The sequence below is a fragment of the Poeciliopsis prolifica genome, unplaced genomic scaffold, assembly GCF_027474105.1.
Source record: "Poeciliopsis prolifica strain line A6 unplaced genomic scaffold, Auburn_PproV2 SCAFFOLD080, whole genome shotgun sequence".
Classification (NCBI taxonomy): Eukaryota; Metazoa; Chordata; class Actinopteri; order Cyprinodontiformes; family Poeciliidae; genus Poeciliopsis; species Poeciliopsis prolifica.
The window spans coordinates 1,212,005-1,356,183 of NW_026562455.1; the positions used below are offsets into that span (position 1 = coordinate 1,212,005).

General features: G+C 39.4%; 5 protein-coding genes across 16 annotated transcripts; 1 reads left to right on the top strand and 4 right to left on the bottom strand.

Moving 5' to 3' along the window:
• Window positions 1-1,164: 1,164 nt before the first annotated feature.
• ilf2 (interleukin enhancer binding factor 2) lies at window positions 1,165-13,056 on the bottom strand. The gene is made up of 15 exons (XM_055021980.1): window positions 12,938-13,056; window positions 12,443-12,502; window positions 11,947-11,989; window positions 11,602-11,706; window positions 11,435-11,512; window positions 11,233-11,335; window positions 9,760-9,825; window positions 7,360-7,476; window positions 6,885-6,963; window positions 6,692-6,779; window positions 4,768-4,829; window positions 3,192-3,306; window positions 2,889-2,979; window positions 2,091-2,246; window positions 1,165-1,338 (listed from the first exon to the last, which is right to left on the bottom strand). The coding sequence occupies exons 1-14, from the start codon at window positions 12,940-12,942 to the stop codon at window positions 2,095-2,097; spliced, it is 1,164 nt and encodes a 387-aa protein (XP_054877955.1). The 5' UTR covers window positions 12,943-13,056; the 3' UTR covers window positions 1,165-1,338; window positions 2,091-2,094.
• A 15,525-nt stretch (window positions 13,057-28,581) lies between these two features.
• On the bottom strand, window positions 28,582-58,627 carry LOC129352777 (uncharacterized). Of its 7 annotated transcripts, none has more exons than XM_055021894.1 (11): window positions 46,880-47,043; window positions 46,706-46,806; window positions 46,392-46,455; window positions 45,096-45,186; window positions 44,819-44,932; window positions 44,603-44,659; window positions 44,118-44,255; window positions 38,124-38,171; window positions 37,805-37,918; window positions 34,575-34,664; window positions 28,582-29,592 (listed from the first exon to the last, which is right to left on the bottom strand). In XM_055021894.1, the coding sequence occupies exons 1-11, from the start codon at window positions 46,891-46,893 to the stop codon at window positions 29,491-29,493; spliced, it is 933 nt and encodes a 310-aa protein (XP_054877869.1). In that variant the 5' UTR covers window positions 46,894-47,043; the 3' UTR covers window positions 28,582-29,490. The 7 variants fall into 7 exon arrangements, 6 of the variants coding, with proteins under 6 accessions (XP_054877869.1, XP_054877868.1, XP_054877870.1 ...); XM_055021893.1 differs by having other exon boundaries at window positions 45,096-45,198; XM_055021895.1 differs by having other exon boundaries at window positions 45,096-45,183; window positions 46,880-47,042.
• A 4,069-nt stretch (window positions 58,628-62,696) lies between these two features.
• top2b (DNA topoisomerase II beta) lies at window positions 62,697-87,700 on the bottom strand. Of its 4 annotated transcripts, none has more exons than XM_055021901.1 (38): window positions 87,181-87,700; window positions 86,948-87,044; window positions 84,898-84,993; window positions 84,152-84,316; window positions 83,517-83,607; window positions 79,843-79,906; window positions 78,655-78,800; window positions 78,228-78,325; window positions 76,948-77,160; window positions 76,579-76,752; window positions 76,405-76,506; window positions 76,142-76,279; window positions 75,917-76,055; window positions 75,657-75,814; window positions 74,373-74,498; window positions 74,175-74,285; window positions 73,990-74,095; window positions 73,799-73,908; window positions 72,888-72,980; window positions 72,682-72,796; window positions 72,481-72,602; window positions 71,951-72,099; window positions 70,678-70,909; window positions 69,703-69,837; window positions 69,373-69,573; window positions 69,086-69,281; window positions 68,915-69,006; window positions 68,655-68,810; window positions 67,776-67,859; window positions 67,190-67,384; window positions 66,988-67,105; window positions 66,746-66,904; window positions 65,516-65,726; window positions 65,348-65,430; window positions 64,640-64,735; window positions 64,432-64,572; window positions 64,264-64,349; window positions 62,697-63,166 (listed from the first exon to the last, which is right to left on the bottom strand). In XM_055021901.1, exons 3-38 carry the CDS (start codon window positions 84,922-84,924, stop codon window positions 62,999-63,001), a joined length of 4,800 nt encoding a protein of 1,599 aa, XP_054877876.1. In that variant the 5' UTR covers window positions 84,925-84,993; window positions 86,948-87,044; window positions 87,181-87,700; the 3' UTR covers window positions 62,697-62,998. The 4 variants fall into 4 exon arrangements, with proteins under 4 accessions (XP_054877876.1, XP_054877878.1, XP_054877877.1 ...); XM_055021903.1 differs by having other exon boundaries at window positions 86,944-87,044; XM_055021902.1 differs by lacking the exon at window positions 86,948-87,044.
• Window positions 87,701-88,037: 337 nt separating this feature from the next.
• On the bottom strand, window positions 88,038-103,065 carry ngly1 (N-glycanase 1). Of its 3 annotated transcripts, none has more exons than XM_055021955.1 (12): window positions 102,889-103,065; window positions 101,399-101,513; window positions 101,053-101,277; window positions 96,952-97,114; window positions 96,624-96,843; window positions 96,225-96,346; window positions 95,781-95,926; window positions 90,335-90,445; window positions 90,072-90,245; window positions 89,238-89,423; window positions 88,642-88,819; window positions 88,038-88,546 (listed from the first exon to the last, which is right to left on the bottom strand). In XM_055021955.1, the coding sequence occupies exons 1-12, from the start codon at window positions 102,987-102,989 to the stop codon at window positions 88,374-88,376; spliced, it is 1,914 nt and encodes a 637-aa protein (XP_054877930.1). In that variant the 5' UTR covers window positions 102,990-103,065; the 3' UTR covers window positions 88,038-88,373. The 3 variants fall into 3 exon arrangements, with proteins under 3 accessions (XP_054877930.1, XP_054877931.1, XP_054877929.1); XM_055021956.1 differs by having other exon boundaries at window positions 101,089-101,304; XM_055021954.1 differs by having other exon boundaries at window positions 101,053-101,304.
• Window positions 103,066-103,276: 211 nt separating this feature from the next.
• Window positions 103,277-105,368, top strand: oxsm (3-oxoacyl-ACP synthase, mitochondrial). The gene is made up of 2 exons (XM_055021957.1): window positions 103,277-104,345; window positions 104,463-105,368. Exons 1-2 carry the CDS (start codon window positions 103,354-103,356, stop codon window positions 104,866-104,868), a joined length of 1,398 nt encoding a protein of 465 aa, XP_054877932.1. The 5' UTR covers window positions 103,277-103,353; the 3' UTR covers window positions 104,869-105,368.
• The last annotated feature ends 38,811 nt before the right edge of the window (window positions 105,369-144,179 follow it).

The window sequence follows — 144,179 nt, forward strand, 5'->3', positions numbered from 1 at the left end:
TGCAACTTAGCTGTAAAATGTACTTTTTTTTTTTTTTAAACTGCGTATCACGTTAGTCCCTCATCATGGAGTGTTGCTTTGATTCTTTCATGCATGTTTCAAAAATCCTTGAATCTCTTGTGGCAACCATTTGGGATTGCCTATACCTTCTTTCTCTCCAAGTTTCTTACTCCCATCTCATATTGAGGCACTCGACTTAACTTCTTCAAATTAGCGACTGCAGCAATTACACACCTAGTGGAGCTTGTGATATTATTGTAACCGTTTCTGAATCCAATACTCTGAAGAACATTTGTAAACAGATTAATGTTGAAATGTGCTGAAGGTAGTGTTTGAAAGAGCAGCTTCTTAAAGAGACAGAGGCCCAATTACAAGACATTAAATTGCAAGGTAAAATTTCTTTTAAGTCATGTTTGATATATACATTATTTTTATAACAACTGAAGGTTACATAATTAATTGATTCTATTTTAAAGTGGTACTATCATCCTGGAAAACACAATACTACCTCTTTTTTATTGCCTGTACTATTACACTGTACACTATTTTCTAATGGGATACTTTAGAAATAAAATATTCATAATTCATTTGAAAACCTTGTGTCTTGAAAATCTACAAGTAGAAACAATATTTTCTACTGAAAAGAAAGGAAGTCCCTCTCTCCCCCAGCAACTTCAACATAATGGGGTGCTGTGGTGGTGCAAGGGTTAACCCTCAAATGGAGGTCTTAGTCCTCAATGGGGTTGTCACAGAATTGATTCGAGACCCGGCGAAGTTAGTCTTTCCCTTTCTAGTGAATTGACATCCCTGTCAATTCACTATCAAAGGCCAAAAAAACCCTTTAACATAATAGATTTAATTTTGTTAGAAGCACTGTATTGGTGTTGCTAAGCAAAAAATGATTTGTTGTGGGTCAATCAACTGTCGTGCAAAGATTGGATGCTCGCAGTTATTCTATTATCACTTCAGCGAAGACTGTGCTTGTTATCCCAAGGAAATCCACTGCCACTGTGTGTTTGTTAAAACATTGTGTAAGAGATGTCTCCAGGGTCAGTTAGAAATCATTTCTTAACATTACTGTGCAGTTATGCTTCACTGGAAGCTTTGCTTTCAGATAATGCTCTGCTATTTTCATATTTCACTTGCTTCATGAACAAACATAACTCAATCTGAAAACATGTTTATTCAACTTTTAAAAAGACAAATATAAAACCAAATCAAGGGAAAGAAAACCTCTCAGTAATTAAAAGACAATACAGTTCAATTTTTGGGAAATTCTGGCTTCCAAGGGAGCTTCTCTGATAGGTTCCTCAGTGTACCCCACATCATCCTTAAGATCTGTGAATGAAAAAACAGCAGTACAGACAAGGACATTTTGGAGGGTTCTTAAGGAGTGAAATAATCATTTAACACCTAACAGTGACAACATGATACTATGACGCTGAACAAAAGCACAAAATAATCCCTTCAAAATAGTTCAGAATGTTTTTTCATTCAATTGTAGCTGAAATACTGTAAAACTGTGAGACAATAGCTGAAAAGGCTTTAAAGGCTTCACTGTAATTGCTCATTTATTGGCATTTTTGTATTCCCTGGCAGCCATGTCCACACACAAAGGGAAGGATCTCCACAGAGAAAATATAAAATATAAAAAAGGAATACTTACAAGTGCCCAGTTTCACACAAATTTCCTCTTTACGGTTTACAAATCATATTTCACAAATACAGCTATCCAAAATAATACACAAAGATGCTAACAGATTACAAATCCAGAATTACACACACACACAGATATTTTGAGACTATTTTCACTCCATAAAATTGAAATGGAAAAAAGTGAAATTTCTTTTATAAAATATTAAGCTATTAACCAGATTATCAGTGTAAAGAAGCTACGACCAGACAAAGGAACAGTTACATTTTGATAGGTCAAAAATTCAGTGACAACCCCATTTCAGAAATTATGAGGCTTGTTGGAACAACAAACATTTGTTCTGTTGCACTGTATTACAGACATTCATCCCTTCTGAAGACTTGAATGAAAGCAAAAGCTGTGTTTTGGTTTCAATAATGTGTCGAGTCACTCTAACCTTCCTACTCCTGTGTCTCCATGCTCTCATCTTCTCCATCTCCTCCTTCTTCCAGGCCTTCATCCTCTTCTTCTTTTCTTTCTGGGGGTTTCTCATACGCCTTTTCAGATGGAGTGACAATTACTCCATCCCATGTAGACATTTCTATGGCCAAGTCTGGGAAAGAACAGTTTAGACTTCATCTTTTGTTTAGATTTGTGACTAAACATGAAATATTCAATTGATTATCTGAAATAAGAAGTAAAGAAAAGCAACTGGAAAATACTAGAGATTTTAACAAAAGTCATCCTGAACCCAGGGCAATATCACTATATGGCCCACTATTTGGTTAATAATAGGCCATTGATTGATTTCTAACTATTGCTTTGCTTTCTTTTTGATGGATATCTATAAAAGTTCTTCTTTAATTAATAGTTTGAAATCAATATGTTCTAATTTTCTTTGTGAAATTCATAAGCATGAAATTTTACTTTTGAGTAACATTTATTTTGGCAACTTCACTTGTATTTTACTCAAGTGCTTTATTTTGGTATTCTTTTCACCTCTGCAGCCATCTCAAGATCCTGAGCAGCTTTTAAAGATGTGGTGAAAATATTAGAAAGCACTGACAGAGCAGTAAGGCTGTAGTAAGTTTCATATGCTTACAGAACCTTTGCACAAAATATGTTCTGGTTTGCCTATGGGTAATTCTAAATAAAAATTAACAAACAATTCCAACTGAAAGATGATTACTAATGGTCTGTTTAAAATCTGAAATCCTTGTTTTTAGAAGGCAGTAAAGAAAAGCCATTTTCTTACAGCTGGCATCTCCCTCCATGCCAAGGATCTTTCTGTATCCTCCATGAGAAAGTACCCTCACTAATGTCTGGGCAGTGAAACACACCATGTCCTAAAGAAAAACAAAAAAAACAACAGGTTGTCATGCTTCAGTTCTTACTTCTGTTCAGCTGCTTTGTGTCTATAACCACTCATGTGGCAAGTTTTTTTAAATATAGGATTCAGATAAATATCTTGAAAATAGAAAAAATAAATTAAGAATAACAATAAATATTGACCAACACCATGGTTGTCCCACAATAATCCACAGAGCCAAGCATTTACCTGCTGTTCCAGTGTCATGACTGTATGCACCCTAAAGTTCCCACTTTCACAGGGGTCAGTAATTCCCACAGAGCCAGGAAGAAAGAGACCAGCAGCCAACATCTGAAGGCAACGCCTAAACAAATTCAGAACAATGTTTCTATTTAGCCAGAGTAGTGTGTGCAGATTTTGAGAAGCATGCACATATTTGTTAAAAAGTATGTCAGTACTGTCAACAAATCCACATAGGGGGCAGCAGATTCTCATTTGAAAGTATGATCAGCATGCAGTGCTCATGAAGTGCATAGATACGTGTGTCATAGAAGTGGGAAAATACTTTTGCAACTAGTAATCAGGAAGATCCTTTATACTGAGATTTGCACTGTTCCTCGTGTAGGTCCAGCAGTGAAAGTATGAAAACTTTCTGATGTAAAGGCAAACATATATCTCAAAACAAAACTAAGATTGGATACCTTACTTTCTTGCCAACATTTTAAATTAAAAATCACACATTGCTCCACATATTGGCATCCTGTCAAAGAAAGAATACTGTTTCACAATTCTACGACACAAAGGCTAGCTAATCAGCAGTTTTTGGAAATGTGTTTCTATAAAGTTACTATAAACTATAAAGTTTTACTAACTTTACAGTATTAAGAGCTGTAATAATTCCTCGAATGCCTCAAGTACTGCAATTATTAAAATTCCTCAAGTCAAGTCAAAGTTTATTTATATTATTTACAACAGCCTCAGCTGACCAAAGTGAATCACAACAAACATAATAAAAAGATAAATAATAAAATTAAGCTAGGGGTTAGGGTTGTTAAAATAATAAGACAAATATAAAGTTGGCAAAAACACCAAAAGCTAATAGTATCAATAATAACCAAACAATACCTAAATTTTAGCTGGAGTAATTTTCTTCCATTCTCTAAGGAAAATTACCTACCTCAAAGTTTTGTTAAATTGTTTCATTATTTAAGCACACCGTGTCTGGGGCCGGTGATTACTTCTGTTGCGTAACTCCTCTCACTTCTGCCTATGAGTTGTTGACGAAAGCTAAGTGCTAGTAGCATAAAGTTACATTTTTAAGTTTGGTCCAGGAGTATTTCATTAAATTCTGATAATGCCTGGGTTTTTGTCGTTTTTCAGGGGATCAATAAGCATCCTTAAATGTATGGCAGCCTGTTTCCTCCTGGAGTTGCTACCTGGTGGTCAGTTCAGAGCGAACAGCGAAGAAGATTGCAGTATTTATACAGGTGAGCGGATAAACTAAACATAAGGGGCTACTGCGCAGTAGTTGATGCTTAATGTAAGTATGAAGGTCGCTGGTTTCAGCATTCAGTTTGCCACTTACTGCCCAGATCGACTCAAAATCTTCCTGTGATCGGCGTTCAGACCACTCCTGATTTTAAGGGATACGAGGTAGACACATATGACCCACTGGTGATAACTTACATAACGTCTTGTACTATATGCTCCCCACGGAATTTGACACTTATATGAACAATTTTCTGTTCCTATTACTACCTGGACATGTTTTAAATATAATTTGAAAATGCTTAAAAAGTGGTGGGAGGTGTAATTAAAAACAGACCTGTAGGCTACATTCAGAGACAGAGGTTGCCTGGATGGGTTGTTCATCACAGCAGAATGACCCTGGAACACAATCAACATAACATTGCCAACATAAATATGGAGGAGTGTCTTAGTGCTGTCAATCAATCCCATGTATGCGTTGTTCAGTGTGCCTATGACCTAAGCATTTCAGTTAAATATCACACATTGCTCCACATACTGGTTTCCTGTCAAAGAATGAATCTTGTTTCATAAATGCATGGAACAATGACACCAACTTTGCATTGTGTGTTTTCACAATTCTCTTGTGCAAACTGCTTATCTGCTGTCACCAGAGACCATGCTAACTAGCCTGAGCATTTCCAAAAGGCTCTGGAGAAGTTGTAGCAAAGCAGAGAGCCAACGGAATCTGTGTGCAGCACATACACAATCTTGCAAAAGATCCTTGTTCTGAGGTACACTGGAGGCTATCCTTCTCCTAGCCAGGAAAAGGGTCTAAAATTCTTCTCCTGGCTATGATTGCTCGTTTCTGACCAAGTTGTGTATTTTTGTTGTTAGCACTGGGAAAAATGGGAGAATGCAAAGGAGCTTACTTTTTTCACAGATTATGTCTCGTACTATGTTGTCACAATATAGTGACAGTTTCAAAAATACATATGAAAATTATCATAAAACTTGCACACTGCAACTTCAAGAGTAGGTGATAATGTTCTGTTTCAAGTTTTTTTTTTTATGTGAAGGAAGAGGAAGGTGTCTTTCTACAAAAAAACAAAAAAAACAAACTCAAACAGAAGTTTGCTGACTAACGGACGGATGGTTGCTTTACAGTTGACGTCAACCTGGGGTAACTGAAAAAGATTCTCAATATAAACAACTAAGTAGAAACAAACACATACAAGTCAAATGAAAGCCCAACAGAGTTTTAACAACAGCATGCTAATGCATTTGTACTGCAAAGATTGAATAACAGCTAGATCTTCAACAAGTGATGTCCTCCTCCATCACTTGAAGCAGACTTAAGCCCAGTTCACACTACACGATTTTAGAAAAGTCGGCCGATTCTGAAAACGTAAAAGACCACACACTAGCCGATTTAAAATCGTAGGTGTAACGGGTTCGATCGTAGAGTGTGAGGTTTCACTCGAACACATTCTAATTCCAGATACGAAATCTCTTAAAATGTAAATTCTGCGCTACCACACCTGAATTTAGAGTAAACAAACAAACATGGACAACGACTTTAAGTGGTAACTTTTAGTTTGCGGACTTATGTTAACCCAAAAAAGACGTAACCAAAAATCAAAGCTTTGGATTAAGAACTGGAGACATCACGAACAAGGGTTATATTTGTTGCATCGCAACATGGAGGTGAGGTTTTTTATCTTTTTTTCATAAAAAATACTGTTTTTAATGTTTTCGGTTTGGTCGTTTAATTAACCATTTACGTATAATTTTATAATTTTTTGCTGTGCTTATGTTGTAGAATATATGCATATACTGTACCTAGTTTCAGAAAACAGAATGACTGAAACATCAGAGTAGCTTAAAGAAGAAGAAAAAATATTCTTTTTTAGAAAATCAGATGGCAGTTATCTTTTTTCCCCCAACTGACCGCAATGAGCCAATATGATTAAACACGTTCAATATCAAAGCGGTCCCGACGTTCCACCGACTGGACCCGATCGGTCGTAACACACCACACACTACAGGATGATCGGTTACGATTGTTGGAAGCGACAATCTTAGAACTCAGAATGTTCTAAGATTGTCTTAAGGGCAAAATCAGGGCAAAAAATTGTGTAGTGTGAACTGGGCTTTAAGCACAATAGCTTAAGTCAGCAAAGAGTTCCGTGTTTTCACAAGTCAACATTTCACAAAACACTTTACTAATTGACATGTTTAGAAAAATACAGTTTATAAAACGTCAGATCAATGGAACTTACGAGTAGGTCCAGAATCCATGGAGTCAGAGGCTCAAAACCAGGGAAACGAGCCCTTAGATCTTTCAGGAGGCGGATCAATACCTTGACTCTAAGGATTAGAAATGAAATAGCAAAGTTCAAGTGATTGTAATTGTAATGCAGAAGCCAGAATAGAAAAAAGAGCCGTGATGTGTGTTCACAGAAATTTTCTTACGTTGACTGAGAAGCATTCTCTTCAAACCAGCGCGCATGGCGGATTGCAGCAAGGGCACTCTGTAGCACCTTGATGTCCACTAACATATAAAACATTTGATTTTTATTGAAGAGTACATCCAACCTGCTTCAACAGCCAACATTTGAAATTTTCTTGAGATTTATAACACTTCTGTCTTTTAAGTCTGTCAGAACATTGTGTATGGCATCATAAATTTAAAATGGAAAAATATGTTTACCAATATAAAATATAATTCCAACAGCTGTACTGTGTAAAAATATCATACGCTATTTTTTTTCTTAAAATTTATAGAAACATTCAGATGTCACCAACTTTCCTTAAGAAAATTATATTTAAACATTTTCGAAATTTTTTTATAGAACAATGTGTCAATCATTCATTCCATCTGCCACATCACAAAGTGGTCATCCCTTGAGACATGTGTTAGACATGCGCATGATGTAATTGGTCCTACAGTGCAGTTCTGGGTCAAGTTTGCGGAGATTCGGTGGTACAGTGGTGATGAGAATCTTAACAGTGGCATCAGCTGAACTAATCTCAAAGCCCGTCTCATTGGTCAGCATGGACAGCACTGAAAATAGACATGCACAGGACATTTAGGGTATGAATCAATTTCACAGTTAATTTAAAATTAATCCTGGATAAAAAAAAAAATCAATAAGAAATTAAGTGATGTAAAAATAATTAGGAATACCATCTATATTCAATATTGTACAAAACAGTAGAAGTTCCTGCATTCTATTTGCAATTTCCCTGTAATAGCAAATAACATCATTATTTATAGTTCTCAAGCCATTTAAAGTAGAACTGGATTGTATGTTCCATATTTAGAAGGAAATATTCACATTTAACATTGATATACACAGGAATCTTACTTTTCCCTAAAGGTCATGAACACAAAAACATCAGTAGAAACAATTAAGTAATCCAACAAGAATTAACAAGAGTGTTAAGGTAGAGGTGTTACAACAAATCTACACATGTAGAGGGCTTAATTGCAAAGAAAAAAAGATTGAGGGGGTTATTGTTAACCAAAGAGTTTAAATAATCAGGACTATTTTGCAGAATCACACTGGAGGAGAGAGATATCAAATTGTTTAAATTTGAATCAGTTTTCAGAAATGGTCTGTCAGGTCACATCTGCTAGTCATATAAGAAATGTTTGCGAACTCTAACCAAAAGAACTATCTGGGTTACATGTACGAGGTTGAAAATTTTAATTATTAAATTTAATAATTTAATTATTAAAATAATTAAATTATTTTAATTTCTTTCTTAGACAGGAACCCAGTTCCTCCATTATTATTATTATTATCATCATCATCATCATCGTCACAGTTCTGATTACAGACACTCTCAGTGAGTGCTGGTTGGAGACATCCTCAAAGGAAGCGGATCCAAGTGGAAAACCATGCAGCTGTGGTTTCCCACAGCTGCATGGGGACCTTGTTTTTTCATTCATGTTTTTCTTTCCTTATCATTGTATAAAACTTACATGTCGTCTCAGGCTGGAAGAGTTTGGCAAGCTTTGCATCCAGACTGGCTTGATTATTGTCTTACGAGCTCTCTGTGCACAATTCATGAGTGATTCTACCTGGACAGTGCTTGGGAATACTTTTTTTCCATGATAGTCAGATAATCTTAAAACAAGTCAGAAAACTCAGAACATTGTTGGGCAGCTAAAGCTGATAAGAGACATCAAGCACCAAACGGAAAATCTGAAGTCATGAGCAAGGAGCCAACTTTGTCTACAGATTTATAAAGAATTAATGACCAACCAGTTCCAGTGGTGAACTTTGTTTCTGTTCATTCCCCCAGGAAAAGTCTAATTATTCTGCTTTGCAAAACAGCTTTTATTCTGATTTCTTTCTAACCGTATTTAATGTAATTGTAAATGACCAATATTGTTTTAAATGTTGACAATTAATTTCCAAGCAGGACCGTGATGCATTTATATGCAACCAAAAGCAGATGCTTATAAACGATTATTGCATTGTGGTTAAAAGTCTGGTGTTTCATAACTCAGCTCAATTGTGCATTTTTTCTCCGTTTAGATGTTGTTGTGTTTTCTTTTTAAATCATTGATCATTTTGTGTTCTGGTCCGTATAATAGCTGGAAGAAGGTATTTGCAAGGAAACAACTGTTAAATGATTCTTTGTAATGTTATACTGTGCTATATCTATTAGAACCTAATGTGTTATAAAACAAAATGTCTGTATACATGTTTGACAAATTGAAGTGAATTTGTAGAGTGGTTTCATTATAGTAAAATTCATTTTTGACCTATGGCCTCTTTTTTTTTTTAACATGTATTTGTTTATCTTGAAGTTACTTTTATTTTAAATTTATTGTGCGACATCTGTATGGTTTGTATTTTTGTTGTCAATGTTGGATGTCAGGACCTCAGGAAGAGTAGATACAGCTAATAGAAATCCAAATTAAAGAAAGAAGGAAAGACTGTGAGCAGATTTTTAGTAACATGAATATATCACATTTTTTCTTAAATTATTGGTTACTGGATTTTTTGTTTTTCTGCCATTGTATTCACAGGTGTAATCTACATAATGAACTTTGTTTTTAAGCCATGCTGGTTGAAATGTATTGCAACTGTTGGACAAAACTGGGAACATAGCTGATAGATGCAAGGTTTGTTTTTTATGTCTTTCTGTTTTTGAAGAAGTCTGAATCACGGTTTGCCATCACATTACAAGATTGGAGGTTTTAGATGATAAGTAACTTTAATATCACAATGTTTATTAACCAGTGGTTTTAAAATGTATTAAACCCACAACTTTATGGAAAAGCCTTTGAAAGCACTGTTACAACCCTCTCAGTCTTTTCCACTGACTTTACCTTCTGTGGGGTCCTGGGTGCGAAGGGTCTCCACAACTTTGTTTCCAAGAGCAGCTACTGCCTCCACTGTTAAAGATTAATACACACATATTACTAAATTACCAATGGCTTTCCATAAAAACTCTTGATTACCATATGGCAATGATTAAAAGTTTGTATTAAGACATTTTCAGACTGAACTTATGGAACTAAATTGCTCAAAAGAAAGCAATTTAGTGAGCATACCACAACATTTGTAAGTGTACAACATGGGTAAGCATGAAACATGTAAAACAGAGAAATTGTTTATACATGTGAATGTTTAGGAATGTAGTTATGCATTGTTTCATTCACATTTGTGAATTATGTTGTACATTTTGTGAATCTTTTTGAGACAAACTTCCATATGAACTGATCTCTCATCGCTTTTTCTCTACACACGTCAGTGGCTGTAACCAGTACAATGTTAGCTCATCAGTAAGCTTAAAGCCATTGCCTCAGGGTTCATACACATTTTTCTTGTCAAATTCCATACTTTTCCAGAGCTTATTCGTTAACAGAGAAATAATTGGATGGAAAAATATAACATTTAGACAATGGGATAAGGAATATACCGTAATTTCCGGACTATAAGCTGCGACTTTTGACACATGCTTTCAACCCTGAGGCTTATGCAATGATGCGGCTAATTTATGCATTTTTTTCTAACGGCTGCCAGGAGCGCTCGAGCAGAAAAGGTAAGAGTGAGACAGGTAGAATACATGTGTCGAGGAAGACGCAAGTTTAATGTAACTTTGCGCTGTGTGCATGAATAAAATAAACAGACCCTCATCATGGAAAATGCAAGAAGAAATGCATATGAGTCAGCTTTCAAGTTAAAAGCAATCGAGCTGGCCGATAAAGAACAACGAAAGAGAGACTGAGAGAGTGTGTGGCGAAGAATATCTGACGCTATTTCAATCCGACACTGAGGAGGAAGACTTCCATGGTTTCAGTGCACAGGAGGAAGATGAAGACGGCTCTCAGTGACTTTTACCGGTATGTTTTTTTTAACCAGCCCTGTTAATGCTGTGCTACCATGTTGCTGCTATGTTACTGCCGCGTGACAGGCACTGTTTGGAAAGAAAAGCTGCGGTATATTATTAAAACTTTGAAAACTCTTTCTGTGTACCGTTTTTCTTTGTAAATATCTCATGTTTCAATGTAGGCACATGCAGCTAATAGACAGGTTTGGCTTATGTATGTACAAAATGGTTTTTCCTTTAAAAATGTACTGGGTGCGGCTTATAATCAGGTGCGCTTTATAGTCCGGAAATTACAGTAGTATGGAAATACAAATATTTTTCCAAAGACATCCAAAGACTTGAAAAATACATAGTGATAATCAAACTGCACCTTGCAGCCTTAATGACTCAAGGGTAACACTGGAGAAGTGATATATACTGAATAAGCAACAAAGACAGCTTAAGTTCCTTCACTATAACCTTTACTCACATGTTGGGAGGATCTTTAGGATGACAACCAAGTCAGCAACATTATGTCCTGTCGTCATAGTGCCCTTCTTGTATGAGCCAACCTGACGGACCTCTTCAATTTGCTATAAAGTGTTGCACAGGAATTTTATTTTTTGTTTGTCAGAAAAGTATGCTTACTTTTTGCAAAAATTAATGCTCTACATATAAGATGTGTTACTTACCACTTCGAAGTTCCCAGGTGCTACAATCAGGTTGTCGATGACATTATTGATCTTTGTGACTAAAGATAAGATGGAGGACTAAGAGATACAAAAAAGGAAGACAGTCAGATTATCAGAGAGCACGATGTCTGATTAAAAAATTTGATAGTACGTTGACGGGGGCAGACCTGCTCTGCAGGTGTGGGGCTCAGGTCCTGGTTTCTCTTCAGGAGACATTCGCTGAAAGCAGTTTCATCAGGCATAGGCTTTACTCTGGGAAATGCCATCTCACACTGGTGCCAAACAGAAACCTGCTTCAGTACTTACGGGTGCTGATCAATGTTTATATTTCACTAATAGCTTATTGTAATTGTTGGAAAAGACAGTTATTGTGAGATTAATGGTGATAATTGTGTAACATGATGCAATATGGTATTACAGTAGGTCATTAAGACCTTAGAACCCATTCACATTTAAAAAACTAGCTTTGCAATCTACATATTCTGTGCAGTTATGGCATTTCCATCACTTACCACATAAAAATCAAATGGGATGTGTGGGACAAATGGCCGATATCTAAATAGTAAAAAAAGAAAGTAAGAAAACATTAGCAGTTCTACATTTGCTGTAGAAGTAAACATCAGACCAAATATTTCAAAGGCCAAAGAGACAGCAAACTCAAATTGTGGCAGTGGCAGCTAGTAGTGGACCTTCTAGAGTCAGATTGAATATTAATGTTTATTTACAAAAAATAAATCAATGAAAAAAGAAAATCTAAAAATTAAAAAAAAGAAAACAAGAATACATATAGACGGATTTTATCATAGATGTTTCTTTTTTTCTTTATCAAGTTATCTACAATGCAGTAAACATCAAATCATCCTGCAATGAAATATTCCCACCATCAAGTTTGCAACTTCTACACTCTTTGGCCCGTAAACTTTCCTATGCAAACTTGTTACATCTGATCAGTGCACCGTTTCTAATATAGTTATAATGTACACATTTCTTATTTAACAACACACTCACCCCTGAACCAATCCTCCACGGCCCCCAAAGCGGCCCCCTCGGCCTCTGCCGCGGTCTCCTCTGCATATTAACACAGAAACATATTAGATAATCCACATGCAGCTAATGTTAAGACTACTAGGACGAAACGTTGGCAGTGCATTTTGAAAAATGGTTACTTTTAGTAAAAAAATAAAACGGACAATTCATTAGTTCGTATAAAAGCTGTCGTATTTTTAACAGGCACTGCGTGAATTCTAAAAGGATGTCAATAACTACAGATACCCATTGCACACAATAGGCCGGCGGATCAAGGTTCAGTGAAGAATTGATTCTTTTCTTTGGAGTAATTCTAGGTTAATGCTGCTTCATATATTTGTTACAGCGCTCGCTTCAAATTAGACTCCAGCTGCGCAAGCTAAACCAAGCTAGGCTACTAAGGCATAATCACCTATATCAGTAAACAAACTGCTCCTAAGGCATGAAATGTACCGAACAGAATTTAATCATAATTACCTCATTGCGTACGACGTTTTGAATATTGTAGTAAAATATAACGAGAGAACTGGTATAAACCAATTTTATGGTTGAAGCTACCACAGCACCCAATGCGCTACTGGTACACAACGAGTTCCGATCTCTTCTTTTTGTTTAATGGCTGTTGGCAAAGCAACGTTTTCGGCCATTACCGCCACCTACTGGAATTGAGCAAGTATCGAGGTCTTTCTCGAATTGGGTGTGGATCGGGTGTCTAGATACTAATTATATTTGTGAAATAGACAAAAATTGATATTCTTCCCATTCATTTCGTCTTTTGAAGGTACTTCAACAAAAAGAATAATATCCTGAACTGAAAACTTTGTTCTAAAGGTCTTGCATGTCCAGCTGCAATTTGTTGTCTCCACCGTATACTGGGAGCAAACAACATATGCCCCACTGTCTCAATGTAACATTAAAATTTGGAAGTACAGAAGAGAGTATCGAAAATAACAGAAATAAAAACAAAAGCAGGAATACATAAATGGCACATTAAATAAATACATCTAAAATGCTCCAATTAATTTGAAAAAGGAGTGCTTCACCATACTTTTTAGACACTGTAGCTGACTTTCATATTTATTTTTTCAGTTTAGTTCAAACAAATTATATACTTAAACACATACTATAAATAAAAAAAGTTTTTAAAATTATATTTTTATGTTTTTCCTTAGACATGTTTATCCATTATATTTAGTTTTCTTCCCACGTGTCATTTATTTTCATTTGTTCTTTTTGATTTTTCTGTCTCCTCTTTTTACACGAAGTATGCATTTCTGCCTCGTTATCCAAATGAGGAGGGTGATGTCATAAGCCTTCAACGTCACTTATTGGTTGATTAGTTTCTGCCCTAACACTCAAAGTGCCCTTTATTAAATTTATTCTTTTTTTTTCTTAAATTGAAATGTTTTTATCTGTGCAAGAATTTAATAAAATAAATTAGTCTGGCTGCCCTCAAGCTAGGCTACTAAGCTTGAGGGCAGCTAATAATAACTGAACAATTCTTAGTGCCTCTGTCTCCGGATTCATGGATTGCACAGAAAGTTAGAACACCTGTTCCATGGTAAGGAGGGGGACAGAACTCTGTCCCCTCCTCCTATGAGCAAGATTTTTTTTTTCAATATAGCTTGGCTTGTGAATAAAAACATAGGTCTGATACTGAAGTTAGAAAATTTTCTATTTATTTATGGTAATTGTCTTTGCAATGGTGGAAAATCCTCCTTGACCCAAACACAGACCCTGTCCCAATATTTGCACTTCCACCCTCAAGTCCTTCAAATTTATGCTGAAAGTTTTCAGTGTGGAGTGTGCCCACATTGTCCACATCCGGCCTTCGCCTCGCCCGTACTATTTCCGCCCTTACATGAAGTCCGTATTTTTTTGGACTTTGTGGAAGTTTTTTACCCATTATATTTTCTCTATTATCCCTCTATTATCCCACAATTTATTGCTGCATGTGGCGTTCTGAGTAAAAAGGCGGATTAATGGCAATGTTTCACTGTTTCCCCCCCCCCAGTCTTTACAAAAAATTAAAAGAAAATAGCATGACAAATTATTAATAAAGAAAGTTTTATATGATAAACTGAGAAGAAAACATAAATAAATAAAATCATCACAAACTAACTGTGAGGAATATAAAACAAAATGTCAGAAATGTAAGAAAAATTTTAAATCTTAAATTAAGATATTAACATATTAGTATTGGGTTTTTGTGATGTTGCAACGTTTAAGCACTCTCTTAATATTCCACTTTAAAAATGGAAGTGATTTTTAGAAAGCAGTATTTGTAAATAAAACTTAGCCAGAGGATTACATTGTAAATACAAATTAACTCTTACTTCCCCTGTTAGACCAAATTTTATGATATTAAAACTTAAAGATGGAATAGATTCTGTTGTGAAAAACCATCATGTATTCCAAACCCGATACACCAAAAACTTGCAAGCGCACGAGCAGCAAATCAGCCAACACAAAGCAATCAGACTTTACGCTTTTTATTCTTTTTTAGCGCTAAAAAAAGACGCTTACCATCACAGACTAGAAGTGAAAACCAGGGGGCCCCAAGTCTATACAGAATGTGTTTAAAAACAGGAAGATTCGTTGCTTATGATCTAAGAACACGCCCAGTGGTCATCCGATGTCCTGCGTCACCTAAATCTCTATTTCCTTGGAGACGGGAGTGAGGAGATGATTCAGTTTCTGTATCTGTTACAAATACAAAGGCCTTTGTGTGAAAGTATGAGAGTGTAATGTGTGTAGAAGCATATGTGTGTATTTGACCTTGGTAAGCGCCTCAACAACTCCCCCTTTTGGTCTCAAAGAGACCACACAAATTAAGAGGGCTCTCCATCCTGAGTAGACATTGCCCCTATCTGGAAACATCCCCCGAGGCTCATTACAGATGTTGACTCGTCTTCTAACTTTGCTGTTGTCTTTCGTGTCATTTCATTTCCATTTGTTGGGGGTAAAACAGATAGAGCACCCCACGCCTCCGAAGGCGGCGGATCGAAATCACAATGTCCCTCTTACAGGCTAAACAATAACATAAAAAAAAAAATGTTAAAGGACGTTTAATTGTTAGAAGAAAATGTGAGTGTTGATGAACTATAAACGAGTGCATTTTTTCAAATAATATGTGAATGTTAATAAACTGTGACATTAAAAAAATGTTAAAAATGAGTAATGGTTATATAAATGTTAAAACAGTCTTTGAAATTGCTGATAACATTTAAAAATCTATTAGTAAAATGTTAAAGAATAATAAAATGTACAGTGAGCAAAATGTTAAGGTAATACTGTAAATCTCAACAAAATATAAGCCGAATAATTGTTACTAAAATGCAAAATGCCTAAAGTGTTAGGTAATAGATTCAATAAACCAAAAGTTAATAAGATAAACTTTAATATGAAGAAATGTTAGACAATACTTAAAAAGAGAAAATGCAAACAACGAAATGTGAAGATCTCAGGCTTCAGTGTGACGTTTCAGCTGTAAATTGGTACGTCAATCACGGAAGGCGCCTACAGTCTCACATCTCGGCACACCCAGAAAAGATTAGACTTTATTCACTAAACACTGAAAAGTTGAAGTTCCACGGTCATTTTACGTCCAGGGGGTTGGACTCCCCGGACTGCTCCTGCATGGTTTTACTCACGGCCTTCAGTCCTACCAGCGTCTTGGTCACCGTTCCATCAGACACTGTGTGATTTGGCACAAAGACACAACAGAGACCTCCAAAAATAGCACAAACCTTCAATTGCATCTCTAGTTAAATTAGTTAAGCTCAGCACATTATAATGAATATAATTGATTCTGTCTACATGTTTGTTGGGTGTTATGCATAGGAAAATACTCTCAAAACCTGCAGCAACCTGGTCCACTAGTTTGTATTGGTCTGGAACTTACCGGGCAGGAACACCGATGCTGTCAATATAAGTGGATGAATTTGTGGTAAAATCAAATGCGCTGCGCTTTACTCGTGAGGAGATGCTGTCAATCAGGGGTTGTTGTTCTCCTATCATTATGACATGGGCTCATGTCATAATGGTAGGGGTTTGTGCACAAACGCACAAACCCCAAACATCAGATCGAATCAAAGGAGCGGGCTCAGTATACATTCTAGGTCGTCCAGCTGCGCAGGCCACACAATTAGACATTTGGTATTGTCGCACTGTTGCAGTGAACCAGTTTAATCACAAATTGGTTCCCGTATAACCTGTTGCTAACATGATCACATCAGCAGGAGTCAATTTGGAGTAGTCAAAAATTAGCACACCCCCAGTCTTTTTATCTAAAAAGGCAGTCTTGATTTCAGGTTCATTGTTTGGTTGTGTCAGGAGGTTAATTTGAATCACTTTTAGGGGGTCTTCCCCGCTTGCCTCAACTCCGAGCACCATGCGCATTCTGCTAGGGTTGCCATCATGTAGTGACTTCTGCACACCATGCAGTGATAAAAGGAGTGGATTCTCTGTGGGTGTTCTGGGACCTGGAAAGCTTTGTCCGGTGGTGAGCTCAAATGGTGTCAGTCCCGTCCTGGAGTTGATTGAACACCTGATGGACATCAGAGCCCGAGGTAATGCATCAACCTAATTCAATTTTGTTTGTGCACAAACCTTAGCCAATTTTGTTTTCAAGTTCTGGTTCATTCTTTCCACTTTTCCTTGAGATTGTGGGCGGTACACTGTTCCAAACCTGTGTTTTAGACCGAGGTGGGCCTCCACTGTTTGCAGGTCCTTGTTTTTAAAGTGGGTTCCATTGTCCAACCTGATTTTCTCTGGGAAACTGTGCCTGGGGATGTAATGGTTAATTAGACATTTTATAACTGTTTTACTGTCGTCTTTTGCTGCTGGCCAGGCTTCCTGTGAAAACAACAACTCAAACCAGCAAATATCTTTTGCCTTGCACTGTGTTCACCATGTCTGTGAAATCCAACACAATCTCTTTCCCTGGACATGTAAGTAGAGGAGACTGTCCCTGTTGGGGATAAAAAGTTTTCTCAGGGTTGAACTGTCCACACATTACACAATTTTTCACAAAATGTTTCACCATGTCGACCATGTAGGAGTGCCACCATTCTTTAAGGTTGTGCATCATCTGTTTAGTCTCCACATGTCCAAAAGCTCCTGTTTTTTCCCAGGGGGCAGAATTAACCTGCCATCTGGGCCCCTTCAGCATCTATTTGTTTCAATGACGCCCCTGTGCTTCCACATGTTTTTCTCTTCAAGCGACACCCCCTTTTGGCATCTTTTCATCTCTTCCAGTGTCAGTTTGTCTTTTAATTCCTCCTCCGAGAAACACATCATGGCCAAATCTGTGTGTCTGAAACAACTGTCTCACATCTGGTCCCATCAGAGGAGCTGCTTCCAGGTCTGGTCTTACCTTCTCTGTCTTTGCCACCAGCTCTGCACATTCGTGTGGTTCTCCTTCTGCAAAACAGTCTGCCTGTTTATGCCTTCATGTGTGAATGAAATGTTTGGAGCTTGGCTATCCCAACTGCATGTTGTGTGCAAGGGTGATGCCTTTTTCCCATGTTGTCCATCAGTACTTTTCTCTCTCCCCCTTTTTTCTGGAACAAAACTCCATTAACAGCCAGTTGTGTTACAGAAACATCAAGGAAAAACAGCAAGGTGTAGTCTGGGAGGGAGAGTTGTAGTCTGCAATGTGTTTTTACTGACCTTAAAATCTGCCTGATGTAGGTGCTGCAAAACCAGGGAGGTGGCTTTAACGCAGGTCTCCAAGCAGAAGGTCGACCATATACTGTATGAGGGTTGTTTGAGGAGGGAGAAGACAGTCCTGCAAAATATCCTTCAAAATCTGGTTAAACAACCCTGGGGACAGGGCCAATTGATTTGACCTTGGTAAGCGCCTCAACAATTCCTTGCACAAACCATTAATGAAGTTGCAATATAAAAAAAGTAAATTGTATCAAAATCTCAGTCACAAAACAGACAAGAATAGATTTTTATTTTGAATTTCTTTTGCAGAAAGTCATTATAGGGAAAACTTGATACATAATTATTAAATTCATATCTTAAGTTTCAGCAACATCACCTTCCGGTACTTCTGGCTCTCTTGAAGGCTCCATGGCAACCTAATTGGTCCTTCCACAATGCATGAGCATGGAGTAGAATGACTGGTAATCACTACTCCACTTGTGCCTTGGTGTTTAATGCATTATTATTTTGAGTGGTTATCTGCCGCTTACAATAAGATTCTTCTGAAATAAAAATAATTAAGCACTTCCCAAATTCTGATCTTCTTGTAATTTTCACTATTATTTATTACTTGATCAACAAAGATAAGCCAGTCTTGCACAGCAGAAACACACTTAGGGATATTGCAAGTGTAGAATTAAGAGATCAGACATAAGAGATCAGAGCCAATTAGAAATCCAAGAAAAAGGGAACTTAGAAAAAATTTTGTTTTTCAGAAAGCAAGTCAAAACACAAAGAATATAGTCTACCCTGACAAGCACTTCTCTTCAACTGCTCTTCTGGCTAGAAATAGTCGGTATCGCCTCGACGCATGGCTCTGGTTCTGGAACCATTTTCCTTGAGAGGGGCTGGATGTACTTCCACTCTGGAGTTGCCCACGGTGAGAGGCATCAGGCAGGGTGGGCATACTTGTTGCTCCCCATCTCGGCACCTGTACATTGGGGTTTACCCTGGTGAACGAGAGGGTAGCCTCCCTACGCCTATGGGTGGGGGGACAGATTCTGACTGTCGTTTGTGCTTACGAACCGAACAACAGTTCAGCCTACCCACCCTTTTTGGAGTCCTTAGAGGAGTTACTGGAGAGTTACCCTCCTGGGGACTCCTTCGTTCTGCTAGGGGACTTCAACCCTCACGTGGGTAATGAATAGAGACCCGGAGGGGCGTGGTTGGGAGGAACGCTCCCTCCAATCTGAACTCGAGTAGTGTTCTGTTGTTGGACTTCTATGCTTGTCCATAACAAACACCGTGTTCAGGCATAAGGGTGTCCATATGTACACTTGGCAGCAGGACACCCTAGGCCGCATTTCGATGATCAATTTTGTCTTTGTTTCATTGGATCTGCAGCAGTATGTCTTGGACACTCGTGTGAAGAGAGGTGCGGAGTTGTCCACTGACCACTACCTGGTGGTGAGTTGGCTCCTGTGGTGGGGGGGGATGCCGGTCAGACCTGGCAGGCTCAAACGTGTTGTGAGAGTCTGCTGGGAACATCTGGCGGAGTCCCCTGTGAGACGGAGCTTTAACACCTATCTCCAGCAGAGCTTGGAACATATCCCGGGGGAAGTGAGGGACATTGAGTCTGAGTGGACCATGTTCTGTGCCTCCATTGTCGAGGCATCTTATCGGAGCTGTGGTTGCAAGGTTGCCTGTGCCTGTCATGGCGGCAACCCTCGAACCCGTTGGTGGACACCTTCAGGGAGGGATGCTGTCAGGCTGAAGAAGGAGTCTATCAGATCTTTTTGGTCAGTGGGACTCTGGAAGCATCTGATGGCTACCGGCGGGCGAAGCGGCGTGCAGCTCGGGTGGTTGCTGAGGCAAAAACTCAGTCATGGGAGGAGTTTGGAGAAACCAGGGAGAAAGACTTCCATATAGCTTTGAGGCAATTCTGGTCCACCATCCGGCGTCTCAGGAGGGGGAAGCAGTGTAGCACCAACACTGTTTACAGTGGGGGTGGTGTGCTGCTGACCTCGACTCGGGACGTTGTGGGTCGGTGGGCGGAATACTTCGAAGACCTCCTCAATCCCATCAACATGCCTTCCATTGAGGAAGCTGAACCTGGGGACTCTGAGTTGGGCTCTCCAATCTCTGGGGACGAGGTCGCCGAAGTGGTTAAAAAGATTCTCGGTGGTAGGGCCCCGGGGGTGGATGAGATTTGCCTGGAGTTTCTTAAGGCTCTCGATGTTGAAGGGTTGTGTTGGTTGACGCAACTCTGCAGTATCACATGGACATTTGGGGCAGTACCCCTGGATTGGCAGACTGGGGTGGTGGTCCCCCTGTTTAAAAAAGGGGATCGGAGGGTGTGTTCCAATTATAGAGGGATCTCACTCTTAAGCCTACCTTGGCAAGGTCTATTCGGGGGTCCTGGAGAGGAGGGTCCGTCAGATAGTCGAACCTCGGATTTTGGAAGAGCAGTGTGGTTTTCGTCCTGGTCGTGGAACACTGGACCAGCTTTACATCCTCAGCAGGGTCCTGGAGGGTGCGTTGGAGTTCTCCCAACTGGTCCACGTGTGTTTTGTGGACTTGGAGAAGGCGTTTGACCGTGGCCCTTGGGATGCCCTGTGGGGGGTTCTCCGGCAGTCAGGTCCCTGTATGACCGGTGTCAGAGTCTGGTCCACATTGCCGCCAATAAGTCGGGCTCGTTTCCGGTGAGGGTTGGACTCTGCCAGGGCTGCCCTTTGTCACTGATTCTGTTCATTACTTTTATGGACAGAATTTCTAGGAGCAGCCGAGGTGTTGAGGGGATCCTCAACACCTTTGTTGGCCTTTGGATTGCATCTCTGCTTTTTGTGGATGATGTGATCCTGTTGGCTTCATCAGGATCTGATCTGTAGCTCTCGCTGGAGTGGTTCGCAGCCAAGTGTGAAGCTGCCAGGATGAGGATCAGTGCCTCCAAGTCCGAGACCATGGTCTTGAGCCGGAAAAGGGTAGAGTGCCTTCTCTGGGTCGAGGGGGATGTCCTGCCCCAAGTGGAGGAGTTCAAGTATTTTGGGATCTTGTTCATGAATGGGGGAAAAAGGGAGCGGGAGGTCGACAGGCGGACTGTCGCAGTGTCCGCAGTGAAGCGGGCGCTGTACCGGTTCCTTCATGGTGAAGAGAGCACTGAGTCAAAAAGCGAAGCCCTCGATTTACCAGTCAATCTATGTTCCTACCCTCATCTATGGTCATGAGCTTTCTTTCGGTCATGAGCAAAGGTCATGACCGAAAGAACGAGTTCTCAGATACAAGTGGCCGAAATGGGTTTCCTCCATAGGGTGGCTTGAGATAGGGTGAGAAGCTCGGTCATCCGGGAGGGACTCAGAGTAGAGCCGCTGGTCCTCCACATCGAGAGGAGCCAGTTGAGGTGGCTCGGGCATCTGGTCAGGATGCCTCCTGGACGCCTCCCTGGTGAGGTGTTTCAGGGACGCCCCACCGGGAGGAGGCCCCGAGGAAGACCCAGGACAAACTGGAGGGATTATGTCTCCCGGCTGACCTGAGAACATCTCTGGATTCCCCCGGAGGAGCTGGAAGAAGTGGCTGGGGAGAGGGAAGTCGGGCCTCCCTTCTTAAGCTGTAAAAGTTACCAGAGGCACTATTGCAAATTAAACAGTTCATTAAGCTCAAAAAAGCCTATTGGCATAAATAGTCTTTTTTTTATTGTACAACATTGACCACATTAAAACCAGAAGTCTTTGCTGGCCCTGGGAACCTTACAGCTGAAAACCAGTTAAAACCCAACTAAATAACATTAGACTGCTTGGGGGAGGAACAATAATAATAAAAAAAACCCACAAATAAAACTAAATACACTTGAGTGTTCCCAAACAAAAACAGACTAAAAAAAATCCCTGGTGAATAAAGTAAAGAAAAAACAAAACAAAACAAAACAAAACAAAAACACTCCCTCTCCACTCGTCTCCTCATTCTAATACAGCTTGGAACCCAGCATAGGTCCTTTTTATTTTACAAACAAGCTTAGAGGGCTGAACAATAAAAACTCCCCTTCCCTAAGCAAAAAAACAAAACAAAAAAAAAAAAAACAAAACAAAAGAAATAAAGAAAAATACTTTAATCAGTAACTATCCAGAAAATACATTCTAAACGAACAAAACCCTAAAATCAAAACAAAACTAAAGCTGAAACAGTAAACCTTCTCTAAAGTTAACGGAGCTGTGTAAATCTTTTCTAAGAGCAAGTTTCCTCTGGATGAATCAGCCTGGCCTCTGATCCCCTCTGCGATCAACCTGCTTTTAAATGTAAATGCTGTTATGGCCTGGCTCTAGAACCATAACAAATTAAAGGGAAGCAGCGCATGAGATAACTTAAATGGGATTTATTTAACAAAAATCATAACTGGTTGGGGAAGAAAGGGGGAGAGAGTGGCAGAGAGAGAAAAACAGAAAGAATTGGTGTGGGAAGGGACGATGCATCTTTATCTAGATCTGTATGTCATTGTGAAGACACTGGCCAGCTGCCTCTACTTCCAATCAGCACCAATTGGAATATATAGATGTTAAAACCAAGAAGAAAGGCCTTGGGTTGTAACACCACCCCTCTTCAAGACAGGATCCCTGGACAACCTGGAAAAATAGAAGAAAAAAAAAAACAATACACTTACTATATCTCAGACCAGCTGAGAAAGAACACAAAACAAAACTTAACTCAAAACAAAACTCAGATCCCGTCCCAAAGTCAACATCTGGTACCTCGAAGTGACAGCTAGACAGATAAGGGGAGAAAGAGAAAAAAAGTCATTGACTTTGTGCTCTTGACAAAGCATCTGCGATGATGTTATCCTTCCCCTTGATATGATGAATATCTAAGGAAAAAGACTGCAGAAATAATGACCACCTTACAAGTCTCTGATCTGGGCAGCGGAAAGAATTCAAGAAGGTCAGAGGATTATGGTCTGTGAAAACAGTTAAAGGCCCTGAACCCATATAGACTTCAAAATATTGTAAAGACCAAATGAGAACCTTGGTCTCTTTTTCGATCATTGAATAATTCAGCTGATGCCTATTAAATTTCCTAGAAAAAAAAATAAAACTCACAGGTCTTTCAATTGAAAAGTCATCCATTTGCAAAAGGACTCGCCCTGCACCAACAAGACTGGCATCAACCTAGAGTTTAACAGGCTTATTCATATCAGGAGCCAACAAGACAGGAGAATTGCATAGCATCCTCTTCACATCTTCAAAAGCCTGCTGACAGACAGAGGACCAAATGTATTTCACATTACTTTTCAAAAGATCTGTCAGGTGCAAACACAGTTGAAAAGTTTCTGGAGAAGGCTCTATAATATCCAACTAAACCCAAGAATTTCATAAGTCCCTTTTTAGTTGTTGGAGGCGGATACTCTTCAATTGTTTCTACCTTTGCACTAACTGGACGTACCTTACCCTAACCCACTTGATGACCAATAAAGGCAGAAATTTCTTGCGCCCTTAAAGGGACCTGCCAATAACCTTTTAGTAGGTCTATCTTACTAATGAATTAGCATTACCAATCTGGTAAATGCAGGCATCCATACGAGGCAGAGGGTATGAATCAGGTTTGGTGATTCTGTTGACTTTTCTAAAATCTGAACAAAACAGGTGGGTTTTGTCTGATTTTGGAACTAGCAAACAAGGCGAAGATGAGCTTGATCATGATATTTGAGCACTGCCATTTTTTAACAGGTAGTCAACCTCTGCATCCAGATGTTTGCGTTTCTCTGGGTTAACCCTGTAAAACTGCTGTTTCATAGGTCGTGCATCACCCACCTCAATATCATGTTCGATCAGGTGTGTGCAGGATGAGTCTGGTAAATAACTCAGTGTCCAAATTGTTCAATACTTCAGAATTCTTAAGTTAGCATGGCTGAATCTGGAGATGGCAACCCATCGCCATTATATTCATCTCCAGCAGATGTCACATTTCACCAATGCACACAGGATGAATTTCATCCACCATTACAGTCTTACCACGAACATGGTAAGGTTTTAAGAGGTTGACATGAACCGTTTGCCGTTTTTTCCGCCTTTCTGGAGTTGAAATAAGATAGTTTTGGTCAGAGAGCTGTTTCAAAACTGTATGTGGGCCAGAAAACTTGGCCTGAAATGGTGAAGTCACAACAGAAAATAAGGCCAGTACTTGGCCCCCTGAAAAAAAAACACAATGTTCATCTTTCTTATCATACCAACGCTTCATTTTTTTCTGTGCAGATGATAGTTTGTCTTTTGCCAATTGTGTAGCAGTATAGAGTCTCTGCTTAAACCCATTAACATAATGCAACAGGTTTTGTGGTGGTTTCAGCATGCTTCCATTCATCTCGCAAAACTGTTAGCGGACCATGCACAGTATGACCAAATACTACTTCATTAGGGCAAAAACGTGTACTCTCCTGTGTTATTTCTCTTGCTGCAAGTAATAACTAAGGCAGACCATCCTCCCAATCAGCATTCATCTGAACACAGTAAGCACAGAGTAAAGATTTTAATGTTTGATGAAATCGCTCCAGTGCTCCTTGGCTCTATGCATGGTATGCTGAAGATTGACTGTGCTTAATTTGTAGCTGCTTCAAAACCTGTGCTAACAAACGAGAGGAGAAATTAGATCCTTGGTCACTCTGAATGACTTTAGGTATTCCAAAAATACCAATAAACTGCACAAAAGCTCGCACCACAGACTTTGCAGTAAGTGTGTGCAATGGATAGGCTGCTGGATACCTGGTACTTTGGCACATAACAGTCAAAAGATATTTAGCACCTGAACATGAAGAGGGAAGAGGACCCACACAATCAATTATTAAGTGTTTAAATGGTTTGCCAATAGCCGGAATAGAATAAAGTGGTGCCCGATTTATGACTTGATTGGGTTTACCAATTAGCTGACAGGTGTGACAGGTTTTAATATAAGCAGCAACGTCTTTTTTCAGACGCGGCCAAAAAAAATGTCTCAAAATGCAGTCATAGGTTTTTCTAACTCCCATGTGTCCGGACTCATCATGAGATACCTGCAAAACCAAGTCACGCCATTTCAAAGGCACCACAACCTGATAAACTGGCCCCCCAATAGCATTGTCACCACATGGCATCCACATCCACTTCCTTAACAGTACCTTGTTTTCAACAAAATATCTGAGCACAGCTCTGCACCTCCTCAGCAGGTAATGAGGACTGAAACAAAGTCTGTATTGTGGGCTCATATCTTTGGTCCTGACCCAGATCATTCTGTGGAATAGACAAAGGAACATTAAACAAACAAAAAGAGGATGTCTGTTTATCTTCCCCAAAGTCTCCATCCTGATGTACATCACTGGATGCTTTCATTGCTCATGTCACAGCACATGCTTGAAAAAGTTCAGGGTGTGATTTTTCATTTTCGTCAGGACAATGAAAGGCACTGAAACAACAACTGGAGACTCTGGTTGACCAGGTCAGATTTTCCCTCCAGCTATATTGTTCCCCAGAATAACAGTGACACCCAACACAGGTAGCGCAGGTTTAACACCCATCCCTACTTCTCCTTCAAACAACTCTGAATGAAGGATGAGCTTATGTACTGGAACACAAAACACAGACATGCCCATACCCAACACAAGTATAGATAACCCAGTGAGATTCATCTGAAAAAGACAACACTGCTGCCAGAATGAATGAATCGTATGCACCAGTATCTCTTAAGATGGTAACTGGCACCCTGACGTCACTCCCGACTAAAGAAACTTGTCCTTCTATAAGAAATGGTTTGTAAGAACCCAAATCAGGTTTTCCGACAAATGGCACTTCAGTCATTTTGTGAGGAACGTTTAAAAAAACTGATGCAGCAAATGCTGCTGGTTTAACCTGAGTTCCATTTTTATTTTTAGATTTCAGAAAAGCACAGTCTTTCTTCCAATGACCCTTTTTGTGACGATAATTTAAAATTTTGTCCAGATCACGGTTACTGCAGTCTGAAAAAGAACCTCCAGAACGTGTTGAATGCCAGTTTGGAGCACTCATCCAATCTGCATGCTCTCCACCTGTATCTTTATGCGTCAATACAAAATCATCAGCCAACACTCCAGCTTCTGATACAGTTTTCACTTTTTGTTCATTAATGTACATTGCGATGCATTGAATCACAGAGTTCTTAAATTGTTCCAGAACCATTAAATTACAGAGGTCACCAAGTGTTTTAACCTCAGAGGAAGTACACCAACGATTGAACTGAATCTCCAAATCTCTTGCAAACTCCACATAAGTTTTATCACCTTTTTCCAGTTTCTAAACCTCTGTCTGTATGCTTCAGGGACTAATTCCTATGCTTTCAGCATTGCAGCATTAAACTGGGCATTATCCTGGCCATCATTTAAGCTCAACATAGAGAAAGCTTCTTGAGCACGACCAACCAAAACGGACTGAAGCAACACTATTCAGTCCAAATCAGACCAGTCTCTTGTCTCTGCAACCCTTTCAAACAAAGTGAAAAAAGTTTCAACATCCTTTTCACTGAACTTAGGCACCAAATGCAAGTCACTTAAAATAGCAGATACTTTACATTTTGAATCCAAAACACAAGATTCCACAGACAATTTACCTTCTTTCATCAGATTTAATTTCTCACTTTTTAAATTAATTCTTGCTAATTCAGCTTCCTGTCTTATCTTTTCCAAAGCAAGAACTTCGTAAAGTCTCCAAAGTCAACTCCTTTTCCTTTTCCAGTTGCATTCTTAATCTTAACATCTCTTTTTGTTGTTCGAAATCCAAAAGTTTAGGTTTTACAATCTGAGAACCCAAATCTTCAGGTCCTGAAGGCAAAGAAAAAAAAACACCCATTTCAATTAAGTTCTCCCTTAAAATTCCTTTAACATTTTCTTTCAACCATTTGTCATATTATAGCACTATTTTATAGTGCTCAGCAATTTTTACCAATTGTTCTCTAGAACACTGCTCCAAAATTTCTACTGATGGAGATTTATTAAAGTCTTCAGCAGACATGGCTGAATTCCTAAACACAAAACAGTGTTTCAAAATTTTAAGGAAATTGCTGACAATCTGTGCAATCCATAACCAACCCGAACCTCCCCTCTAACTGCCTATCCGAAACCAACTAGCTCAACCCTAGTCTTCAGAGATCAGGGACAGTGGGTGCTTATGCACTAAATACCAGTAGAGTGGAAAAAGCGACCAGAAAACTGGCAACCCATAACAAATTAAAGGGAAGCAGCGCATAGGATAACTTAAATGGGATTCATTTAACAAAAATCATAACTGGTTGGGGAAAAATAGGGGAGAGAGTGGCAGAGAGAGAAAAACAGAAAGAACTGGTGTGGGAAGGGACGATGCATCTTTATCTAGATCTGATGTCATTGTGAAGACACTGGCCAACTGCCTCCACTTCCAATCAGTGGAGGCAGTTGGAAGTTATAGATCAGGGATGTTGAAACCCAGAAGAAAGGCCTTGGGCCGTAACAATGCCAATTACCCATCTCCATAATAAACCAGATGGGCTCCAACATAGTGTCAAGCGAAAGAGTGTGCAGCACCATACTTCCGAGACAAGATGCCCTGGCTACACTAGCATGTGAATTGTATCTTTTGCTTGCTCCTCTTACTTCAAGATTAAAGAAGAGGGGTTTTCCTTGTGTGGAATTTTAATACATACAACCTAATAAAACACCACTTATTTTGACTTCTGTTGTCAGAAGCTAAATTGACAAAGAAAAGTTGACCGTGACTTTTTTTGATCACTGTCAGAAGCAACCAATTGCTTTGGTATAGTAATACAGCTGCTATGAAAAATAGCCTGCCATAGGTAGGCTATTCTTCACTTCCACATGATGAAAATTCACTTTTCTTATCAACCATTTCCATTGCTTTAAAATATTTATCTGACTTGGTATTCCCTTTAACATTTCTTCTACAACATTCACCTTGTGTGTTAGGTGTTTCCATTGGATCTAAAAGAAACTCTTTAATAAAGGAGCTGTTGCAAAGACAATTCAATCTGGAGAGACTGAGACAGAGAAAAGGGAAACCATATGAAGAGTTTATTGACATATACTAGGAAAAAGAGTAATTAGCAAAGTTTGCGATGGGCTCAGATGAGCATTTCATATCCTGAAAGTAACGTCGTCCCCCTGGACCTTGCACTGGTGGTGGAGGCGATGAAGGATGCGGCCGGATGGCCGAGCGAGTGGAGGTGGGTTGAGCTCTGCTGGAAAACGAAAGATGCCATGGATGATGGTCCTTATCAGCTGGGACTTAGACGGTGATTGGACGTGATGTGCCTTGGACCAGCGTTGATTAATCAAAGGTGATGAGAAGGAAGCACCGGTTGGGTGATGCAGGTGGGGTAGAAGAGTCTTCCAGTTTGAATTTGCGCCTAGGCTTCATAATAAAGGCCTTTCAGCTGCTGCCATAATATTAGTGTCATTTAATCACAACAGCAGTAAAAATAATGGTAATTGAAAAATCAATCATGAATACTGTTTGAGTTTTGAAATCATTAACTTTATTTTCACTATGATTGCATATTTATACACTCATATGAAGATAGTAGACCAAACGTGACAGCAGTGCGTAATATACATATAAGTAGCAAGCTGTGTTTAATTATAAACAGAATTAAATTCAATTCTATTCTATAATTACAAGTGAAATAATGCCTGCTTACATTTCGTGGAACCTGTGATTACTCTGTGGTCAACACTTTGAAAAAGAAAATGAATGATAAAAGCAATTCTCCTCATAATTTCTCACATTTCTAACTAATAAAGTGCAGCTAAGTCTTATAGACTAGGGATCATAAACGTTGTGTGCCAATTAAAAGATGTGTGGTATGATTAAGTTTGCTGATGAGTGGGTGTATGTCAATGTCTTCTAAAACTGTACAGATGAAGTTGTGCCAAGTGGATGTTCGACAGAAACGTATTTTAGCAGACAACAAAAATTATGAAGATGGAATTATAAAGTGGACATATCTATGCACAGAATGTAATTCCATCCGATTCCTGAACCTCTTAAGGTATATTTATCTCCCAGTCTCAGCTTAAAGTTCAATCTACAGTTACTGTATGTCTGCTTTCCAAGTTTAATTGTCTTTAATAAAATTAATTTAATTGATTTTAACTGAATTAACTTCAGTCCAAATTTTCATATAAACTTGTATTGCAAATCAGTGTAGGGCAATAGACTGGAAAGGGTTAAAAATTGCTGGGCTATTTTTTTAACCTAAAATTATTTGCTTCCAGTTATCTTCAAATGCAACCATCAACAAATGTGTAATCATATGGAGTTCCTGAAAATAAAATATTCATTTCTGATGATCAAATTTTCTACTCTTTCTGAGAATGCCATGGCAGAACAGAGAGCAGTGAAAGTTCAGGATTCTGTGCCTTCAATTGGTTCCACCTGAGGTTCAGTTGGTGGTGTGGCAATATCTTCTATTTGCTCTGAGTCAGGTTCTGTCACAACTACTGCCACCTGAAGATAAAAAAAACAGTCAGAAGTCAATATAGCTTTGCAGAAAGGATTAACTATTAAGACATATAGTCTTTAAAGAATACTCTTGTTTCAGATGATCTATACCTGTCAAGTCTCCCATTTTAGCCAGGAAACTACTGTATTCTCACCCTTTCTCCCACTGTGCTCCATTACTGTTACTATTTTCCCGTAAAAATCCCAAATTATAGTAATTCAGTGATTCTTGAGAAGTGAGACAAAATGGGTTTAAATTTTTCCAAAATTATTCTTCAAGGTTATGTATAAAAATATGACAAATAATGTTTTGGAAAAGTAAAGATGCTAAGGTGCAGGCTCCCAGTTGAAACATTTTTTTGAAATTTTTAATGGACCTGACCCAGAACTTGGTCATCACCATCTGACAAAAATAAATTAAAAAATATTTTTAACCCTATTAGTGATATTTTTACTCAGTTTTACAGACAAAGGCATCTCAAGAAACAAAAGAAATATTATTTAAAACAAAAACCAACATAAACTCCATCTGATGGAGTTGATACAGAACTGAAGTTGGTGACAAACTAGTGAGTAAAAAGAAATACTAGATACATGTGAAGTAATGACATTTATAAAATACATTGAAATAAATTAAGTGCACATTTAAGTGAAACTTGTCAACACTATTACTGAAAGAGTCACGTCAGTTAAAAACTGTGATGGAGCAGATCTCTATTTGATACATAAATTGCAGTTCACTAGTTTGTAACACACAGCTCAAACTCAAAGATTAAACTCACAGCATCAGACTGTTGCAATGTTAACAAAACACTTTAACTATGAATATTGCTCAATGAACTTTTACAAAATAAACTTACCAGCTCCTTAAAATCTTACAGATTTAAAATGTTAAACAATTTAAAATCTTTTAATTAAATCAAATTGAGCAGCATTGATCATCTCAATAAACAAATGTTACATTTTTATATCTGTGGTCTATGTTGAAATGTAGACCATAATATATGGTCTATATTTTAGACCATAAATGCCTCACTGGCATTTATGGGCCCCTGAAACCCTGGGGGCCTTATGGAGCTGCTGACTTCAGGGGCGTCACCCAGAATCTTGAGTCCCCTGACTAAAAATTTGATTACTGCTGCTGACTGACTCATCTGTTGTTAAGTGGTAAAAGGTACAGGGACAAGTTAAATATATGAATACCATGGTATTTTTTTTTTCTTAATTCAGTAAATTCTAGTGAAAATGAGGCAAAAAATCTGTGGCTAAGCTAACTATGCTAAATGGTTGATAATGTCACACAGTCTACCCACCTCTTGGAGAAAAACTGGATTACAAATGATCAATCTTAACTTTTTTCTCTTCTTCTCTCTATTTTTTTTTGAAAACCTAATTTTATAACTTTTCTAAGTAGCAAAATAACCACCACAATTCTTGTCTTCTACTGACTGCTGCTGAACACCTTCACCGTCAAGTGTGCAGATCTTGACAGTGGGATTTAGGGCAAATATGTTTTTCATTCTGGGAGTGGGAACAGAAAATTTTTACTGCTAAAACAATCATAGAAAACACAATATGATTAATTGTGTAATTGACAGGGGCCCATTTTTGTTAAATTTATATAAACAAAAACTTAAAAATAAATTGTGGAGGGCCCCTGTAAGTCAAAGGCCCTTAGAATTGTCATAACTTTTCACTCTGATATAGCGTCCCTGAGTGGTATCACAATTATGCTAATTTAATCAGCACAAGTAATGGGAAATCTAAATCTTTGTTTTCAACCATCAACACCATTCTACAGCAAGTCTATCTTATCTAAAAGTAATAGTTTCATAATTAAAGTTGATAATTCCACAATTGCTCCCTCTCCCACAGCTATGAATCTGGGTGATATACTCAATAGGATCTTATTTTTTGAATCTCATGCCAATGACATTACTTGATCTGCATATTTTCAAATGCGAAACATCAACTGTCTCCGTACTTCTCTTACTCCCACAAGTACAGCGATCCTTATCAACATGGCCGGCCCAAGACATAGCAAACTAAGCAGTAGCTTCCGGCCCTGGAGCTGTTACGGAGCTCCCTAAGTGGAACAGATCTTTTCTTTTTTTAGCAATAATTTAGTTTCATATTAACAAAAACACACAATTTCATTATAAAATTTTAAAGTCATATGTTTGACAATGTGTGTAAAAATCTTTTTTTTCATGGACAAAAAGAAAGAAGAAATTGCTCTTGGGGTGTCCCAGGTGGCCGCAGTAGGTCATGTTTCACTGGTACTAATGTGCAGGGTGCATCCAAAAAAGTCCAAAGCACCAGTGAAAGATAAGTCAGCAAAACAATTAAAAGAAGAATAGAAAAAAGACAAGATAAAGGTATGTTTTCATGTGTCTTGGTAAAATAATATTTATCAAAAATATTTGTGGAACTTCTAATAGAAACCTTGAACAGTCCATTTCAATGACCAAACATTTATGCTAGAATGTTTGTATTTGAATGAAAGTGAGTTTTAACTTTAAATGAGTTGATTCTTGTGGTTTTCCATGTGTATTGTTATTTGATAACAATAATTAAATAGTTATTGTTTTAATTAACAATAATTAAAACTTCTCAATGTTTGACATTAATGTTTTTACATCCAGTTATGCTGCTAAGCATAAGTTATGTGGCTAAAAACAACACTACTTTTAAATCAACTTCTAAGTTATTTGAAACTTCTCCAATAAAAATTGTTTAAAGGCACAGAATCAGTACAGTATTGGTCTAAATTGTCAGTTCAGAAGTTCACATGGTACAAATAAAAATTGTACCTATTGCAATTACACCTAAGATAAATTTATTTAATAAAAGAATGTTATGAATATGTATGTATTACATCTTAAGTAGGCGTACACCGATTACAGTTCTCTGGACGATAGCAGCTTACCAATCTTTAAAAAAACTAATATGGTGATTTTGACCAATACCAGTTTTTTGTCTGAAATGTTGGTAAATATAGCAAGAAAGTTGGTAACAGTAGAGATTTTGTGGCGCTAGTGGCTCGTATTTTCGATAGTAGGCAGACAGGAAAGAGGGTGAGGAGAGGGGGGAAGACATGCAGCAAAGGTTGCCAGGACCGGGAGTCAAACCCGCGACGTCCGTGTCAAAGACTGAAGCCTCCAAACGTGCTTAACCCCTGCGCCACCACAGCACACCCTGGGATAGCCATTGTTAACTGTGAATGTGCAGACATGACCTGGTTGGCCAGTCTGTCAGTCAAACCTCTCATTGTAGAACAAAGAGGACAGTGGATGATTATTAAACCCTTTGCTGAGACAGATAAAGTCAGGGGATAAGGTCAGCTTCACATGCAAATATCAGTCGATCACGATCCCCAAACGTTAAGGAAATCGGCTGATCAATAAATTGGCTGATCGATAAATCAGCTGGCTGATAAATGTGTCCTATATTATACATGCACACAGGATGTAAGGTAAACAGTACTGTCAAAGATGCAATAAGTTTAGAGCAGGTGTATTATTATTATTACTTTTAAATGTTCTGCGCAGAGCGCCAGGATGATAATTCGGGCCAATCTAAGTGCTAATAAACCATCACAATGTGCCAGCAGATTAGCATGATCTCTGATCACATGCTCTCTTTTTTTTAAATAATTTTTTGTCTCCGAAGAGTTTTTGCAGCGCTAGTGGCTCGTATTTTTTGACAGTTGGCAGAGAGGAAAGCAGGCAAGGAGAGGGGGGAAAACATGCGGGAAAGGTCGCCCAGACCAGGAGTTGAACCCGTGGCGGCTGCATTGATGATTGAGGCCTCCATACGTGGGGCTTGCTAAACCCCTGCGCCACCACAGCACGCCCGAAACACATGCTCTCTTGATCACAAAAGAAACAGCAAGCCTAAAGACATAAAACTGTAACGGGCTCTCTTTTGTGCTTTTGTGGTTTGTTGATTCCTCTTCCTGTTTTCTGTTGCCATGGCAACGAGTCTGTGTGTGTGTGTGTGGGGGTGTGTGTGTACAGTAAAGTGGGCACAAAGCGAAGAAAAGCACAATGCAAATTGTGAAAAGTGGGGCTATACATGGTAATGACGCATTATCCATTAGTATAAACATCAATGGGCAGCAGTAAGAAAGAGGAAAATCTAATTAATTATCCCACACTAATAAATAATATTTCATCCTCAGCACTAATAGATGTTGTGAAGTTGATTTTGAGCTGATTAAAAAAAAAAAACATATTGCAATGTAACTGTGATGGCCTGGTGACCTGTCCAGGATGTACCTTGTCTCTCACCCGTTGACAGCTGGAGATAAACACTAACAACATTACTGACCCCATTGGGACAAGGGTATAAGAAAATGGATGGATAGAATATTGCAACATGTAAACTCAAATATTTGGTCTGTGTAAACTGATATCCATTAAATGCTTGAAATTGAGACATCATCATCATCATCAAATATATCCAGTCCAGTTGGTCCACAAAGTCTCGAAATATTACTGAATTCTGAGTTGCCTTTTCCTGAAATTTTTCTCTTCCTAATAACTATGTTTGCTTCAGATTGAAAAAAAAATAGAGCTTTTGGGGTATAATGAAATGCTAAGAAAATTATAGTATTTTGTCCACAATTTTGTTCAAAATTAACCCAAAATGTTTTGCTATACAGTTTGCCCCGCCCTGATGCTCCAGAATCTCACTCGCCCTTGTGAGTGAGTTTTCACCTCACTCAAGGGCAAGTGAGGAAAAAAATACTTTAGTAGTACTAACTACTACAGTAGTTTTTGTTCTCATGCAAGACATGAAAGCCATGTCAGTGCAATGTATGCATGAACAGAGAACAATGAAGTTAGTGAATTCAGTGCACCAATGGGAATGTTACTACATTCTCATATAGAATGTCACTAAATTCTCATTGCTGTAAAATAACAGCATTTTATTTTACATATAATTCTGGTATTGTATTAGAACCAAAAACAGAGAAAAAGTACCTCAACTGCTGATTGAGGAACCTGAGCAGTCGGAACTGCAGGAGCAGGAGGAGGGCGTGTCTGTGGATAGGCTGGTCTGTGACTTGAATCCTGTGGTGACATAAATACACAGAGTAAAGTAGAATACAGATCACGTATCTATGAGATTGTGCAGCGCGCCCTGGGCATTACACTAAGGAAATAAGGAAGGGAGGGTCAGTGGAGAGCACCGGAGTTGAGCCTTTTTTCATTCAGTGTCATCAACAGTGAGAGAAAAAGGCAGGAAGAAACGATATAGACAATAATTGAAATGAGGTCGATAGTTTTAATTTATTGTGCGACTAATTGATTTATCGTTTATCGCGACAGGCCTAATGGGCATCTGCCTGTACTTTCTGGGTACTGGTCTTTTCATTGCACCCTTGTGGAGCTCTGATGGTTGGCTCCTTGTTACCTTGATTTTAGCCTCTAACCGTCTTTTCCATGGTGGGTATTGGGTCTCATGGTTGCTCTTATAGCCAATTATCTCAAGGATCACTGATGCTGAGTTGTAGATCAGCTCATTGGTTTATGTTATGGTGTTGGTAGGGATAGTTCTCAATGCTGCTTTCACATTTTCAATGAGTCTTTCTGATGGTACTTCACTCAGCCGTTGTAATTGGCGCCGAGGAGGTCTGGTTGTCATTCGGGTCATGACACTCTCTCTCAGGTCAAGATATTTAAATATATATATATGTGTATATATATAAAGTTTGGGGTCACATTGAAATGTCACTAAAAGCACTGTACTTTTCAATGAAAATAACTCTAAACCAGTCCTAACGATAAAGAAATACACTCTATACATTGCTAATGTGGTAAATGACTATTCTAGCTAAAAATGTCTGGTTTTTGGTGCAATATCTACATAGGTGTATAGAGGCCCATTTCCAGCAACTATCACTCCAGTGTTCTAATGGGCAATGTGATTGCTCATTGGCTTAGAAGGCTAATTGATGTTTCAAAAACCCTTGTGCAACCATGTGCACACATCTGAAAACAGTTTAGCTCCTCACAGAAGCTATAGTACTGAATGGGGTGACCCCAAACTTTTGAACGGTAGTGTATATATAAAAATTCCCTTCTCACCCACCGTGGGTGGTTCTTATCCTCTGAGCTCGGGTCCTCTACCAGAGGCCTGGGAGCTTGAGGGTTCTGCAGTATCTTGGCTGTGCCAAGGACTGCACATTTCTGGACTGAGATGTCTGATGTTGTTCCTGGGATCTGTTGTAGCCACTGCTCCAGTTTGGGGGTTACTGCCCCGAGGGCCCCGATGACCACAGGCACCACTGTGGTCTTCACCTTCCAGGCCCTCTCCAGTTCCTCCCTGAGGCCCTGGTATTTCTCCAGTTTCTCGTGCTCCTTTTTCCTAATGTTGCAATCACTTGGTATTGCTACATCTACCACAACGGCTTTCCTCTGTTGTTTATCCACAACGACAATGTCTGGTTGGTTCGCCATTACCATTTTATCTGTCTGGATCTGGAAGTCCCACAGGATCTTAGCTCTGGCGTTCTCCACCACCTTTGGGGGTGTTTCCCACTTTGATCCCGGGGTTTCCAGTCCATATTCTGCACAGATGTTTCTGTACACTATGCCTGCCACTTCGTTATGTCGTTCCATGTAGATTTTCCCTGTCAGTGTCTTGCAACCTGCTGTGATGTGCTGGACTGTCTCAGGGGTCTCCTTGCACAACCTACACCTTGGGTCTTGTCTGGTGTGGTAGATCTGGGCCTCTATTGCTCTGGTGTTTAGGGGCTGTTCCTGGGCGGCCAGGATGAGGGCCTCTGTGCTGTCCTTGAGTCCAGCTTTTTCCATCCATTTGTAGGATTTACTGATATCAGCCACTTGGGTTATTTGCTGGTGGTACATCCCATGTAGGGGATTGTCCTCCCATGATGGTATCTCTGGTACCTCAACCTCCATTCCCTGTTGTCTGAGACATTCACTGAGCACATTGTCTGTTGAGGCTTTGTCCCTGATGTATTTATGGATCTTAGTTGTTTCGTCCTGGACAGTGGTTCTCACATTAGCTGGCCAAAGGAGGAGGATATATAAAATTAATTTCAACAGCCAGAAGCGACCTGAAAACCATCAGTAGCCATTGATATTTATATCTACTGATGGCTGATTAGCTTTTGGAAGAGCAAAGAGGAAAAAAAAAACAGATTCACGCAATTATTTTTTGACATGAGCCAAAATGATCTGCTCTGGGCAAAGTGTGGTGAGCATTTGGTTCAGACCGTAAAAGGACATGGGCCCGATGTCTTTTTGGGTCTTGTCATTAAAAAGAAAACATCGCCACAGCTCTATAAGTGGTGACAGATACAGAAATCTCATTGAATTTTCAGGCAGAATTGTTTCAGACCGGATCATAGTCCAAACCTTTTTTCAGATGTCAGACCGGTTCACAATCCCAACATGACCTGAAGCTGCTGCATGTGTGTAAACCTTTGGGTTACTGTTCTGATCTGGAGCCTTAGATTTGATTTGGTCCAGATCTCAATCTGTACCTTTGTCTGCATATAAATACAGAGTGATGTCAGAGTTATGCAGCCTGGGTAAATGTCTGACGGGACCAGCGGATGGGCAGAGGAAGACCGTACAGTGGCGGGGGCCAATGGCCATCTGCCCCTCCCTGTTCTGGCGCCTATGGCAAGCGTCTTCCTTCTTATTTCCTTTTGTGCTCTTACAAGCCATCACTAGTGGGTAAATAATAAAAGCACTGAACAATATGTTGTTATACTGGTGGGCGGTATAAAACAAGCTATCTGTGGGGTGATTTTAGTTAAGTTTTAATTTCTCCAGAGGAGTTCGTTACTATGTCTACCCTGTTGACATGGCGAACTGGAAGTCGATAGATGCAATTTTGAGTAATAGAAGATAAACTCCAACATCTCCGAGCTTTATAAACATATGAGCAGACATCGATTTGATGAGGACAAGCAATAGATACTTCAAGTCCTTAAAGAGGACTTCAATGTGGGTACTCTCACAAACTCATATGTTCCCGCTTCAGCCAATGAGATGTCTGTACACCCAACAATTATGATGTAGCAACATTGTAAACAGTGACGCACAAAGAAAAAAAATAAATTTATTGTAAAACAAGTACAGCAAATTCAGTTTAATGAGGGACACTTCTGTTCCTCATTAACTGTTTGTTTTTTTGTTTCTTTGTTTGAAAATTGCCTAAATAATGAAACCCTTACCTGGCTTCCTCCTGCAGCTAGAACACTTAGTCCAAACAACATGGCAGTAATGCAGATCAGCAGCTCAAGCACTAGGAAGATCACCAGAGTTCCCAAAATCCCATCAAGAAGTAGCTGCCCAGAGAATTTCAAAGTTAAAATGGTAACAATTTGTGTGAATATTCCAGAGACAAGTAGCTTCTACGAAATATAATATATTATGGAGCCTCTCCATAATGTGTCTACCAAAACATATATTCTCCAACATAGTTATTTTAGACTCCAGTCTGTAATCTAAAAATATGTGTGACCAAAGTTGTAGCAAAAGTCAGTGACTTACTTTACACTTTTGCTCGACCAGCCCGGTGCATTTTCTGAAACAATGTTGCTGCAGTGAACAGTAAACACAGAGAAATAGGAAGTCTGCTTCACAACTTGTACAGTCCATTTTTATTTTATGTGATATTACTAATTGGAAATACAACCATATCAGTGATCGCCCTCTTTGAGACCTAAGCTATGTCCTTCACATGATAATATATCTGTTATAGATATCAGTTGGGGGTGTCTAATGTATTGATTTAAATGTACTTAATTGATACCAATTTAGACAGTTTTTGTTACACCTGCTGTGTATTTTGTTATAATGTATTAGATACATTTTATTGCAACCATTTGGCTGTATTTAATTTAGAATCAAACGTGAAATTTCATTTGATGTCTTACATTGAAGTTATTTACCAACAAATTTAACCATTTAGTTCAAATTTAGATTTTCATTTTAAACAACCTACTTTATAATATGAAACACCCATATCAGAATTATGATTCAGAAGGGTGATCCCTATTTTCAGTCAGAGGACAACATGTGAGGTACAACTGAAAACAGCATTATCACAGGGCAACGCAGGGTGACCAGACAGCCATGCAAACAAAGTCACATCTAAGGACACTAGATACATCAATCAGCTTAGAATGTACTTTGCCCATCTGGTGACATGGAGAAATGTGAGGGAACAACTTGTTTAATTGATGGGAAAAAAATTATTTCAAAAGTGTCTCTGTACATTGATTAGCTGTTGTACATACATTTCCAAGTGGCTGACGCAACAAGTCTAATTTTAATGTGCTTTATTTTAAGCTGAGAATTAATTGTTACATTCTTCAGTCACTTGCAGTTAGACATGAAGTAGTTTTTAGCAAGTGACACTTAACTTAGCCTACCCTGTAACATCACATTCTGTAACAAATTCTGGCTTCAAAATGTAATAAAATATAATTGAAAACACATTAAGTCATAACCAACCCAAAACATAGTAAAATACTTGAACAATTGTAATTGTTGGTCACATTATACAAAGATTTTTAAATTTTTCACTGATTGCTAAAAAATGTGGAAGTAGCTCTTAAAAAAAGAAGTAGTACATAATGCAATAAACAACCACAAACCAGTTTTTGTGCTCCACATATACTTCTTACAACAATTATGTTGTAAGCATTTAAACGTTTGACATATATTGACATATGTCAATATATGCCAACATTTCCATAATTTAGTTGCCTTTTTAGCTTCACTGTCATGATCCTTGTTACAGAAATATTTACCATAAACCCCTTAAAGATATCAAAACGTCTGCAGTATTACAGGCAATATTTTTTTCACAAACTTGGTAGTTGACATTAGAGCAAACCTGAGTCATGCACATTTTAAAGCATGTCTGTTGAGGATTTCGACCTCTGTTGCTAGATTTTTTGAATTGACCACTACAGGGCTTCGGTCAATTAAGCCCTGTGGTGGCTTAATTGACTACAATCAAGCCACTGCAGGGCTTAATTGAACGCTGGCCATCAGGTGTTTAAATAGGTTTACTGAAGAATTGCAATGGTGCAAATAAATTGAAGTAGTTTCTGAAAATACAAAAATAATAAATAAAAGTTCTAAATTACTATTGCAAAAATGTAAATATAACAATTCACAAGTAAGTAAAAATCATCAGCCTTAATTACCTCTGTGAGACCTCAGCTATGTCTTTCACATGATAATATATATATCTGTTATAGATATCAGTTGGGGGTGTCTAATGTATTGACACCCCAAATTTAAAGGATGCAAAACTTGGAATCAATCTAGCTCTAACTGATCAAAGCTCAAAACTAACAGTTAAATGCTAGATAGTTTTAGTAGAAATCAACCACATCAAGAGTAAAACACACAATAGCAAAACGATAGAAATATACTAGCAGCTAAACAACTCTGTGAGTAGTGATAATTAGCATATATATTAGCACCTATTCATGTCACATGACTAATAGCTCTACTCACATCATCAATAACTACAGCACAAGTCTCAACAGTAAGCAGAAAACAGATCAGCTGACGAAGTCAAGAAGAAGAAAATAATTTAAAAAAATAAAAGGAAGCACTTCAAAATAAAAGCAAAGATATGAGACCTCGAACTGCTTGAAGAATTAATAACAACTTTGATTTTCCTTTTTATCAAAACTGAAAAATCCATTTCTGGTTTTCATTTCTTTGAAAAACTGGAAAACCAATTTTTCCAACCACAAGTACATACTTTTTGTTTCATGTGTTTCTCAGATACAAGAGGTCAATGAAGGCTTTCAGATGGCCACTGTCATGGCCCATGAGCTGTTACAGCACTGTTCCGCCTCAATCACAATGCACTCCCTCATGTTCTCTAACATGCCTAAGTCCTGTGCATTATTATGCACAGGAAAGCTGTGGGTCCACCATCTATGTTGCTTTACACGGCGTGTGTTGCTGCTGGTGGCCTACTGTCTCAACAGCTGTCCACAGAGTCCAATTCACCCTTTCTATTTTCTACTGTCATCATAGTTAAAAATGCTATCCTTTTTCTGCTCAACTGTTTATACACTCACCTGGACCAGCCAGCGAGCACTGTGGGAATTATGTTTTTTGACTTCTCCAGTACATTCAACGTCATCCCAGCTCTACTGGGTGAGAAGGTTAGGGTGTAGGAGATTCCCTCCCTTCTGGACTGGCTGACTGGCAGACCATAGTTTGTGTGCCTGCGACATTGTGTGTCTGACAGTGTTGTCAACAACACAAGGGCTCCACAAGAAACTGACCTTGCTCCCTTCCTCTTCACCATCCAGTCAACTTCAGCTTTGCACTGAGTCCTGTCATCTACAGAAGTTTTCAGATGACTCAGTTGTGGTTGGTCATATCTGTGAGGATGATCAGGTGAGTACAGGATTGCTGTTGGCAACTTTGTCACATGTTGTGGGCGGAACCACCTGGAGCTCAATGTAGCAAAGACAAAGGTGGTGGATCTGAGGAGGAGAACCAGACAAGTCCCTCCCTCCCTTACAAATTAACAGTAGGATGATATTTCTGTGCAGTTAATGAATAAGTAAGTATTCAGGTGCTTTGTTGTGTGAGCACCTTGAGTGAAGATGAGCACAACATTGCAAAATCACAAAAAGGAGAACTCAGAGCAGTTAGTATGCATAGTCATGGGGCACTTAGAAAGTTGGAGTTTTCTGACTGAAGAGTGCAGAGAATTTGGGTAAATAGTTGAGTGTGTGAGTTCTTAAGAGAAAACACTCTTATATTTCAAAATTAAAAAGTATTTACTTATCCTTCTCAATTAATAATCAGAAGCTTTTATTATTTACAGATTAATGAGAAAAGTAATCATTTTAACACTCAATGATATTCTTCCTTTCTTTAAGTATACGCAGATTATGAGGATACAGAGATTTGATATCAGGATGATGCAAATGCAGAGTGGGGACAACTGTAAGAAATAAGTACTGGGGAAACAAAGTCAGATTTGAGGGGTTTTGAATAACTTATGGGTTTAATGTTTTTTGGTATGAAATAAATGGTCTAGGAACATCTAATTTATTGTATGTTTCAGGTTTAAGAGTGAAAGAATAAGATTTACAGAAGTAGAGAGAGCACACTGTCATCTAGATTTTTAAGCAGTGATGAAACAAAACTGATGGATTTAAAAGAGACAGTTATCTCAAAGCCCTTTTGGACAATGGCCAGTTTGCAGAACTAGTCCATGATTAGGCTTTTAGTAGAGTGGTAATTACAAGGAAACATACCAATATGATACGTCTTCAATACATACCATGAAGGTGCTAAGGTGTTTTGGGTCTGTGTGACAGACGAGCCGTCACGAGCGGAGATCTAATTAAAGAGTCCGTGTTATCAAGCCAGCACACATACATAAACATGCACAGTCATTAACTTTTGCAGCTTAAACTGAGGCGGTCCATCGTGGGTGCACACGCGGTGTTTTCGTTTCAGTTGACATTTATTCTAATTTGTTATTTTCAGTCAAACATTTTCCCGGCTTTCTTTTTGAGTAGTTTCTGGTTTGTGGCGCACCGGGAGCGAATTACGTAATATGGTGCTGTCATTACAATGTGCTGGCTGTTTTCTATTTTGAGTGTATTTTGTTTACAAATGTATTTATTTTTTGTTATTATTATTTTGTATATTTTAGGTGTTTATTTGAGTTAGAAGTAATTGCTTTGTTTTTTGTTTTGTTTTGTTTTGATTGGACTTTCTGGGGGAGGAGCCTGTGGCTTTAAAGCAGGGCTCTGTTCCACAGGGAGTCAGTCTGCACCTAGACTCTAGAGGTGCCACACTGAAGGTGAGACTCTTGGACTTTGAAGGTATTGATTGCTGTGCTGTTTTGATTTTAACCTGACTTGGACTTCTTTTTGTAAATATTTTGCACCTGCCACTTTTTTTGATTCACTGCACGGATAGAAAATAAAATATTACTAAAGTAATCTCTGGCCTTGGCCCGTCATTTTTTTTTGTGTGTATGGTGGCCCAAGTCATAAGAGACCCCCGTCACAGTCTGTATAATTTCAGGCAGTTTGTATTTTGTTTGAAATGAGAAAAAAAAGAATTGTTTTGTGTTTATTAAACCAAAATTGGATAAAGGCTCGGCTCGGGGTCCGTTATCGGATTTTGGCTTAATAAATGCAAAACAAACACAAACAAAACAAGTCTATTTTCGTTTTATAATTCTTCATTTCAAAAAACGAACTGCCTGAAAATACACGGACCCTATTGCCCATTGGGAAAATTGGAGTTTTACCATGTTTTCCACACAAAGAACAAATGGATCAACCCAGGAAAGGGCTTTCTGTGTGATATAAGCCTCCCTCTCACTGTCTCCTTGCAAATGTATTATATTCCAAAAGTTCACTCAGTCACAGTTTTAGGGCAAAACAATTCTGTAGGTTAATACAGAAAAATCAGTTTGAAAAGACAACTAAATGACCACAGTTTGACATTTATTGACAGAAGATTCAAAGATTTAATTGCGTAGGATATATGAGGAAACTATTGCGATAAACTATTATAAAATGTGTTCAAAGACTTTATTACAGTGTGCATTGATGGTTAATGTGGTTTTAATAATGTTTTATTTTACATTTTGGACCTTATACTTGTGCTTTTTGAGGACTTGAATTAAGTGTCTCTTGCTACCACCTTCTCCATGCCTAACTGCAAATGACTGAACAAAATTACATTTCATTCTCAGATTAACAGAAGAAAATGAGTGACTTGTCCACGTTTTTAAAGCAGCTGACAACTGCTAGTCACTGACTCACTTTTCATATAATTCTGTTCCCATGAATTGAACAAGTCATTGCCACATTCTTTTGTTTCTCCCATGTCACCAAATGAATATGAAGGTTTTTAATGTGGGAAAAACTGAATACATGGAGAAATCCTATTCATGGGGACAACATAAAAATAAATCAAATAGAAAAATACAGAAAAACTTTTTTTCAACTAACTAACTTCCAACATTTTAAAACTTCTTAAGTTATTTTCTCTCTTCAGATAAATACGAGAATCAAATACCTCTGCTATTCCATAACATATAAGTCTCTGTATGGCCTCAGGCATCGGTAAGGCCCTTTCTCATGCGGGTAGTGAATGGGAGAATTGAACGGTTCATCTAAAGTTCTAAGTGTACACATTTTACAGTTTGATTAAATTCTATTACTGACTATATTAATCAGACAAACGGTATCTTTCTGTCCCGCAAACATTGTTTCAGTCTCGCACCAGGCAAGACTTTAAGTATAAGACAATTCTTGGCTCCCACATGCATGAAATTTGGTAGATTTATTGGTCATTACTACTAGAAACATCCATCCATCCATCCATTTTCTGAGCACCCTTCTCCCTAACGGGGTCGGGAGGTGCTGGTACTACTAGAAACATCTGTGTTTATTTATTCTGAGCTTTTTCTGTTAATAAAATGTAAATATAAGAGGAAACCATTTTTGTATATTTTAAACACAATACCACAGCATGTTGCTCGAGTCTTCGGCAGTGTTCACAGTGGTAGGAATCCTGGCGATAGGGGAGATGTTTGGACATAAGACCCAGGGCAGCAGTAGCAAATGCAGCACTGACCAGATGCAGCACCAGGACACATTTCACCTGTAAATAACAACAGCAGCGTTCATGTGCAGAGTTATTCTGGTTGGCATCCAATAACATGACTTTAGGAAATATTTCTAGTTCAACAATGGATGCACAAATAAATTTACTCTACAGTCAGACTATGCATTACTCAAAGAAAACATAATCCTCAGCAGTCAGTAAACATGTTAAGTGTTCTAGCTCATGGAACAAAAAATGGAAAAGCAATCATCATTTATAATTTGCTTGTAAGGATTGGCAGGGGCTCTACATTTTTAAATCTGGTTATGATTAAGTCAGTGCCTCACCAGCCATGTACCTCACTGCACTAGACAAACAGACGTGTAGATTTTATTTAGACTTACCCAAAACATTGTTGGTTTTCTGCCACTATGGACCAATACTGAGCCAGACAATGTCACCTGATGAAATTCAAGAAAATCTGGTTAGGCTGCTGATCCAACAAAAAATAAAAGCAAAGATCACAGCAACATCTTGTCTTAGATAAGTAACACACAATAAAATATAGTAGAATTTGCCACAGTTAAAAATATGATAACTAAAAATTCCAACTGTCTTACCTGTATGACAACAATGAGGAACAGGGCTACATCCCCAGTGAAGTGTACTTCATGAAGCTGAAGCACAGAGGCACTAAGACATAGGATCAAAGCTCCAATAACTATTTGGATTGCCTGGAAAGGATATAGGAGGATGCAGGAAGTAATTATTACAGATTTATAAAACAAAATGAGAAGTGTAATTCACCTATTATATTACTCAATAGAAATACCATTCTATGCAAAAACATTAAACATTATACACTTTTAAACTTTCAAAATGCAAATGCCTTTTTACCCCCAAAGTCTTTGGCTCCATCTTGAGGTGGGACTGGAGCTGACGTGCAGAGAGACTTGGTGCTGAACATTTCTTGTTGTTAGCCATTCTGCTGGTAACGAAGCTCAGTTGGTGTCACAAGATTAAACAAAGTAGAAAAAGACAGGAACACAAGTTTACCACCCTGTCACCCTTTTTTTGAGGGTGACAGGCTTGAAATTAATGTACATTATATTTATAATCTACAAATGCTGAAAGGTAAACACTTAATATGTCTCCACTAATATTTGAGTCTTAGTTTTGAACCAAGTTGATCCCATACTCCTCTGTTTTCTCATAGACTTTGTATAGACTTTGTGTTTTTATGATGTAAAGCACTTTGAAATGCCTAGTTGCTGAAAGATGCCATACAAATAAAATTTGATTGATTGATCAACTCTGAACTTCCTTTTTGTTTCTGCATTACTTTGCTCATGAAACCACTGGATTTTATCACATTATCACATTTGCATTGAATTTCACAGTGTTTTCATAACTTCTCAGCTTAACTTTGAGCTCGCCAAAAGTCTGTTGGTTATCACTGCTTTATGTTATCTGGACACAAATGGTTAATGTCTCAGGCAAACCTTTCAAAAGTCATTGTAATCAATAATCTATCGCTAAGTGTCTCTCCATCATTTCTTAGCGCAGTGATTGCAGCTTCAGCTCGAATAATGTAGTCTGTGACAGACTCATTGGTAGCTTTCTGGAGAGATATCAGTTCCATGTAGAGACTAATTTCCCACGTCTTCCCTTTGCCCGCATAGTGCAGGATCTGCACCGTCTTCTGCCGTTATCTGCTGCCTCTCTCATGACTAAAGATAAACAGTTGTCATATAGAAACTGGATCAGTTTGCCATTTTCTCTGAGTCATCTTCTTCCTCAGCATCATTTACGCAGAATCATGTCCTTCAAGCCTTGCAGTCCAAGGTGACCTGAGAACATGGTCTCTCTCATAATTTTGTTTGTCTCTGTCAAAAAGCACAGTCTTTGGCATCGACTTCCCATCTCCCTTAACCTGTTGGTGTGGTCATCTTAAGGGCAGGGAAAAGTTGGACAAATGGCACACTACATCTCCAGCTGATCAGAGACAAGTCACCAAACAATCATTTAATCAAGTGCACGTGTCATGTAATATTCAATAGAGTTACACAAAGATGACGTCAGTGAAGAGCGTCCAATCACGGAAAAAAGCAAAGCAAAACAACTATGTTATTTGTCAGTAAATAACAGCAGTTGAGGTTCTGCAGAAAAGGGTCAGCAGCACTGCAAACCTACCTGGTAGTGAGGGTAAATGTAGCAGAGCGAATCGTGAGCAGGCTGTACCGGCCGTTGGGGTGACCTACAGATGAAAACATTTAAAAAATGTAAGGAAAAGAAAATAAAACAAATCAATAAGGGCATTTTGGGTATCAAGGATAAAAGGGGCAGAGTCCCCCCCTCACCTTACCACCTTCTGCACGTTCCTGCCATACTGCTGAAAAGCTTAACGCGATATTTTGGCTAATCACTGTCATTTATCTCACACATGACTAACTAATGTTAGTCATAATTTAGCCAACATTATCTGCATCCAAACATCATTACTCAACTCAGTGGGGTGGGGACTGGAGGGTCCTTTGCGCAGTCTGTGCCATGATGCGAACACCCACCAGTCTCTGCACAGCGGCATGTCTCCGTTGCCGCCGCCCAGCTGTAAAACCACTACAACATTTAACGCTTGGTTTGATAGTGGATATTCATTTATTTTGTCGATATTTTGTTACCTTGATAATGTCATTTTTGTTCTTCTACAAGGGGACGGACTGAACTTAGTGTCGTTGCTCTGTTTTTAATTTAATTCCACAAGGTTTTCCCACAGATTGAAACGGGAAGGTTAGCGGGTCCCGCATTCAGTCTCTCTCCTTATAATTGAACCACTTGGGAAACTTACGCAGTTTCCCAAGCATGTGAATAGAAAAGTAAGCACATCTCATCCTTGTCTCAGGAATGAGACTTTACTAATTCCATGCTCCCTATATGTTCCGTCCGGTTCTGATATGACTACAGTTAGAAAAGCACACAGAATTTACCTTCTATTTTTAAAAAAAATTCAATGTTTTTAATTAGCCAAGATTTATCTCTCAGGGACAGAGATTGCATAATAGAAACTGTTAATATAATTCAGAAATGACCTTACCTTGGATGTTTTGTTCGTCCAGCAGTTAATTATTTATTTATTATTATTTTAATCCCGTGGAGGAGTGTGAGAGCCTTGAAATTACATTGCAGGATGCTGCAGGGTGGGTCCAGGACTGCAGCGCAGTAATGGTGCAACTGCAGGAGAGAGGAACAGCTGCTGTTGCGTAAGCTGCGGTCAAACCAGCTTACACGTAGGAAACAACAGACCACCAAGCCTGCAATATTCCCGCTATACTTAGAAATGACTAAACATGAAAAACATAAATAAGCGTTTTATCTTCAACGCGCAGAATAACAAAAAACAAGATTTCCTTTATACAAGCCGTATACATGTTTCTTTTAATACGTTGGCCAACCGTAAACTATCCCAGAACTTCTTCATTTTATCACTAGGGGGAGAAAAAACATCTATTTTGACATTCTTATCCTTGTAGAGTCGCGAGCAGGTCTGCTTATTTGGTGCCAATCTCCAGCGGTCATCGGGCGAGAGGAGGTCACTCAATTACATTTGTCCCCTTATAGATTTCTAATTGTAAGTCCTTTGAAAACTGCATTCCAATCAGCGATTAAAATATTATACTGTTTTAGCAATCTAACTATATCAACTTTAAGGCTACAAGGGCGCAGCTAAGGTGTGGAGGAAGTGGGGCACCATGCGGCACCATATTTCACTCACAAGTCGGCATGTATGAAAATGAACTTTTCTCAAAGTTTGTGTAAATAAAGGCACACTTCCTCCCTGGTGTGAAAATGTGTGAGGATTTGGGGTTTTCTTAGTATTCACTTTGAGTTTCCTGTTGTCTCTGAGTCTCCATGTTGTCCTGTCTTCCTTTGATTATTCCCAAGTGTGTTTTCTTTCCCTACCCTCAGTGTACTGTGTTTTCTGTTCCTTGTTGGGTCCTTGTCTGTCAAGCCAGTCTCTCTGACCATTCTTTTTGCTATTTGCCACTGGTGTTGACCCCATAGCTTCCACTCTGCTGTGCTCCACAAGGTTTCCCACAGACTGAAACGGGAAGGTTAGTGGGTCCCGCATTCAGTGTGAGGTAGTTGGACTGTTTTTGGATTGTGCTCTTGGACCGTATCATTACTTGGATTTTCTTTTCATTAAACCTTCACTTCACTTCTACTTGGGTCTACCGCATCTGCCTCACTACCTCATATTCACCACTTCATGACAAAATGTGTGGCAGCCACGCAAACTTTTTCTGTGAACGATACCAAACTACAAAGTGTCAAAACTCACCTACTGAAATCTAACCAATGCTTCTTGTTTATTTAGACCAAGAAGCATCAAACTTAGTTTTTTTAAAATGATTTTAATATTTGATTGTGCCCTGCGACAGACTGGTGACCTATCCAGGGTGTATCCCGCCTCTCGCCCGGAACGCAGCTGGAGATAGGCACCAGCACCTCCCGACCCCGTTAGGGAGAAGGGTGCTCAGATAATGGATGGATGGATATTTGATTGTTTAGACGTTAATTCATCCACAATTGAACCACATTCATCCACAGACCATAACCTAACACGTACACAAAATAAAGAAAATGAAAATAAAAGGATGTGAAAACCTCATACGAATGTAAATAATATTCCTCAGTTTTTGTCTCATAAAGATGTAACACGGTGTTGGCATGGAATGCATCTATGGTGTAATTTCATTCTATGAAAAAGAAAACGGGGTTCGATCAGCAGATTAACTCCAAACTGTTCAGGTTTGATTATTTTTAACGTGATCAAGGTGTGTATAAAATCACACATATAAAAGTAGGTAAAAAGGTGTAATTGTGGAGCTTTGACTCTGATGGAGAACATCGCCAATGGAAGGATTCAGAGGGAGCGATTGATCAGATATCACATTGATCAGCTTGGAAATGTTGATGATGGTTTATGAGCGTTAGATTAATCTAGACTGACTATCCTGGAGCTCTGAGCAAAACTTAAAGAAGGAGCTGTGCGGCACCGGCCATAGGCATAAATCCCAGGGGACCCGGACACCCCAATCTTGGAACAGTTTAGAATTGTCCCCCCATTTAAATAATATCAATATGAAAAGGCAAAAGAAACAAAAAATGAAAAAATCTGCCATTTATCTCAGAAAAAAAATAAGAATTAATCTTTAGGTCCCCCCTACCATTATTAGAACAAAGGTTCAGACCAAAGTGTAGAAGGAAGAGCGCAGAGCCACTGGAGTGAGGAGCTAGCTGTTAGCATGTAAACATTTTATTTACTTTCACTGCTTAGTGGGAAGAATCACATTAACAATAATGTGATTATTGCAGTTTGGCTGAATCATGATAAGCTGCCTTACAAGCCCTATATTTTTTGCATAGGGCTTATATCACCCTTTGCAAAAAATAGTCCCCTCCTGTTGTCTCAGTTCGAGGAGCAGATCGTCCCTGGATACATCTGCTAATTTTGGGTCAAAATCAAAGTATTGCGCACGGGTGATTTTTTTCTTTTATGATATGCTTTGTCTTACACCATACTTTTCTTTTCCTTGTTCTTCCCTCGTTTTCTTCTACTTTTATTGCTATTGTTTACATTTGTACATATCTTGTACCAAACCATGTGAAAGAGACTGTGAGGAACTCACAAAGGCAGCCTTGTGAAACCATGAATGAGCATGAATGAATCTGATAGTCATTACTTTGTCAGCGACCAGCAGTGTTGCTTAGTAATGAAAAAAATGAAAAAGGAAAAAGGTCATGAACTTGAATACAGCTAAAATGATGAGACAGCAAACTGAACACTTTGAACAGCTGGTGCCAACATTCACCTGTCAGTGGTGAAATATACAGGTGACCTGCAGTTTTCAACACAAAGATGAACATATTGTTGAAAATTTTGAAAGGTTGGATGGTTGAGTAACAAGCAAAAACAGTGAGTGTGGGGAGATTATCCAAGTCTGAAACCCAAAAAGAGAGTCTAAACTATATCAACTTGCTGACAGTTTTTTTAAAACTGTTTTGAAAAAGCTCTGAAGCCAGAAAAAATAAGGCCTTGAGGTTTTAAGCAACAGAGGTTCTCCCTCCAGACATGAACATGGAAAAAAAAGGCTCTAACTCATCATCAAGCTGTAACCCAGGCAGAACCTCACTGTGAAACCACAGTGAGGTTCTCCACTTAAAGAATGATTTCCGATTATGTTTACAAACTGCTATGGTTTTGTAAACATTGCGGTAGCAATTTTTGAAAGTAAAACCGACATAAATGTCTCGATGCGCTATAGTATGAAAATTTGTTGATCTGTGCCATCGTCAGATTTTCCTATGTTCTCTGCCACAAGGATAGATTGTTGGGTAGTACAGATATTCAGAACACTGGCACGCTAATAACTCTTCAGATGCCTCTCACTTATATGAAAATCTTCTGTCAAGCACTGATCTGATATGTTTATACTTAAGCCAAACCTCAAAATAAAATCTTACCCAAACAAAAACACCAGACCAGCTCTACCGATAATGAAGATAGAAAAAGAGCAAATAGAAAGTTACAATGACAAAAAAATTATGCAAATTTGTTAGGAAAAGTTCTGAAGCCTCTCATTATTGAAATTTCACAAATCAATGACAATGTTTCACAAATGTTTTATTGATTCTGTTAATAGTGCAGAATAATTAGTCAGGTTTGAACTGTTTTGGTATTGTAATACAACAGATTAAAGAAGCTCAATATAGTTCAGCTATTTTGTGAATAGGAAGCTACAATTGGAAGTTAACTTCAATTCAACTTTATATGAACTCTTAATGTACTATATACATACAGTCATATGAAAACGTTAGGGCACCCCTAATAATCTTAATGATTTTTATTTATAAATATTTGGGTGTTTGCAACAGCTCAGTTTGATATATCTAATAACTGATGTACACAGTTATATTTCAGTACTGAAATAAGGTTTATTGTACTAATAGAAAATGGGCAATATGCATTAAAACAAAATTTGACAGGTGCAAAAATTTGGGTACCCTTATCATTTAATTGATTTGAATACTCCTAACTACTTTTCACTGACTTACTGAAACACAAAATTGGTTTGGCAGCATCATTAAGCTTTGAACTTCATAATCAGGTGTATCTAATCATGACAAAAGGTATTTAAGGTGGTCGATTCCAAGTTGTTCTCCAGTCTGGATCTCCTATGAAGAGTGGCATCATGGGCACATCAAAACAACTCTCAAATGATCTGAAAACAAAGATTGTTCAACATAGTTGTTTAGGGGAAGGATACAAAAAGTTATCTCAGAGATTTAAACTGTCAGTTTCCACTGTGAGGAACATAGTAAGGAAATGGAAGACCACAGGGACAGTTCATGTTAAACCCAGAAGTGGCAGGCCAAGAAATATATCAGAGAGGCAGAGAAGAAGAATGGTGAGAACTGTGAAGGACAACCCACAGACCACCTCCAAAGACCTGCAGCATCATCTTGCTGCAGATGGTGTCACTGTGCATCGTTCAACAATTCAGCGCACTTTGCACAAGGAGAAGCTGTATGGGAGAGTGATGCGACAGAAGCCTTTTCTGCAAGCACGCGACAAACAGAGTCGCTTGAGGTCTGCAAATGCACATTTGGACAAGCCAGCTTCATTTTGGAATAAGGTCCTGTGGACTGATGAAACAAAGATTGAGTTGTTTGGTCATAAAAAAGGCGTTATGCATGGCGGCAAAAAAACACAGCGTTCCAAGGAAAACACTTGCTACCCACTGTGAAATTTGGTAGTGGTTCCATCATGCTTTGGGGCAGTGTGGCCAATGCTGGTACTGGGAATATTGTTAAAGTTGAGGGTCGCATGGATTCCACTCAATATTAACAGATTCTTGAGACTAATGTTACGAAGTTGAAGCTACGCCGGGGATGGATATTTCAGCAAGACAATGATCCAAACACCGCTCCAAATCTACTCAGGCATTCATGCAGAGGAACAATTACAATGTTCTGGAATGGCCATCCCAATCCCCAGACCTGAATATTATTGAACATCTGTGGGATGATTTGAAGCGGGCTGTCCATGCTCGGCGACCATCAAACTTAACTGAACTGGAATTGTTTTGCAAATGAGAATGGTCAAAAATACCTTCATCCAGGATCCAGCAACTCATTAGAAGCTACCGGAAGCGACTAGTGGCTGTTATTGTTGCAAACGGAGGATCTACTAAATATTAATGTCACTTTTCTGTTGAGGTGCCCATATTTTTGCACCTGTCAAATTTTGTGTTTATGTGTACTGCACATTTTCTTTTAGTCCAATAAACCTCATTTCAATATTACTGTGTCCATAAATTATTGGTTATATCAAACTGAAATAGTGAACTGAACAAACTGAACAATACTGGAAAGGCATATGGGAAAGGGAGGCGTCCCACAACAGCAATGCACAGTGGCTGATCTCTCTACGAGAGGAACACAGCAACCTCCCTGAGCAAGCCCCGATAACCATCACTGTGGCAGATGTTCAAGAAAGAGTCTCAGGTATGAAAAACTGGACAGCACCAGGGCCTGACATGATCCATGCCTACTGGCTAATGAAACTCACTGCCCTCCATGAGTGACTGGCAGCCCAAATGAGCCAGCTGCTACAAAGTGGGACTCACCCTGAATGGTTAACTGAAGGGCGGACAATCCTAATCCAGAAGGATACATCAAAGGGTCCAGTCCCACCCAACTACTGACCAATAACCTGCCTCTCCACAACCTGGAAGCTCATGTCAGGCATGACCAGGCACGACCAAGATAAGCAAACACATGGATAAACACATGAGCACGGCACAGAAGGGTATCGGTGTAAATACTAGAGGAGCCAAACACCAACTCCTCGTAGACCGCACAGTTGCCCGAGACTGCAAAACCCGACACACCAACCTGTGCATGGCTTGGATTGATTACAAGAAAGCCTATGACTCAGTGCCGCATACTTGGATCATTGAATGCCTAGACATGTATAACATCAACAGGATTCTGAGAGCCTTCATTGCAAACTTGATGAGGCTGTGGAAAACCACCCTTGAAGCCAACTGCAAACCACTTGCACAAGTGTCCATCAAATGTGGCATATACCAAGGAGATGCTCTGTCCCCGCTACTGTTCTGCATAGGCCTGAACCCCCTCAGCCAAATTATCAACAAGACTGGCTAAGAATACCGACTCAAAAATGGAGCCAACATCAGTCACCTTCTATACATGGATGACATCAAGCTGTATGCCAAGAGTGAGCGAGACATCGACTCACTGATCCACACCACCAGGATCTACAGCATGGACATTGGGATGTCATTCGGACTAGAGAAGTGTGGTCGGCTGATCACAAAAGGGGGAAGGTGATCCAGAAGGAGTCTCACTCCCACAAGGAACAATAGCAGACATAGAGGACAGTTACAAGTACCTAGGTATACCACAAGCAAATGGCAACCTCGGTGAGGCCACAAGGAAAGGAGCCACAGCTAAATACCTCCAACGAATAAGGCAAGTCCTGAGAAGCCATCTCAATGGCAAGAACAAAATTCGTGCGATAAACAGCTATGCCCTGCCAGTAATCAGATACCCTGCTGGAATAATTAGCTGGCCAAGGAGGAGATAAAAGCCACAGATATTAAGACTAAAAAACTACTAAATGCATGGAGGGTTTCAGCACCATGAGACTGTACACGAGCCGCAAGGACGGAGGCAGAGGACTAGTGAGTGTGAGAACCACTGTCCAGGACGAAACAACTAAGATCCATAAATACATCAGGGACAAAGCCTCAACAGACAATGTGCTCAGTGAATGTCTCAGACAAAAGGGAACGGAGGTTGAGGTGCCAGAGATACCATCATGGGAGGACAAGCCCCTACATGGGATGTACCACCAGCAAATAACCCAAGTGGCTGATATCAGTAAATCCTATCAATGGTTGGAAAAAGCTGGACTCAAGGACAGCACAGAGGCCCTCATCCTGGCCGCCCAGGAACAGGCCCTAAACACCAGAGCAATAGAGGCCCAGATCTACCACACCAGACAAGACCCAAGGTGTAGGTTGTGCAAGGAGGCCCCTGAGACAGTCCAGCACATAACAGCAGGGTGCAAGATACTGGCAGGGAAAGCGTACATGGAGCGACATAACCAAGTGGCAGGCATAGTGTACAGAAACATCTGTGCAGAATATGGACTGGAAACCCCGAGATCAAAGTGGGAAACACCCCCAAAGGTGGTGGAGAACGCCAGAGCTAAGATCCTGTGGGACTTCCAGATCCAGACAGATAAAATGGTAATGGCGAACCAACCAGACATTGTTGTAGTGGATAAACATCAGAGGAAGCCGTTGTGGTAGATGTAGCAATACCAAGTGATTGCAACATTAGGAAAAAGGAGCACGAGAAACTGGAGAAATACCAGGGCCTCAGGGAGGAACTGGAGAGGGCCTGGAAGGTGAAGACCACAGTGGTGCCTGTGGTCATCGGGGCCCTCGGGGCAGTAACCCCCAAACTGGAGCAGTGGCTACAACAGATCCCAGGAACAACATCAGACATCTCAGTCCAGAAATGTGCAGTCCTTGGCACAGCCAAGATACTGCAGGACCCTCAAGCTCCCAGGCCTCTGGTAGAGGACCCGAGCTCAGAGGATAAGAACCACCCGCGGTGGGTGAGAAGGGAAAAAAAAAATTCCCTTCTCACCCACCGCGGGTGGTTCTTATCCTCTGTAGCAGCTGGTTCATTTGGGCTGCCAGTCGCTCATGGAGAGCAGTGAGTTTCTTTAGCCAGTAGGCATGGATCATGTCAGGCCCTGGTGCTGTCCAGTTTTTCATGCCTGAGACTCTTTCTTGAACATCTGTCACAGTGATGGTTACCGGGGCTTGCTCAGGGAGGTTGCTGTGGTCCTCTCGTAGAGAGATCAGCCACTGTGCATTGCTGTTGTGGGACGCCTCCCTTTCCCATATGCCTTTCCAGTATTGTTCAGTTTGTTCAGTTCACTATTTCAGTTTGATATAACCAATAATTTATGGACACAGTAATATTGAAATCTATTTACCTACATACACAGGTATGTAGATAAGTATTGACTGTAATTTACTCTTTTCATAAGATGAACTAATTCTGCTATTATATATATATATATATATATATATATATATATACACACACACACACACACACACACACACACACACACACACACACATATATATATATATATATATATATATATATATATATATATATATATATATATATATAACATAGCAGAATTAGTTCATCTTATGAAAAGAGTAAATTACAGTCAATACTTATCTACATACCTGTGTATGTAGGTAAATAGATAGAGAAAACTGTATCCTTAACATCCATCCGTTCGTCTGTTCATCCATCCATCCGCCATGTTTGTTGAGACACCGGAGCACCCGGAGAGAACTTTAATAAAAAAAAAAATATAGAGCAATATCTAGCTACCTATTTATCTACAGAGCTTCCTCACGTTGTTTTAGGGACTCTGGAACACCCTGAGAAAACTTATTGTTAAAGTGAGATTACTTAGACGTACTAATTGAGCAAACTGAAAGTTGCTGTTTTCACTGACAGGTAGAAGATAAAGTGGTTTGAAGAGCTTCTGCATCCAATACTGCATAGAAATGAGAAAAATGCACTGACCAAACCACAGATGGGTGTTGGGAGGGAGAAAGGTAGTGAAAAGTCTGTCTGTCCGTCCATGCATTTTCTTCTGCTTATAGGGTTGCGGGGCGTCAAGTTGGAAGACCCAAACGTCCCTCTGCTCAGCCACTTGGGCTAGCTACTCCGGAGGAATCCTATGTCATTCCTTGGCCAGCTGAGAAACATAGTAATTCATTTGGGACTGTGAATGGATGGGAGTTGTCTTCTCTTCAGATCTGCATTAATGTCACACTCATTCAACAATCTCAGGAAGGTGCACAGAGTTGGAGTTTAATGAGGGAAGTCTGACAGGCTTAGTATTTCTAACTTTCTGACGACTCAGTAAAGGACTACAAACATTGCTGTTTTTTTTGCCATCATGTTTGTCAGCAAAATACACTGTTCTTCCCACGTATGACTTGGAGCAACTTCTCCCTGGTCTTGTTTCTGCTAGAGTCTCCTGAACTTTGTGATAAACAGCCGTTTTGTGTTTGTGAAGCTGGGTTCTTTTATTCTTTTGACTTTCACAGACTCTTTCCAATTCAATTAAGGAAAGCATCTCTTTCCTTTCAATCTCACGAAGTTCCCTTTTCTCTTGCTGTTTACGTTTTATCTGGGAATCCCAAGAATCAGTCAGAGATTTGATACCTGCAGCTTTTTTCTCTTTCTCCAGTTTTTCACGCATTTGCTCTACAAATTTCCGCTGTTTCATTTCTTTCAACAACTTATCCTCCATAAAAGCCCTCTGGGTAGCTTCTTTCTTCTTTATAAGTGACAGTTGATCATATACAATTTTTTTACGTATTTCACGACTTCTGTCCTTATCAGGAATGTCGCAGTCACTCTCAAAGTCCAGAAAGCCTGATTCATACCAAAGATCTCTTCCTTCCTCAGTAACACTGTGATACATTTCCCACTGCATTACGTCTGGGTTGTCCATATTCTTGTTAGTCTCGTCCTGTAACTTGTCTGATCCGGGAAACACCCCTTGCCTTTCAGGCCTATCCATTTCCCTCTTCTTTTGCTGGTTATATTGATATATGAATGATGCATCAATTTGATGCAGTCTATCTGACTCCATTATGGCAGCCATTTGTTTCTTTTCAATTTCAGCTATTTCCTTCTTCTCCTGTTGTTTACATTGAATTTGGGCATCCCATGTGTCAGTCAAAGACTTTTTCAAATTGACTTTCTTTTCCCTCTCTTGTTCCTCTCGTAACTTTTGGCTTACCTGCTGGTGAGCCCTATCTTTACATCGCTTTTCCTCCAAAAGAAAGTAGTTGGCAGCTTCTTTCCTTTTTAGATCCTCCAGATTGTCATGTACAACCTTCTTACAATCCTCTAGAGAACTAAACTTTTCAGGAAGCCTCATCTGACTCATGTGATTTATACACTCAGATTCAGATTGAACATCTTCCTTTGGCTCAGTAACACTCTGATACATCTCCCACTGCATTGTGACTTGGTTGTCGGTATTTTGCTCAGTTACACCCTGTTTGAAGAATTTCTGGTCTTTCTCCTGGTTGTGTCCAATTTCCTCAATTGGACACAACCTGTCTGCTTCCATTATGGCAGCCATTTGTTGCCTTTCAATCTGGTCCATTTCCATCTTCTTCTGCCTTTTATATTCAACTTGACTATCCCACGCATTAGTCAAAGACTTTTGCATTTCAACTTTCTTTTCCTTCTTCTGTTTGTCAAGTAACTTTTGGGCAAATTCCCGCTTGGCCATTTCTTTATAAAACTTCTCCTCCTCTAAAGCGTCTTTGGCAACTTCTTTTCTCTTTATGTCCTCCAGATTGTCAAAGGCCATCTTCTTACATTTCTCTTGAAATGTAAGAAGATTTTCAGTTTCAGAAAACTTTTTCTCCCTCTCATGATGTACATATTCTGACTGAATGCCTTCACTAACACTCTTATATTTTTGCCATTGCATTACGACTTGGTCCTCTGCATTTTGAGCAACCTGTATGACGAGTTTCTCTTCTTTTTTACATGACAAAGGCCTTTTAAACTGTTTATCATATTTGTTTTTTCCTGAGACCTCCTTGGATTTAACTGTGGACAAGTTAAGAGGTCTTTGTCTCTTAATTGGACACCGTGTTTTTGCTTCCTGTATTTTTGTTTCCTTCATTCCCCTCTTCTTCTGTTTTTTACTTTCAATTTGGGCATCCCATGCATTAGATTTTTGTATTACAGCTCTCTTTTCCCTCTCCTGTCTGTCTTGTACGTCTTGTACAAAAGTAACTTTTGGGCAAAACTCCTGCTCTTCCATTTCTTCGTGTTGCTTTTCCTTCAATAGAGCTTTGTTGGCAGCTTTTTTCCTCCTCATAGCCTCTAGTTTGTCTTGCAAAACATTTTTACATTTCTCATACAATCTGTATGTGCTACAATGGCTCCCCTTACTGACACTCTGAGGTACTTCAGCACCTGTTTCACTTGTACCTGGTATCTTTTCACCTTTTTCGGGATATCTTTTGTTCTCGAGAGTACCACTGTCTGAATTATTGGTACGAGGGTTGAAATTTTGTGGACTGCTGACCACAAAACTTGTTTGTTCTTGATTTTCCAAACAGCTGTTCAGATCTTCTGATGGTGGTGTTTTCTTTCTCCTTAGCAAAGGGATAAGCCTCCTGGGTAATCGACTGGAAGCCATCTTCTGTTTCTCTCTCACGGTGGAAATAAATACAGCTCTGGTTCTAGAACACAAGTAGCAAGGTATAAAAACCTGAAGTTTTTGATAGCTGATCATAGAATGTATGACACAAACCATTTGATCTCAGTGACATCATCAGAAGTTTAACATTAGTTGTTATTGCTATGGTAACCAGGAAAAGCTCTGAAATGATTCACACTTTCTAGTAAACATGTTTCAAAGCAACAAATAAATTCATTCATATTAAGACAAATGAAACTTTTTTAAACAATTTAGACTAGCTTCAGCCAATGTGGCTGTAATTGATACAGGCTTTACAATGAGCAAAATACCATCACCCGATTTCCCATTCATTCTGCTTGACAGTGTTTCCCTCATCAAGATGAGGAAAACAGTGTTTGTTGAACTCAGGTTAAACAGTGGCCATTTCATTCTTCTGGAATGCGCTGTAGGTAACGGGAGCAACTCTAATCGCTCCTCAGCACTCTTCACTTTATTTGTCTTATTTACGTTATTTACCTTCGTTTAAACCAGAGGTCAACAACCTGCGGCTCTTGGCTCCTTGGAGCCCTAATGGCTACTGGGAGCTTTTTCAAAAATGTTTAAAAATTGAAAAAGATGGGGGTGAGAAAAATATTTTTGTTTTAATATGGTTTCTATAGGAGGAGAAACATGACACAATCATTCTTAATCTCCAATGCATAAAAATGTGTTGAATAAATAGTAAATTTAAACATTTCCATCAACAAAGATTTGCGTCATAACCTGTGACATGTTTGTGTCAGCTGGGTGGGGCACAAGACATGGGGACTGCGGTAAACAATCCGATGGGCAGTGATGGCATAGTTAGCCTACTTTGTGTCATGGAAAATTACTATAATTTAACATCTTCTGATCATGTTATATGAAATGCTTGTGAACTATCAGCAAAAGAACTATTTGGGTTACATGTATAAGGCTGGGAGTTGTACATGTAACCCAACATGTCTCACTGAACAGTCTGATTGTTCTGACTGTCAGAACTGTGTCAGAACCAGACTGTGTTGCCCCTTGTTTTGAATTCCTTATCCTTGGTATGAAACTCATGTGTTGTCTCTGCCTTACAGAGCTTTTCATCCAGACCTGGGTCATTATCGATTGTCCTAAAGCTGTATTATGCACAATAAATGAATAAACCTGATTGAGTGATCTCACCTGACAGTGCTTGGTGAAATAGTTTTTTCCACAACAATTTGGTGCCGTGACTAAGATCCCTCGATTGGACATCTGAGGACGTTGACGAACAGTGTTTTGGTACCAACCTAGATTTGACTCCAGCCTCAAACCTCGATTAGGATTTGAGAGAGAAGAAGGCTATTGGTCGGCTCCATATGAAATAAAACTTTGTTACGACTGGCGTCGTAATTATCCAAATATGAGTGTGCAGGTGTCCATCTCCGATTAGTTCCCAGAAGACAACGAAGATGTCCCATTGGTGGCCTCCCGGAAGTGATGGATATAAAAGCTGAAGGCACGCACTTCCTGGCATCCATCCTCAGCCGCACTCTCTGTTTGTTTGTTTGTAAAATCATGTAAAGTCCTGCATTTTGTAGGAGTGAGCTGCCAGTTATGTTTCATTAGTTTTCTCCTGTTTTCTTAATTAGGGAGGTAAGTTTTTGTTATTTGGTTTCTTTATTTTCAATTAGGTAAGTTGGTTAATATTTGGATAGTTCCTTTTGTTTGTTGTTTTCGGCATTAGCTCACTCTGAAGACATATGCTCCCCTGGCTGTAACATTTCAGTCCCAAAAAAAAAAAACATCTTTTTACAATAAATAACGTTATAAAATGTTCAAGTTTGTGTCATGTTATGACCTGGACCCCTACACGGGTCGTAACAACTTAAAAAAATAAAAATAATTGAAAAAGAGGGTGGGCTATAGTTCCCCCAATTGTTTGGATTTAAGTCCCAGACTGGGTTAAACTCCCAGAGAGGAATAAAGGGAACCACTTATTTTTAGGTTAGAGTTCTAGTTAAAGTCCTAATAAGGAAGGTATTTTCTTGTGTTTTGGTTTCTAACCAATCTTTAGAGAATCATAGGGACCTTTATCAGAAATAAAAACCCATCTTGGAGGATTAAGAGGCAGAGAGTCCGCAGAGCTGATTTGCTGGTTATGTCCCCATGTTAAATCTACCCATATTTCCCATATAAAGTGGGAATTTATCACATTAACATGGGATAAATTCACCCATTTATCCCATGTCAAATCCTCCCATGTGTCCCATATTAAATCCCCTAGGATGTCGCCATGGTAATCCACCCACATGTTCCAATGTTAAATCTACCCATTTGTCCCCAGTTTAAATCCACCCATATGTCCCATATTAAGTGCTACCATATTTCCCCATGTTAAAACCATCCATTTGTCCCATATTAATTTCTCCCACATGTCCCATATTAATCCACCCAAATGTCTCATGGTTTCTGTGCTGTGTCAAAGACTATACAGCGGAAAGTTGAATATTTTGCTGAAAAATTCACATTTGTGCATTTTTCACTTGAAGCGATTTTGGTATTTGACAGTTTTTTTAATCAAACACAGGAATTAGACTTTGTTCATATCTCAAACCAACAAAACTAAACCTTTTCAGCATTTTTATGCTGTTTCAAAGAGTATACAGCTGAAATAAAAAAAATTAATGTAAGAGACCAAAAACACTTTATCTCAGTGAGAGAAGTGAAAATTGCACAAATGTGCATTTTTCAACAAAATATTCAGCTTTATAATCTTTGAAACAGCATAGAAATGCTGAGAAGCATTAGTTTCTGCGGTTGGAACCATAAACAAAGTCTGTTTAGTAAAAATATTACTCTCAGAGACCAAAAACACTTCATCTCAGTGAGAGAAGTGAAAAAATGCACAAAAGTGAATTTTTCAGCAAAACATTCAACTTTCAGCTTAATAATCTTTGAAACAGAATGCTGAGAAACAGCAGTATTTGTGGTTATAAGTCAAAAATGCATCAATGTGTTATTTTCAGCAAAATCTTGAAAGTTCAGCTTTATAATCTTTAAAACTGCATAGAAGTACTGAAAAGCAGTATATTTTTGCGGTTTGAAAAAATTCCAGTGTTTCTTCAACATAAAACTTTGTAAGCCGAAAAGAGCTTTATCTCAGTGAAGTAAGTAAAAAATGCACCAATACAGACAGTCCTAGAAGAAAATCTGAAGAATACTTAAAACTGGGTGGAGATTCACCATCTAGCAGGATGACCACATACACCCAGCCAGATGGTCTGGCTCAGAATATATCCATATGTTGGAAAGGTCTAGTCAAAGTGCAGATCTAAACCCAACTGGGAATTTGTGGCAAAACTTGAAAACAGATCTTCTGTCTTCAGATACCAGTATCAATATTATTTAGGTTTGATATGTCAAACGTCTCACCTTTTTTTGTTTTTTCCTTAGTTTTTGTAAAAACCTAGGACTGAATTTTATGTCAACATGTTAACTTATTAAACAGAAAATAGAAAAAAAATTGTGTATTTTTTTCCTAAGTGGATGAAGTGAAAAAACTAACCTGTGAGCAAATCAAAAATGTTTTTTTTTCTTTATCAGAATTGAGAAACCATAATTAAACAAATATCAATATTTAAGACAGATCATCTTGTGATCGATATTACGGTACCAATATTTTTGGATTGTTCCATCTACCACTACTGCATACAAATGCACGCCACACTTGTCGGATATTTAAAAAAAAAAAAAGTAATCCAGGATCATTTCTCTTAAGAGAAATGATTGTATGGTGGTCTGCATTATTTTCATTTCCATCGAATGGGGCTAAGAAAAAACTGATTGGAAGGAAGAAGATGCAACTGCCAGTATCTCACCTGTCATGTCTTTAAGTCAACATTAACATTTTAGTGAAGGGTTGAGCTGAACAATCATGATCATAATGTTGAAACTGCCAATAGGCATCAACACAATTAGGTCAGTTGAAAAATAGATCAGCCAACAAGAAAATGAGTGTATACCTTATGACCACCAGGAGGCAATAGCCCTACTATCTTAGTCCTGTCCACTTCCTGTTCAGTGTTGTTTACCACAGACAAACGTTAGAGAAGAGACAGACCAGAACTGTGAACATTTTATTCTTTACTTTCAATTTCATGTTCAAAAAGTTACATAGTATCTTAACAGTTAAAATGTGCTAAAGAACAGCGCTCTAAACCCCTAAAAGCTGCTTCAGACGAATACGGAACATTTCAATGAGCGTAAAAAAACAAAGCTGTATATGTATATTAATAAAAAGTGTAAAACACCTACACATTAAAAATCATTTAACGCCACCATTAATGAAAAAATAAAACAGAAAATGTACAAAAGTCTGAGGGAACACAGGAGGAGGAACCTTCCAAACAAGCAGGGTGGATCGGGATGGACTTTAATCAAACATGTCATCGTCGTCTTCCTCGTTTTCAGAGTCATGGTAGTACTTGACCTCCTTCCTGGCCCGGCCCGGCCGCTCGCGGGACGGGCCCTTTGCAGTGCTCAGGCTGTTGTCGTCATCGTCGTCTTCATCCTCCTCGTCGGATGGAGGTTTCTGGGGCTTCTGCACAGAAAAACATTGGGACTTTAAAAAAAAAAAAAAACTGCAGAACAACGAGCTCTTCTCTTCTCTGTCTTGTCTAGAGGACAAGACAGAGAAGGTTGTCTTGTCCTTTAGAAGCTGAAATAAATAAATGCACTGACAAATGCAATAAAGAAACAATCTGTTACATTTAAACAGATTTGGAAATCTTCTCTTGCATTTTTAAAGAAGTGCCAAATTGAAGAAACTTGAGCATCTTAAAGATGATATGTCCATCTGTGGGTTATTATGTCTGGGATGTAAAGCTTTGCATTGTTGGCCATGTCCAAACTTTGTTTTAAACCTGAATTATGCAATATTTTTAAGTTATTTTTTTCTAATCAGGACCATGATCTGATGTGTTCAATTAGAATCCAGTCTTTCCTTTTGTTTATCACATTCTGACTGTACACTGCTATAAACTAATAATAACAAAAAAAGCTGTTCAGTTGCTGTGGAGATCATCTTGTTTGTGATTTTACAGTTGAAAGTAGATATTTACATATAATCAATATTTTACTGGCCAACACTGAATCGGACTGTCAGCTGATGACAGAATTTTTAAACAGACGTTTTTAGATTCTTCAAAGTCGTAAGTCTATATGAACTAAAACTTACGACTTCACACTATTTGATAGTCATAATGATGTTATGGCTTTAGAAGGTTCTGATAGATTAATTCAGAATATCTAGATTTAGTTTAGGGCACCACTTCCAAAACTCTCCATAATTACAAGGAGTGGACCCAGATATGGTGATGTGAATACATCACAACGTTTCTGCTCTCTATGGGCAGAAAACTTGGGTCCAAGTTTGTTTGCAGCATTTTTGGAATTCCAGTGGGAACCAATAGCAATGAAGTGACAGACACTAAGTAAGCACAGAAAGACATCAGTTTGTTGGAGTTGTAGATGTGGTTACACCCTAATGATTACCATGGTTACATGTAGAGGAACAGACCAGAGAGCTTTCCTGTTCTGCTGCAGGAGGAACAAACCAGGCGCATCATGAAGAAAGAACATGACACAAAAATACTGAAGCAACATCTAAAGATCAACCATGTGATGTCATAAACTCACTTTGCCCACAGGTTTTGGAGCTTTTTTCATCGGACTGTACTCGTCTTCAGACCCAGAGCCCTTTCTCTTCTTCCCCCGAACTTTACCTGCAATCGTACCAGATGGTGACCAAACTTCACCATCAGCAACATGACGTTTTCAGCCCATATTAACGTAAAAACCCGATACCTTTGAGAGCTGGTGCTGGCTTCTTGGTGCTGGTGTCTCCAGTATCAGAATCAGAGTCCCAGATGGATTTATCTGGTTTCTTTGCTTTAGGTGCTGCTGTTTTTTTAGCTTTGGGAGCATCAGAGGGCTTCTTAGTTGTAGCTGAACACAAAAATAAAACGTCACACAATGGTACAGCGCCCTCTGCTGGATGCTTTTGAGACGTTACCTTTCTTTGCTGACGAAGCTTTGTCAAACGCTGAGCTGTTGGAGTAGGTGGAGAACTTTGGGCCGGTGTCATTGTCGCTGTCCGACCTGGAGCCGTCTGCAAAACAAACAGGGTCCAACACGTCAGCAAACATGCAGCAGTAGCTGCGCTTCCATCTCAAATGTGCACAAATCTTTGTCTATATTCTGCAAAGATGGTTTGCATTTGTTGTGTTTACATCAGATGTAAACAGTTATCTGAGATATATTCATAATTCAGCCACGGTACTAGCACTCATCTTCTATCAGCCAATCAGAGGAGAACCGATGGGTTTTCAGGCAGTAAGCCTCGCCTGCTAGAGAGCGGCTACATTTGCAGCATTTTGGGAAAATAGTAGTTGATGATTTTATAGAAGAATTATGGATTCAACAGGTAGAAAAGACACACAACTTTTTATTAACTTTTATGCTGTAAGAGCTCTGATGGTGCCAACTGCACATTGTACAAACACACAAACAAACCATCATCCTAATACTACTTCCTGTCATCGTCTTTGTTGTTTCCACCAGTAGCAACATCCAGCTCTTGATCATGTGACTTGTGTGAAGTGAATAAAGTGTGACCACTGCATTTCTGTTTCGATATGGCTGACAAACCACCTCATCCTTCTTGTTTTTGTATTTAAATGTACACAATTGACTGACAGGCTGCTCATTGGCTGGAACTAACCACTGTCATTGCTCTTATCAGAGAAGGCTGACTTGGAGGAGAGGATGCTGGGTTTCTCCTTCTTCTTGGCTGCAGGTGCAGGCCTTCACAGGAGGAGAAACAGTTAGCTGGCAGGATTTAGCAGAACAGGAAAGAGTCATCCATCAGCAACTGACTTCTAAATCTTACATGGGCTTCTTTATGGGTGAAGAAAAGGAGTCTTCGTTGTTCTTCTCCTCTTCGTCTTCGTTTTGGTCACTGTCGTGGTCCTTGATGTCTGAGAAGCTGAAGTCGTCTCTGACTGACCTCACTGGGGACGAGGCCACGTCGTCGTCTCCGTTCTCCTCCTCATCTGCCTCTTCCTCCTCGGAGAAGTCAAATGTGTATTTTGGCTTGGAAGCTGGAAGATGAAAGCAAAGTCCATGTCAAAGCATATTACGATTGCCATGGATTCCAGTGGTTGTGCTCATTTTATTTCAGTTGCATTTGGATTGCATCAGACAGCTGGAGCTGACAAGAGCTAATGGGTTCTTTTTTGACCGGTGGGAGTTTGAAAGGTTTTTTACGTCTCACTGGGAATTAAGATCAAACGCTACCAGTCATGATAACAAAGTCGGCCAATGTTGACTGGAGGTGCAACATAGGACCTCTCATGCGTTACTATGACAGAATACACAGGCGGAGGCAGCTTTGCTAAAACACACCATGTGAACGTGCAGCTGTCACATGAAGTGGACAATCTGTTAGAAATGGGGGGGAAAACAGGTAATCTTCTTGGCAGCATGATGTTCCAAAATTATAATTTATTTTATATTTAGATCATATTTAAATTACTTGTAATTTCACACTTGTGTTATCACTTTTTTATTACTAGCCGTTATGGATTATGGATGTGAGTAGCTTTTAAACAAATAACAAATTTGCTGTTAGGGAACAATAAAAGGACATTTGTTTATATGTTTCTTGAATGTACCAATTTCCTGTTCGCAGAAACATATTTTGCAATTCTGAACACATTTTCAATATTCTGCTAATATTGAAAACACGATTTTACAATTGCGGTGTTTCAATTAAAAAGAAATAAAATAAAGTGAATGAGTGTGTTTACACAGAAAATTATGGCTGCAACGGATGCAAAGACTAAGAAGAGACATATTAATAGGAAATATCAACATATTCAAGAACCATTTTCAAAATTGCTGTTTTTATTGAATTAATGTATTTTTGTAATTCCAATTATTGCTCATTTAAGCTAACTGGCTACTGATACTGTTGTTTTATTGAAATTTTATGCAATAGTTCTTTCAGTTCCATTTCATTTTGAGAAGGAAGGGAAACAGTGAATAAGACCAGGTGTTATGTTCAGGTGCAGCTCTCTGTGGTGTGTTTAGCCTGTTCCTGCAGCCTGCTGCTGTTTACCTGTGGCCCTCTGAGACTTGGTCTCTCTGGGAATGACAGGTTCGTTGTCCTCCAAGTCACTGTCTGACTTGGACTCATCATCAGACCAGGGGTTTCTCTTCTTCACCTTCTTAGCTGAAGCTCCTTTGGGAGTTGGAGGCTTCCTCACTCTGGGAGCTCCTGAGCAACAGGAAACAGGAAGGAGAGTCAGAGCTTTTCCTTCAGAAGGGGCTTTCTTCACCATGTGGCACTCTGGTACTGACCTGGCTCCTTCTTCTCCTTCTTGACTCGTGGAGTTTTGGGTTTGGCTACAGCGTTCTCTCCAGTTCCTCCGTCACCGTCATCATCAAACTCCAACTTCACAGCTGTATCCGAGTCGCCCTGGCAACAAAACAGTCTGTGACCGTTCTGGATGGCAGATGTTTTTTACGTCTGCATGTCCACAGACAACATCAGCGTCGTTACCTTCTTCTTCTTGGTCAGCTTCTTGGCAGCATCAGACTTGATTGGCTGAGTAGGTGGGTCCACTCTGCGGCCAAACGGGGATGGCAACGTCTCCTCCAAGTTCATCTTCTTCACTTTGGGCTTCCCCACTTTGCCCTTCACCAGTTTGATGGCCTTCCCTGCATTCTGCTCCTCTCTCTCTTGGCTCTCAACATTCTGCCCAGGGACAAACAGAAAATAAAAACTTTATCAACACGAGAAACAAAAATTCCACAGGTATTTAAAAGCAGAAATAAAATGGCAGTTCTTGAAAAATGAGCACAAATTTCCTATTGTAGTTATTTATTACAATTAATTAAGTTGTCTTTAAACAAAAGGTTATCTGACACTTGTGGCTCTAAACCAGTGTTATTTAGTTTCCAAATGGCATGTGAAACTTATTGAGTCAGTACTCCCCCTGCTGGTCAGAAGCTAAATCAGATAAAGAAAAACCAGAAATAATGAAACTTAAAAACAGATTACTGATACACAATAAAAATCAACAAAGGCATGAATTTAAATGCTTGAGTTTAAGAATTAGAAAAAAAAGTTAGAGGACAAAACTTACATCGAGTTCTTCGATGAAAACAGCCAAGTCCTCCTTCCATAGATCCTCAGAGTTTTTCCTCTGCAGATCATTCAGTTCACTTCTCTGCACAAACACACAGAAATTCTGATCAGCTAAGCAGACAGAGATGAAGATTTCTCTTTGAAACAAAATAGATCTGACAAAAGATTTGTTACTAACAGAAACAAATCTAGTTTCTTGTCGTTTTTTTTATCTTGCTGTCCCACATTGTGCCAGCAGATGGCAGTATATAATTAAAGGTAAACCATGTTGCTGTTGGTCCATCCACACCAACTGTCATGACAGCAGATGTTAGGAGAAAGCGTCAGAGTCCAATTTGGGATGAGTGTGAATATAAATGTTTAGATAAAAACAAGATCAAGGGACTTTAAGGTTGGTGGGATTTTCCCCTTTAATAAAGTCCTCCTTAAAAACTCACTAGAGCTTTGCTGTTGTTGGGTTTTCTGAAGTTTTGAAAGACCCTCTGCTGGATGTTTTTTTGTTACCAACATGGTTGATCATTTGTCCTAAATTAACATGTCTCAAAAGCTGTGATGGTTTTAAGACATGACAGTCTTCTAAGGCTGTCATGTTTTAAAAGCTCAGTCTTTTAAGACAACCAGGGATCTATATGTCTTTCCCCTGGTATGTAACTGACATTGCAAAAAGCTATAACCAAAACAAGTAAAATCTGAACTAAACTAGCAAACAAATGGTTAAGAGCTATTGAAAAGAAAACTGAGTTGAAAAAAATGTCAAAACTAAATAAGTCTGAAACTAAGATAAAAACTGCAGGACTATTAAAACCATAAAGTCATAACTAATCCAATGAAGGAACATACAATAGATAAGCTGATAGAGGAAAACAAGGAGTAGTACCTTGTGGTCCCTCTGCTTGAGCAGTTCGTCAACCTTCTCCTTGGTCAGGCACCACAGAGGCATGTTGAGAATATAGTTGAAGTTGGGACCTGAAGTAGAGCTGGAATCCACTGAGCCGTCACTCTCATTCCCATCAGGAGTGTCTTCTTCCTGAGCCTATCAGAGAAGTCCAGCATTCCATTAGCTGGTGCTTTAATCTCATCCAACAGCTGGTTTACTACCTCTCTAGAGGAACGAGTCACTCTAGAGCTCTGCTGTACCTTCTCTTGAGCTTTGGACCAAGCAGCAACAGGATCTGACTCGTAACCTTTCTGCACCAACATTCGGATGAGTTCACGCTTGGATTTATTTTCTGTTGACAAAAGAAAAGAAATAGAATCAGCTCCTATCAGAAAGCTGAGCTCTAACTGAGTCAACAGTCCGTAACTCACCAATGGAGATTTTTCCTTCGATTTTCTCCAGCACAAAGCGAGCCTGGTTGGAGAGTTTGGAGGCCTCGGCCCCCAGGCTGCCTAGTAACCAGTCCTTCCTCAGTTTGTAGTAGTGCAGACGGAGCTCAAAGAACTCTTTGAGTATGTCTTGGACTGAATCATACCTCTTTAGACAACCCATGTGGTCAAACAGCACCTGGAAGTACCAACATCATCGTGAGCATTATTTTACATCTGAATCATAAAGCAGGAAACTGTCTTGTGAAAGGCAGGGATCCTTTGGTTACCATAGAGTTACAGGTGAGGCTGGACTGCAGCTTGAAGACCTTGTGAAGGCCGACGGTCTGTGCCTGGGCCAGCTTCTCCTCAGACATGCGCACTACAAACTTCACTGTGGAGTCTGTGTGATACTCCTTGTAATCAGAGATGAGAGCTGGAGTCTTGTCAGTTCCCTGCAGCATGGGCTCCAGCACAGACTCCTTATAGGCCTGAACGCATCACAAACGGGTCACAGTCACTGGCAGGAACACATCAATCACACACCACCAACTAAACACACAGCAGCCACCCATCACTTCCTGGTTTAGAAACATGAGCTGAAGAAAATCTGGCTGTACCTGAGTCCAGGTCCTGACAGGAAGCTCTGTGATCTCAATGGTGTTTTTGTCAATGACAGACACTTCTCCACTGACCAGGTACTGATTGTGGCCCAGTTCATGGATCATCCCTTTGAAGTTTTTGTAACTGGGAAGCTGGGTTCACAACATAACAAGCACACATACAAATATTAGTCTGGGAACAGCTGATTAAGAAATTGTCTTTTTTCTAGAGCTGCACCAAACAGAGTTTTCTGGGTGAGCACTGATTTTTAAAAAGTCTCACCCGCTGATATTGATTTTGGCCACAACCATAGTTTTCATAACTGACAGCGTCAGAGGGGTGTGAAGTGCCAGTAAGTTGATAACAGTGAATGACTGTTTACCGTAACCTTGTGGGGGGTCACTCCTCAGCCCACTCTCACAGCAGAGCTGATTAACAGATCTCTGCAGAGTAGATAAGATCAGCTTCACATCTAAGAATCAGTCGAACACTGATCACACAAAATTTTAAAAATGAAGGCCAATTGATTGGTGCAACCCTAGCAGCAATGTTTCCTGACAGAACAATCAAGAAAAAATATTGGCAATTTGTTGCCTGTTACCTAGATACACTGTAGTTACCTGTTTTTTTCCAGATCATTTTGCTTACATTTGTTTCAGAAAAAATACAAATGTCTTCAGAAAATTATGCAACAAAAAATAAAATACACAAATAATAATTTGTGGATTTCATAAAAAAAAAAAAACAACAACTAGAGATCAGGGGAAAAACTAAAACTAAATGAAAACCAGAGTCTGAAGAGTCCAGGCTAACCGAGGAGCGATTAAAACTGATTTCAGGTCCTAAAATGAGGAAATCAAGAAACACAAACAATTCCCACATTACTACTGACATTTAAAGTAAGAACTTCATTGGACAAAGTCCACTGGTTTCTCTTAAAAAAAAAACAAAAAAGAATAAAAGTGGTTTCTTTCAGTGTTATTTAGTTTTACCATGGGTAAAGGATCCTGGTGGTTGAGCATTCTGTTGATGTTGTTAACGATTTCTCTGGGGTCGTAGTTGGGGATCTTGCAGGCCCAGCCTGTCCCGATGCCCTCGGCTCCATTCACCAGCACCATGGGAATAATGGGAATGTACCACTCTGGCTCCACCTTCTGGTTGTCATCATACAGGAACTTGAGCAGATTGAAATCCACCGCTGGGAACAACAGCTTGGCCAGGGGACTGGAGGGAGAACAAATGGTTAGGACACAAGGAAGAGCAGGAACATATCTAGTCTCTTTCTGGATGTGTACCGTAATAGTACCGTATTTTGCGGACTATAAGTCGTTACGTAGTATAAGTCGGACCAGCCATAAAATGCATAATAAAGAAGAAAAAGTCGCACCAGAGTATAAGTCTCATTTTTGAGGGAAATTTATTTGATAAAATCCAACACTAAGAACAGACAAGTCATCTTGAAAGGCAATTTAAAATAAAAATAGAATAGAGGCAAATACAGGATGAACAGTTGTACAGTATGCTAATGTTACATGACAAACAACGAACTGAGAACTTGGCTGGTATGTTAACATAACATATTCAGAGTTATTCAGATAACTACAGCATAAATAACATGCTAACAATAAATCTTCGTTCTCTGTGTCGCTTGTAAACAACTCTGTTAACTCCGAAAGTAAAATAACACAGGCCCAGAGCGCCCTCTTGCAGTTTAGTGTGAAAATAACGTGATAATTACCACACATAAGTCACTCCGGAGTATAAGTCGCCCCCCAGCCAAATTATGAAAAAAATGCAACTTATAGTCTGGAAAATATGGTATATTTCGATAAAATACTGAGTGACTAAAGTATTGCTAATGTAATGAATCTAGCCAGCTTCAGTGACTTAATCAGTATAAAGGCTGTGACTAAACAAAGATACTAGGACTGCTCCATATTAAGAAATCATGAAATGGCAATATTATTGTGAAATATTATTTTAATATTAGATGGATATATCTTTTGATTTCACTCCAGTGAAACCAACACATCCAACCCTCTAAGATCTAGTACAGACAGAACATATTACTGACGTAATTTCTGAAGCACTGTAACTTATAAATCCTCCATTCCAGTTAGTCATTCTGCTGTAATGGAATATTTATGGTCTGTTATATCATAAATCACAACCAAGATTTTGATGGATCTTTTAAGAAATAAATAGGACATAAAAAAGATCAGAATTACTGTAATGAATTCATAACAGTACAGGTGTCTGCCTTACCTGAGCATGGTGAAGATGTAACGGGGGCTGGCAGCGTCTTTGCCTCCATTGATGCGAGTACCAAACTGACCCAGAGGCTGCAGGATGTTCACGTTGTTGCTGCCCACAAAATTCTGGGCTAAGTTCACAATGGTCATCATGAGAGCTTGCTGCAAGGCAGACAGGAAGTAGAAGCTGACTACAGGCTACAGACTACAGGCTCCTGACTCATGCTCATGTTTCCGTGAATAGGAAGGGTCAAGAGATGCAGTTGACCAAAGTAGTCAACTTATTAATGACCCACGACTCTTACCTTACCTTTGAAGGTAAGAGTTGTGAAAACTCTTATCTTTAAGGACAAAAAATGTTAAAGAAGATGTAAGGTAGAAGTATGCAGGATCAGAAACATGGAAGACAAATCTCCCACTCTGCTCACCATCTTTCTACTTAATAGGTATACCTTAAAATCCCAATATAAAACACTGAAGTTTGCTGTGAAGCAGGGTTATGCTTCACAACATAACCTTGCTTATTCTATGAGTTGCCTCTACCTCTCCATGATGGTAGGCAGACATCTCAGCCACAGAACCAGCCAGCTGGGCCACCTTCACTTCTCTCTTGTCATTCCTCTTCAAGCAAGTGAACAGAACCTTCCTCTGACCCGGTTTCAAGCCTAAAACAACACACACGTCCAGATCATCACACATGATCCTAACATCACGTTAAAGCTCAGAGGCAGAGTGCTGACAAACCGTCGACCAGGGATGGGATGGACCGCTCATTGTCTGAGTTGGAGAATAGAATCAGCTCCTTGTTGATAAAGTCATTGTACGACAGATGTTTGGCCTGAGTTCCATAAAGGTATTGCTGGAAAAGAGAATTATTGTTACAGCCAGTTTTTTTTAATACTGTGTCTGAGTGTGTGTAGCTCATATAGCAGCTGGATAACAATGCCAACCTCCGGCAGGCCGTGCATCCTCCTCTGCCGTCTGTCCTCCATAAAGTTGGTCAGCCACTCCTTTCTGTCGTCTGTCTTCTTCTTACTGAAGGCCTGGACATAGGGGCCCATAGGGTTAGGTAGCTCTCACCAACATTTTTAACTAGAGATGCACCCATCTGATATCAATATCTGGATCAATCCAGATAGTAAAAAACATTCTAGTTTGGGTGTAAGTGATAGTTTTGGGTGGATCTTTTCAGTCCAATTCTACGTTTTATGCTCTGGGTAATGTCATGCTTTATTATTTATTTCATATTACATTTACATTTTCTAATTGCATTTTCTGAACCATTTGAATGAAGGTTTGTTGCAGTTTATTTTTGCATGTTTGACCAAAGTTGTCAACCTCTTAATTTATTCAATTTCTGTTTCTTTGTCATTCCTTTTCCATTGGCTATTATACTACCAATTATATTGACTGAACAAACTAAAGTTGCTGTTTTTACATGTTTGACCAAGCTTGTGAAGTTATTGGTGGATTTATATGTGCTGTACTGGTGCTGAGTTATTAAATAGATTTGTAAATCAGTATGTTTATGTCTGTATTTAAAAAAAAGCTAATTTTTTAAAGTTAATTCAGACTTCCATAATGATTTGATAACTCTGCAGAACAGCACACTTAACTCCAGCAGCAGCTTTGCAAGCTTGTCAAACATGTAAAAAGAGCTACTTTAATTTGTTCAGTCAATGGAATTAGGAGTAAAGTTTTAAGCCAATTCAGTTGTTTTTCTGTATTGGCCAATTCTAGACCTTAGATATCTGTATCAGTATTGGAAGTGAAAAGTGGGTCAGTGCCTCCCTAGATTTTACCAGCATGGTTATTCTTTGCACAGCAGCAGCAATACAGCAGACAGTTAGGTTAAACTTACCAGGGTGATGGCAGCGTCGTCCTCAGCACCGTTGTATCTGAAGGTGATTCGATGCCTCTCCATGTCTGCAAAGTATTCCTTTGCCTCTTTGCTTGTACTTGTTCCCAAACCTGAAACATGGGTTGGATCATGAAATTAAAACGCTATCAAACTAAATTTATTGCTTGGGTATTGAGTTAAAGGTAACAAACCTTTGTAGTACTTTATATGCCAGGTTTTAAAATTTTCTGTTTGTTTCTTCCACTCTTCAAACTCTGGGAGGCTGTAGAAGGCCAGCTCCTGTTTGTTTTTGGTTGCCTGCAGAGCAGAAAGCCTTCATTCACCTGTATGCCCTGCTAACGTGCTCTGAAGATCATGACATTCATAAACATCTTACTTTCACTATAGGAGTGATGAACTGCTCCAGGAATGTGTGCTTCAGCAAGGAGGGCCAATTGTGGTGGAAGAAGTTAATGAGTAGACCCTTGATGTGAGAGCCATCTTGGTCCTATCAGAAGACAACATGTTGTTATGACTGGCAGAGCTGGTATTAACCTTCCAGCAGCAGCAGCAATAAGGTCCAGAGGAAAGTCACCTGGTCAGTCATGATCATGATCCTGCCATAGCGAAGCGTCCTTAGAGACTCTGGGTCATCGTAGCTCTTCTTGTACTGCAGCCCAACAATTTTAATGATGTTGTTTATCTCTGCGTTTTCCATTATCTGGTAAACAGAAAAAAGAATATTCCAGAATTTCATCTATTCAAATTTTTTTACACTTAAGCCTCAAGATGGTTTCGTTGTTGTTCTATTTTGAAGAGCTACTTATTACTTCAGTTTTAGGTAACTGCATACCAGCATTCATAGTGCCACAAACACCAAAATATTAAGAAATCTTTTCATTTGAGACAGGCTTCTTCAGGACACCACTCAAAGAAATGTGATTTATCTCATTAAGCTACACTTAACCTTGGTTTAAATTGTATTGATGTTTATTGACGCTCTTATGGAACAAGCAGTGAAGAAATAGCAAAAATAATATTTCTGATAACTATATGTTTTTGTTTTTACATTAAGCAAACTTTTTTGAAACAAACAAATTAACACTCATTTGTTAATTAAGAAATTAAGTGCTGTTCACATTAAATGATAAATGATACCGCCCCCTACTACCAGAAGGACCAGCAGACAATGTTAGAAATTATCACCTTAACTATTTACTACATGTCCAGAAACAATATAAATACTAGAACTGGTCACTGAGAAATTTACTGATGGGATGGATGCTAGTTAGAGTATTGGTGTTCATGAAGCACAAAATAGGCTTGAACCGCTAAAAAAGGTCATAAGGAATCACATAGCCAGTCAGAAAAGTACATTATCTTGCTATTCAGAAAAAGGCTTGAAACTGTCAAAATTCTAAGAAATCCTGACAGTAAAAATCTCTGACTTATTAATATCAGCTTCTACAATTCCTGATTTATGTTAAAGAAAAGAAGCTCAGGCCAACACCAGGAGGAATCCCAACTGTTTTAATGCTAGCAGCTCTTGGACAACCTTGGTCAGACTTTGTTGTTATTCCCAATTTATCAATTATGATCCAATGTGCTGTATATCACACAGTGAACCTAGGCGTCATTCTGAGTTTGGTGTCTCTTTTTGTTCCAGGTCAGCTGGACGCCTTCTGTAAAAACATATGATTTTATTTACTCTTGAACTTCTTTGTATTTTCCTTTTTAGGATGTTTTTTAAAACTGATACTTTCCCAATGATTTTGACATTGTTAATCAAACAATTCACCAGGCCTTTCCCAGCTTGTTGGTCACTGAACATGATTCACTCTGGGTTTTATTCTGCAGGCGTCCCCTCTGGGGCCCCCACCTGTTTGTGAGTCGCTTCTCGAACGTTCAGGATCTTGCCTCTCAGTGGGAACACTCCATAGCGGTCCCGACCGATGACTCCTAGACCGGACACGGCCAGGGACTTGGCAGAGTCTCCCTCTGTGAGGATCAGAGTGCATTCCGAGGAGTGCTTGCCACCTACAAACAACACACACCGATATGAGTTAATAAAGATGTGGGACTTGAAGCCAGGCAGCTGGATCGGATAAAGACAACAGCAGATTGTTCCAGAAACCACACCTGCATCGTTGGCGTCATCCAGTTTGGGGATGCCTTTGATCTTGCTGTACTTCACAGATGAACACTTCTTGTTCAGCTGTGTCTGAGCTTTGAACTTCACCCAGTTCAGTATACTCTCCACAATCCCACAGTTGGTGGCCTGTAGGTGACAAAGGCGAGGCGTTTCAAGCTCTAAAACATGAATCAGGAGCCTGTGAAGCTGAAACTAGGTCAAACGATCCTTACAGCTCGAATGAATTTGTCAGACAGAAGACACTTGGAGCCAAAGTTCTTGGTCTGCAGAGTCATGTTCTCTTTGGTCTGAGAGTCAAACGTTGGATTCTCAATCAGTGCATTCACAAAAACCCAGATATGGTTCTTCACCTGATAGCCAAATAAAAACAGAGGTTAACTGTTTTAAAGGCAAATCTTGCCAATGATATGCCTTTAAAATAATTGGGAAGACAATTTCAAAGTTCTTAAATCTCTAAAGTACTCTGTGGAGCCACCTGGAAAGGTTTGACTGATACTCCAGCCTTGTTCTTCTTCTTCACCACTTCAATAAGCTTCGCCACAATTTGCTCCACTACATAGTCAATGTGTCTGCCGCCCTGAAACACACAATCTCAGCGTTAATCCGTCTTTTCTTAACTTTTCCACTTCTCCGTCTGACATATCCATACCTTTGTCGTGGCGATACTGTTCACAAAGCTGATCTGCTGGAAGCCCTTCTCGCTCATGGTGAGGCAAACCTCCCAGCGTTCATTCACAGTTTCATTGATCACCTTCAGGGGAACACCCGTCTCATCCAGTTTGTCCTTTACGTACATATCCACATAGCTGCGGAAACCGTTCACCTTGAACGAACGAGAGGACAGATAGAGCGCACATCATCAAACATCTGTTGCTCTCACAAATGGAAATGAAAGACTACTTGGATTGTGAAAACATATAGTCAGCTAAGCAGGAAAAAACAACAACACTAAATCATTGGATGGATAGATGTGGTGAAAGAGAGATCTAGAGAGGAATCTACATTGAGAAAGACTTACAGGTAGCTTCTTGCCATTCAGTGAGACTTTAACTCCTCTGCAGGAGCCGGCTACATCATACGCTCTGCGGGTGAGAAGGGCTACAATATCTTTGTCCAGCTTGTCCATCTTGAACTTGGCTAGATCTGGCTGGAACGTCACACAGGTGAAGTCTTCTCCATCGAAGAATTTGATCTTGGGGTCAGATGTCTTGGTCATATTGTTTTGCCATGTCTGAAGAGATATTCACACACACACTGTTTAACACCTGTTGTTTCTGCAAATAACTTTGACACACAGCATGTTAAACCTGCATACACATCAAAGTGCACAACTGCTACACACCCTAGACTTATAATGTGCAGTTTGTCCATGTCTCATAAAGATAGAAAAACACCCTGTGACGCCACCAAATTGTGACAAGAATAGTCTTACCTTAAATCTGACAGCATTTCACACGCCTACAAAAACAGAATTCACTTCACTCACAAATCAAAAGCCACCAAGGAAGATATTGCTTCATAATGGACTAAACTTAGACAAAGACAATGTTTTCTTTATCCCTTTAAGATCCTACACTGCCTTGTAATGACAGCAAAAAAACTAGAAAGCATTCAAACTATTATAAAAGTATTCAAGGACCACAAAGGCAAACTACCGACAAGACCCTGTAAAGGAATCAGTATTTTCCCTGAGGTTTGAAAGCCTTATGGTATTTTGAGAGGAAAAACTCTCACATTTAAGTCTCTCTGGCCTGCTGTTAGTGGAATGTTAATGTAGATTATGTCTCCTGACCCTGAGCGGGAAGGGCCCTCCTTTGTCCAGACTGGGAATGAAGTCTGGGGATAAATATCTCCATTCACTGCAACAGTGGAGTCCAGAGTCTGCCTAAAAATCATTTTCAAAGTGATGATGATTCAAGGCTACAAACTGCCAGTCCAAACTATGTGAACAAATGTCTGAGGAGAGAAGTTTTGATTAACTGCTCCAAATCTCACTCTGCTCTCTGATTGGTTTCATCATTGACTACCTAAAGAAACTAATCATTACATTTTCATAACAGTTACATTTGAAACAAAATTAAAATCACTTCTTAATACGAACTACTGCTGCACAATTCCTGAAAAAGATTAGATTGTGATATTGTTGGAGAACATAGTAATTACATAAATTATGACTAACGCTCATTTTCAAGGACTGTTTTTCCTTCACTAGGGATGGTGTGTGTGTGAGAGTGTGCCTGTGAAGGCATCACTTCTCTTAATGCTAACATTACCAGAGCTCTCTCCCCTCCAGCTCACCTGTTTGAAGCTGTGTCTGTACTCTTTGCAGGCAGTTTCCACTGTGAACTTGGTACTGAAGATGTTGCAGAGTTTAGCACCATAGCCGTTCCTTCCACCTGGACACAGACCAACAGTCAGTATAGGCCCATTTAAACTTTCACGACTAAGCTGAGCTTAGTAATACATGCGGAAAGGCAAGGAAAAACAAAATGGAACAAAGATGTATTTATAATTTTGAATAAAAAAAAATGCTAAAATTAAAAATCTCTAGAGTGTACCATTAATTAATTCATCATCAGAATAATTAATAGATTAAATCGCTGTTGTGAGTTGCAGCCTTATATTTATTACTTATACAAAGTTGAGAACCTTGGTGGATTTGGATGAACCGACTAATGAAAGAATTGCTTTGACTGGACCATCCCTGTACTGACTGATATTTTACCTGTGACCTTCTTCTCATCATCATCATAGTTGCTGGAGGTGAGCAGGTGGCCAAAAATGAGAGCTGGAACATACATCTTCTCATCCTTATGCTCCACCACAGGAATGCCTTTACCATTGTTCCAAATGCTGATGGTGTTGGATTCACTGGGGAAGGTGGGAGAAAAATCACTCAATCATCCACTGCACAGTTTCACTTTTAATAACAGTAATAATAACCTGGAACTGCTAGCGTAAACAAAGTACTCTGAGATTCATTTAACAAGCTGTGAAAACATTTTAAAAATTAAAGCATCAAATTCTTACATGGAGAACAAAGAACAGACTGGAGAGGGAAAATATAACCAGTGTAAGATATAACACATTTATAGTTCACAAGATAACTCCCTATTGTACTTAATACATTGTTAAAGTACTTTAATTAAAACAAGAAGAGCAACCTCGAAGAGGAGTAGAGGTATTTGTCAATCTGAGTCAGACCACCGTCCACGTCCCAAAGCAGGATCATACCCAGAGAAGCAGCAGCACTCAGCATGCCATGATCTTTGTTTTTGTACAGCCACTTGTTGCCATCATCTGTGAGCAGCTTGTCCTGTCCAAAGGCTCTGAAGGTGCATCTGATGCACCTTCAGATAATCTCCCTGTCTTTTGTTTTATAATAGAAGCTAAAAAAGCAACATACAGAGATATAAAACCAGAACATTCAGCATCCACCTCTACAGTCAGCTTGTGGCCACAGGGCAAATATGGAAAGATGAGTAGTTAGTGCTCAGATCTTTTCATAACTCGGTTCCGTAATGTCTCTGGGTAAAGGGTGACATTTCTACTATAAAATTTAAAGGCTTTTTTTTTTCCAGATTAAAGAATTTAAATACAATCCAAGTGTTCACATCCACCATGCAGGCTTGGAAAAGTAGAAAAGAAGCATTAGCATCATTATCATCATCTCTGTGTAAGCACATCAGCTGCAGAGACCAGGATGAGGCATGTTTAATTAGATTATTCATCAGGCAGCTCATGAGTCAGATGAGGACACACCTGGCACCACAGCAGCAACAGTTATTACAGCTACTGAACAGAGAGCACAGCTGATGACAGATGGCACAGCAGTTTTTTTTTTCCAACAAACAGATCTGCCCCCTTACTGACACAAAGCCATCTGTGTTAATGAAGTAAATGAGAAACTCACGGGTCAATGTTGACTTTGATGGTAGACATGTTCTTGTCCCTTTGTTTGTTGTCTGCTGCATTGACTGTCAGAGGAAGAAAACAACATTTAGAGTGTAGAGTGGTTCTCTTTCTTTCTGCTCTGTGTCAAACCAACCAAACCTCTTGAAAAACCTGTTTCTCCACTTGCCTGTGATAGTTCTGCACCAAGGACCACTGAAGGAAATGACATGAAAACCTTTGAAGAAGACACTGAGCGCAACTTTCTTCTTCAGGACATGTAAACAAAAATGGAGTGGTGTACGATTTTAGCAGTTGGATGATTTCTCTTTTGCATTTGGTAAAAAACCATAAGCCATTTTACCTGTTAGTGCTAGACTCACATGTTTGTTTTGCTTGTATTTACCCAGAATGCCCTGTGGTCTGCTTAGCATTCACATGTGCATTCAAATCATGCAAGAATTCACTTTAACCAAATAGAGACCGAAGTTTGTAGTTGATGCCAGGTCAAACATTGTTAGGTCTTTTCCAGAGCAACTTGTCACAACATTGCTTATCGTATGGATCGGACAATGTACAGAAAAGATGCCCTCATCACAGCGCCACTGTGTGTCGAATAAACATAGCAATACAATGTTTGGAACACAGTCCAACATTTGTTGTCAACTAATGTTGGATTGTGATGAATTCACGAGGATTTAGTCTATGTCAGAACATAGTGACTGTCCCCAGAAATTATTTATCATTGTTAAAAAAAGAAATCAGATTGATGTTCTTTTATTCACAGCCTCCTCCTGGACAGCGACCGGAGGGGAAAGGCGAGCTGGAGTGTATATCGGACCTAAAAACCCTAAGCCACATATGTCAAAGTCAAGGCCGGCGGGCCAGATTCGGCCCGTGAATTAATTATCTGTGGTCCTCTAGATGATAAATACAATTAGAACCGGCCCGCAGCCACAGTGGACCGCTGTCGTTTTGCACGCACCAACACTACATTCCCCACAATGCAACGGAACCCCGCGAAGTCACTGCAGCACAAGCGGCTTCATCAGCAATCAGAGCAGATATCAATTTTCAGGTACCCCCCTCCTCAAAAATGGCTAAACTTAGACGCTGGCAACAGGGGGTTTCAAGCCAGGTGGGAGGCAGAGCACATGTTCATGGAGGTAAAAGACAAACCTGTGTGCAGTTATGTCAGTAACACGTTACGTCGGACCACTTTTTTCAGTAACAATTAATCTAACGCGTTGCTATTTCAAATCAGATAGTCAGACTACAGTTACTTATCGAATCACTGTGCATTGCTGTGCTTAATAAAATTTTATTTCCTCTCTGCGCTTTGTAGAGAGTCTATGAGACAGTATCAGCAGCGACAGAAACATAAACAATGGAGGGAGAAGAGTATTTTGGCAGTCTAAAATCCTAGTTTTTCAGGCAATAGAAACACACAAAAACACACAAATTATTAAAGTTTTTTTTTGTACTGATGTAACTATTAAACAATCTCCCCTTCAGTTCAGTCATATAAGTGGAGACACATTGTTGATGTAATCATTATAAAATAACTTGCAAATAAGTGTTGGCAAAGATCAATGTGATTTTCACTGGTGTCGGAGCATTGCTGTTGTTAGCAGCTGCTGAAAGTAACTAAAAAAAGTTACTTTTAATGTATATTTAGTTACTTTCCAAATCAAGTAATCAGAAATCTAAGTTACTTTTTCAAGGAGTAATCAGTAATCTGATCAAAGTTAGTTTTTCAAAGTAACTATGCCATCACTGCCTGTGCGTTTTCTGTGTGGAGAAAGTTTGGCTGTAATGAAAGAATATAATCTAAGAAGGCACTATCAAGCGTCTCAGAAACACACACAAAGACGAGAATATGGACATCATAGAGCAGCACAATAATTCATTTTCAGTTTATAATGCATGCACTTTAATTTATGTAATAATACTGATATTAAGAAATATGTGTAGTTTTTCAAAACAATTTAGTTTTTTACTGTTTGCCTGTTGAAAATGTTTTCCCTTGAGGTCATAACAAAATATTGCTTTCTTCTTTTATTGTACAGAACATGCTATTTTTCTTTGAAGGAAGTTTGTTTTTGTCTGTTTGCATGTTGAAAAATGGTTTCACTTGAAATTACTGACAGATCCATAAGAAAATATTGGTTTATTCGTTTAATTATTAAATAATATAAACTGTGTTAGGTCTTGGTTCAATAGGCTATGTGCAACATTTCAATATGTTTTAATAAACGATGAACCAGTCCGGCCCTCGGCTTGTAGCAAATTTGGTCTTTTGGCCCTCGGTGTATTTGACTTTGATATCCCTGCCCTAGGCCGACCCGGACCGAGTCCATGGACATTGTGTCTGAGTCCAGCCCAACTCTAACTAACTTTAATTAGTTAAGAGTTAGTGGCACCAGGCTGAATTAAGCCACACATATTATTTTAATTAAGGTTTTACTGCTTTTGTTTCCAGACCACCATTTGGGTAAGTAGGGTTACTTCTCCAGTTTTCAGCTTTAACACCTTCTAGCTGCTTCTGCACCAAGTATGATCAAAAGTGGAGAGGGGCTTAAAATTTTTCCATTGCATTTTTTAAAATAAAACTGCCAATTATGGAAAATATTCTGCTAATAAGACCCCTGAGTTGTAAACATAACAGCAGCAACTGTAATTTATTGTATGTATAAAATTATCTCTGTTTAAATAATAGTGTAAAATATTCAAATGTTAGAGGTCACTGCAATGTCCTCAATTAATTAGATACACAACTGAGCCATGTGAGTAACTTGTCCTCTGCATCTGTAAAATGTCCAGTGTGAGACACTTCCTCGTCTGTGTAGCTCAAATGTTTATTTGAACTCTGCCTCAAACCTTTAATTAGCCCAATTGCTCTGTGAGGATTCTAACAGCTGCTGAGGTTTTCATGACTGAAGTAAAAACAGTGATTCTCACCAATAAAACCGTACCTGAGCACTCTGTCACACTCTGGTTCATTATCCACAGTCATTTTAAAGTCCACAGGAAGGAAACTGCAGCTACTTTTAAAGGTATTTCCACGTTGAATTACTTCTGAGGTGTGGGAAAATGAAACAGCTGCAGCTGATACTAAGACTCACTGTTCTAGTCATGCCCCTTAGAGCATTTCACAGTGAAACTGATTCAACTGAACAATAAAAAAACAAACAAACACAATGTTTAAATTGCTGGCAATAAAATTAAGTCCACCTCGGCCTGTCACAATAACAAATTTTACTGGACGATAAATTGTGCCAGTAATTATTGCAATAAACAATATTGTTGTTTTAACATTTTCAAGTAAAGTATTGACAATGGCCTAATAATGAGAGCTTAACCCCTCAAAAATGAATAGTTTAATTTTGTAAAGAAGACTTAACACTGGGACTCGAATATATTTTAAATATCCAAAATAAAAAATAAAAATAAAAACCACACAGAACCGGAATCCTAAATAAAATGGATTGTGGTCTTTGTAAACAAAATTGATCTTCAAAAAAATATTAATCATAAGAATGGAAATGATCAAGCTCATTTTAATTTGTCATGTGATTAATTGCTTATTGTAACAGGCTTCATTATACCCACTGTTCAATTTGTTGAGCTGTGCAATTACAATGACAGACTAGATAAAAGCTGGTAGAGGGTAATTCTAAACTCAGATTCTCTTACCAAGAATTTCATCAAAGATTTTGTAGAGTCCAGGAACGTAGGTGATTTCCCTCTGGTTCATTCCGACATCTTCATCAAACACCCACATTTGCTGAAAACGTTCAAAGGTTAAATTAATAAAAAGAAACAGAAAACATCCAGCTCCAAGAGTCAACTGTGTTCATATGCAGCGACTGCAGAAAGGAACTGGTTAACGTGAATTGACACAATTTTTCATAACCAGGTTTTACTACCTAAAACTGACAAATGAACCTGAGACATAAGACTCCATGTAAAGAAACTTTGTTAAATAGCCAACCATCACAGAACCTTTTACATTGTTTGCTCATTTTTATATTCCACCGGGATTCAGTTGATTGCTTTTTAAAAAACTGCTATCATAGACATTATACGAATTTTCCGTCTTGAAAAGCTAGAAATATTCTGAAATAAAACACGTGGTATGTGATTGTGTTTGTGTGTGGGGTTGGGTGGAAGTTAGGGAACTTGTGAGGGAAAAAAGGACAGGAGAAGAATAGCTTGGTGTTAGCCTTTTTGTTGTTTTGATCTTAATTTTCTGAGGGCTCTGATTGGTTCAGAGGCAGTGACAGCATCACTCTGACAACCAGTGAAAAAGCAGAGCATCAGCAGCTCACCTGAGTGACGGGCTCCAGGGAGCCGACGTATGTGTCAGGACGCAGGAGGATGTGCTCCAGAGGAGTCTTCTTCTGGTACACTCGCTCCACAGACAGTTTGGAGCCTGCCTTTTCTTTCTTCCCTCCATCAATCTTTCCAATGTCTCCTCTGCCATTAGCAGCCTCCTGTTTAAGACATTATCAGAACAAAGAGGATTTAAATATCGTAATTATTTCTAAACCAGACGAACAAACTAGAATAAAGGTAGAAATTGACTTTGATAACTATCAACTGTATGGAGTCTATATGGCAGACTGTATGGAGTCTGCCTGTTCTCTCCGGACACACCATGGTCCTCCCCTGGTGCTCCTGCTTCCTCCTGCTCCAAAGGCCAAACAAAAAAAAAAAAAAGCAGCTGTGGTCGTTTCTGTCTACCCAGCTGTGTAGACAGATTTAAAGAGGAGCAGCAGGAGCAGGAGAGCTGGAGTCATCCAGGGCATGCTGCTGTGGAATACTGCAGCATCCTTCCTGGATGTGGAGCTGTTCGCATGTCATAAAGGTTATGAAACGATCAGCAACAGTCTTCAGTCAAAGGCCTCTTCAGATGGGTTGCAAAACTGACTGCTACTGGAGATCTTTCCTGCCCACAGCATCACCATCTACAAACATTCTTTCAAGATACTTGGATGACAGAGTTACGACATTTAATTTAATTTCCTGAACTGAATATGTCCTTTAGCAGTGACTGTGTGTGTATCTGTGTTACCGTTTGGTGGACTGGCTTCCTGTCCATGGTGTCCCCCACCTCTCAGCCAAAGAGCGCTGGAGAAAGGCACTAGCCACGTTCTGCGACGCTTCACAGCTAAGCAGGTATAAACAATGGATTGATGTTTTTTTTTTCCTTTTTCTTTTAAGCATCACTCTCTAGATTGTGATAAATGTTTAGCAAAATATGATTTTTCTTCACAACAAGCAGCCTGTTTTTTGGGTATGAAAAAAGAGAATAAAATAACCTAAGAGTGATTTCTCAGATGTAGAGCTGCTACATGAGGCTTCAAGTATTGCATAGTTTAAAAGGAACAGCATCAATTCAAACACTGCTAAATGCAAATATTATAGCACATATGGTGTTCCACTAATGACAAATAAATTGTAATAAATCAACAACAATTCGTTCAGGTGTCTTCGTTCAGCTGAAGACACTGAAGGTAGGATCTAATTCAGCACAGGCGCAGCTTCACTACCATTAGGAAATCTTTATTATTTGTGGGTTTGTTTGAGATGAAAATGTAAAATACCTGAACTGACCAGAACCGGTCTTTTCTTTTTTCTTTAAACAACTATCTTAATACAGTTTGTGATTTGGGAAACATTATCTTCAGGAGTTAAAAAGAAGAAAATGTTCCATTTCAATGCCTTTATTGGCCAAACCACCTGGTACAGAGTTCAGCTTGTAACATGCAGAAACTTTGAGTGTTCAAATATTGGATGGGATTATTCTGATTGTTTCAAAGCATTTAAATAACATCTAGACTTACAAAAAATATATTTTCAATTTCTGAAAAAAATATGTATCTTATGTCCTACTTGTAGACCAATCCAGGACTTGGATATAAGTTTTGAATAAAAATACAAACAAGTACACAAAATTACAGTTGTCATGCTAGATCCCATTTAAGGTGGGTAACTTGATAACAGTAATCCCGGACCCCACCCACCCATCCATAACCTATACCCTCTGATCCCCACTAAAGTACTTAGGCAAAAGGCAGGGGAGACCCTGGACAGATCTCAAGTCCATCACAGGGCAAAACAATGATACAGACACACACACAAACTTAAGAACAATTTAGAGACACCAATTAATTTCAGTCAGGAAGCAAGAGTACCCCGAGAGAATCTGTGCATGCACAAAGAGAACATGAAAACGCCATGCAGAAAAATCCCAAATCCACAACCCTCTTATTGCCTTAAAATCCATTTTCTTCCTTTACAGTAAAGATTTTCGTAAATGATTTTAAAAATATTTTGGGTTCCAAAAATATCAAAGTTTCACAGATAATAGGCTGAGTGTATTTATTAGGCCACTGAGGTGGAGCCAGTTTTGGTACCCTATCCACTAAGTGAAAATTATTCTACTAATACAAATTATAATTTGTATTATAATTCATGTATAGGTAGTTCTATACATGAATAGAGGGATGGTAGGTTTAATACTTCCCTTGAGCAATAGCACAATGTTGTTCCCCAAAAATTTACTATAAATTCATAATTTTGAAATAGTTGAATATTGTTTACTTTCATAGAAATGCCAAAATATGAATACAGTTCACTTGGTATGGCCCTATGAATTTCTAATAGAGTACAAAGCAAAACATGCGTTCATTAAGCAAAACTTTAAAAAATTGGAAAAAATACTATTGCTACATCTCTCTGCTGGACTAACATCTATGTTAGTTCATAGGTAAAGTCCTCTCTAAAGTCTAACCCAGTTTAGGATTTTCAGACAGAACCTCATCTAAAGTGGCCTAAATGCCAAAAACTACTGCTCTTCTTAGTGGTTTCGAAACGAGTAAAAGTATTTTAAAAAGGCTTAACTATGTCAGAAAGAATCTGACATCAGTTTAGAATGGTTTAGATTTTGAACTCATGCGAACAAAAACAATTTTCCAGAAATTCCATAAGGCAGTGAAAAAGCTTTTTATACCGGTGGTGAATCGGAACCTAACTTCAGCTTCGTATGCTATCCTCACTGTCTCTACTACACTTGGATTACATTTGTAGTAAGCTCGGGAAAATAAAAATAGCACACCTACGGTATTTAATGTTACTTGGCTCCGGCCTGTGGGGTACAGGTTAGTCCTTTAAAGGGACACAGAAGCCGGGCAGGGAACAGTGGGAGAACCCCTCGGACTGCCAGGGACATTTAAACGATATTTTCAGCTCAGACCGAGCCAGCGTTAGGTTATAGTAAAACTTTTAAACGTAAAAACACAAAACAGCAAAATATTCCAAGTTTCTACGTTAGTCTAATCCTGAACTAACTTACCATCCAGGCCAGCCCCCCGTTTCCTGCAGCGCCGTTGGACATCTTCCTTTGTGATCCTTAATTTGTTTATGATGCAGCTCGCAAAATGTCTTCAGCTCCAGTCAAATTAAAAGCCCGTCAACTTTGCAGGGGTATTACATGCTAAAAGATACAAAAACTTGTGTATCATCCATACTCTTTTCTTCGGCAGCTTGAAACCCAATCCCGGGAATGAATCAAAACAAGCAAAGAAGCGCAGTTTATCGCAGCTATTGTTAAAATCGACCAGCGGTGGTACCCTAGGCCTAAACTTTCAACAAAGATGCTAACCGGGCTCAAGGCTCAATAATAAATACTGTACAAAACAAACGACTTAAATAGGTGTCAAATTTCATAAACACGCGATGAGTAATAAAATATTACATTCACTAAAAGCTTCTGGAAAACAGTTAATTAAATAGTTGCTTCATTTAATAATAAAAACGCATTTTAGCTAACAGAAGCGCCCGATGTCCGGCTCCGTCATCTGCAACACACAGCAAATCGTCTTGCTGGAAAACTAACCAATCAGATGCTCACTTTTCAAAAGCACCGGTGTTTTGACCAATAGGAACTCTTTGCTTAAGTTAACCCCTGCTCTTTTCTCAACGCAAGATGGCGGCAAAAAGCCAAGCTTATGATATACAGTACTTCTTCGACTTCTATTTTGACTTTGGAGAGGTAAAACAGTTTGAAGGAATACGGTGCTGTTAAATTTTACATCTGCACTGACAACCTTAAATTTATCTTTATTTTATAGCAATGTCTTTTCTCCTCGTACCGACATATAGCAATTAGAACACTCTCTGCATGGAGTGATGTAAATAATTATAAAACACTGTAAATAAGACTTTTATTACCAACAGGAAATATCAGAGCTGTGATGGACTTGCTCTTGATCCTCAAATTGTAAATACATTTTAACATTGAAAGCAAATATTCCAAAACTATATGGCTTCTGGTTGCATTTGTACCTCATTTATGAGTGAATGCCCCAAACCAAATTGAAAAATATGCAACAGATATATCCATTCATTCATTAGGTCACACACTTGTTTAAATATTGCACTATTCCCTCTGACAATATTAACTGTATAGAGATTCTTTTTATTCCAAACTAGACATGGACAATCAAAAGTGAGAAAAAAGGGTCACATTTAAAATAAAAACAAAGACTATGCATCTTGTAATTGGATGACGACTTCAAATGAAGCCTCTTGTTCGTTCAAGCCTTGTCTGAATAGCTGAGAGTGCTGCCATGAGGTGTCCCCTTCTCCCCCACTGAGTTCTGCTGCCACAATCAGCTCTGAAGATCCAGACAGGCTGGAGAACGACTGGAGCCTTCCATCTGATGGATGAAAAACAGGAGGTAAAGGTTAGACAAAAAACTAAACTGATGACAAAATATCTATGTTCCCCTTAAAGCATAGTACATAGGTATACCCCCAGAAAACTCGGTTGTCATCTGTCCCGACTGCAAGCTCCAGCAGACTTTCCCAGACTGGAAGGTTTTGCTGTTGGCCATGACAGAGACGGAATGGATCTTCAACCCAGCTGAGGCAAAGTCAAACTTCCAGCTGATTCTTCCAACAGTAGAGCCTTCTGTCCGTGCGATGTAAACCTAAAGAAAGAAAGTCAATCAACCACTATTACAGCCACAAACTGTATACTGGATGTTGTTTAGAATTTAAGGCTTAAAGAGGAGTGCTAATAAGTTAACCAGCAATTTTGTTCAGAATCTAAATATATGTGTACTTACTGTCATCTTATTTTTCTTTGGTAATAAGTTTTCAAATAAGTAAATTCCAAAGTCTTGCATTGAAAATCAAAGGAGATCTTTACCCACATTAACCACTAGTAGCATACTAAAAATATTTATTTAATTTTAAGAGTCTGAAATTGAGACAATAATGAATACAATAAAACTGTTTGTTGCAATTATTTAAAACACATCTTTAAAGACTAAACATTTACTAAAAAGCAAGCATAAGTTAAATTTTTTTATCTTTTTTTTGCTATGTCAAGAATAATAAACACACCATCTTCCAATCATTCTCCACTTTTCTGAAGACGGACTCCTTTGTCCACACACACTGATCCCAGTTTGGGATTATTTCAGAGGAGCTGGACACCCGACAGTACTGGTCCTTTGGGGCACTGTAGCGCATGTGAAGCAACCTAGCCTTCTTTTCTTCATCAGTCGGCTTGAACACAAAAGCTTCAGTCTGAAACAACCAGCAACAGATGCATGGTTAAATAAAAAAAATAGACACCCTCTTTTGTCCATGTGTGAGGATTGACCGATGGTTCCAGATGGTGTGAGGATCTGCAAAAACGCACATAGTATTGTAACATTTCTGTTTATTACATTTATTTTCAACAACTTTCTAAATGATGCATTACAACTGATATGAGTTACTGCAATATTTAATCTTCCTTTGGGCTCAATGCAGTATTAATGCATTTGAATTCTATCTCATAGTAATCACTTATTGTAATTTAGGACTCGATTCAAACAGTTGGGCAAGCTCAATGGGAGCAGTAGCTGTATTGAAATTGGAAAAATGTAGATTTGCTTCCAGCTTCCACCTGTACAATGTGTTTGATGTGCTCCTTGGTAAGGCACTATAACCGCACATTGCCTTTCAATCTGTGTATGAATGTGGCTCAGAGGTAATCTGCTATGTGGAACAAGAAAATCTCTAAATTAATTCAGTATATTTAGCAAACTGCAACAATAAAAACTGATGGAGAAAAGGTGGTCTTTAAGCTCTTGCCGCAGCCTGCACAAACAATCTGCTTTGATTTAACCAACTCATCTTGTTCAAGTGCATTGGCCTTGTCTCAGTGATTTACTCTATCTGTGTGGATACCTTTTTATCAGCTGCTCTGGTTTCCCCACGTGCTATTCTCCAAGCCAAAGACCCAGAGCTACGGCCTCCCAGTTCTCCGGGTTTGGGTGTCTTTGGCGAAATGAACTCCACTAGCTCAACAAGCAGCCTCTCTGTCAGTTCCCTCTTCCTGTCTGGACTCAGGGACTGCTGTCTCTTCATTGTTAGAGAACAAATACAAGTTTTTACCACTGGCACCACAGCGACTCATTCTGAAAAGCAGATTAAAAACCGCTGGAACTCACAGCAGCATTGAGGCCATTTATGATGTGTAGCAGCCACGCCTCCTGCACCTTGGTTCTCCTCGACAAAACCTCTGCATGTTTGCAGGAATATCTCCATGTCACATCAACCACCTGAAGAAATAAAAAACACACCAAACGTGAGCATGCTCTTTGTTTTAACCATTAAAATCTATACAAATTTATGAAGTGAAATTAATTTAATCTCTACTGAGAACTATAGCTGAATCATAAAATATTGAATTCTCCGCAATAAGAAAAAAAACCAAACTGGACCATGAACAGCTGACAAGACAATCGACTTAAATACCCTGAAATACTTTAAACTAATTGTCACATAACCAATCATGTAAAAAGCATATTCCTATGTGTAATTACTGTAATTTAAAACAGTACCATGGTGGTTTGAATATCAGCAATCCCTGATGCAAATGGAACCAGGCTAAGATAGAGATGCACTGGAAAATCAGTTAAAACTATTGTCAGACCACTTCCAGCGAGCTCGCCCCTGATTGGTAACTGAAAAGCATAACTCATAGAAACTGTGTGGAAGTCATGTTTTCGCTTTTGTCATGCTGCTGTTCAGGAAAACCAACCATACCAAACACACCGATTGATGAAGATACAGAAGAAAGTTTGAATTTTAACTCTGCAACCTTTGTTTTTGAAATAATAGTAAACTCCTGTTTCACAGTGACTGCTGTCATTAACTATACTTCTAATTGTAATAAGGCGGCCTTTTGCAGCTGGATTTTACAGTGAGGAAAAAAAGCTGAGGCAGAGTCATGTGGAAACATCCATCCATTTCCTGATCACCCTTCTCCCTAATGGGGTTGGGAGTTGCTGGTGCTTATCTCCAGCTGCGTTCCGGGCGAGAGGCGGGGTACACCCTGGACAGGTCGCTAGTCTGTCGCAGGGCAACACAAAGATAAACAGGACAAACAACCATGCACACACACACTCACACCTAGGGAGAATTTGGAAAGACCAATTAACCTGACAGTCATGTTTTTGGACTGTGGGAGGAAGCCGGAGAACCCGGAGAGAACCCACGCACGCACACGGAGAACATGCAAACCCTGTGCAGAAAGACCCCGGGGTGGGAATCGAAACAGCAATGGTTTATTCTTCACACAGCATCAATAATAATTTCACAGGTGAAACTGCAGCCTTAAATATTCCCAGCTGTGAAGGACCAAATCACCTTTAATTCACAGGGGGATCTCAATTCACCAATCTCCGCCTATTTAAATAAAATACCTTTTGTTTAAATAACTTTATTTAGATAAAATATTTTTTTTTAAATAAAATACCTTTTACCAAATACAAACATTTCCACTTAGTCTTGATAAATATTTTATGTTTTATCATTAGAACATAATGAAACACCACAAAACCCATAAAGAGTTAACAATTCCCCCTGCCTCCACTTTTCAATGGCCTCTCCTGGAACTTATAAATGGTGTCTGGAGCCCCAAGACAGCATTTGTCCAAACACCCTGGAGAGGACACAGAAAAGACAGGTGAATCACTTCATATTAGCATTCCACTAGTGATGGTGAGATGAAGCCCCACTTGAGCCAAATGGTTCTAGAAAGGGTTCATTTGTTGAAGCTTCATGTGCACACGAAACCACCTACTGGCCAGGTGTATAATCACAGCCAGCTGTATCTTAACACGTGTGATGCATTGAATTTTTGTCTATTATTGCTCTTGGGAATGACTTCACAAAAGGTGAAGGATGAAATCATTTGTCTAAATTATGTATATACATATGTGTATAATAAAATATTTTTTGAATGTATTCTCTGTGTGTAATTTTTCCCAGAATAGTAGTGTAATGTGATAGGCATGTGACTCTAGAAAAATGGCATGGGCTTAATCAGTGCTTAGTGCTTGTGAACTAGGGAGAGGGTAGTGAATAGGCTAATGCTTGTGTTATTATTGTACCCCAACTCCTTGGAGCACAATAAACACCTCACCTTAAAAAAAAAAGAAACAGTGAAACATACAGTTCCTCATAAGCAAAGCTATTGCATCTGCTCAGTTCAATGTTCAGTTCATTTTACCTTGTTAGGGCTTATCAAATGAAAATGTTCCCACATAGGGGAGGGAGGGAGGCAAAGAAGGAAGGAAGGAAGGAAGGAAGAAAGAAAGAAGAAAGAAAGAAAGAAAGAAAGAAAGAAAGGAAGGAAGAAAGAAAGAAAGAAAGAAAAGAAAGAAAGAAAGAAAGAAAGAAAGAAAGAAAGAAAGAAAGAAAGAAAGAAAGAAGAAAGAAAGAAAGAAAGAAAGAAAGAAAGAAAGAAAGAAAGGAAGGAAGGAAGGAAGGAAGGAAGGAAGGAAGGAAGGAAGGAAGGAAGGAAGGAAGGAAGGAAGGAAGGAAGGAAGGAAGGAAGGAGGGAGGGAGGAAGGGAGGGAGGGAGGGATGTTACGTGATGTTACATCACGTAACATCACTACATTCCACACTTAACACACTATACACAAGGGAGGGAGGTCCGTCCGTCCGTCTGTCTGTCTCCTAAACTCTCCAAACACCAAACTAACTGTCTCAAACTAAATAACCACTATCCAAACTCTGCTATCAAAACTCTATCCACTCTCTCAACTGACCGCAACTCGCCTACAACAACCCACATTTGTGGGTTGTTGTAGGCGACAACCCCCTATGGGGTTTATAAAGCTGTCAAACCCCGCACCAAACTCTGAACCACTTCCCGAAGCAGTCATGTCGTACAGCTGGGCAGCAAGGCCTCGGGCGTCATTGTTTTCGGCTCATCCCCTAAATCATAGGTGTCAAACTGTGGCCCACGGGCCAAATTTGGCCCGCAGTGTAATTATATTCGGCCCGCGAGGCAATTTCAAATCAATATTAGAGCCGGCCCACCGGTATTATACGGTGGCAATGCGGTGACGCCACATTCACCGGTTATACTACGAATCCATAATGCTCTGCTGTTTTTTGGCGTGTCAATCAGGACAGAGGCAGCAGTGGCGGAGCCAGAGGGGTGGCACTTGCCACCCTCAACAGAGCCCTTGCCACCCCTACTGCCACCCCACTGGAAATGGTAATTTTAAAATATAATACTTATGAGATCGGCAAAGATTTGCCAGGAAAACTGTAATTTCCGACTGTCCCTGAAAGCAGCCCGATACCCGACGCTGTTCATTGGTTAAACTGACATGTGGGTCCTGCTTGATCCAAAACACACCCGTGACTTTAGAGTTACACCGTCGAGTTCTGCAGGTATTTACATTTTACCGCTCACCGGTAACCGCTGCGGCACTTGTCCTACATTTCTAAAAAAAAAAAAAAAATGGTTGTGCACCGCTGCTTGGTGCCTCGTTTATTATATTAGCCATGCTAGTGCTGATAGATCATGTTTTAGACAGATTCTTTTAACATATGTTTTAGTGCACATGCTGCCCTCTAATGTTTTATATCTCCCAGCTCTTGCTTGAAATGTGTGTGGTAAGAATATGAGAAAAACCATTAAGTTTTATGACTGAAATGTAAGTAGGCTATGTCATATGAAAGCTTTGAATTATAATCTCACTAGTTGTATTAATTAATTTTAAACGAAAGAAAACAAATATGTTTTTCTTTTGTTCCATGGAATGGTCCATTTGTATATGGACCCCTCTGATAAAGCCTTGCTCACCCTTTGGCCACCCCTTGAAAAAAAGTCTAGCTCCGCCACTGAGAGGCAGACACGCCTTCTCCTCTGTGTCAGTAGCACTTATGGTAGAGGACACGGGTGTATTATGAAGGTGGTGATCCGTCTTCTTGCGCACCAGCACTTACCTATGTGAGCAACTTTTCTCCTCAATAAAAATGACTAAAACATCTCACAGGAGACGTCTGACTGACGAACACCTTTTTTTCGATAATGAATCGTTTCGTCAGCTCAAACCACGAGGCCCGACATTGATGAACTCAATGTCATTAATGACAGGTATTTGGCTTGGCCGCATCAGAGTAGATCAGTGTGGCGCAAAATGAGCAATAAATAAGTTTTCTATGCACCTTTTCTTGTTACGCCAAGGCCTGAATGGTTTATTCATAGTTTATTTAATGATTTATTTTCAAATTTATTAGCCTGTGTACAAACCTAATTTTGACATTTAGGTCAGAAAGGAGGCATTCAATTTTTATTTAAATTTTATTTAATATGTTTAATATTTTATTTTATATATTAAATATATTTTATTTATTATATTTTATTTAATATAATAATATGTTTTATTATTATTAGCAACTCAATTTTGCACACCTGCACTTTTAAGTTAGATAAGCTTTGCTTGTTCAATATTTATTGTTATATTAGAACTTGTTTGGGTCCATATCAAAAGATTCATTTGTTCAACCTTGGCCCGCGACTTTGTTCAATTTAAAGTTTTGGCCCACTGTGTATTTGAGTTTGACACCCCTGCCCTAAATGAAGCGAGCCTCGATACGCGCTATACGGAAACGTCCTCTCCATTACTCCACACACGCTTCGAAGCCTCGGCACATCACGTAACATCACTACATTCCACACTAAACACACTATACACAAACATTTGCTCAGTTTTACCCACCAGTAGCTCCTTGCTCTGAGTAACAATTATCCACCCTTCTCAGGCAACCACCTCATGTCTCAATGAGAAGCAGCTCTGCAGAGCCCAGAACAAAAGGCTACATGCTAACCACTAAAAATACTCAAATACAGTTAAATCTTCTTGTGTGAAAATTATTTATGTGCAAATATATGCTTATCGTGTAGTGCTAAATAAAGTGCAAAAAGTACTTTTAAAATGCTATACAGTGACTTAAGTAAAAATAGTCCCAGTAATAAAGATCTCTTTATTACACTATTATTGACCACACAATGGGGACGATAGGATTGTTTTCCATTTTCTTCCAAGATCTACTTTTATTTTACTTCCTCAAAGATAATTCGTACTTAAATAAAATCTATATATATTGGCTTTACAAACACCAGATACTAGAACTTGAGCCTGTGATCAGTGAATCTCTAATAATTGGGGAAGCACTGACTCCAGTTTTCTGGCCAATCACTGATCTTTAAGTAGCCTGACCTGTCTATTCCCATTCTGACTGACATTTTTTTTGTCTGAAAAGTCACTAAATATAAAATCCCAAAGTTGGCATCAGTGTGGTGATTATTAACAGACATGAGCTGGTGTCTGTCAGTGGGCCCTCTCTCAGGGTAGAGCAGAAAGGGACAGTGGTTGATTTCCAGACCTTTGTGAACATGGATAAGATCAGTGGATAAGATTGGTTTCTTATGTTATCATTACCGGATTGCAAATCTCCTAAAATCATCAAAGAACCTTAGCAGTCATACACACAAAATGTACCTTGCGCACCTTATGTCTTGGCAGCTGGCATGATCAGTACCGATAGTGTCAGAAGCACAAGCTGCTGACCAATAGCTGCTCTGACCTGGTCCTTAGAGAAAGCCAAGATGTAAGCCAGTTTCTTTCCCCAGCCGATCTCGTACAGCAGCGGCTTATCACAGACGTTCTCACACGAGTCGCAGTGCAGCCAGCGATGCTGTGACACTGAGTAAATCTCTGTCCACACGTGGTCTGCAACAAGACAAATGCTGCTTTATATTCGATCCGTTACTGCAAGCAGGATCAAGCTTTGGTTCCAGATCAAAAGGAACAAATTGCAGGAAGCTATAACATACAGGAATATTACAACTTGTAAGAGAGGCAGTCCAGAGAACAGTCAAAGTGAAAGTTCTGCACAGTCAAAAAAAAGTTGTTCTCTGGTAGGAATGCAGTAAAAACAATGAGAAAAGGTATTTAAAAGGTGAAACTCAACAGAATACTAAATGAAAGGTTACTGACGAAATGTATGATCTATGGAACATGGACATACCTGTACTGTCCCAGATGTACCTTGCCTCAAGGCCGATGGCTCTGCAGCACAAAGTAAAACAGTTGGCCCACTCTCCACAGCGCCCCCTCCTGGTTTCTAAGAGCTTTTCAGGGTGATTATACCTAATGTTGACCGTAAGAGACAAAACCCCACAAATGCTCATTAAAAAATGGAATTAAGCTTGTTAACAGAAAAAGTTGTACTGTTGATTCAAAGAATTATTGATATGATCTACAGTGTTAAAAATAGCAATAAAAACGCTATTGATAAATTGTGCATCTCTGACTACTTATTTACAGCTATATCATATCTCAAACTAAATTCTAGTTTCAATGCCAGTCTTTACCACAGACTTGTATTAAAAATGTCTCTCTGTCACTCTCTCAAACACACACACACCTAGGGAATCTGGTAGAAAGCTGGCAGCTCTGACAGTAGTGGTTCTCTACTCGCTGAGCTCCCCAGCGTAGCTCCTCTGCCGTGGGCCCGAGGGCCGGACTGTGATTGGTGGGGCCCCCACACTGGCTGCAGGGCAAGCAGTCCACCCAGGAGAAGAAGTCGCGCTTGAACCACCGGAGCAGCTCCAGCACCAGGCAGTCTTCTATTCCCAGCTTACATTCTACACATAAGGACAGCAAAATGACTTTCCTCTAATTCTCTAGTATGACAGGTGAGCAGCGTAGGCAAAAGTATAGGTGTGGGTGTGGTTGCTGAGGGGTGATCTCACCTGGGTCAGCCTCCTTCAGCTCCTTCAGCTTGTGTTGAGCAGAGGAGGACAGGTGGTTGTGAGGGATGATGCTTCTGGCTTTCAGCTGCAGCTCTGGGTTTTCATAGTGCATCACATGTTGGAAGTTGGACTGAAGAGTTGCAAAGAAACTCATGCTGCTCTCCTGAAAGATAAAAAAAAACAGAGTTAAAAAAAAAGAGAAAAATTCCAAGTCAGAGGTTGGTATCTGAGTGAATACACTCTCAGCCATTTTCCATAAAGCTGAATGGAATCATTTATTTGTCCAACCATTTGTAAACTCAAGATTCTATAAAGATTGGCTTAAAAGGCAGTGGGAGCTCTCAGGCCCTCTGATGTACAGCCACTCCTCACATGTGGTATTTTTAGACGCTTTACTCATTTCTACAATAAACTGATGAATAAACTTTCCGACATCTTTGATCAGCAAACTGACCAAATGTTTGAGTGAAGTCAATACTGATTTGACTTCACTCAAATACTCTCTAGTATTTGAGCAGTATTACTGCTGTATTTCAGCAGTAATACTGTTTGAAATACAGTATTACTACTGTAATACAGACAGTATTACAGTCTACATTTCAGACATCCACTTCTGAACTAAACCTGACTGATTATGACCTCTACATCTCTTCTTAGTGTTGGATCTAGCGCGGTTAGTGAACATCTGTTTCTCTATCTGCATTTGGAGAGCCGACTACAGATGCAGACTGAGACGGAATCTCAGTCTGAATCTGAATGTCCAGAATCTGAATGTTCTGATCTCTGAGCTTCTTGATTATCAGGTTTGCTATGTGAAACGGCACTTCGTCCTGTTGGAAAGTCTTCTAATTCTCAGCAGGCTGGATTGCTGTAAGAAGTGTTCAAGTCACAATCAGTCATAGCAGACCACCAACGTTAATAAGCAATTAATATAGGTACTAACGGTGCTGAAGAGCACCGTTAGTTAATGACCATTTAACGGTTTGCAACAAAGTGCCATAATACTAGTTTCTTTGTATTTATTTTAAGTTGCCATTTTTTAAAATCCATAAATATTTTAAGATTCCATCACAAATTGGAGTCCAAAACTAAATTTACTTATTTGAGATCATGATTTGAAATGTCTGTCAATGTTGGCTAAAAATATTATTTCTATCGTAACAAATTTGTGTTTAGGTCCATCATGCCCTTTAAACATCATAAATTTATGAAAACTTCAAAAGTCCTAAGGTCTATAGCAAAGCCAACAGCAGTCAGATCAGATAAACTCTGGAGGTGATGAACTACATGAACTAGTTTAGACAGTTCAGACAACTACATAGTATTTCAAAGAGACAACATACTGTATGTAGTTCAGCAGCTCAAACCTGTATTCTCCATCACAGTAATGAGTAGGTCATTCACAGCCATAAATTCTGTAATCTTCTCTTCCTGTTGCAGTTTCTTGGAAACGTATGGAGTTAATAGTGCCTTACTTCCCCTTACTTTTAGAGTTAACTGAATGAACTTGTATGTGAGCAGTTGTCATCGTTATCACTACCACCTGTGGAAATGCCAAACTAGCAGAGATCCCAAGCTTTACACCTGCTTTCATTTCAGGTTTTATAATAACATTTCAATCCATGTAATTGCAATTCATTTAGTAAGTGTAGCCTCAGTCAGAACTTTCAAACTCATCTCTCCTCCTGGCTGCAATTTACAAACTGCACAGTCTCAAACTGGAGGCTCAGCTTCATACCACCAGGCCAGATAAAACAATGACCATTTCCATGACTGGCTAAGACATACAGTAGACAGGGCTAGAGAACCCAAAGCAAAAGTTAATAAAAAGTTGAGCAGTGTTGATTTACTGCTGCTTCTTCACTTTCAGTGAGCAGAAAGAAGGCAGCGCTGGCTCGGAGCTTTGAGTTTACCTGCTGTTCGTGGCGTTGCTTTGATCTGGGGTCAGAGGACGGAGCAGGGCATTGTACCAGTTGCCAAAATCAACTCTCTGGTATGTCAATGTTCATTGTGTCAAAAGCCTTCAAAAGTCAAATGCTTTCATCCATTTACGAGCTGTGGTCCTGGCAAATGGAGTAGGTTGTCCCATTCCAGTCTGACTGGTTCCACTGTGGCCTCACCTTCACCGTTGCTGCTGATTGGACCACTGTTCCAGCCCATGTGAACCAATCAGCTCCGCCTTCTGCCTTACTAACACAAATTCTGTTCTAAGAGGCAAGGCCACATTCTACATTTGCCACATTATGCAGCATTTATTTATTTCAGTTTTAGAACAGTTAAATTTGTATAAAATCTTTATAACGACTAACGACTCCAGTTTTTACACTTTTAAATTCATCTTCAACATGGCCTGTATGTCATTTTAATCATGCTGATGCAACCAAAATGTTAGATTTGTACTTTGGGTTGTGGAAGTTGGTGAAGTATGTCCATTGAAGGACATACTTCTGTTACTGTGCGCTGGCAGTACAACGTTCAGTAATTGTGAATTCTGAAGGTAACCAATACTGACAGCCAGCTCCTCACTGTAGCCAAATGTTACTTTTAATGTCCAATTAGTTAGTTTTGTATCATGTCTTTTTCTTCCTTTTTAAATATACCTATATTCTGTATCTGTAAATAAACAAACAAAATAAATAACTGCTTTAATGACTTATGTTGACGCGCAGTCTTTGCTGTGAATTCTGAAGGCAAAGCCGCTGCACTGTCGGGTGGCCCAAAAAATTGGTCTGAACCAATATCTCAACCGCCGTCTGTATCCAGTTCCTGCCTCAAATTTCTTTCCGAAAACTAACATTAAAGAAAACACAACTCAGAGTCTAGGAACAGCGAGGCGTCATCTCACACGGACAGGGTTACACTGACAAAGAAACTTTATGCATATTTAGTAGTTTAATGAGCAAATCTTTGTCTAGATTATGATGTAATACACAATAAGTGCCAAAGATGACCGTTTACAGTACATCAATATTGCCAAAATATTTAGATTTTATTTATCAATAAATGAAACAATAGACTGGTTGATATAAAATGCTGTTAGTAGCAGTCTTGCAAACATATTAGCAGCACCAGCTGACCTATTCCACTACAACACAGTACTATGTCTGCACCACACAACACTGACATAAAGCCACTGAAACCTGGATGAATCGGTTCGTGTGGTGTATTGCTCCTTCCATGTGATTGGACACACGAACCAATCAAACCTGTTGTACTTTTATCAGCTTGTGTCGTGTGTTGTCACAGAGGCTTGGAAAATCGGCCGATAATCCTTAAATTGTGCTGTGTGAACCAGAATTAAGACTCACAAGCTCTACTCCTCTCATCTCGTCTCGACCACTGCCCTAACGCTCTCAGACTCTGGTCACTATGGTAACGTTTACATATTCCTTCAAAATAAGATACAGATGTGTCACATAAACAAACATTTTAATTTCGTGAAAATGTTAACTCACGATAAAGACTAATGGGAGCCCTGAGCTTGCTTCTCCCATCTGGGAGTGATGAGATTTGACACCGGAAGTGTTGCGGATGCACAGGGTGCTTATGCTCAGGGTGCTACTTGGAGGCAGTTTGAAGCTTCATTGCCTCATTAACGAGCAGGTCACCATTTCAGGCAGAATGGGCTTAGAATGTGGGAATCACCTCCTGGGATAAAGCCATTCTCCTGTCTCTTCTTTGGGCCTTTTCCCTGTGCAAAGAAACTTTCCAAAGACATCTGATCTGTTTTTGACTCATTTTGCTGCTTGTTGGATAAATCCTTTAACCGAGAGAATCCGGTTAAAGGATTTTTAAAATAAAGGATCCTCCAGACTCAAATAATACATAAAACGGAAATATTTTGTTATTTCTTGCACGGCCCGGTACCATTTGGTTCACGGACCGATAACGGTCCATGGCCCTGGTATTGGGGACCACTGCCCTAGAGGATTCCCAATAACAATATACCATGCAAATGAATTACATTTTCATTAGAATTAATGAAATTTCAGAAATAAAGTATTTCTGAAATTGAAAAATTGTTCATGATCATTATGAGAACAAATAAATGTTTCAGTTTGATAGTGGAACCCAAAGAAAATTATAGAACACAGGCTTTACTGTTGGAAACGACGCAGAAGCAGTGAGCGCATCTACCAGGGATGAAGGCTGTTGGGTAGATGCCGCTGCTGGTGGGCTGGATGCAGCAGCACAGCTCTCCAGTGCCGACGCTGAGGCCACAACAGACCGAGAAGCAGGTTGGACAGGACGCCCCCCTTGCAGTCTCAGATTCCGCTCTGCAGCAATACAATCCCTGATGAGCTTCAGCTGCTCCACTGATGCAGACTGGGGGAAGACCAGATGGGTTTCAGCCTGGAAATAGTTAGGGAAATCAGCTGGTGACAATGTTACACAACAGGAGCAGTAGCTTTAGAATTACTGACATTAATGATAGTTGTCCATTTACCTCCTCAAATCCCATCTCAAAGAGACACTCCACAGCTCCTTTGACAGGTAGCAGCTTGGTGGAGAAGGTGGGGTTGCCGATACGGATAGACCTGTACTTTTCCTCAGTTGGACACCTGTTGGCAGTGACATAGAAAACAAGATGGCAGAATTTGACTTCTATTCAGTGAACATTTACCACATATTTAAAATTAAAAGTCAGTGATTACAAATGTTTTAAAGGAAGCTGGTGGAAGTTTTAATACCAGACACAAATCTGCCGTGATCAATAGGTGGGAAGTTGAAAGTACCATGAGGTCCATAGATCCTCACTTTTATATTTGAAAACAACTACATTTTACTCTCAGACAGACATTCAAAATGTAGTATCATTTTGAATATCAGTGCTACATAAGCAACTATAAAATTAGATATTATACTTTCTTAAGCAGTCAGCTTAGGAGACAGTTAAAGTAGGATGGAAATGATTGTGCTCCAAGAAAAGACCTCTAAAGACTCAAAGAGAGAATTACCCGAGCCCCTCAGGTACAAAGTATTTTAAGCCACAACACACTACATCGGAATATAAATAAATGTGGACATTCAAGAAACATCTGGGAACCCCCAGGATAAAGTCCACAATGAACAATAACTTGCTGAAACACTGCTGTGAGTGTCCAGACCTCCTTGGGCTGAGGGTGTGCTGATCAACCGAGATGTACCTGTTCAACAAACACCTTCAAGCTCCACTGAAATGAATGAGTGCTGTTAATAATCCATCCATTATGATACACTCTTATCCCTAGTGATGTAGTGATGGATGCTGGTGCTTTTCTCAAGCAGTCAACGCATGAGAGGCGGGGTCACAGTAGACATGTCGCCAGTCTATCGCAGGACAACACAGAAACAAGCAAGACAAACACACAACCACACCCAAGGAGAATTTAGAGAGATAAAGTAACCTGACAGTCATGTTTGGTTTTTGGATTGTGGTAGGAAACCGGAGTACCCGGAGAGAATCTACGCGTGTCCAGGATGAACACGAAAAACTACATGCAAGAAGACCGCAGGCTGGGATTAGAACCCAGGAGTGCTACAAATTGCGCCACTGTGAAGATATAAACAATACTATATTTTACATTAAACTGGCAAATAAATGATATTATTGATATTTGTGTTTCGCGCGTTTTCGGAAGATGTAAGAAAAAGCAGAATTTAAATCTACCTCTACGCTGATCCCTAATGATGGCGCGTACACCAAAATTACTCTGGTAAAAAACCTACGAGGTCTGAAATTTCTGTACAAGAAAAAGTGTATCACCTTATTAAAACCATCACAAATCCATACCGTACAGAAAATATAAAGCGGAATGTTTATTTATTTATTTTTTTTTTTTGTTTTCTCGTGAAGTTGATAAAAGAAAGCAAAGCAGTTAGTTTGTACTTTTCAGGAAGAGACAGTAAATCCCGATGGACCTTGACATATTCCACTGACCCGTTTACTGGACATACCTCACAATGTTGTCCGCATATGTAAGCAGCAACTTCGCCACATCCAGGAAGACCTCGTCAGAGTTGTCAAATAGTGTTGTGACCGCCGTAGACAGAGACATTTTGTTTTATAGCTTGTGGTAAAAGATGTAGCGCGAAAGACTACTGCTACTTTCAAACAAGAGCTAAATTGCTTCCGCCTAGGGTCCTCGAGGAATGTGTCCCACAAGCTGCCTAACAAAATATCAAGACCTTCAAAATTGTACGGAAATTGTGTTCATACTTTTATAGTTAAATTTTTAAACTATAAGTGTATTTTATTTCTTAATTTTAGAACAGCTAATAAGACCGTTTATTTTTGTTATTAATAAAACTGGCGTTCATCATTGACACCTAAAACAAGCTAAAAACAATCAACTCTTAGCTCTTAAGGCCAGCTCCTTTAGTGTTTTTCTTCGGTTAGTCGATTTAGTTGTGGGAAATATAATGTCCGCTTTATCTCTGTCCTGTTGGACAAAACTCCAACAGAATCTTCATTACAGCAGAACTCTGCTTCATAAGGCTACCTTTCGTTCTAACCAACCCCTCCAGAGCTCCCAGTATGGACAGCACTCTCTGAGGAGGGTTGTTATTACTGGAATAGGATTGGTGTGTCCCCTGGGCACAGGCACCGCTCTGGTGTGGGAGCGCCTCATCAGTGGCCAGAGTGGGATTGTCCCCCTGGACCCTGAGGAGTACAGGACCGTCCCCTGTAAGGTGGCTGCTGTAGTACCTAGAGGGTCTGACCAGGGTGAGTTTAGGGAGGAAACATTTGCAACACGTGCGGAATTGAACAGCATGTCCTCGGCCACCGCAATGGCCCTAGGGGCTGCTCAGCTGGCTTTTGAGGACTCAGGGTGGCACCCCCAAAGCCAAGAGGAGCATCTTAACACGGGAGTGGCTGTAGGCATGGGGATGGTGTCACTGGATGAGATTGCTCGCACCTCCGCTGCTTTCAGAGAAAAGGGCTACAACAGAGTGAGCCCTTTCTTTGTGCCGCGCATCCTGGTCAACATGGCAGCGGGACACATCAGCATCAAACACAGACTGAAGGGCCCTAACCACGCTGTGTCCACGGCTTGCACAACCGGTTCTCACGCCATTGGTGATGCAGCTAGGTTCATCGCACACGGTGATGCTGTTGCTATGGTTACAGGTGGAACAGAATCCTGCATCGGACCACTGTCAATGGCCGGCTTTGCCAGAGCACGCGCCCTCGCCACCAAATGGAACGACAACCCTCCGTTGGCCTCCAGGCCTTTCCACCCGGACAGAGAGGGGTTTGTGATGGGAGAGGGGGCAGCCGTGGTGCTGCTGGAGGAGCTGGGTCACGCAGTGAGAAGAGGAGCCAGGATCTATGCAGAGGTCCTGGGGTATGGGCTTTCAGGGGATGCCAGCCACATTACTGCACCCTCTTCAGACGGGGATGGAGCATTTAGGTGACTCGTTAGACCGATTTTTTTTTTCTTTTTTTTCTCAACATTGAAATCAGGATTCAAGTAGAAAGTCAGATCAACTTTTTGACCTGCTTAATCATCTGCCTGATGTTTCAACAGGTGTATGTCTGCTGCCCTTAGAGATGCTGCGGTCTCTCCTGCAGATGTCACCTACATAAACGCTCACGCCACCTCCACGCCCTTGGGTGATGCTGCAGAAAATGCAGCCATTAAGAGGCTCTTCCAGCACAGCACTGACAGCCTGGCTGTTTCCTCTACTAAGGGAGCCACGGGGCATCTGCTGGGTGCTGCTGGGGCTGTGGAGGCAGCATTCACTGCTCTGGCCTGCTACCACGGAGTTCTGCCCCCAACCCTCAACCTGGACCGCACTGAGCCTGAGTTCAACCTAAACTATGTTCCTTGCACAGCACAACCATGGAGGACTGAGGGGAGACGGCTCGCTCTCACAAACTCATTTGGATTTGGTGGAACCAACGCTTCATTATGTCTCAGCAGTTTCTCATGATAGACTGACTTGATGACATTTGCCTCAAAAATAATAAACTAGAGTTCCACACCTGTTATGTTCTGAAATAACCTAGTATTCACCAGCAAAGTGATGTCTTTAACTGTAACTGCTTTCCAAAATGCTTTAATTCACTGGTATAGATGCCTCTGTTTTTGGGAGCATTTTCTTGTTCTTGACCTGTGCCAAGAACAAGAATTAGGATTATAAAATATTTTCAGAGTTCATGGTTGACTCAGTAACACCCAGGTGACTTCCTCCGTTGCTGAGCACCGCTGTTAATGTGTCTGTAATGTTATGCTGTGTTTGGGTTTCTGCTAAAATGACACTGAGTTATGACTGAATGTTGCAACATTAGTCCAGTTTGTATCAGGATTATCACAGATATGCTTTCTTTTCTGAAAGAACAAACTTCCAAATATGTTTAAATAAAACTGGATTAGAGCCATTACTTTTACCTGACCTTTTAATAAAGCACAACTTCAAATTTTTGGCAAATATCTCATGCAACAAATTTATCATTTTTTCCAACGACTACCATTTTATTCCTTTTTTTAGGTTTTGAAGTAAAAATGTCCTTTACAAAAGGAGGATGGAGGATTTCTTCAGTGGAAAAACAACATATTTTGATTAAATGTCAGGAAAAATATATCTAAAACATGTTGCTGACACTTAATCTGGGTCTACTGGGGAAATGTAATTGAATTAGTCCATAAAAAACTGTTCCTTCCTGATAAAAAAAAATTATGCAGCCTGAAAAACTGAACTCTGCATGTTTCTCCCTTCACCACAAGATGGCATCAGCTCACAGTTGATCTCACATGTTTTTCAGACTTTTCTATCGATGTGCAACAAACAGCAAAGAGAACAACTGCTCTGGAACGCATAGAAATGTGTGTTCATTACTCACATCTTATTTATTGCAAAACTCTTGACTACCAACTGTAGTCCATTACAATATTATTCATAAGAAACAAATGGAAAGTGTTTGCACTGGTTGCTTTGTCTTTGAAGGAAGGGTACCTACAAAATCTTAAGACACTGAAATTGACATGAAACGTCTTCAATAGTCTTTAGATTTTCTATACCAGAACTTGTCAAATGGAGGCTTAGCTGTGAGTAGATAAACACAGCAGAAAAAGGGAATTTGTAGGACTTTTTTTTCGTAACAGTCTCACACTGTTAAAAAGGCAGTTTATTCCCCATTCGATAGAGACACATGTATCTAAATCCCCTCCTCCATTGTCAAGTCTCACTCTGGCTGTTTAATGTCTGGTTCTGTTCTAGCTACAATGGGTGTGTCTCCATTGGCAGTCTGTTCCTCAGTAGGACCAGACTGAAACATGACAATACCGGCACATCCACCAAGGACTGACTGAGAATAAGTGGACAGTCTTGGGGTTAGTCAAAGTCCATCTGGGTTCATTTCCCAAATGGAAGGACTAGGACAAACATCATTTGAAAAGATCTAAGTTTTTATAAACCAAATTCAGTCAAAAGCCAGAACCTGTGAGCTCCTTTTCAGCACTAAGAGGTCATTGTGCACTTCTTTTTCTGGAGGTCTGTATTTGATGAATGGTGCTTCAGTCTCTGATGAATTTAACAACATTATATAAAAACAGCCTCAGATGATGGATCACTGTACTGGAGAATATCTGTCCAGACCCATTTTTAGAGATTATTTTCTAATAACTGCTCTGGATGTCAGTAGCAGAAAATTAATAAATCAATTATTCATTTATCTTGAAATTATTCATTTATCTCCCAAAAAGGGACTAACCCGACACTGATGAATGAACCGAAGCAGCATAGAAAGGAAACCCTTGAATTTAATTGGGGCCTGCCCATAGCAATGCATAGGGATGGCAGGCACCTATTGTTCTACACTTGATAAAATAGCTCTTTATTGGGGTCTGCCCATAGCAACACATAGGGACAGATATGAATCGCAGGACTATTGGAGACAACAAATAGCCTTCTCATACGCTTCAAATGGTTTTCCGATACTTATCAAGGTTCCCGAATGCGAAGGAATTGTTCAGACTGCTTTTTTTAGTCGAACTGGCTGGAATGGAAGTGGTGATTGTAGTGCGCACCGATTAGATGCCCAGATGACCCTGAGCCAATAATGAATCCAGGTGATGGTTTCTCTCTTTAATCAGCAGTTATAGGTGGTTTTGAAAGGTGTGTGTATGTGTGTGTGGTTCACTCATATGGCAGAAGAGTCATAACTTATAACTTATAAGTCTGAAACAGGAAGAGGTTGAAAAAACAGTCTGTGTGCTACACTCAAGAGAGAGATTCATAACATGGGGACATATGGGAGCACTTAATATGGGAAATGTGGGTGGATTTAACATGGGGACATATGGGTGGATTTACCGCAAAGCCTGCATTATCTTTTTCTCTCAGGTTAGTGCTTTGTCTTGCACATTAGCATTAGCTTTAGCCTTTTACCTTAAATAAGATATTCGCAATTTCTCTTACTTATTAGCCATGTTCAGTATTGTATTCTAAATGGAGTAAGTAAATTACAGACAACATGCTAGTGATGCCCCACATGTCACTGACAGTATTCACGCTAACATTAGTCCATGTTAGTAAACATGCTCTCCACAGGCTATTGACTACAATTTAAGCTTAGCATCGATGCTAATTTTTAGCATCAGAACGCTGGGTCCAAACCGACGAGCACACTTTGGCAGGCACCGGTTAAATTTCTTCCGGAATTTTTCAAGTTGAGGATTCTTTTGCTGCCCATTTAAAGTACATCTACAGTGTGTTCTCCTCTACACTGGCTTTAGGTTAATCTCTACACATAAAAGAGAAGTGTGAAAGACAACCCTTTTACTCTTGCTTTCCTTCAGGATCGTCATTCCACATTGTTGTCTCTCATTGTGTCGCCTTTGCCAGATGTTCCCTTTCCATGTCCTCCTCAACTATGTGGTTAGGAACTATTGATTCACAGCGCTGGAATGATGACTTTTGTTCCAATTGTTATTGCTTTTCTTCCTTTGTACATTTCTGCCTCTCTAATTAGGAGAAATCCAAGCTGAATTACAATCGCCATGGCAACAGTCAGGGTGATATCTCTTGGATATCACCCTGTCCCACGGGGAGAACCACTCATCACCATATTCTAAAAATAGAGTGTCTATTCTCACTCTGTGGCTCACGCTTGATGGCCTCCATTTCTCTGTTCCGTCCATTGTTGAAGCCAGCTGAAGCAGCACTTTGTACTGCAACAAAATGACATTTTAGTTGCTTTCTTACACTGTGATTCCTGCTCTCTGGGTTTGGGTGATAAGCTGTAGGGGTCAGGTTATTTTTCAGGTGAATAAATCAGCAAGGCAGCAGTAAGCAAAGAAAACAGGAATTCAGATTCAGGAAAATCCTTCCTGATTTTGTAGATGAAACAAAATCAGGAAGTCTTTGACCTTTTAATGACTGTCACTACGTTTGTCCAGGAAGAGTAAGTCAATGACTTGATGCAATCTGCTGGGTTTCCTTGGATACAAACTTTTTAAAACTACTTACTTTGACTACTGCACTGTTTAATAACTAGGATCAATTGGAATGTATGTGGGATTGAAATGGAATGTTTTTTGGTGACGTTAATCAAGACATAATTTGTTGTAAATTAATGCAATATTAAGAAAATTGAACTGAATATAAAAATACTCCATGAAATATTCCCAATTTGAGAAAAATCAACAGTCCTCACTCATCTTTAGTTTCTTCCACCTCTTCTTTGTAAAGATTGCACCAACAGGTGTTGCCATTTCACCAACAGTTTGCCTTTTCCATTTTACTTCCTTTTAGTTGGCAGAAATAAACTACTAAATGTTTTTAATAATTTAAAAATCATTCAGTGTAAGTCCCTTTTTTTCAGATTATGTCTCTTGCTATTGAGATGAAACATTAGATGAAAACTACAGACCTCTCCATTAACTGGCAGGTAGCTCCTAATTTTAAATAGGGCTTTCCTCTGCTCCAATGGTTTCAGTATTAAAGTTAAATCTGGAGGGACTCAGACGGAGAAAGACAGCGATTAAAAAGGTTTATTGACATACATAAATGAAAGTTCTTTGGCGCTCGGGCCCCAGCTGAGGACATTGAGCTGTGAATTGCAATAAGCCCGAATGAGCATTCCTGATGTAGGTTAGGAATGTCATTCCCCTGGGCCCGACACTGATGCTGGAGGTCGGTGGATGATGTGTGCCTGGAGAGCCGGGAGAGTGAAGGTGGAGAAGGGGTGGAGGTTGGTTGAGTGCACTTGGAAAGCGGAAGACGCCATGGATGGAGATCCTTATCAACTGGGGCTTGGATCAAGACGTGACGTGTCTTGATCCAGTGTTAAGTCGACGACGTTGAGTGAGACATGCCAGTTGGAGTGTCTTCCAGTTTGAATTTGCGCCTAGGTTTCATATATGTTTGAACCATTCAGCCACTTATATCTACTTGTGCTTTTTAAATTAGCATCAATAACAGAATAAATGCTTTAGGTTTTTTTTAAACATGATCTCTTCAACAGTTAGTTTAAACAAAATAAAAACTGAATAAAAATGTGTGGATTAAATTTTTATTTACTTTAAGAAAGCTGCTTTATTGAGGCAAAAAAGAGTTTTGCAAACATTTGAAATTTGTAAAATAAGGTATTAGATAACTGTTTTAGTCCTTGTAGTGACTATTTGACCAAAAACTCAATTTCAAAAATCAAAAAAACTTAAGTGATCTAAACAAAAACTGAATCTAACTCAAATAGTCACCTGACGCATCATGGATTCTGCTTTACGCAGTTCAAAAGGATCAAAAAGAGTCAAAGTGCAGTTTTTTGTGATTTTATTCCAGTTCAGGCAAAATAAGTGATGAGCTAATAAACTGAAGTGACTGAGATTGACTGGCTGACTGAAGACTGGCTAAAACTGAAAAGCTGACTAATTGGGTAGATTGGTAAAAAAAAAAAAAAAAAGCATATAGCCACCACGTGTATAATGACCTATCTAGAATCTACCTATTTATATTGTGACACACCCACCTCCCAAACAGAAACTAATTCACTAATTAAGTGAGTTACTAACCAAAGAACTTATTTAAAATAACAAATTAAACAAAAATTTGAATTATAAATCAACAAGAAAATAAGCACAAAAAAAAAACAACTAAATTCTAAGATTTAACTGAAAATGGAGAAATAGCTCTTAGCCCTGTTGAAGAAGTTTAACATGTTTTCCTTTTTTGCAGTAGTGACAGAGGCAGTATGTTAATCCTGCAGTCTGGGCTTTTAATTTTTGATCTTCAGCTTGAGCTCATCAGAGCAGACTGATGATTCAGTGATGACAGCGAGGTGAGGCCTTGTGTAAGAACACAACATGATGCACACTGCATCAACATCAGAGATGTCTGCTCCAGTAATGACCATCACCATGTTGTTGTTCGGTCACTGCTACAATTTTTGCTGTTACTGGGAAATAATACAGCTATTTTTGTTTCATCCGTATCTATAAAGATACATCAGAAAAAGCAACTGAAGTCAGTTTTGATAATTAAATATTTTTTGATAATCGTCAAGCCATAAATCTTCTCTGATAGCATAATAGACACTGAATTAAAACAAACATGTCATGCTTATTTCTGATGCCATTATATTTTCTAATTAAAATACAACATAACTTCTTTTGTTTTCAATTTGCTAAATGCCACTACAACGAGAGAAAAAAAATATGACAGCGAATTATTTAATTATTTATTGCAAATCCCAAGTTTACTCACATTTCCTCAGTCTTTGATAGAGCTCCTTTTACTTGGGTCAAATGTTTTGGGTTTCCTTCCACAAGCATCTTGCTCTCACATGACATTTCAGGTATTCCCACACATTCTCTACAACTGTAGTAAGTTTTATTAAAAAACATATGTTTTTAGCATATTTGCTAAGACTATCACTGTGTCCTGACAGCATGGTATGAAACAGACAACCTACAAAAGAAATCAGGGACAACTTTATGCACTGTGTGGAACTCTGAGAAAGCTCAAACAACTTGCTAAGGTTTTTACTGAAACACATAAAATTATAAATATAGATTAGGGATTTATACAATTATTTAAGAGATCTGGGTTTTCTTTAATGAGGGTCTTCCTACATCTTGGGCCTAGAGGTCCCAGAGCTGCTGAGGCAGTTTGGCTCCAGTTAAATTAGGTATGATTTAGAATATAGGACGACCAAGCTCATGCAAATCAATGTGTGGAAATCTTTGAGAGGGCAAAAGTATCAAAGGCCTCTTACAGTAAATTATTAATTGGTTCTTGGATTTCTTGGGGGCAATTGTGAGACAGAAGAAAGAGAAAAACGTGCTAGCAGCAAAACCACAGCAGATAAAATCCTTTGTGGCCTCGTAGCAAAAAGGTCCTGGGTTCAATTCCCAGCCTGGGTGATTTCTCTTTGAAACCTGCATTTTCCTTCAGGAAGGAGTATAAGAGAAATGCTAGAGAAAGGATGTAAGCACATGGAGAACACCTCAGAATGAGTGCTAGCACATGGGTCCACTCTCAGTTGAGGAATGATCAGCAGCCTGCTCCTCTTAACTTCTGCTGATGGCTGATGATCAGCAGGTGGGATCCCACTTCAGCTCCACAGACTGCAGGTGTCCCTTGTTTTTCATACCTAAAACTGGCATTATGTCTGAATGTGGTAATTCTGTGTATCCTTGGTTGCTTTTCTCTTGTGTTTTTTTTTCTTAAGGCTTTGTTGGCTCCAGTGGCCCTTGTTTGACACTTGTCAGACAGGCAAGCAGATTGTGAGAAATGGAAAAGACATGCGGGGCAGAGACATGGAAAGAGTGAAAGGAGGAAGTCTTTGCTCTCTAAGAACAGACTGACATTTTCAAGAGAGACAGAGACCAGCACTTCTGAAAAATGTTCTGTCCCTATTTGTTGGACAGGAACCAGATCTAGTATTCCAGAGAAAGAACTGCCAGCTGTGAAGTACAGAGCTGGCAGTGTCATGGTTTGGGGATGATCTGCTGCAGCAGGACCTGGTCAACTCTGTTATATATGAATATTTGAAGGGGTTTGATGCAAGTTATAAACCCCTCACACCAGTTTATTCATCTAATCAGTTTACTCAAACATAAAACATGTTGACAAGAGTCATAATTGTGTCAGATTACAAAATGTGTCTTTGACAGAAATAAAAATATACTGCACTAACTTTAATATCCAGGACTGTGCCTTTGTACATCTCCATAATGAACTTCTGTCATGACTTCAGCCTTTCTGCTCCACCTTCTGCGCTGATTGATCATTTCTCTCACCTGCACTGTGCTGCTCCCTATTTAGACAGCTGATTTTCACCAGCTCAGTGTGAGATCGTCTGTTGCTCTAGTCACGGCTTTCAAGCCATTGTTTCATGTTTCGAGGAGTTTTCTGATCCTGCCTGTTTTTGACCACAGATTCTGCCTTGTCCTTTGGCTGCTGAAAGTATTCTGACTTCTTGTTGAAGAACCCTGCCTGTCGCTGACCCTGCCTCCTGCTTGCTGTTTGCTGGATTTTCTGTGCCAGTGGCTCTCCTGTGCATAACCCTGGATCATCTCACTACTCAGACTCTTGTTTGTGGATTTTGCCCCTGTCGCCCGTTTGTTCCCTGAGCCCCTAAGACTTTCTGTTGTCCATTCATCCTACTTCGTCCCACCCCCGGCTGGATCCCTGTCCCCTGTGGATTCCTCCTCCCTTATCTGCTCGTTTTATCCCACCCGTTCAACCCCGTCTAAACTATTATTTTGTTATTAAAACTTCTGGTGAAACTTATTCCTGTGTTGGCTGCGTTTTGGGTTCTGGCTGAGTTTGCTTAATCATTACAACTTCTCCATATTTACTTATATTGTCGCCACAAATATCAGTGTATTTTATTGTCTTGAGTTCAGTATTATTTATTGCATCCTGATCAATAATCAGGTGGTAAAAGGGGTGAAACAAAAATATTAATAGCAAAGATATTATTTTATCACAAGCAATTATTTCTTAATGTGAAATTTTTCTCTTTGTAAAGAATGGAAATTTTTCCTTTCAAAAAAACTCAATTTCTTCTGTGACACATTGTTTTCACCTTTACCTGTGACTTCACATAGGGCATCAAGAGTTTGGGATGAAATTAGCCAAATCAAATTTCTTCAACTGGAAACAGTTGTTCTATTCTCTTCATTAAAAGACTGCTTACAATGTATATGACCTTTGCCCTACAATTTTAATAAAATAATTTAAGCTTTCAAAAATAATCCTTTTTTTTTGTATCAGAGTGAAAAATTGTCCTAAATTTACCCAGTAAAAAAACTTCAGTCAGACAAGCCATTTTCATGGAATAGTTGTGGTAAATAATTTTGTGTTTATTGATACTGTTTTGTGTTTATTAATACTGTTTTGGGTTTTTGTGTGTGCGTTATTTACTATTTGTGTCGCAGTTTGACGTGGTCGCAGAGGGGGGTTAATTGTTGCTGGGTGATGACTGTTGGAACAGACAATGTGTGCTTCTTTTTCTTAGCGGTTGTGTGGCAATACCGCTAACAGAGTTACTTTGTAACAATTATTAAATTAAAATGTTGGGGACTCAATCTCAAAATCTTGTTTGATTGTTTGCCACCGCAACACTTTCAAAAATTTATCCTAAATTTGCCCTGTAACAAGCTTCAGTCAGCCTTCTGCTCAAATTACCTCAGATGGAGTGGCTGAGAGAGTGGGCAGAGCAGACTCAACAGACACAGAACATGAAGAATTAGTCTCGACAGAGTAGTAAAGAGAAGGAGCAGTTAGAGAATAACTGGTACAGCACCCCGAGAAAAAGGGAGTTACATCTGGCCCCTAAGAAAAACAATTTCAAAGAGGGAATGATATGAAAACACAATTTCTAAGAAAACACAGAGGAGAAATGAGATGGCAGCAACACAAATGACAAGAAATAAATTGAGCTGGAGTGTATTAGATATGCAAATACAATGACCCTGCAGAGTAAACAACTCGTGTAGTTTATGTTGACTCTACATTACATTACTGATTAGTGCATTAAGTAATAAACTAAGATAATGTCAATATAAGAGCAAACAACTGAGAATAAACAAACTTCTACTGATGAAAATTAAAGGGTCTGAAATAATGAAGGGATGTTCAACAGTCCTTAGGGGATATTGATGGAGTTCAAAGAGTGATTAATGAGATTTCATCCGATTTTCCTGAAAACGTGTATGACAGGAACCTCACTTCTCCTGCTGCTTTCTTTTCTAAGAGAACAGAGAAATGAATGGACAAGACTTGAAATTTTTTCTCTGACACGTTACTCCTTGTGCTTTTGTAAGGCCAGGGCAGATGCTTAATTTCTATAGAAACAATGGGCTCCTTGTGAAACCCTTTCTGGAACATAAACCTTCACCATATTCCATACATCACCACGCTCTGCCTGGATCGCCACTCGCTCTCAAAACATGGATCACTGGGAGAGTCTTGGTTCTTTGTGTGACTGAGAACGAGGTTCATACAGTGTAGATATTTACTATGGGAAACCATAGCAAGGTTTGTTGAAGTGGAGGATTGAGGTGAATAGTAAGATTGCCATCCTTGGTTAGCATGAATCGAACAAATGTTCAACTTAGAAAAAAAAAAAACGTTTGAGAGAATAGGACAATGAAGGATGGGTGACCTGAATATAAGTAGACTGCTGGATAATTAGAGCTCTGGTTGAGGTGAACTTATAACCATATGCTGGATCAGGATCTTCTGTTGTTTTTCCTTTCCCATCTTTTGACATTTAAAGGCCCTTGAAACACAAGAATTGTGACTGGCTTGAATAGGCAGGGGGAATGTGTCCTCCTGACCAAATCCACTAATGCTAGCTGCAGCTTCATATGCTGATCCCGTCTGCATCTCTCTGGAGTCTCCACTGGGATTTTTGTCATTTTCTCTCTGCAGCATGTCTCTGTTGATCTTTGTTCAAACCATTAGATCTTCATTTTTATATTAAGAGTCGTACATTTTAAGCAACATTTTGTGCATTTTTGGAATAATATGTGGAATGTCTCAACTCATCTGCACGTTTAATGAGATGGATCTTACACTACAAAACCTCATGTTAAGAAGCTACATTTCTTCCCAATAAAAGCCTTGTATTTCCATAGCCAACATCAGTTGTGATTTCTGAGATCACTGTCCTTGTGTTTATTTTGACAGAGTCACTGTACAATATACACATAGCTCAAATCAGTACATCAATGAGCATACTACATTAGCTGCATTACTTCAGCCAAAACTGATGTGCTAACAGGAAGTTATATTCTTGCTTCATGACTTGATACACAAACTATTTCTCAGGTTACTCTTTTGGAAGTTAAATCTGATGGTAATCTGTTATTTCTAACATATACTTACCTAGATGATCATCTGAACCCTAAAACTGTTTATCTGAATCTGATTGTGTTACAGTGGCTCCCACTCCCACTTACCTCTTACCAGAGTTTATCTTCATATTAGAAGATTGATAAAACATTAACAAATCACTGCAGATTAAACTTTCTCTACAGCAAGTCCAGCTGTGTAAACATTGCCTAATTAACCTCAAATTAGTTTGATTCCCACTGAGCACTAAGGCCTCTATGAAGCTTTTGTGAGGCACATTCTCTTTTGGATGGAGCCAAGCAACGTCTTTCTATGCTTTTCTGTGGATAATCAGAGGAACAGATTGCAGAGAGTAAAACACGGCAATCACAGGCTTCGACCATATGGAAGATCTTATTAGAACATCCAGGATATGTCTTTAATGCCAGACAGCTCACTGTCTTGTGTTCTCCTTCTTCTCCATGTTTGAATCAGTCTGATGGACAAAAATGAAAGTTTTGTTTTCCCTCTGTTTAAAAATATACTCAAGAAAATAAAACATTTCTAGTTTGCTATTTGTAAGGCACTGTTCTAATGTTAGAGACGCACCACTGTCATGTTTATACAGCCTCCGTTATCTGTTCTGTTGAGAAATCAACATTTCTCACACAGTGCAGAAGGAAAGGTTTCTCAAAACCCATTGTCTCAAACCAGAACTAGTAAAGCAGTGGATCACTTTATAATGAACTACCCGGGAAGCTGTTACTCTGGTAGCAACCAGAATCCATCAGACTGTAATAATCATTAATGGTAGTTTGAGATAAATCACAGTACAAGTAGGAAATGCAAACAAGGAATAAAATTAAGTCACAAGTCCTTAAATGAAGAAAATGAAAAAACTACCCATGAAATGCTTCTTACAATGCACAAATTGTTCTCAGTGTTATTCCAACAACCTGAGAATGTACACTAAGAGGACCGAGGGGAACCAACGTTCAAAGAGCATTAGAACCAATCAAGAGTTTTATGTAAAATCTTCTTTTTTAGCTGTTTTTGTGATTCACTCATGGTTGCTTTGATTCTTTCCTGCATGTTTGAGAAATCCTTGAATCTCCAACAGCAACCATTCAGCCACTAGTTCTTGTAAAGGAACCCTGAACATGTCAGCACAGCAAGACATTTTGGACAATGACAAGCTCTTGTCTGTTTCTTCAGTTTGGACATGGCCCCTGCCTGTTCCAACATGACTGTGAATTAGGCCACAAAGAAAAATCTATTTACTTTGTAGCAAATAGTTTGGATGAGTTTGGTGTGGAAGAACTTTACTGCTCTGTAAATAACTTCTGATCTCAAGCTTACAGATCACCTTTGAGATGTGTTAAGGCAGATTAATCAACACTTTTACTGATATGGTCAGATATAGATAATAGAAATTAACAACTGGTTAATGTAAAGCACTAAGGCTGAACTATGTATTGTGGTTTTGAAGCAGCATAATGACACTTGAAAGGTGTTGGAATCTTCAAATATATCTAGAAAATGTATATATTGATTTTGGTGGTCCACATGTGCATGTTTGCATGGAATATTTTTTTATTACAATTTTATTTAATTTATTATTTAGCACCAGAAGCTGTATCATAAGTCCAGGTGTTACGTTATGAGGAACAATAATGCAGGCTGAACTCTCCGTTGTGCAACAAAGACAAATTCTTGTTAACCCACAGACTGTAAAAATTTGTTTCAGAACTTCATCGACAACATTCTGCTTAATGCAGGACAAATATAGAGGAGTTACAGGAGCCATGTGCATCATGAATAAGAGCTAAGAATCCTGACTAATACTCAGAATGGGAGGAGAAACTTTTCCATGCTGTTCTACCATCAGTCTTTGTTCCACTGCTGTGTGTGTGTGTTACCCTCAGAGGCAGCAGAGGATTGCGGATCCCACCTGGTCTCATTCTGCCTACTTAAAGAAAAAAGTGACTTGTGGGAAGATCCCATCATACCCAGTCACTGCTCAGTCTCTCACTGGAGTGTTGGTATGGTGGGGACAATTAATGAAGCATTTGATGTCTCTTGGACTCAGTCAGTCATTGTCACACTATTGTATGAATGAAAAATGCACATTCTGGCAACTGCGGCTGCAGCATTCTGCTTCCTCTCTCTGTGGCAACAACTGGCTAAGCATTTCCCCATCAGAGCAGCCTGCGTTGTCAGTGGGGTCCCACAGGCTGACAGGTGGCATGATCAGAGATTTGAACAGAAAACAGCCTAAGAAAATGACTTATTAAACTGTAACAGTGTTACAGACATAATACATGCAAGCAAGATTCCTGCAGATAATTGCAGCTTTCTTGCACAAGTTCCTAGCACACAGCTAATTGGTTAACAGGCGCTATGACTGCACTGTGTCAAAACAACACCCGCCAGCTGCAACACAGAGATTTTCTTAACACCTCATGCTGTTTGTTATGAGATCCAAATTAAGGTTTCTACACATGAAATTTACAAAAATTCAATACTGTTTTGGTGAATAATCTAAAAGAAATGTTTCTGCTCTAAATTTTAATCAAAAATTTTATCAGGCCTAAGATGCCTTTTCCCCCCCACATCTGTCTTATGTCTGAAAAGAGTGTGGTGGGACTATGTCAGTGACACGAAGAGGACATCAGTGCCATGACTGACTGTGTGACTGACTACAAAAACTTTTGTTTGGAGAACATCATCCCACTGAATGCAATCAGTTCAGCTTTCCTTTGATGATAGAGTAACAAACCCTGGATCACCAGTGACCTGAAAGAACTGTAAAACAAAAAAAGGTCTTTCAGGGAGGGACAGGTGAGCTGAGGGCTGAATCAAAGAAACTTTAAGTAAAGATTAGAGCCAGGAAGGCAGAGTACAGGAAGAACTTGGACAGCATATTACAGTGAATCAATAAACCCTTCACCAAGATAGAACATTGTATATTTCATCATTAATACCCCCAGCTTTTAATGACTTCCTCAGATTATTCTTAAATAAAATTGATTTTTCTAAAAATCAAATTGTTGGCATAAACTTTAATCATGATCAAGTCGTAATTTAAAAAACATTCTCAGATTCATCTCAAAAGATTTCTAAGACTTTTAGGTTTGGATGTATGGGTTATGATAAAGATGATGTTATTATACAATGGTTGGAAATATAAGTAGAAAACGTTCAGTGTAGTGTGAAGTAGAACAGGTTAAAATGTTTTCTCTTTCTCTTGTTCAGGACAGTAAATATTCTATAAAGATTGCGCTTTGATTATTGGACACTTTTGAAAGTTATCTGATAATCATGGGCATTGTTTTTTTTTCTGAATGCATGATGGAAAGGAAGGAAGGAAGCGAGGAAGGAAGGAAAGAAGGAAGAAAGAAATGAAGGAAGGAACGATGCAACGAACGATCCAACGAACGAAGTAACGAACAAAGGATCGAACGAAGGAACGAACGAAGGAAAGAAGGTGCATCAATGAAGTTTCTGGAGCACATATTCAGAAATACAGTGAGTATTAAAGATTTGTGGTTTTTCTTTTTCAATCCTGTTTCCTAGCAAGAAGGAAAATGAAACCAATCTATAGATGCATTACAACAGAATCAATAAAGGCTGCTGTGAAGGACCCATACAATCAGTTTGAAATGCCAACAACAATGAGTGAATATTGATTGCACATGAAAGCAGCAGGATCTTTGAAAGAGTCAAGCCAGTCTCACTGAGGTCATATTTTGTCAAGTTAGATTGCATCACTTGCCATCTTGACCCCCTATGTGGGACCGTCATCCAAAACTCGACCAAGCATGTCAAGAGTTTTAAATGTAGAACCCAGGAAGGGACAGCACAGCTGCAGCTGTCAGTGCAGGCGATGTGGGGATGATTACACCGAGTACCAGAGGAGGCAGCCTGCATGGTGTTTGTTCTGACCCGCCCCGGAACCTCCACAGGCTTAACATGTCTTCATATCAGGGTCCAGATTGTTTTAACAGTTTCGGAGGGTTTTTGCCAACAATGTTTCTGAAGCCATCAAATTTTTAGCAAATAAGCATGTAAGAGTACAATCACTGAAGGAAAGTTGAATTGCCAGATTCCTTCCTTTCTGCTGGCATTTTCTACAGTTATTTCCAATAACATGCACAGAGTTTTGTTCAAGCTGACTTAATGTGTGAAAACTTCCCCTCAGAATTACTTTTTTGTTTTTTAAATGACAGCTCCTAATGCTACACAGGCATGTTTCAGTTCAGTTAATGTGTTAATTAACTGTAACAGTAAAGGTGTGTCTGTTTCCATCAGGGGGAATAATCCTGGTATGAGTGGAGGGTGAGAGCTTTCCCAGGTGGATGAGATGAGAAGATCAGCAGGTTAAATGGTTGAATAATCCTCTCTTCTTTTCATTTGTAATTGCTACATAATAAAAGGCAATTCTTAGCCTGCATACCAAGTAACTTCAGCAACTTGGCAGGCTCTGCATTATCCATTCATTCATCATGGAACTGTTTAGAAAATATATGACTTTATAGTCTCTTTCTTCATAATGCTAATAAGCTGCAGAGAAAATAAAATTCTGTAAAGAAAAAAAAATTTCTCATGCTGATGAGGAAAACTTTTTTCTAAGGGGAAAACAGTTTCAGCAGATAGAGACGCAGATTTCCAACTGGGTTTCAGGAGGCAAATTCAAAAATACTTTATTTTTCCCAAAGGGAAATGAAGTATTGTTTCAGCTCATTAATTCAGATACTTCAAAGAGTCATTGAAGATGGTGATAGACCATACTTTAGACCACAGATACCCTGTACGTCCTTCATTTCCCATTGAATAATAAGCCATGCAGTTGATGTCTATGTTACCAGTAGGTATGAATGTGAGCATAAATGGCAGGTTAGTGTTCATGTTAGTGCTTTGATTGACTGTGAAGTGTCAGCTAGGACTGATTCCCGCCCCTGAGGACCCACTTATTGTTAATGGTTGAGATGACAAAGCTTTTAATGAAAACAATATGTCACTGTAGGAGCATTAGACAATGTATCTACAGTCTATCCTTTTTAGAAGAAAAGGATTTGATAGAAGCTCGTGTCTTATTCTTTTCATTGGAATAATTTGCCCTATAAAATCAAGAAAATGGTGACGAATGTCACAGGTCATTTTGTTGCAATTATACTGATTTATTCCAATAATATTGATATCAGATTAGCATAACGTGGACTTGTTGGGACTAGGGGCATCAGGAATCAATGTAATGGAGAAGTGATACAAGGTGACAACTGCAGCACTTGTCACCTTGTATCATTTAAACAGTAATCTGACAGACTTGTCTCTTTCAATAAATGTCACACTTGATGGGAACCTTTGCTGTTGCTTTGGATTCAGGGCTTAGGATCTATATGAATGGCCACAGATCATCATGTTTCCTGTGGTGGACAGGTCTTTTTGTTGAACAGTGCTTAGTGATCAGCTCCTCTTGTGTTTCCATCAATTATTTTCTGGATTTCACTTTCATTGGCTCACATTATCACAGTTCTCTAATTTACATGTTGTGTTGAGAGTGTTGGGGACAAAGCACTGGGTTGTTGTATCTGAATTGATGGCATCACATGACTTCTGTCAACAACAGCTGAAGGTACAATGGTAAGCAGTTGCCCATATGAACTCACTTGGTAAATAATATAGATGGAAACTTTATGCTAGCAATTCAGTAGAGAACACAGTCCACAGTAACATGTCCTGGATGAGACCATCTGCTGGTGACAAGTACTGCTAATCCACGTTCTTTTCTTATGCTGCTGCTCATACAGTCAGGAAGCCTAGAAGAGATGCTGGAGTCTGGGATACGACACAGCAGCCATGTCTCAGTAAAACACAGGAGGCTGCATCAGGGATACTCTGTCTGAGTCCTTATGAGGGCTTGGAGTTCATCCAGCTTATTAGCCAGTAATTTTGTATTACCCATTGTGATTAATGGAAGAGACGGTCTGAACGTCCTCCTGCTTTCTCTCCTCTTCAGTTTTGCTCTCCATACATATTATATTTCGTTTTATCACATAAAGTCCCAATAAAATAAATTGAAGATTGTGCTGTTTTTTGTGTACTTTAAAACTAAAATAAACAATGGAAAATTTCAGCAGGTATGTAAACATTGTACATCTAAAACTAGGTGAATGTTATAATGAGCTGTAGCTCACATGAGAACCATTTAAATGACTTATCTCTCCTCTGGCCCCTCTCTGTTTGATACATGCATTACATTAGAATTATCTTCAAGTTGCGGGAATACTGACCTCTTGATGAAAGCAGGTACTCTGTAAATGAAACTGACTCGGCTGCTATTACCTGCCTCTTAACATCAGTGGAGAAGCACTAAATGATGTGAGCTGCAGCAGGGTTTGGTCCTCTCACTCTGGAATATCAACTCATCTTGTTCTAATGATGTTTTCATGGATGCAGTTGTGATAAATTAACAGTTCAGCTGAAACACAGAGAACATCTAACAGAGATGCCAAAGCCTTACTAAGCATCATAATAAGCAGTCTGTTGTATATTGATAGAAACATTTTCAGACATTGTTATAAGAACAACAGGAGAAATTAAGCAGTTCAGTAGGGAACACACCCAACAGTAACATGTCCTGAATGAGACCATGTGCTGTTGACAAGCATTGCTAATCCACCTCCTTTTTTAATGATGCTGCTCATACAGGCAGGAAGCCTGGCAGAGAGATGCTGGAGTCTGGGATACGACCCAGACTCCATTTCATTTGTCATTTTCATTTGTTGCAAAAATGAAATCACAGATGAATGATAGTCACTAATAAATTGCAGGTGGAAAAAAGATAAATTGCAGGTTTCGTTTGAAATTTTAAAAGACTGTTTATTTAATTATCAGAATAATGTTTAATTAGCAAAATCTAAATATTTAATTAACCTTGTAGCTTTGAATAAGCATAGGCCTCAAGTCCTTTTTAGTGTTCTGGATAGGATTGTTAATCCTTTGACTACATCTGGCCCTTTAGCCTGTTGAACTTTGTGAGGCTTTCTCTAAGTTCTTCACTGAAAAAATTGTAGCTCTTAGAGGCTCAAATACCCGAGTAGCTTTAGATTCCCATGAAATGCCGCAATTGTGGCGCACAAGCCATTTTCATGGAATAGTTGTAAATTAATACTGTTTTGGGTTTTATTGTGTGGCATTTCCGAGTTGTGTCACTGTTCGACGTGGTTGCGGAGGGGGTGAATATCCCTCCGCCGTTGCCAGGAGACGGCGGCTGGAACGGTTGTGCTGTGCTGTGTCTCTTGTTTTTCTAACGGCTGTGTAGCGATACCGCTCACGTAGTTACTTGTACCAAATATTAAATTAAAATGTTGCGTAATCAATCTCGGAAGCTCGTCTGATTGTTTCACCGCTACATTTTTGGCGAGCCAGACCCAGGAGGAGTTTCAACTTAAAGTAACTAATCCAAACGAGACGAACCGAAGTCGGAGGAGGAAATACCGATGGAGCAGCTTCAAGACGAAGTGAGCAGAACGCTGCTGATGTTAGAGAAGTCAGAACTGATTTTAGTTTGTAAACGCCTCAAGAGTGATGAACCTTCAGGAGGGTTTACTGGCCAAACTCGGCGTTCCCTCATCAGACTCGGCAGAGTCGACACTGGACGATATCGGGAATGAGGAAGAACCGGAATCGTTTCAACAGTTTCTCCAGAATTTAATCACCTTCATGGAATCTTGGACGTTGGAACGTGCCAGAACACCAGAACAGATACAATCTAACGAAGGTGAATTAAATTTACTAAAAGGCAAGTACAAGGAATTGCAAGAGGAACAAAACAAAGCCCGACAGCGGATTGAGGAGGAAATTGGGGTTTTAGAAAAAAAACTGAGCATGACGGCGCATATGGAGGAGACTGAACCACACCGTGCTCCATCACCTCAAATACCAGAAGTGACCCTCAGGCGGGAGTTTCGGATTTGTGGGCAGATTGGAGAAGCTGGTCAGAGGGATAAACTGTCATATACGAGCCTGATCAACCAAATGGAATCTGGGCAGAGGAAAGGATATTCAGAGACGGAGATCCTGGAAGCAGTCATAAGGGCCATAAGCCCAGGGCTCCACCTGAGACACATGCTGGAAATCAAAACAGGACTGACCTTGTCCACTCTGAAAATTATTCTAAGAAGTCATTTTAAAGTTGACTCTTCCTCTGACCTCCTTCATCAGCTGATGAACATTTCACAAGATCCAAAAGAATCTGCACAGAATTTTCTATTTAGAGCTATAGAACTGAAAGAAAAAATGCTCTGGAAATCAAAAGAAGAGGATGAAAGCGAACAATTCAGTCCAAAACTGATACAAAGAAAATTTCTGCGCTCCATAGACACTGGACTGCTAAGCGATGCAGTGAAATTCCAACTAAAACCGTACCTGACTAATCCTGCAGTATCAGATGAGGTCCTAATTGAGCGGGTGAGTGAAGCTGCAAACTTGGAACAAGAAAGGCAAAAAAAACTGAGAAAAGGCGCAGTGAGTAGGTTCCCAAAAATAAATGAAGTCAGAGCTGAAGAATGCATAAATGAGTTCCAACCTACTTACATCGAAGAAGTTGTAACCAGAGGTGAGGTAGGGGACGCCGTAATAACCAAAGGTGTACTGAGAGGGGCCAAGAAAAGTCAGAACACAGAACAGGAAGCAGGAACAACTAAACTCATTGAAGGACTAAAGGCTGAAATGTTAGAACTAAAGAAATTGGTGTTGGAAACAGTGGATGTTACTAAGAAACATCAGCTAGAGAGAGCCACCACACACAGCTACAGCAGACCCAGAGGTTGCCCAGCCTGTCGAGAAGCACAGTCAGGGGAGATGTGTACTCACTGTTACAAGTGTGGTCAAGGAGGACACCTCGCCAGAGGCTGCCGTCAGAACAGGGGACAGCAGGGAAACTAGAAAGGGCTGCTGGGCCGGGACCCTCAGTAGCCCCACACAAAACACTCAGTCCCACCACAAACAAAACAGGCTCCCATACTGAACTTTCATCTACCCCAACAACTCACTACATGAATCCACGGAGCAGACAGAAACTTCTGAGCCTCATAGGTAAGAGATGCCTTGTTCATTGTTGGCTGGATGCCACTCCAGTAGAAGAATTATGGGACACTGGTGCCCAGGCATGTCTCATTAATGAAGAATGGAGACAATTACACTTATCACACCAGCGAGTGAGACCTCTGAATGAACTACTGGAGGTGGATACACTTATTGGGCTTGCAGCCAATCAGACACAAATTCCTTTTCTAGGCTGGGTGGAAGTGGAATTTAGACTCGGTAAAGACTCACTCTCAGCAGAATCCCTGTTGGTACCAGTACTTGTGTCAAGTGATTCCAGTGTGGCACAACAGCCAATAATTGGCTACAATGTCATAGAGGAAGTTATAGGAGATAACACACTTAAATACAGGAAATCTGAAGTCATCCAAAATGTGTGTGGAGCCTTTGCTGTAACTTTCCAAACTGCACAGACAATTGTCAAACTAATTCAGACATCAGATAGTCAGGTTGATGTGGGTCTTGTGCATACAGGAAGAAGTCAAATCAAATTAACAGCTGGACAAATCACCATCATCCATGTGAGAGTTAATCCTGGAGCTCAGTTCAGAGGAGAGGACCTTCTTTTTGTTCCTTTGGAGGACCCTGTGCTGCCAGAAGGTGTCAGCATCGGTGAGGAGGGTCTCATAACAGTTCCTAAGGAAAGCTCAGGATTTGTCTCAATCCCAATGTCCAACACCAATAAGTATGATGTCACTCTACATCAGCGTACAGTCCTGGGTCACTTAGAATCAGTAAAGACAGCGTATACTGTAAGTGCAAACAGTTGAACATCACTGATGGTGAACAACAGAAAGATGACATTTCACCCAGAGCAAAGCCACCTGCAGCACAGTGTCTGATCACCAACAGCAAAGCAGAAAAACAGAAGCCAATACAGTGGGATCCTCCAGTTGACCTCTGCCACTTAACGGAAAGCCAAAGACAGACTGTGAGACAGATACTGAGAGAAGAGTGTCATGCATTCGCCTGTGATGAAGATGACATAGGTTTAATTCCCTCTTTGAAACTTCACATCACTCTGCATGACACCACTCCAGTGAAGAAAACATATATGTCAGTTCCCAAGCCATTACATCAGGAAGTTAAAGAATACCTTCAAGATCTGCTGAATAGAGGCTGGATAACTCAGTCACGTTCTCCATATGCATCACCAGTGGTGTGTGTAAGGAAGAAAGATGGGACTCTGAGGCTGTGCTGTGACTACCGGGAATTAAACAGAAAAACTGTCCCTGACCGCCACCCCATTCCCCGAATCCAAGACATGCTGGATTCTCTAACTGGCAGCTCCTGGTTCTCTGTATTAGATCAGAGGAAGGCTTATCATCAAGGGTTTCTGGATGAGAAAAGTCAGCCCTTAACTGCTTTTATAACACCATGGGGTCTGTACCAGTGGATCAGAATCCCCTTCGTTTGAGTGCTGCCCCAGCAGTTTCAAAGAAGCATGGAGGAGTGCCTGATTGGGTTAAGGGATGTGATATGCCAGCCCTATCTGGATGACAATTTAGTTCACAGCCCGAGTTTTGAGGATCATCTCAACCACATGAGAACTGTGTTGCAAAGATACCAGAAGCATGGAGTGAAGCTGAGCCCAAAGAAGTGTGAGGTGTTTAAAAGAAAAGTGAGATTCCTGGGGCGCCTTGTCTCTGGTGAGGGCTACACGATGGATCCAGCAGAGGTAGCACCAGTTCAATCTTTGAAGGAGAGAACCCCCACAACTGTAGGAGATCTGAGAAAAATGCTGGGATTCCTCCTATTATCGAACATACATACCAAACTTCTCCAGAATGGCTAAGCCCCTCTACCAGCTTCTGGTCAGTTCACCTGAAAATCAACCTGAAAATCCGCCATCAGAAAAGCATAAAGACAGGCGGAACATCAACACTGCAAGAAATAAAGGTAACCTCCCATCAAACACCCATTCACTGGACACAGACCCATCAAGAGACAATAAACACACTTATTGACAAACTCAGTGAGCCTCCCATCCTTGGGTACCCAGATCTCACTCAACCATTTATTCTGCATGTGGATGCTTCCCAGGAAGGATTGGGAGCGGTTCTGTATCAGAGACAGAATAACAAAATGGTTGTCATTGGGTACGGATCTAGAACACTGACCCCACCTGAGAAAAATTATCACATGCATTCAGGAAAATTGGAATTCCTAGCACTTAAGTGGGGCAATATGTGAAAAATTTAGAGATTATCTGTATCACGCACCTAACTTCACTGTATATACAGATAATAACCCCCTGACCTACATTCTCACCACAGCCAAATTAAACGCTACAGGCACAGGTGGGTTGCCCAACTTGCAGATTTCAATTTCACCATTAAATATCGACCAGGCAAACACAATGCAGACGCAGATGGCCTCTCGCATGCCACTGGACATAAATGACTTATTGCAGCAATGCACAAAGGAAGTGATCAGGATGTGATCAGTGCTTCAATTCAGGGAGTAACTGTGCTTCAAGATGCCCCATCTGTCTGGTTAACCACGGCTTACATCAAAACACTGGATTAGTAAGTGATGCATCGTCATCCTCATTGGCTGCCCCACTAACACCAGAACAGATCAGAGAAAGTCAAAAGAACGACAATCTCATCAAGCGAGTCATGTACTATAAAAGCCAAGATCAATTCCCCCAGGGAAGTGGTGAAAACTGAGCCTGCAGACGTCAGGGGTGCTTTTGAGGCAGTGGCGAAAACTGTATATCAGCGATGATGGGATCTTATACAGAAAAGCAAGAAATAAGTCTCAGCTAGTTTTGCCAAAAGAACACCATCTGTTAGTGTTCAAGAATTACACAAGGAGATGGGTCATCTGGGGGTCGAAAGGACTCTGAATCTGATTCGAGACAGGTTTTACTGGGTCAGAATGCAGCAGGACACAGAACATTTTGTGACCCAAGTGTGTGTGTCTGAAGTCAAACGACCACAGAGAGCAGCCAGAGCACCACTGATGCCCATTGTGACAAACACGTCCTTTCGAACTAGTGTCAGTCGATTTTCTGCATCTAGAGGCCTGCAAGCAAGGTTTTGAGTATATTCTGGTTATAATGGACCACTACACTCGCTTTGCACAGGCCTACCCCACAAAAAACAAATCCGCAAAAACAGTAGTGGAAAAACTATTTGATGACTTTGCCCTTCGCTTTGGCTTCCCAGAGAAAATCCACCACGACATGGGGAAGGAATTTGAAAACCAGCTGATGGCTCAACTGCAGAGGTGTTGTCACGTGCGAGGGTCCCACACAACTGCTACCACCCACAAGGGAACGGACAGGTGGAGCGATTTAATCGAACGCTGCTGTCTATGCTCCGAACACTCACAAGTGCGAAAAAGGCTGACTGGAAAAAGTCCTTATGCAAGATGGTGCATGCATATAACTGCACTCGCAGTGACTCCACAGGCTTTTCTCCATATTATTTGCTCTATGGACGATCTCCACGACTGCCAATAGATCTCCTGTTTAACATACAGCCAAACGAAACACAACAAAACTATGCTGAGTATGTCAAAGATTGGCAAAGCAGGATGCAGCAGGCTTACGAGATCGCAACCAAATATGCTACCTGTGTATCAAACAGAGGGAAAAAGGATATGACAAAAGAGTTTATGGAGCTGACCTGCAGCCTGGGGGGCGTGTGCTTGTACGCAACTTATCAGAGAGAGGAGGCCCTGGTAAGCTCAGATCCTTTTGGGAAGATAAAGTACACATCATCACAAAGAGGAGAAGTGATATAGTCCATGGTAAAAGTCGTGTGCTGCATAGGAACCTCCTGCTCCCCTGTGACAGTCTCCCAATCGACAGCCCAGAAATAAGCTCAAAAAGGACTAAAAAGACTAAGTCGAGTACATTGTCATGTCATCTTTGTCCACAAGAAGAAACTTCAGACAGTGAGAGGGATGAGGAAATGGAGCTAGTATGCCAGTTTCCTCCTGCTCAGCACAGTGGTCACCGAGCTGTCAGCTTAAACCCAGATGCTGAGCCATTTACACCAGACCTACATGATCAAGACAATGCACCAAAAGTGAAAGAACCGCAGGCTGCATGGATGGACAACATACCAGAAGATGGAAGCCAAGACGTGGAGCTGCACCAGGATCCTCCTGAGCTATCTGTGGAAACGGTTTCTGAGGAAGAAGATGATCCAGCTGTCTCACCGCCTACATCGAGCTATCCAAAGAGAGAGCGCCGCCGTCCGAGGATGCTGACCTATCGTGCTTTGGGTGAGCCAACCACTGTGGAAGTAGGCTTTAAAGAACTACCTGTAAGTATGACTCCAACCTGCAAAGAACTTTGGCGACCCTGGAAAGGTCCAGGTGTTGAAGTACAGAGTTGAAGACACAATGTATATAGGTTCAAGAACAACATTCAAAAGAAAAAGGACTATGTATGAACTCTCCAAAGACAATGCATTGACTGTGCTTTCAAGACAAAAGACTGTTATCAGAATGAAAGAACTGTGGCTGAAATTAAGGTTCTGTTACACTAGAGAGCTGATCTGAACCGATCTAGAAGTATTTGTAACTGGACAGTTGTAATCTAAAGTGACAATAGCCTCTGTTAGTAGTGGACACTATTATAATAATATGAATGTCATGTAAAGTACCTCACAACATTACTTCCAGTAAAGGGGTCAATAGGTGACGATAAATGCTCTTTTAAATGTCAGAGGACATTTTTTTTTATTGAGGGGGAGAGTGTGGCGCACAAGCCATTTTCATGGAATAGTTGTAAATTAATACTGTTTTGGGTTTTATTGTGTGGCATTTCCGAGTTGTGTCACTGTTCGACGTGGTTGTGGAGGGGGGTGAATATCCCTCCGCCGTTGCCAGGAGACGGCGGCTGGAACGGTTGTGCTGTGCTGTGTCTCTTGTTTTTCTAACGGCTGTGTAGCGATACCGCTCACGTAGTTACTTTGTACCAAATATTAAATTAAAATGTTGCGGAATCAATCTCGGAAGCTCGTCTGATTGTTTCACCGCTATGTTTCACCGCTACACAATGCACAGCTATTCTGGAGCATTTTCAACCAGTTTCTTTAGAAGAACTGACTTCAGTTATTAAACATCTGCAGCCATCAAATTATCCTTTGGATTGTCTTCCTACTCGTCTGATAAATGTCATGTTGGATTTTAGTTTTTTTACCCACATGCAGGCCTCAAACAACAAGCCATGAGGATTAAAGTTCAAAAGATTTATTTAACAGCTTTGTAAGGGTGGTGAGTCCGGGTTGTCCTCTGAGCTGGAAAACAGAGGGTCGGCTCGGGTGCTGCTCGGAGAGGGGAGAGGTTTAGAAAGGAGAAGGACGGCGGGATCGTGGCAGAGGAGGGAACGAGAAGGCTTACGGGTCGTCGGGGAAGGAGAGTTGCTGAGGGAGGTGGTAGGAAGTGTTGGTGTGGAGGTCCGGCGAGGTTTTAGGGGCCGAGGCGGCAGGCAGATGTTTCCGGTCAATCCGTAGTCAGCTTGGCAGTAGGGCAGATGCAATTCCTGGCAGGATCCAACGAGACGTCTCCAATCTGTGGGAGAACACACAAAGCTTACTAGATCTTCTGTGGACCTGAGACTTAACAAGACTTGAGGTTTGACTCTGACCAAAAAGTGGGACCATCGAGCGATGACTGGTTGCGCCACCGCTCCTTAAGAATCCTGCCACCCATTGTAGGAGATCCGCTTCAGGTGCGCTTCAGATGCGCTCCCACGGAGATCGTCTATTACAAGAACACCCACACCAACTAAAATCCTAACAATAAAAGACGTTTTTCTTACTTCTAGCCTATATATCCTAATGGTAATAAATGCCTCATTGCAGTCAGGTTGTGTCCCATCAATACTTAAACATGCTGTGGTTAAACCCCTTCTTAAAAAACCCAATCTGGACTCAAGTGTGCTAGCAAATTTTAGGCCCATTTCTAAACTCCCTTTTTTATCTAAGGTCCTCGAAAAATTGGTTTATATTCAGCTTGAATTCTATCTAAAAATCAATAATATAACTGAGAAATTCCAGTTTGGGTTTAAAGTTGCTCATAGCACTGAAACAGCTTTGCTTCGAGTTTATAATGACCTTCTTTTAACAGTTGATTCAGGCAATGTTGCGGTTTTATTACTTTTAGATCTGAGCGCTGCATTGACACTGTTGATCATCAGATTCTTTTAAACAGATTAAAACATTGTGTTGGCCTGAGAGGCCCAGCATTTGAATGGTTCAAATCTTATTTAGAAAACAGAACTTTCACAATTAATCTTGACCAATGCTATTCTGGGGCCAAACCTTTAAAGTATGGCGTCCCCCAAGGCTCAATTTTAGGTCCCATTTTGTTCATTTTATATTTATTGCCTCTAGGTCAGATTTTCCATAAATTTAACGTTTCCTTTCATTGCTTTGTAGATGATGTCCAGATTTATATGCCCTTTAAACTAAAAAATGGAAATAATGAATCTCTTCAGTTATTGACAGATTGTTTGGCAGAAGTTAAATCTTGGATGGGACAAAACTTTCTTCACCTAAATCAAAGAAAAACTCAAGTTATATTATTTGGCCAAAGTCTTTACACCACAAATCCAGATCAGATTCTGGGTTCTTTAGCTCAATTTTGTGAGACCTCAGTTAGGAATCTTGGCTTTACTTTTGATAGCTGTTTAAAGTTCGATAAACAAGTTAGTTCTGTCGTTAAATCTAGTTTTTATCACCTACGGATTTTAGCAAAAATCTAATCTTATTTTTGTTTTAAGGACTTTGAAGGACTGATCCATGCCTTCATTACCACTCGTCTGGATTATTGTAATTCTTTATATAGTGGCATGTTTAAATCACAGATTCATCGACTTCAAATGATCCAGAATGCAGCGGCACGGCTTCTTACAGGAACCAGGAAGCATGACCATATAAGGCCTATGCTGGTCAATTTACACTGGCTACCTGTTATGAATCAAATAGATTTTAAGATTCTTTTATTAACTTATAAAGTTTTAAATGGGTTAGCTCCCCCTTATCTTCAGGACCTTTTAAAATTTCAGTCTGTGTCCAGAACCCTCAGATCAAACAATCAGCTTTTACTGACAGTCCCTCGGACCCAACTAAGGAAAGGAGATCAGGCTTTTTCTGTTGTTGCTCCGAATTTATGGAACAATTTGCCTTTTCAGATTAGATCTGCTAGCAGCCTGGATCATTTTAAATCGCTTCTCAAAACTCATTTTTATTCGTTGGCTTTTAACTGAAGCAATTTTTTGATATTCTGTTTTTATCTATTTGTGTTACTGTTATTCCTGTGCAGCACTTTGGTGCAGTTTTATACCTGTTTTAAAGTGCTATATAAATAAATTTGACATTGACATAAGTGACTTTTTTGTCTGAGACTGTAAACTGCTACCAATCAGAAAACTACATTTGTTTTTCTGTGTTTTTTTTCTTAAAGTTGGCAAGATAAAGTTAGTATGTTAAAATGTACATCACAGCACAGTTAGACAGTTAACAGGAGGAAGGAGTTTCGGCTGGTTGATGATTGGACCAAAGGAATCTTGAGTGTCATCCAGCTTTCTTTTCAACAGCAAAATTTCATTTTAAATGTGTTTATTATAACAAAAAATAATGCCAAACACAGTAGCTAATCAATCACAACATGATCCAAAACAAAGTGCTGTCATGGCGTAATGTCAGTGTGGGCCTGAACTAGATTGTACTGCTGTGGTGGGACTTTAAGAGAGCTGTGCAGAAACAAATGTATGTCACAAACACTAATTGAGCTGAATTAGTGTTTTTGGAGAAGTTGGCATAAACTTATCAAACTTACCTCACAACAACAAGACAGACTGATAAAGTCAGACAAAAAATGACTACTTTGAGTTTCTAATCCCTAATGGGGTTCCAAAAGCACTTCAATCAATTATGTAGAGTTCTTTTTCCCACGACTTTAGTGAATAATACTGGAGATACTACTTAGTTTTTGTTTTGTTTTTTCTAAGTGAATAAGAACTTGTTTTATTTCCATTATTTAATGGCTGAATGTAGACATCAAATAAAGCATTCAGACATCATTTGATGTCCAAATCAAATCAAATCAAATCAATCAATCAAATTTCATTTATATAGCACATTTCAGCTGCAAGTGCTTTACAAAATAAACACAAAAACACAAAGTCATGCAACATAGAATCAATAATGAAAAACTACATTAAGTCAAGTGCCATAACAATCATTTTAAGTGGTGTCAATTTTTTTCCAGAGGTGTAGAGAAAGCACACTTTAAGTATGCTAAGATCAAAAGTCCTCCATAAGTAAACAGAACTTGATCTGTTTACTTATGGAGTGTTTCATGATTGGGCCAAGTGTCCTCCTCTGTGGAAACCAAAGTAACTTACCAAAGAGATTCATGCAAGAAGTCCCACATGCTGATTGATTCTACCTTAAGCCCACTGTGAACTAAATCAGTGCTTTAGCTTGGCCTGTCATTGTTGACACTGTCTTTTTGAATTTGCTGGATTGAAGAACACCTTGGGTGTTCTGTCGTGACAGCTGCTTCAGCTGACAGCTCAGTCTGGTTCTTTGTGATACAGTGACTTCATGAACGAACCCCTCCCTGTCTTGCCATTCAGTCCGATGCGGTGTTTCATAGTGTGCACAGTGTGAGATATGGACTAAAAGATGCGAAAGCGCCGTGCTATTTCTTTATTAGGAGGTGGAGGACACCTGAAGCGCCAGGCTGCCATCCCAGCTTTCAGAACATCCATGTGAAGAAGAGCGTGTTGCCTTAGCTGTAGAGCCTGTCAGCAGGTGAGCGGTCTTGTGTCGCCTGTTGCTTCTTGTCTGTCTCTGCTTTGCTATTCTCTCCCGTCTGTGGCTTTTCAGATGCTTGTGTTGAAGAATTGTTTCCTGAAGCCCGAATCTGATCTGATGACATTGCATGTTTCTAAATCTGATGTCTGTTTTTAATCAACGTGACAATTTTGCATTTCACCTGGGCAACTAAAGGCTTTTATTTTGTGTTGGCAATTCGAATTTGATGCGTGATGTTTTCATGTTTTCAGCGGATCCGGACTCCATTGAAAAAAAATTAAATTTCATTTTTATTTTTTTTACCTTCTTAATAATTCAACATTTTGATTCTTGTGAACTAATTATCCGAAAACAGCAACGCAACTGCATGCATTCGGCGCTCAATGGCATCGGAATAAACACGTTGCTTTTGCATAATTTTAACTTCCACCTGGCTTTAGCCGCAGTTTCTTGGCGATCCTTATTCGGCAAAGCGCACCTCTGAGGGCGGCAGCGTCCGATACGAACCATCCACAAACGTGCAAATATTATTTTAATAAGATGTTATAATTTGTGTCTTCTTAAGACGAATTGAAGGGAAATTTTTTATAAAGCATCGAATCTGATTTCAAATGCAGTTTACAGTTAGAAGCGTGTCTTTGTAGAGCAGATTTTAAGAAATTTGTTATTTTTTAAATGAAGGGCTGCGTGACGTTGTTTGCTAAGCTTCAGTTCCAACTATATCAGATTTAGTTAATAGGAACGCAGTGTCCGGCAGGTAATTGTTCTTATTCTCATCAGTTTACCTCTGATAAAAGCCTCTTTCTGCTCTTTATCACAGAGTCTGTAGTTTTGAGGGAGCGGCCAATGCATCAAATGCATGCGGCAGTTAAAGAGGCATGAAGGCAGCTGTGTTCATGTCAGACTGCAGCTGGAATGTTACCGCTGCATGCTGCTGGGCAGGGAATGAGATTCTTCTACTTGGACCTGGACATTTTATTGAGACGATCACAGCCACAAGGCGGGGACCTGTCTGTTGACGGATGATGCAAATCACTTCAATAACACCACTGCTTTTTTGCATTCACGTGTGTGCAGATTGCATTATGTTACGGGCTGCAAGCAAGTAGCCTACTGGTAATCTCTTTAGGTTTGCTAAAGTATAACCTTATTTAGCCTACAAAGGGTCAAATCTAAAATAGCAGGTGAAGAAAGGAGGAAAATAATTCATCACTTCTGGTCAATCAGAGGAAATTTTTATTTTTCAGAAAATAGAAAACACCCATGGAAAATGATGGGTGTAAGCAGCATACAAAACCGTTTAATCTACGGTTATATTTTTTCTACATACCAGCTTAAAAACTGCATCGAGATTAGAGTTTTGTGCTTATGTTTTTCCATTTTTTTCCCCTTCTTAGGGACGATGCAAGATTTCCACAACACAGGACTTACTGTGTTGGTAGAGACAAAACGTGTCAAACGTGATCAAATGGCTTTTGTTTAAAACAAGAGCAGCTCCTATTACTTTGCTTCTGCTAAAATATGACACTATGAGTCCAATTATGTTTCATGACAAGGTACTAGATATTTTTATTCTCATATTTATAGATTTTTTTTCTGTGAGAATAAGCTAAAACAAAATGTCACATTTCTTTATCAGCTATCAGCAGTGATGGAAAAATAAAGCATGGAATAAACACCAAGTTCATTTAGTAGAAGCATCAAAATTGGCATTCTAAATACGTATTATACTGAGTACAATAACGTCCTATGTTCTACTCTTTATACATTGAAAAATCACTTTATCTGGCTAATTGGTAACCAGAATATTGATCAGTTACCCAGCCTGCACTCTGTGTGAAGACATATTTTTTCACACTTACCTAAAAAAGCAAAGGTCAGTTTCCACACAATGACTTTCTAAAGATCAGGTCTTCTTTCTTATAAACAAGAAAAATGAGAGCCATGTTGCCAGATTGGGTGGGTTTCTGCCCAACTGGGCTTCTTTTCAACACATTGGGCCTGGACAAACAGCTTTGGGTGGGTTGTTATATTTTGGACTGCTTGTCAAAACATTTGGCAAGTTTTTAGGAAATCCATATTAGAAAATTCTTTTGTAATCATTGTGTGGCAGAAATACACAAAACCTGTGAATTCTTATAAAATGAGTGCATGTCCTTGCACTCATTTTATTTTATTTGTTTTGAAATGTCTTGAATCTGTCAAATGTGACATCATCAATTACCAATACTGGTTAATGAAGTGTCCCCATGAAGTAGCATCAAAAAACAGAAATCTCACTAATTTTATGATTTAAATGACATAGCGACATAAAAAATACAAGTCTCGTTGCTTACCAAGACTCAAGTCCTTCAGTCTCACTGGGAAATAGTTCTGGTCAGAATTTAACAAGAGAAAACATGGAAATGTTGTGAATTAAGGATTACAATAATATTGTCAAGCTAATACTGGAACCAGGTGTGCTGAAGCAGAGAGATATCTAAAAGTTGCAGGATCCTTGAGGAATTTGAGATCACATCAACAGAGATTTGAATTTTGGCTGGTTTTTTGGAGTTGAGAAGTTTTTGTTTGGACTGGAAATTATGAGTCAGATCTGGCAACCACTGATGAGAGGGACCAGGACAGCAGCCCACCAAAACAGGTTGGAAATTGATTTTTTTTTTATTAAAAAGACCTCTGGTCATGGAAATAGTATGATGGAAAAATTTTATGGCTTTTTTAGTATTTCTGTCATGAAGAGTCAGTAATTATTTCTACTAGAAGAAGAGGCAACTTCCTGTGGCTCCTGTGAGGAAACATTTGCTGTGAAACAGGTTGTTATGATTGCTTTAAACTAAAGACAGCTGACATTTTGAACTTTACAATGTCTTTAGCATTTAATGTGATTGAATTGTATAGTTAGCACGAACAATATCAGGATTTCCTCTTGGATTTCCAAAAGGCTGCTACTAAATCAAATCAAAAATCAAATCAAATTTTATTTGTATAGCACATTTCAGCAGCAAGCATTTCAAAGTGCTTTACATCATAAATACAAAAGCGCAAAGTCACGCAACATAGAATAAACAATACATTGTTACATATTACATTTCAAATACAATTTTGAAACTGGTGTTATATGCTCTATCTTCCTGGTTTTAGTGAGAACACGAGCAGCAACGTTCTGGATCAGCTGGAGGATTGATTTGTTGGAAAGGCCTGCGAAGACGCTGTTACAATAATCAATGTGACTAAAGATAAACGCATGGATGAGTTTCTCTAGATCTGGCCGAGACATTAATACTCTAAACCTGGAGATCTTCTTCAGGTTATAGAAGGCCAACTTTGTAACTGTCTTTATGTGGCTTTGAATGTTCAGGTCAGAGTCCATCACTACTCCCAGGTTTCGGGCTGATCTCTAGGTTTTAGTTGTAATAACTGAAGCTGTGCATTGACTCTAGATCTATAGCTCTAGATCGTTCCTTTAGGTCCAAAAATAATGACTTCAGTTTTGTTTCTGTTCAGCTGGAGAAGGTTTTGGCACAGCCACACATGTATCTGTTCTAAGCATCTCTTCAGTGATTGCACGGGTTCATAGTCACCTGAACCCGTCTCAGCCAGATTATTATTACTGTATTACTACTGTAATGTATACTACTGTATTTTGTGGATGGGGTTCATCATGTTCTAAGTCAGTGTTTCGAGGTACACTGCTCTGAAGGTTGTAGGTGTTTTCCTGCTCCAGCACACCTGATTTCAGTTTAATAAGCTTTTCCTGAACTACAATCATCTGAATCTGAAGTGCTAAAGCGGGGAATCATCATTTGTTTCCTCGAAATACTGGGTAACGAGGAGGAGTAACAACCTCAGTGAGATATTTATGCCAATTAATTGCTACAGTTCTTTCAAATATCTAACCTTTAGAGTTTCATATTCTGTCATGTTGGTGTGGATGGAGGGCCCAAGTGAAGACAGTCCGCAGATGAAAAAAATTTCTTTTAATGAAGAAAGTAACAAACATAAACAAATCTTGAGGACACTGAGGAAAACACCAGAAATAACAGATAACTGGGATCACAATGGAAAGACAGAGTAATGGAAAGCAATGCGTCCTCCCCACAAGATGCCGCCCTGATGTCACTGATTGGTTTGAGGGGTGGTTGCTCATGTTGCCAATATCAGAAACTTCCACTGAACACGAGGAATAAACTAAAATAGCTAAGTAAGTGAACAATAAAGAAATGTGAGTGGAAACCAGAGTACAAACACCTGAGGATTATAACACATTCACATTGCAAATCACTAAAACAATTTCTGCTTGTTGTTTAGTCCCACCCACTAGGCATTACACTCAACTTTTAGATCAGTTCTCATTTCTGATTGGATTTAGCGACACTGAAAGGGGTGTAAGTCATTTACTCCATTTTTAATATTCTAAATATCAAAGAAATCCGTGGGAGGGCAGAAATTATTTTTTTTTAAAAGAGAGAGAAAGAAATTCTGGTAGCTGTTTTCGACAACAATGACTATTATGTTCATTTGTAGGTTTCGTCTTTTCGGACCCAATTCTTTTGGTTGTGCCACAACCTTAAATCAGTCCATACCTGCTTACAAATGAAGGATTTCCAGTTAGTTTCCATACTCCATATGCTACTCATCGTCCACTGTGAAGGAATGGAGTTTTGACTCCAATGAAAATATCTACCAGCAGGGGCTGAAAGTTGATCAGGAGCCATAGTCTGTCATGTTTCATAAAAGTCCCACACATGGATCAGAACACTAATACATTGAAAGAAATAATAAATGATTCAAAGGTGAGATTAGAGCATCTTTATAATTCACAAAAGCACTTAACAGCAAAGTAAGCTGATGTACAGTGGTTTATGCAAATAGGTAGGAAGAATTAAAAAGGCAGCGTGGCACTACATGGAGATGATGGGACAAATGAACAAGCATCCATCATGGTTTTAATGAGATCAGTTAGATGGATAGGTCAGTGATTGTATTAGTTGTACTAACAACAACTTTAAGTTCCAAGAACTCACTAAATCCTTCCTCAGAATTAAAGCAGGGGTTCAGATGAGGGGTGGAGCATCCTTAATTCAGAAACCCAGTTTTATTCTACAAAACTGTAACAAACTGTCCTGGATGACTAAGAACCTGTAAAATATGACAAGATTACATGGATAATAAGAGTAGTTGTATGGGTGCAGAGATGCTGCTGTAATAAAAAGCAAAACCTAAAGGATTGTTTGCAACTTCATCAGGACCAGATGCTGTGGGAACCCCAGGTGTTGCTCTCTGTACCCTGAATGATCAGAGCTGCTTTGGCAGACTAAAGGAAGCATGACCTCCAGCACCACCAGAGCTGTTCTGAGGAAACATCACATATAATTCACATTTCATTCTTCACCATGCCCGTCTCTCTGGGTAGGCGTTTGACAAAAGGACGTCGATGTTGTGTTTGATAAATTTCTGTGTTGCTTGGTTCATAGATTTGGGAAAATTTCTCATCTGTAAACCTAATTTAATTTGAGATTAATTGGAACGTAGATTATGTTCAGAGTACATTATAATGACTTGGTGACCATTTTTCAAACATTTGCAGCAACAATTATGCAATTGCAAAAAGGTGAATTAATTTTTTTGACTTTTTACACATCTTTACCAGGGATGTTGACAAAGTTGCCAAGAGCTGCATTTTATTTTATTTTTTGCCTTTTGACACAGAGAAACTTTTTCTGCTATTGAATGTTGAATCCCTTCTGAAATACATCGCAAAAAAGTGGACAAATCAGCTGTTAAGTTCACTTTTCACTAGCACCTACTCAGCTCAAGTCAAATCGTTTTTGCGTTTTCCAACAGTTACTAGTACTAGTACTTGTATCGGTACTTGCTTGCTACTGTTCACTCATCAGGGGTTCCAAGCAAGCTGGCTGATAATGTGACTGCTGGTCACTGATTGGCTTGAAGGGGCAGAAATGGAAAATCCTGAACCATGAACATGTATTCTATTGCAATGGGAAAGAACCCAACCTCTGTGGAGTCATATTGTTTAGATGTAACTTTACATCGCTCCAGTTTCCATTCAGAAAAAATCAAAACAGCAGACATTTAAAAAACTATCGTATGTGATTTATTGAGTAAAATAAAAATCATACAGTATCTTGAATGTGTCAGTAAGTTGATAAGAATAACTTATTTTTACCAACTAAGGAGCTTTTGTTATTGAATATTTCAAAAATATGTTTTTTTATTTAACCAAAAGTTATTCAGTATAATGATGAAAGAAGAACTGAATGCAGATAAGATGGCAAATCCAGGGAAATGATTATGACATAATGGGAAAATTAGGAGAGATACTAAAAAACCCCCCCAAAAAACATTTCTCAATCATTCTACCTGAAGAGACTCACAAAGAAAAAGCTGCAATTAGGAAGTTTCATTTATGTGACATAGGCATTTCACACCTAAGAAATGGCTCATCAAATATGAGCATCATGGAGGATGAGAATCATAAGACGCCCATCAGACATGGATGAGCATCTTAGGATGAAGATTAGAGAGGGCCGGAAGTTGGTGTTGGAGGCTGAAGAAATGATGGAAGCATAAAAGAGTTGGGAGAAGGAGCGTGGAGGAGGGGTGGAAATGGGTTGCAGCTGGAAATGGAGCATTGAATGGAGGTCTTTATGAATGGAGGCTGGCTCAATCATTGGTTATGATGAGATGAGGTCTGATACTGATTGGCTGCAGCTGAAGCGTGTGATGGAGTGATTGGATGATGCAGGTGAGGCCTTGGCTTCATATCAGGAAGTGATGTCATGAGTAAATGCACAGATCGTGTCAACTGACATGTTTAGGCTGTCCCTCTGTTTGTTAAACAAAAAGCTAATTTAGCTAAGTTTGTACATAATAAGTGCTGTGTGTTTGGAAGGAGTTGGTCAGTAGCACCATTAGTCAATATTGCACCAGAACTTTGAGTCGAAAACCAAACTACTGAGCTTCAGCCCGAGCAGTAAACGACTCGTAACTGAGCTTCATTCTGCATGATCACATAAGTACACAATTAGCTGTAAGAGAGCATCTTACATGGGAGTATTATTAATGTTAGACTTTCCCTTAAGTTAACTTTTTAAAGTATTTATCTCACATTTAATGTAAAGACCTTATTAGCTCTAAATACAGACCTTATTAGGTCTAATAAGGTCTAATAAGACCATCAAAACAAAAACAGATGGTCATTTTCCAGCAAAAACATCCAAGAACGTTTTGTTGATTTTCCCTGATGATCCCTCACAACTCCAAAAGCCCAGTTACGTTTCTAATGAGCATTTGAACACAGCTCCTGAAAAACATTTCAGATCCTAAATTTTGGGTTTAGTTCCAACATCTTATGCTTGTAATTTTTTTATTCCAACATGTATTATTTTGTACATTTTGATTGGACCATTTTGTGTTTTTGCCATGCGAGTTCTGAATAATGAGGGACTCTCACTGAAAGGTGCACAATCAATTAAAAAAAAGAAGGATTCTTATCCAAGTCAAGACACCTTGCTGAGTTGGAATGGATGAATTAAGAGAATTTTTTAAGTTAAGTTATTTTGTGCTCCATCAGTCAGTTTTGTCACTGGATGATATTTGTTGCCCAGCTGATATCCCAAGTGGCTCATGGTGACTTTTTCAAAGAGTGACACAAATATCACTCTTCAGACTTCATAAAGCTTGAAGGAAAACAGAATGCATTACAAAACAGAACACATCTGAATGGACAAGGAGGGACTGCAGCAGCAATAGTCCTGTTGTAAAATGCACTTCTCCTTCAGAAAAATTGGTTCTTAGTTTTAATTTATTTATTTCTGTATTTATTTACATTTTAGCATCTTGAGCCAGTTTGAAAAGTTTGCAAAATATCCTCCTGAAACTCTGAAGTCTTTGGTTTGTGTTTATGAAAGCATAGACTCTAACATGTACTTTTTAAATTTTAGATCAGTATATTCATCTGAACTATGCAAGAGGCACAGTTCTATTTTTATTTTTTTACTTTATTATTTGTTGTACATATATTGTGTCATGGAGTTAGTTTTACTTACCTCAGTGCAATAGTACTTTCTCTAAGCCCAGCATAATAACTGTTCAGAAAAACAACACATTACATCCATACATAGGACGACATGAATGGAAATACTCTGATAACCAAAATATGTTCATTATTATTTCCTTTCCAACGTATTTATTTATTGCAAATAATCAAGATTAGTCACACATTGGAGAGGTAACATATTCAGCCAAGAAAACATTCCCATCAGAGCATTGAGCCTGATCTGGCTTTGGATCACATCTGTGTCCACGACAGCTAACAGCTCAGGTCACAGACTCTATTATCATCTCAAAAGTGATGAGTGAAAATAGATTAGAACTGAATATTTATGATACTCCATCAAAACAACAAATATTAAAACAGTCTCTGTTGTAAACTGATTCTCTGCCTGTATTCTAACTTCCTGTTAGCTGGGCTTCCATCTCCATGATTAAAGTCCATCCACTTTGCTTCTGAATGCCAAGCACATTAGCATTCATGAGCTCACAATTACTGGTTAATTTTTCTGTACATTTTAGTTAGAAATAATAGCATTCAATCATTTTATAATCCTGGGGCAAAAGGGTTTAAACTTGAAAAAAGGTTTTCTCTGTTTGCCTGTTTGCTGTCACACTGCCCACGCTTTCTGTATAGACGGTGTAGAAGGAAAAGCGACAGTGCTCATTCCTTTCTTTAGTTTTGCCAGAAAGCAGCAGCGCATTCAACATATTTTCATCTGCTCTCAAAAAGTATAGAAAAAGTTAAAAATACTTTTCTGTTTACAGTAACAGGAAGCCAGACTCTGTTGTTCCATATGACACATCATCATCACTATATAGAATATGGCAAATCTGTTTTTTAGACTTGTGTTTCCAAAGACTATTCTTCTGTCAGAAACTCGTGATTTAAAACAATCAATCTCCTAGGCAGAGTTCTGCACAGGCAAGTTAAAGATTGTAACACAATATATGGTGCTAATAAAAGAAAACATTTAACTTCTAAGTCAATAAAGAACAGCATTAAAGATAATCATCCAATATAATCTTCATCTACACAGTTTTCTAAACTGTTTTAGCTGTTTTTTTTCAGCTGTCTATTACCCTCGACTGATCTTGTTTGAATTGGAAGGCAAACATGTATACTAGATATACTTTAGATTTAGTTCACTTCACTATTTTATGGTAAGCCAATTCAGGAGAGTGTTTTCACTCTCACTGCACTGTCTTTTGCTTTTTTTTCTCCTTCCTTTTTAAATGGTGACAAAAAATCTGAAAGTCATCTGTTTAGACAGATTACAATTCAAACAGCTGACCACTAGGTGCAGGCATTTACAAGTTTATGCATAGAGAGCATCATGTAGCTAAGTAAATCAATTGATCATTCAATAAAAAAAAAAAAAAAAACCCATCAGAATATTATTCAAGACCTGAACATTGAGCTCAGTGCATTTCACTATCCAGGAGTGGGATTTCCTCCCTCTGAGGGAAGGACTTGGGGAATCAGGACACCTCTTATTTAGAAAGTCTTGCAGAACTCTGATTGCTTCACAGGGAGAAATGTTCCCTGATTTCAAAACTTTGGCTGAAGTGGTGCTTCTAATTCCAGTCTTTAGTGCAGAGTGCAGATTGAGCCTCCAGATCATGATTGAAACAGCCATAAGAAAAGTCCAAAACCTCACAACAGTGACCTCTGCAGCAATTCAGTAGAAAGCTGTGAGAATGTGTCGTCAGGCAACAATAGTCCAATTGTTCATATTTAAGTGCAATCATTTCATTTTGTAGTTTATATGCAGTCATTGGGGCCATAGTTAATGTCACTGCAGAGAAAATATTTCATGTATTCATTTGCTTTATGTGTGATGAGACAATATGGATTCTCTGTTGAGCTTGTTTGGGCTGAACATTAATAAAACCAAATGAAGCTAAAATGAAGTTGAATATAGTATTATTATCAATATGAAAGTTGTTGGGTAAAAACAGATTATGACTGGATTTTTTTAACCCATCAGTCAAAAAAAGGTTAACTTTCTTGTTGACAGATGATAAAAAGTCAACCTCTGTCCCTGATTTTGTCTCGTGCTTGTCCCAAGCTCTGATGTTTTTCTTTCTTCCGATTAGTGGATTGTGTTTTATAATTTCAGTGGCTCAACCCCACCACACCGGACTATTGTCCTCTGGACCTTTAACTGCACAGGTCCAGGACTGGTGCAATATGGGCTGGTGGAATGGGTCGATTTACAGTAGAAACAGACAAAGTAGCGTACTTCACTGCACCAGCCTATGCCATACTGCTCAGTAAACAAGGCCTCTGTGAGATTTTAACTCAGCACTTTATAACAAATAGTTTTCTTATTGTAGTTCTTAAGTAAGACTGGTATTGACTTAGGACTTCTGCTTCCACACTGTTTGACAGTAACAGGTGACTGAGATCTACAGATGCAGCAAAAACAATCATGTGAGTTGCTTTGACCCAACACGCGATATTGGTTTGCTATTGAAAAAATTATTTTCCCACGCAGGATCAAGAATGTCAATTATAATCAGAGATATGTACATGTTAGCCACACTGTAAGCTCTGCAGCGTTTCCTACCTTTCTCTGAAACAGAGCTGGGAAGGCAGTGTCATGCTCCCATCAACCGAGAGGCACTTCATGCTAGTGATGAGTGAAAATAGATTAGAACTTCAAATTCCCTTTGGCACCACTGTTTTTAGTAACACAGTGTGTTTGGCTGTAATGCTGTCAGCGTCAGTCATTTCAGTCCACTCTGGAAAATGCCAGCATTTGAGCAGTTTTTAAAATTTTTACCACCCAAACTCACTGAAATGAAAATAGACAGGCAAAAATCTTCAGGAGGCATGTTGCAGTACCAGGTATGGTTCCCTTGGGGCAAAAGGCCCCCGGGCTGACCCAGCAACTGCAGAAGGGATTGGATCTCACAGCTGGGCTGGAGAGAGCAGCTGTTCCTCTGGAGGTCCAACAAACAAAGACTTGGGCTCTCATTTAATAT

Coding starts and splice junctions, on each gene's coding strand:
- ilf2 (XM_055021980.1), bottom strand. Junction 9,826..11,232: donor CCTAAAGATCCTCCCAACAT/GTGAGTAAAGGT, acceptor AATCTTTAACAG/TGGAGGCAGTAGCTGCTCTT. Junction 4,830..6,691: donor CATGGATTCTGGACCTACTC/GTAAGTTCCATT, acceptor ATTGTGTTCCAG/GGTCATTCTGCTGTGATGAA.
- LOC129352777 (XM_055021893.1), bottom strand. Junction 38,172..44,117: donor GACTCGAGCAACATGCTGTG/GTATTGTGTTTA, acceptor TGTTCACTGCAG/CAACATTGTTTCAGAAAATG. Junction 29,593..34,574: donor TTCCTCAATCAGCAGTTGAG/GTACTTTTTCTC, acceptor TTTTATCTTCAG/GTGGCAGTAGTTGTGACAGA.
- top2b (XM_055021899.1), bottom strand. CDS start 87,222: ATGTCCAACGGCGCTGCAGGAAACGGGGGGCTGGCCTGGATG. Junction 67,860..68,654: donor TCAAGCAGAGGGACCACAAG/GTACTACTCCTT, acceptor GTGTTTGTGCAG/AGAAGTGAACTGAATGATCT. Junction 67,385..67,775: donor TTTTCATCGAAGAACTCGAT/GTAAGTTTTGTC, acceptor GTCCCTGGGCAG/AATGTTGAGAGCCAAGAGAG.
- ngly1 (XM_055021954.1), bottom strand. CDS start 102,989: ATGTCTCTGTCTACGGCGGTCACAACACTATTTGACAACTCTGACGAG. Junction 96,844..96,951: donor GCTGAAGGAGGCTGACCCAG/GTGAGATCACCC, acceptor CCTTATGTGTAG/AATGTAAGCTGGGAATAGAA. Junction 88,820..89,237: donor TGGAGAATGATTGGAAGATG/GTGTGTTTATTA, acceptor TTCTTTCTTTAG/GTTTACATCGCACGGACAGA.
- oxsm (XM_055021957.1), top strand. CDS start 103,354: ATGTCCGCTTTATCTCTGTCCTGTTGGACAAAACTCCAACAGAATCTT. Junction 104,346..104,462: donor GACGGGGATGGAGCATTTAG/GTGACTCGTTAG, acceptor ATGTTTCAACAG/GTGTATGTCTGCTGCCCTTA.